Source organism: Pituophis catenifer, unplaced genomic scaffold (genome assembly GCF_029215685.1).
Source record: "Pituophis catenifer annectens isolate HBS135680 unplaced genomic scaffold, rPitCat1.0.hap2 SCAF_6, whole genome shotgun sequence".
In the NCBI taxonomy this organism is placed as follows: domain Eukaryota; kingdom Metazoa; phylum Chordata; class Lepidosauria; order Squamata; family Colubridae; genus Pituophis; species Pituophis catenifer.
Window position 1 is genome coordinate 38793799 of NW_027256886.1, and position 131209 is coordinate 38925007.

Consider the following 131209-nt stretch of genomic DNA (forward strand, 5'->3'; position numbering starts at 1 on the left):
ATAAAATGGGTCAAAACTCACTTAACAAATTTTTTGCTTAGCAACATAAATTCTGGCCTCAATTGTGGTCATAGGTTGAGGACTACCTGTACTTTCCAAAGCAATGGAAAGCAGCCATAATTATGGTTTGTTACTTTACAAATAGGTTGTTGTGATTAGGCTTTGAAAACTGTATATAACGGGCCCACAATTATTTTTTATAGCATAATTCCATGATACGATGTTTGTTAAAAGAAAGCTTCCTTTATGTGGCATGAGAATGCTTGTTTTTCTATGCCTCAGCTCTAAAGTGAGTAGCCTAACATTGTGCACAATCTTAACATTTAGCCTAAAAAGCTTGACAGTAACGAAGGAATTAAGATTGTTATTGTGAAACAGAAAATCATTAATCTTGCTATTCCTCACCCATATTACATACATTGCAGCATGTAATAGTTGAAAAAACAGAAAAGGCAATGAAAGTCACATCAATTATATCTTTTTTACTAGATGTTTATTTCCATTTTAGTTAACCTATCTTAAAATTCCAATACATATCCAACACATACAAGAATACAAATAAATAGTCTCATACAACATTTTAATTTTTAAATAAAGAATAATTCCCACCTAGGGCTTTTACAATGGATTTGTTACAAATCAAACAGAATTTTCCATTTTTCAGCATCACTAAGATCCAGTTATATGAAAATATAAACTCAGGAACATACTATGAGTAAGCACACTCCTTTCACTGCCTGCAAAATACAGTCGTAGATTCCAGACAAATGCCCCAACAGAAGTATACAATAAAACTTCAAAAATAAAGCTCAAAAAGCATGCTTTTTGCTTATAATCAAAGGGCGAGTCCAAATTGTATTTTGATTGGAGTAGATCAGTTAAAATTAATGGGACAAATCAGCTACAACTACAATTGCATTACTTATAAGCAGTATAAGTTTGAATCCAATCGGCATTGAAACCATAGACAACCTGGCATTCTTTGGAAAATTGCAATATATGTATATTTCTTTTTCATGTCACATAGGTCATAGTCATCCAAAAACTCAGCATCGGTCTACTTAAAAATACTCTGCCAGATTCCTGCCTGCCTCCTCATTATTTTTCTCCTTGGAAGGAAAACTTCAAGAAAGAAAGCTTCAAGTAAAAGCTTCTATTATACTTCTGGAGAACTCCCATCTCTAGAAACGGAGCTTAGCCAAGAGGGTATTTTGAACCTTTGCCTTTAAATGGGTACAAGTCAATTGTATAACCGGATGGTGTTTTATGCACATGAACCATAACAGCGGTCTGGCATCATAGCAATTGCTGATGAAGAATTTCCCATACCATTTTTTTTCGATAATAAGGCATGTGAAACTGCAAGAAAGAAACTGTGTTAATATAGTTGATACTTCCATTTAGCAAGCATGCTGTCCATTTTATTTTTACTTTCCTTAATAACTAATGTTCTCTCAGCAACTGACAAAGTGTACATGCATATAAAAGCCAAAATAAAATAAACATTAAAAATGAGAATCACTAGCCCAGGATATAGAATACAAAAGACAGAAAATAACTATTTGACATAAAACCAGTAACCATCAGAGTCTATAATTTGTTGTGGCTAAATTGTTAAGTATCTAGAAGAAGAGAAATTATTTGCCTAACTGTTGGAATATGGGCACTAAGCAAGGCTCCTTTGGAGAGTGCATTCACAGAAGGCATCACCCAGCTTAGAAAGCTCTCCCTGATGTTCATTCATTCTAGGTCAGTGATGGCTAACCTTTTTCCAATCGCGTGCCAAAAGCATGGGAAGCGTGGGGGGGGGTGCGCACACGTGCCCACATTCATAATTCTATGCACCCCGCACATGCATGTGTGACACCTCCCCACTCTCCCCCCACTTTTGGCACACGGTAGGCCCGTTTTTTGCTCTTCCCAGGCTCCAGAGCCTCTCTGGGAGGCTGGGGAGGGCGAAAACTGCCTTCCCCACCCCCCCAGAGGCCGGAAACGGCCCGTTTGCTAACTTCCGGTGGGAAGAGAGGCTCTGGAGCCTAGGGAGAGTAAAAAATGGGGCTTCCCCACCTCCCCAGGCCCTCCGGAGGCAGGAAACAGCCTGTTTCCCTACTTCCAGTGAAAATCATATGCACGTTGGAACTGAGCTCGCGTGCCCACTGATATGGCTCCACATGCCACCTGTGGCACATATGCCATAGGTTCACCTATGGCAGTCATTTAGATTTTGGCCTCAAGTTAATATCTAAACATAGAAGCCATATTTGCATAGGGCTGGAAAAAGACTGGAAGCCAGTGCAACTATTAAGGTACTGGCATCTCATGATTGTATCAATCAATACTGGTTCAAAAAAGGTCCCTCCATTCTAGTCTCTGAAGATCCCAAACTTTTCAGGAGGTACCCTTACATATAACACATTACAATAATCCAACTAGAAAATGGGTTTGTTTCCTCTATACAGATATGGCTGCAACTGGTATATTAACCAAAGCCAATAACTCAAGCTTCTAATCACTGAGGCAACTTGTGCCTTCAGTGATAACAGAATCCAGGAATAATCCAAGTTGCACATTTGAATTTTGGAGGAAATTTAACTGGCGTGAACCCCCCCCCTTTTTTTTTTTTAGTTTTTTAGTTGTTTAGCTTTTAATCTGTCAATGGGTTTTAATTAGAATTGTTTTAAATTTGGGCCAAAGTATATAATTCTTTTAATAATTTATATTTTGTATTGTTATGTGTTTTAGTTCTGGCTGTGCACCGCCCTGAGTCCACTAGGAGAAGGGCGGTATACAAATTGAATAAAATAAATAAATAAACTTCTCCCACTGCCAGAACAGATTAACCACTACTCAACAAGGTGAAGTTAAATTAAGCTTTAGTTTTTAGCCCTCATCTAACCTGTTAACTTGCTCAATAGAGGTCACTTACTGCCCTCTCAGATTAAATAAAACAGATATCATCTACATACCAATAACATGATCAGCGGCATAGTGTTTAGTAGGTACTTGCCAATATGAACACATTACATTTGTGCTCTGAGACCTTCACTGGCTTCCAATTCTTGCATGCAATTCAAAGTGCTCATTTTACCTTTAGAGCAGGGGTCTGCAACCTTAAACACTCAAAGAGCCATTTGGACCCATTTCCCACAGTAAAGAAAACACTGGGAGTCACAAAACCCTTCCTGTGCCTGTCTATTTCTTGAGCAGCCACAAAACTAGCATATGTAGTTGAACAAAATGTTCTGTTTTCTTCTGAAACTTTTCTTTTCTTGGATTTATCCATGGTTGGCCGACCAGGGGTTGAAAAGCTCAATAAATCGCGTGCCAGCGGGTGTCACATATTGGCAGTGGCGACGCATATTTTGAGTAACGGAACCGCAGCAGAGGGGTGAAAGAGCCACATGCGGCTCCAGAGCCGCAGGTTGCTGACCCCTGCTTTAGAGCCTTACAAAGTTTGGTACTGAAGTCTCTCAAGGGCATTCTCCACTCAATTTCAACTTACTGACTGCAATTTGCTCTCAAGCAAATCTATTAGTGGTCCCTCTTCTCTGAGAGAGTAGGAGGCCACTGTTTTTATGTGGTGGTGCTGAATGCTATGGAATAGCCTGCTGTCTGAAATCTGATCAGTTTCCACTTTGTTAGGCTTCTAGGAATTATTAAAAACAGCACTTTTTAAGACTTAAAGATGTAGCCTACTATTTTTACTGCTTTTTAATTGCCTGTTTTATAATTTTATTCATGTTTTAATTACTCTTGTTATGTAAAATCATTGACACTATACACATTTTATTAAGATTTAAGTCAGTAAAAGTTCCATGATTGCAACAGATTTAAAAAAAAACTAATAGCTGATTCAGGATATTATGTTCACTGGTATCAAAAACACAGTGAAATCCAAACGAGCCAATTGAGTGGTATTTGCCATCTCCTTCTTACATAAGGGAAGCCAAAATAGTTTATGCCTAAAATCTAATCCAAATATGACTCCAGACAATCAGTTTCATCTAAAAATTCTTGAAAGTAATTAACAATTCCAAGTTACATATCTTATTCATTGGGATAATAATAATCAGCCTACTGTTTCCACCACAGAACTAATAACAAATAAATACCTGTCTCAAGAGATAGAGCAGCACGAAAACTGTTTCCTAAAGTATTTCAACTCACCTGTGTAAATGCAATGGGTTTATCCCTAGAGACAAACTCTGCAAATTTGCAAGTAAACATTCCACAGTCACTGCCATTTAATTGCTGCGGAATTTCCTAAGATTGAGAAAAGGGAATATACAGGAAAGCCTATTAACTTTTTCTTGTTTTATTTAAATTACAGATCACTGAAACCTAAGAGGTTATAATACAGCAATTCTATAACAGATCATTAACTAAACAGGCATCTAAATTGATTGCTCAATTTCAGAAAATTTAAATAACAATTTGTACTTTAAGAAACAGGAAATTCCTAAAGATGCACAATCTAAGATATGCTTATTTATTCATTCAAATTTTAAAGGCTACCTACATCATGAAAAAGTAACTTTGGGAGTCATACCATAAACTTTAAAAACAATTAATATATAAAAACAATTATTATTAAAAAGATGAAAAACCCAAGTCTAAAAGAGAATAACAGATGTTAATATCCATGAAATCACATCAATATCTCATTGGTCTCCTGGGATCTCCGGGCCTGATGGCATAACCAGATTTTGAGGGACTTTTGGAAAATCAACAGGGATAGAGCCAGCTCATTTCAGGGGGAGGGGAATTTCCATAAAGCAAGTGGCACTCACCAAATGCAGCTCCCATACAGGACCCATAAGCATGCCTCTTCTGCTGAATCTGGTGGGATATTCAGGGAGAGACAGTCCCTCAGATAACCCAACCCATGCTCTGTAGGGCTTTAAAAGTCAAAACCAGCACCTTTAATTGGACCCAGAAACAAATTGGTAACTAATGCAGCCCATGAAGCAGAGGTGTAACTTGTATTGCTCTAGAGATACACATAACCGCCCCGCACTGCTGCATTTTGCACCAGCTGAAGTTTCCGGATACTCTCAAAGGTAGCCCCATGAAGAGGGCATTACAGTAATCCAATTGAGAGGTGGACTAGCACATGAGTGATCATGAGCAGAGCCTCCGATCTTGGAACTGGTGTAAGTAGCACACAATAAAAAGTTATGCAAAGGCTTTCTGTCAGGTCCGAAAAACCTGAAAGTTCAGATTAACTGATTTTTTTGCTAAAAGCCTATCTAAAGAATCTTCTCAACAATCAGCACCTGGTTAGAGTTAGATAAGGAGCAATGGTATTTGAGCGGGGTTAGTTCACTTGTGGTTATGTAACAACTCTAAGCTGATCCCTCTTTTAATTCCTCCCCCTGGCTCTGCCAGTCCTTCTCCTACACTTTTTGTTCCCATGACTGACACCTGCTCTTCAAGCATGATTCCCGAATCCAGGAAGACTATGAGATTACACATGGGATCTCTTTGGGACAATGCAATCCCATCCAGCAGCAAAAATAGAATAAACCTGGAACTGGCAAGTCCCCAAATCCCAAGCCACTCAGTCTTTCCAGAGTTCAGCTGAAGTCTGTTTTCCCCATCCAGACTCTCATAGCCTCTAGGCAACGAGATAAAATGTGCACAGCAACACTTAATTTGCCAGAGGCTGAGATGAATAATTGGGAATCCTCAGGGTACTGATGACACCTCACCCCATGGTGACAGATAAGCTCACCCAGCAACTTCCTATAGATGTTGATGGACAGAGCATCAAACCCTGCAACATCCAACATAGTATGAGCCAAAGGAGGCAACTCTCCCCTCCCCCCGCATCACCAATGACTGCAATATCACTTGATGTTTTACAAACTTTCACCTAATACAAGACATTTTATTTTTAATAAAGCATAGGTTTATGCTGGAGATTCAGGAACTACACAAATATCCATTTAAATAGGACTTCACGGCATCTATATTTGCACTTAAATCAGGTCTAGATATAATAATTCTAGTTAAGTATCTATGATTGAGTAAATCAGACCTGAGCACCTTCTCTTACCCAACACATCCTCCCATACCTCTGAAGTGCTTTAATTATGTGTTGCTTTTTAAACCACAGACCCATTTTATGTGCAATAAGGAAGCTGTGGTTTGAAGAAGCCACAACTGAAGTACTGAAATCAGTACAGAAGGGAAATTGGGTGTGTGTGAAGACTAAAATATTTATTCCTAAATTAATACTTGAATCTTGCTGAAATGACCATTTTAGAAGTTTAGATGCACAGTAGAAATGGGGGGAAAAAGAAGTTGCACATACATGAGGCTTCATACTGTAAAGTGTCCAAGATGAAACATTAATATCCAGGTTTTTCTTTGCTTTACTTTCCTCTTGCAGATATTGTCTGTTCAATAAAATCATAACAAACAGTGATAACATTTTCCCCAAGAATTAAGATCATCACTCTTCAGAGGAAATAAAGTTTTGCATGGTATATTTTTAATACAAAAAATGTGAAAAAAATATCCACCCAAAGTTTACAGCAGTCAACAGAAGTAATGGTTCATTTTACCAATCTAATAAAAAAGTAAAAAGGGATATTTTTTGTACTACTAGATATCTACTTACAACAATCTCATGCAGATCCGGATGCCATTTTGTCCCATTGAATCAAAATATTTGATAGTTTTTCTCCTCAAATCTATAACCTACAACAAAGTGAAGATTTTAGTAGAATCAGGCAGGCAACCATCACATTATATCCTCATCACCCAAAGAATTTCAGAAAAGCCAAAATGTATTTACCACTAATGCCCAATGTAGTCTGATATGAATAGGCACCAAGATTATGTCATGCTGGAATAAATCAACTTCTTTGGTCCATCTTTTTACTGCATTATAACCCATAGAATTTAGCTTGGAATAGAAGAAAGTACTGAAAGCATAAAGTACTGGAAATCTTTGCATTTTATTTCTCTCAACCAGAAGATTCATATAGAAATTAATGACCTATAATCAAAGAGAAGAGACAAGATAAGAGGAGGAAATACAGATATACATAAACATACATCTACTATTTCAAATGTACTAATAAAATGCAATTAATTATCAGGGCTATTTTTATAGATATTCCCACAAAGCCTTTATTGGAATATTTCTATTCTTGAAAAATAGCCTTGAGAATTGCTTTTTATTAGTACACTTGAAATAGTGTACAGGCAGTCCTCATTTAATGACTGCCTTGTATAGCGATCATTTGCAATTATACAATGAGAAAAAGTAACCTTGTGACCAATCCTCACATTTACGACCTTTACAGGCTTGTAAAGAAAAATTGAAGTAAATTCAGAAGCAAAGCTATGGTTCCACATTAACAACTTAATGACCAAGTTGCTGATCTCGCTTGTGGTCGCTAAATTAGAACTTCCTGTAAGACATACAAAGGGCTCAGGAAGTTACAATTCAATAAGGCAAAAAAGGGAATTAATCCAGTCCACAGGCCAGTTCCAGTTCCCACCTGCTCTGAATAAGGTGATGAAACAAGCTTAAAAAACAATCACATTTTCCTTATTTAGGAAGAAGATGCACACTGGACAAACTGTCATGAAGCAGATGAAGTGGCACTGTGCTGCCTTTCCATCTCTCTCTTATGAGGGAAATTAAAAGCAGAAAGGGACTGAGATAACCTCACTCAATATTTTGCAAGCCAGATGTACTGGTCTGATGGGCAATTTAGGCCTCTAGATCAGAAGCTTTCCAACCCTGTGATAGAGCACTACAGTTATTTCTACAACAAAGGACTAATGAAACTTTAGCTACTAATGAGTAAAATTATTTTACCACATCATTGAGCCACTGCTGGTTTCTTAGTGTTTGAATGTCTCTTCGCGTAATATTCAGCTTGAAGGCGCTAGTCAAAATTTCATCATCTTGACCATAGCTCAGAGCATTTGCTATCTCTTTTTCCATATCCTGGAAGAACATTTTATACTATGAAGATCATAAACAGTTAATATTAAAACTAAACTTAGTCATTTTGAAGAAGTGAAGCGAGGGTAGAAACAACATATTCAGGTTGTTTTATCTTGTAAAGAAAAAAGTGAACACAAATATCTTATTTCTAGCATACTTTATTCTGAAAATAACAGTTTTGGTATAATCTAATTTGAATGACTATTTCTTGACATAAATTACATTCCTATACTGGGGACAATAAAAACAGAACATATCTGGAGCTAATTTCAGGTAAACTTAGTCCTTTAATGCCTACCTTTGTAAACTCAGGGAAGCACTCTGTAGCCTTTTCCAAACTCAGATACTTTTCTCTTATTTCAACCAGAGAACGTCTTCTGCGTGACGATTCTTTCTGGACCAGGCTTAATCTAAGTGATACTTCTTCTGATAGATCATTTCCCATCAAAGGCTGCATGGACCTCTGTAAATAAAATGGAAAAAAGAAACTGCCAAATCAAAGTCTGTAATTGAATTGTTCATGGAAAGGAGTCCTTCAAAAGACAAAAGAATCCCATCAAAAGCTTCTTTATAAAACAACAAACTAGGAAATCCCTTTCCAATCAGACTGGCAGAAAAAAGGATCATTCAGTTGACAAACTGTATCTTTTCCCGCAGTGAACTCTTTTGGCTTATAAACTACAGTAAAGTTTTTAAAAGGAAGGGGAGAAGTAACGAGTTTATGGTTCTCTGAGGTTGAGACATGGGATAAAATAGAAGGGTTGAATCTTTCCCTGCGCCATGAGGTTGACTTTCAAGGAAGAAAAAATGTTGAAGGGTTTACTCTTTCTTTTTCTTACTCTTGGAATATGCCTGGCTACCTGACAAATAGTAAAATGCTCAGGTTAGGGGCTTGCAATTGCTTCTTTAGCACTGCAGTCAACAGCATGGAAGGTTTTAGCAGAGTTGAACATAGGAAACTGCCTCAAAACAGACTGTTCACCAAGTCCAACATTACCTATTCCAACAGTAAAGTTCTGGGATCTTAGTCATGATCGTCCACATCATATCTGAACTGATGTGGAACTGGAATTCATCAGGGACTGAACTTAAATCTTATATCTGCAAATAATGAAATTCATGTCACTGAGCTATTTCTTTCTTTTTCTCCCCCTCCCCTTGGCAACATACATTTTAAACCACTAATTTCCTAGAAGGGTTCCTGACTATACAATTCCAGCTGGTTTGGAAGGGAATCTTAAATAATACACTGATAGATCCATTACAAAAAAATCTGAACAATTTCAACAACTCATTAAAAAAATACAACCATCATTCTGGTTTGTACTCTACATTATACATTTAACAATGCTAATTATCCATGTCCAGATAAGATAATTTCATTTTAATCAATGCACTTCTACATGTAAAACAGGAAAACACTCTATTAGTGTAGTGTATATTATAATACTAACCTGTTGATCGGAGATAAAACAACTTGTCATCTAACAATTTTACTAGTCAGAACTAAAAAAGTTCTCAGACTCCAAGATATTCCTTAGAAATAAACACATACCTGCTATAACATTATGCCAAGTATTTAAATCTTAATATATTAAGATTGGACAAATGGTTCAAGAAGGTAGAATTCACAAACGTTACTCAAATGTGGCTAAGAGATTTTAAACAATAATCCCTCCCTCCCTCCCTGAGATTATCCCAACCCATCTTTGAGGTAATGAGTGTGCTACAGGCCCCCTCTATGAAACATTATGATCTTGCAGGACTGGGAAAATGTGTGACATCTCTATCACAGACCCTGCCATTCCCTCAAAGATATGGACAGTGTGCTCAGTGCACACCTGAGGTGTGGGAAGGGTTTTAAGATCTGGGGTTTGTGGAAGCCCTATGGTAGTTTTTTGTTGTTGTTATGGTTGTTTTATCCTGAGTTGTCCTTATGTTTTAAGTGGCCCAGAATCTGTTCAAGTAGGTGACTGTAACAATTTAAAGACATTTTAAAAAATGGAACTCTACCATTATAGGGTATAATAACAAAATCTTAAAAGCTTAACAGAGATTCTCTCTCTCTTTTCTCTTATACTAAATAGAATCAAGCTAGGGCAATCTTGAATTCTTTCCTTGTTCCATCCCCTCTATTTGGGCTAATATTTAGATAACGGTAATTGAATTCTGCCTTCAAGGCCATCTCCACACAATTCTAAACAACAAATTGTTTTTCTTTATACTTAAACCAGGATCCTTGAGGGGTGGGGGGAGGGAAATCCTCTTTAGGACGTTCTTCAAACTAGTAACTTTATTTTGGAAATCTTTTATCTCGTCCCATTATACAGCAGACCACTGGCATCTTGGAATTTGTCTAAGGTGCTGGATTTTGAGGAGATTTTTACTTAAATTCTCAGTAGTTTCATTGTGATTTGAGACCTTTGTAATTTGTCTTTCTCAAAATTAATGTTTGCATTTTAATATTTAAATAGGAAGGATTCTTCATATTTTTAAATGAGTTGATTTTTTAAATCTCTGATGACATTGTTCTATTTCCCAAGGAGGGAGAAAAGTGCTTGTTTTTTGTATATTTAACACAGCATGGGGTGTGATAGCCCTCTCCTTCTGACGCATCAGGGATAGGGACTAGGATACCAGAGAAGGCTACTTTAGAAGGTAATAGCAACAGGATTTATCAAGTCACTATCCTAAAGCAGAAGATAGGCCAGGCTGAGAAAACCCCAAGACATTCTAACAAAGGAGATTTGAGACTGCAAGCTTTCTATTCTATGTGCTCATTATTATTATTGTTAGGAAAATGATTGAACAGGAAAAATTAAGATTCTGAAATGTAAGAAAAATAATACTTGGTTGAAAATTTTCAGAAGACTAGCCTGAATGGTATTTGAAAATTAATGATGGCATTCTAAGCAGTATCATTGTAATGTATTTCATTTCTTGTAATTATTTTAATGACATGTTGGCTACAAATTTAATTGAATTTTAAAGTAATTATTAATAAAATTTAAAAGAAAAAAGAAAAGTATCACAATAAAGAGTGCATCTCACCTCTTTTTTCTGTTCGAATACCTTTTCATGTTCTGTTGTCCTTTTTGCTATTGTTATTGATCTGACAGAAACATGGAGACAAAGAGGTTACTGGGAGTATTACAAAAGTAGAAAGAAACACTTTCATTATCAGAAAGAATTTTACAAGCATTTTATATCTGCTAAGCTAATGCAGTCCTTCAGAATAATCCTATAAATGTTGATTATAGTGGAATACAAAGAATGAAGTGGAATACAAAGAATGAAGAACTAAATTATACATTGTTCAGTGGCTCATCCTTTCACACAAAAATGTTATTGCTGAAGTATTAGAAAATCTCTACAACCATATAAAAAAGGATCTAGAAGTAAAAGTTTGGTTCAATATTTAAAATCTGTAAACATGTTAAGTAGTACAGTGATGAGAGAAAGCCTGTTAGCATGTTAGAATTATCTATGATTCTGCAACACTAGGCTCTATAAGAGATGAGACCTTCATCTAGACAAGGGGTGTCAAACTCGATTTCATTGAGGGCCACATCAGGGTTGTTTGATCTGGGAGGGCTGGGGGTGCGTGGCCAGGGTGAGGCCAGCTCGACATCACTTGTGTCGGAGGCACCTGTGGTGGCCTGAGCACTCTGCAAGTGAAAACAGGCTCCCGAGCTTTGTTTTTGGCTGTGACGGCATCCTGCAACCCTCTGCCAGCGAAAATGGAGTTCAGGAGGGCCACTATGGCTCTCGCAAACTTAGTTTTCGGCTGCGACGGTCTCCTACAACCCTCTGCCAGCAAAACCGGAGCTTGGGAGGTCCACCTATGGCCCTCGCAAGCTCCATTTTCGGCTGCAACAGCCTCCTGCAACCCTCTGCCAGTGAAAATGGAGCTCAGGTTTCGCTGGCAGAGGCACTGCGGGCCTTTGCCAGCAGTGTTTTCAGGGCAGTCCCGCGGGCCAGATCTATGCACCCTGAATGACAGATCCGGCCCCTGGGCCTTGAGTTTGACACCCCTGATCTAGACTATCTATATTTTTAACCAGAAGTGATTCTGATTAAAAACCAAAACACAATACAATGTCATGATCTACTGAACACACTCTGCCAATATTCATATTCTTTGAGTCTGCTCTTCATGACACAGTTTATGGAAGTGAATGATGTCTTGATCCAGAGAGACTTGCAGAACTTGAAAAATAGTTATCAATGCTCATCAGAATAGGAGGCTTACAAAATTGCCATCAATGGTCAGACATTAAAATGTAAAAATGAAGAAAATGCACACTGTGACTAATTCCCAGTAATAGTTGTCCAACAAAGTTCACCACAACAGCAAGGCATATAATATTCCAAAAGGCTATAAAGAATTCAGGGTAACAGCAAAGGATCTACAGGCCATTCCTCTATAGCCTAATGCAGCAGTCATAAAAAGTAATCCCAAATGTGCTTTTTAAAGAGGCAAATGGACTTGTGGTTTTTCTTTGAAGAACAAAAGTAATGTTTACAGGAGGGTATCAAGGAGGAAATCACTACTATCAGAAAGCACATCCCTGCCCATCTTAAGTTTGAAAAGGAGTTTTGCAACAAAAAATTGATTCTGCAATGTGGTCAGATCAGTTGAAAGTAGAAGTTTTATGCATTAAAGAGAAATATCGCATTAGGAAAGAATCAAATCTTGCATTCCAAAAAAAGAACTTAATTCCAGCTCTGGAGCACAGCAGTGGAAATGGTATGGTTTGCAGCTGCTTTGCAGCTTCAGGATCCAGAGACCTTGCTCTCATTGAGGGAACAATGGATTCATTGAGGGAACAATATAATTTACTAGCCAATTCTACTGGAGGATGTCAGGGTATCTGCCTGTGAGTTGAATTTTAAATGAATTGGGCTCAAGCCACACAACAATGATCCTAAACAGAGCAAGTACATTTATAATAGAAGGGCTAAAGTAGAAAAATTCTATATTTTGAAATGGATGAAACAAAGCCCTGGACTTAATCCAACAGAACCTCATGGATAATCAGAAGCAAAGAGTTCATACAAGAGAGCCCAAAGATATCAATAGGTTAAAGCAATTATGTAAGAAAGATTGAGCCAAAATAAATATTTGCATGCTCATGTGCAGGTCTGATTATCAGGGACCGAAAATGGTAGGTGGAACCAATGCTATTAAAGAAAGTGCCACCAGTTATTTAATCTAAAACTTTATATACTTTTTTCTAATAAAGATAATGTGTTCACTAAAGTTGTAACACAGAACATTGTTTTTGTGCTTTTTGTTTAAGGTAAAGCTCAGATCTCAATGTTAAGTCACAGTACTAAGGATACCTCTAGAGTTTAAAAACATCAAATTACTGTGTTTTTCACTGGAAAAGTTCCAGAACAGCATTATTAAATGAAATGTTTAAAAATTATACTACATCCACTATATTTTCAAAATATAGAAAAATATGAAGGAGCTTTTCATTTTAATTTGTCTCTTTAAATTTTATGTTTTGTAAGTCTGTACTAAAGTTAATATGTAACATCCAATTTCAAATTTGCTTCACTCTGAACCAGTATATCTCTATCTATAGCACAAATGCTCATGGCTCATGGCACAGACAGATGCCAAAAGATGATATATAGAATAAATGCTCACAGTAGCACATAACTATTTAGATATGAGTGCTTTGTTCTTCCGCTAAACGAATGCTAAACAAAACCTGATGAAAATATTTCCTAGGTTCTAACCTTCTCTTAAAACCACAAATTATAAACCAATGAACTTTCACTTACCTGCTCATATCATTTTTAGAGCCCAAGTGACCAAAGTTTTTGATTCCTTAAAGAAAGGATATAATAAAAGTAACTCAGTTGTCCTCCCTACACATTGGTGATATTTAAAGGAGCATTGGTTGTCTCACACATTTTACAGATGTATTCTTTCATTTCTTAGTAATTAGCCTAGAAAAGAAAGCTTTTTAAAGAAGAATTCAGTTATTGATGCAAACCAGTGTTGAAATGCTACCGGTTTGCACCGATTCAGGTGAACCGGAAGTGATAAACAGGCACTGCAACCAGTCATAAGTCCAAACCTGTGGCCAAGTGCCCACATCATGATCATATGACTGCAGGGTGCTAGTATGGCTACAATTCCAAGGACCGTTCATAACCACCATTCATCAGCACCGCCATAATTGAATGAATGATTGTAGGTTGAGAACTACCTGTTTTGTCATTAACAGTCCTTTTTTAAAAAAATTAAAGGAATAAGAAAAAATCAGATGAAGCACAAACCTGCTTAGAGTCAAAAGTGATGTCTACAAGCAGCAATATAAGAATCATCTTGCTTACTTCAAATAAAAATTAATATACTTCCTTTCTTATTCCTTCGCAAAAAAAAAGTAATAAACTTCAACGCTAGTCCCTTACAGTACTAGCATCAACCAAGACTGCAGGCCAGATTCAAAGTGAAAAAGAAACCCTAAAGGAGGCAATGTCAGACCACATGTATTTTTACTAGGAAAACTGCACGTTTGTGTCTATGAAGTTATTGGGAATTGAGTTTGACTTGAAGGAAATATTACTTTTTTAGAAAGTTTATATGATGCTTGATACTATTATAATGCAGTAAGGTTAGGCAATGTTTTGATTTGATTTGATTTGATTTGGAAAAGGTATTGGAATACATGAAAGTAGCTCCCTCTCAGCAACTATTCAATCTTGAAAAAATGCAACTCTTTTAATGAGTTGCAGAAAGATTTGGATCCACACGCATGCTTTCCAAAATACCTCTTCCAAACTGAATCTGCCTTGTGATTAAGTTAAGAGGGATAGTTAAGATGACAGAAGTTTAGATGTAGAAATGGAAAATGTAGAGATGGAATACATCAGTATTTAAGCTGTATTTAGTAATATTTAAGCTGCTGATTATGGGTTTAAATCCTCACTAAATGGCTGGGCAAGACCCTGGCTTTCAACCCCACCTTCTTCATTTGGTAACAATTGTGTGAAAAAAATTAAAGAATTGCATTGCCAGTTCTTGAAGAAAAGATAGCATTAAAAATCTAACAAATAAGTTAATTTAGATAAGGTATTGAGATCATGTGGACTAGGTAATTAATGTTATCTCGATTACCGTATTTTTCGGTCTATAAAACATACTTCCCCCCACTCCAAAAAAAGTGGATGGAAATGTCTGTGTATCTTATACAGTGAATATTGCCGAAGCCCCGCCCACCCGCCGGCCCCCACCCGCCGGCCTCTGCCTCCCAGCAATTTACCTCCTTGAAGCAAACAGCAAACAGCCTGGTCAGTTTCAGCACAGCCTGATTTAGCACAAGCAGCTGACTGGTGGTTGGATCAGCCTCCTGGAATACTGCCTATCAGCTATTCTAAGCTGTAGAGATTGCCACCACCCGTTGCCACTGTTGCCGCCCATCGCTGCTGCCGCCCATCGCCACCGCCATATGCCCCATTTTTGGCCACGCATCCCATTTTTGGCCTCCGTGCACCCCATTTTCAGCCTCCACACGTCCTGTTTTTGGCCCGTTCCAGGAGGCAGGGATAGGCGGCAGCAGTGATGGGCAGCAACTGGCAGTGGTGATCCCTGCAGCCTGGAACACCTGATAGGCATTATTCTGGGAGGCCAATCCAACCGCCAATCAGTTGCTTGTGCTAAATCAGGCTGTGCTGAAGCTGATCAGGCTGTTTGCTGTTTGCTGCAAGGAGGTAAATTGCTGGGAGGCAGAGACAGATTTCCCCCCCTTGTTTTCCTCCCCAAAAGCTAGGTGCGTCTTATTACTTTGGAGTGTCTTATAATCTGAAAAATACGTAAATAGTTTATCTTAATCCACTGGACAGATAACTTTAAGATAATAACTCATCTTAATCTATTCAAATATAGCAATGAAAGTAAATGCTTATTCTAAGGCTTCTGAGAGAAGTTTAAGAGGGAAAATACTGTAGAAGGGTTAAAGATACAAAAACTGGAGATAATTTTTATAAACTAACAAGGGCAAGTGACCGACCCTGAATTACAACATTTCAAATGTTTACCAGTATAAAATGTAACGACAAGGTTTTAAATAAAAATACTGGTAACTAAAGTACAAAGGTGAATATGCCACTCACCTTGCAATTATATTTTGGCCAGAGTATACATTATCAGGTGTTTTTATTATACTTTAATCTCTTTTTTCACTTATAGTAACTATACATTTTTAGAAAGATTCCAATCCTTCCTTTAATATCCCACTTAAACTGTAACTTATTTCACTGCTATATACATTTTTTCACTATTATTACTTACCATTTCTTGGCATTTCAGATGAAGGGATGAGATCAAACTTTAAGGATCCAGTGGCATAATCTTGGACACTTTATTCAATGCATTTGAAAGAACAAAATAAGTAATGTTTTGTTAAGGAAAAAAGTTTTGACAGTAAAGCATGGCATTGAATTTAATCTACATTTTACATATTGTATATCAACATATTTAATACTGGAATTTAATCATTAATAGGGTTATATGGTAGATATTCCATAGATTTGAAAGATAAAAACCTTTATATAGCTAACAAAGAATATTTCACATTTTAACAGGTTAATATCACATGTAATAATTGCAAGCAAGTCTGAATTTATAACAGCTTTAAATTTAGCTTAGAAAGACATATCTGCACTTCAGATGTCACTTCTAGAAACAGGTTAAATATGATCCTGACTTGTTTTTCCACATGTATGAAGGGAGAAGTGAAATGGTAAAACAGGACCCCTAGTGGACATTCTAATTCATTAAGTCATGATTTAAGTTTAGAGTGGAATATGACTGCAACCAATAGTACTACTTTAGGATGGTATTTCTAATTCACAATATCTAGCGTGCAAAATTCCAATTGCTTTTCCAGTTTATTTCATTGCCTCACTTTAAATATTATTTTTCTGCAAGAACTTACTCATGGTATTTTGCTACTGCACCAGAAGAGTGAATTTTAAGACTCTTTTCTTTTTCTTGCTTGAGTAGTTCTTTGTATTTCTCTTGCTCCAGTCTTTGAACTCCCTAAGATAAAACAAGTATTACAATTATTTATGTTTAAGAGCATAATAAACTTAATACTTAAAATTCATGTTTTAAGTGTGCCCTTTGGTACTATGCTTGAGATTTCATTCTGTAAAACAGGAGAAATCATTTTATCTACTTCCTACCCACCAATGTCTATGCAGGAACCAGGCAACTGGATTGCTAGACCCTCCAGCCTCAAGCTGATGTTTTTGAATGTAGGTCTCCCTGTGCAAGACATGATTGTGGATGGGAAGGCAAGCCAGCATGTTTTTCTGACGTTTAGTCAGATGAATGAGATTCCTTCAGCAAAATTCTGTACTTGGCATCAGTCCCAACTCTAGGCAGAGGAGTTGGCATGTATCTGAAGACCTTTGGCATTGTGATACACACTCTTCTGCAGGTTTAGCAGATGTGATGTTAGGATTGTGAGGCAGGGCCAAAGAGGCAGACTGAGGTTGCTGCTGTTCTACTGCTTCTCCAACTACATGACAGTATGTCTTTGCAAGATGTTTGATTTTATTGTAGGGAGCGCTTATGGATTCTGTCAGGCTATTATACTGGCAACTTTAATCTCGTCCTGGATTTGAAGAAAGCTCAAAACCTTTTGACAGTTGCAACAACTATGTCATCACTGGCCAGCCTACTTTTCTAGCTACCTATTAGATCCGGCCTTTTTCCTGCAGCAGATGAGATAGGGTTGGACTTTCTAGTGATCTTTACTTTCTCTCCTAACTAGAGCCATCACACTCAGCAAGGAGGAAAGACTTGTTCAGATGGTTCACTTCAGAAGCCTTATGGATCTGCAGTGGTTTCAGATGCTATTTGGGGTTTTCCTAGATATCTGGAGGACATATATGTTGAGTCCTCTTTTAATCTATTGGAACACAGAGGCAACCAGGCCATCAGGCAGGATTATCTCTAAGCAGCCTCTCTCCAGCCACTGATCCTATGCAGGTCCTTGGTTTTCCAAAGAGCTCTAGGAAATTAAGCAGGCAAAGAGATATCTGGACTGATGTTAATGGAAAATGAGAAATGGAAATAGATATGGGTATGATGTCAAATTCAAGCCTGTGCTGAGCTGATAAAGGCATTGGGGCTGAATTACTTTTGCTCTTTTATTGAATCTGCAGAATATCAGTCAACTGCACTAATTAGAATGTCCTGGGCCCTTTTTAAAGGGAAGGATGGGCGTACCTGCATTAGTGTGTTTGTGCACATATGTATACAAAAAAGCACACATGTAATAGATGAAATTGGACATTTCCTTAAATAAGCATCCTAGTATTAATACTGCCAACATAATTATTCACTATTAGGCATGAACAGAATGTCAGCAGCTTCTCTTAAAGACCCAAACAACTGAGTCACTTGGAACATACACCACACTCCATCAGTTACAAAAATGCATGACCCAAAATCACACTTACAAAAGTGAGAGGCTAAAGACAACAAAAACAAAGTACAACGTACTTTGTCATGGTAAGAAATATTAGTTTGTTTGGACATGAGGTGGAAGTGTCTTGACTTCAATCAAAATTCTACATAGGATAAGTATTACATATATTCTTCCAATTCTTATGCTGAACATAGAAACTATAAGTCTTAGTATAGCTCAATTTAACATACATTCTGCCTGAAACTTTCACCTCACTGAATCAAGCACCATATTAAAATATTTTGTAGTAATGTATCTGCTATAAAAGATTATTTAAAATACAAGTTTATATATCTGTGGACTTGCCTCTTCCACAGTATAATGAGGTTTCCTTAGATACCTTCCAGTCTCTAAAGCAGAAGCTTCTAATGAATGTCTGCGAGTAATATGTCTCCATGGCCGCAAATCCTCTTGAAGCACATTATGACTTTTCTTATTACTGTTTTTGAAACTAAAGTCATCTCTGGTAGAAGAAATAATATAAAAATTAAATACACTGCAAAATTTGCATGTCTATTTGGATAACAACATGTCATTTTGAAAAGGCATATATTTGAGGATTGCTAAAGAAGAATTATTCTTATTTATATTATTTCAATCACAAAAATTCAAGCTACTGTTATTTTGGACATAAAAAATGTCAGAGAAAGCATAATTAATTATAGACCACCTTTCACACATTTCATTTTTCTAAGTTCACATAATGCTTCATGGCCAAATGTATAGAGTTGATGTTGAACTTTATGCAATTTAGAAACAATTTTCCTGTAGTATTTTACCTACATCCATAAATGAAAACTCCTTGTAAGGCAGGTTTATGTCTCATATACAATGCCCAACAAAGCATATACATTAATTCTCCTTGCATTCTAAATTGAGGATGAGGATAAAGCCACATTGGTCACTTAATGGTTAAGGCACCAGGCTAGAAAGCAGGATATTGTGAGTCTAAGTCCTGCCTTAGCCATGAAAGCAAGCGGGGGTCTTTGGGCTAATCACTCTCTCAACCCAAACCACCCCACAGAGTTGTTGCTCTGTGTGTGTGTGTGTGTGTGTGTGTGTGTGTGTGTGTGTGTGTAGTGTGTGTTTGTAAGTGTATGGGTATATATGTTTATTCTAATAATAATAATAATAATAGTAATAATAATAATAATAATAATAATAATAATAATAATAATAATAGGATGGATATATATATCCCACCTTTATTATTTTTTACAAGCAACATAAGGTGGTTAATATATTCAATACATCTGTGTGCATGTGTGCGCGCGTATAAACAAAACACTGCATCTTGACAAATGGCTATCTAATATCTTAAAAACCTCCCATAATGGAGCACCCACAATTTCTAAAGGTGCCATTTCACTGAATAATTGTTTTTATTGACAGGAAATTTGTCTTTAATTCTAGGTTGATTCTCTCTTTATTAAGCTTCCATCCATTACTCCTTGTCTTGCCCTCAGATGCTTTGGAGAATTGGTTTAACCCCTCCTCTCTGTGACAGCTCCTAATTATTATTACTAATAATACTATTATTACTAATTATTTATGTTAGAGCAGACAGAGAAAAAACTCCAAAGGGGAGTACTATAATGGCCATGTGTTCTTAGAATTTCATTCTCTGTTGGCCACCAGAGAAAATTAAAGGTTTTACCTCATATAAGTCACAGGAATATGAGAGTCAGATGCTACATCTGGATGAATACAGGTACCGTAACTTGCTTTTTTATCTATGGGAAAAATAGTAAGATTCATCACAACTAATTCCATAGGCAACACTCATCATTTTTATCTTATATGGCTCTACTCCAAAGAATTATTCAAGTCTGTCATATCAAAGACATAGCAAAACTCATTGTCATAGGCAGATGTATTGGCTACGAATGGCTATATGATGCAATCCACTGAGTCTGCCAACAATTGACTTATAAGGAAACTCCAGCATTCTAGAACACTTTTCCTCAACTGATCTAAACACAAACAATACAAGAGATACATACTACAGCTTGGAAGAACAAGAAAAGCTCAATATATACGAAGCACATATGGGAAGGAAGTGGTAAAAGAAATGCCCATAACTACTTAAGAACGTTCAGTGTAGACCCAATACCTATAAGCAATGGTCTACCATGAATAAGAGTAAATTACATCTTAGCACAAGTAAAATCAATAGCACAATCTAATTTAAAGGAATTATAACATGAGCTTAATCAAAATCAACATCAATATTTTTTCAATTTATAATTTGCCATATGAGAGTTAAGTACTTCACCAAAAACAAAAATAATTATACTATTGCAAAGGAAAATGAATACACCCATTAGAATAACTGGATCTGAAATATAGCCACTGTATCTATTGACTTACCAAAGTTACACATCTGCATCTCACAGTTAGGTTGCATCTGCTTGTCAGCCAAGGCATCAGAAGCATTTGAAAGAAACTTGAAAATATTTGCATTAGTATTACTTCAGTTATGTCAAATAAACAAAGCCCTCAGCCACAAAATCTAGGTGGTATTAAACTATATAGGTGCCATTTATAGGGCCATCAGGGACTTTTCCCTTTAAGATCCACTAATTCATTCCCTAGAAGAATAGCATACTTGCTTTACCTAAAAATGTAGACCAGTACTCTCTGAGCTGCCATCAAAAAGCTCTAAAAGAGCCTGGCATTACATATGGAAGAATGTTGCTTTTCTGTTCATCTCTTAACAATGAAAGCTTTTTCCCACTCACTAGCATTCATTTCTCCTGCATTCATTCAGCAGCTCTATAGCTAGTCTTAAGGACCAGCAAGAAGAGTACTTGTTTGCTTTGTCTTTTTCTGAAGAAGCAAGAGGAAACTAAAGAAAATATCCTTGCTCAGTTTGCTTTGCTGCTTGTGAAATAAGGCAGAGGTAGTTAACACAGTAATGGTAAGACTAAGGACACAAGGCTGACATCAATTTCCAAATACAAAGTTCACTTGGTGACTTTGGGCCTCTGTTTCTCAGCCCAACTGGAGAAAATATATATGTTAGCTTGAATAGCTTCCAACTTCTGGAAATGATATATTCCATTCTCTCTCTATTTAATTTAATCATGTTACTATTCCAGAAGACAAAATATCACAAACCCAAGGATTTAATTTGCAAACAAAATACTTGCACTTTATTTTTATCTTTTCAAAAGGCACACAAACCTCTTTTGTAGTTTCAGCATATTGATCTCCAACTTTAAGATATTTAGCTGTTAAGTGGGATGGTAGCTTAATCAGACTGACAATTCCTTGAGTTAGTATACCAAAAATATCTGGAAAAAGTTAAAAGCTATAATTAAGATTATAGTCAGTAATGCTGACCTTCAAAGCAAAACAACATCATATTTATAAATGAAAGGACTCTTGAGTTCATTTGATTCAACTCTGGCAAATGTAAAAATAACATCTGGAATAAAATTCATGGAACATGAATTTTGTTCCAAATGTTATTCTCGCATTTGCCAAAATTCATGCGATAGGTCTAGCAATATCTGCAGCAAACTTTGAGACTTGAAAAACACACATAGGGTGATGTCATTGACTTGTCTTATTGTACTGGAAGGATGTATCTGCTATGACAGCATTTAGCACTTTCCTGTTTATAAACATTGTATTGGCTTAAGAGACATATTTATTAAAATACATTCCCTTCCTGTTCTTTTATTCTAACATTCTACAATCTATTGAAAGTACAAAGGTTTAGGGGAAAGTTTTTGTTTTCTATTAGTAGAGATCAGTCAAGGTGTATCTTGGTTCAAATATAATATTCATTTTATTTATTCATTCATGGTACATATAGAACACCAGATTCCCAAAATGATCCAAAACAGTGAAGTGATTATTATCTTTTTTATTAGATCCACCTCACTTGCAGTTATACAAAAGAAATCCTAACTGTGGAAATCTTAAAAAATTCACTATAAAATTAAATCATGAGCAATGGATGCTGCTGCTGATTGTTAAAAATCCTTCAGTAAAATTTGGAAAAGCAGATATTTGCCTGTTTTAGAACAGGCTTTTCTTTTCCTTCTCCTCATTTTTCTTGAAATACTTCTGCTTGCACCAATCTTACACTTCCAATCTGGTGTTCAGTGGGTGCCTTTTTTATTATATTGCTTTACAGTAATTCAATACTTTAATTCCCTTCTTCCATTTCCATATACCAGATAAAACATCCTCCCCATATGGACATTATTTTTAATAAATTTGCTTTTTGTTCTAATTAAATTATGCATCAATTTCCTATGATTGTATAGCAATGTTTCTTACAGGCAGCAAAGGAGACTTCTATTACTTATAGCTTTAGATATTAATAAATTAGTTGTTTCGAGTTCAAAACTGGTTACGTATTTCCAAAAGCATTAAAACAGCATTGTTCTAAACTTGAAACATTTCTAAGATGATTTCTTAGTACTAAAACAATGTTTAATGAGTTGAGCATTACTCCTTTTAATTCAAAACATTTTTCATAATTGTTAATTATCACAATTTGCTCTTGAAATATATGTTAAACCTCTGTGAACAAGGAAGAATAAAATCCTTTCAAATATTTATTAAGTTATATTCTAGTCATGAGAAACCACCACAGAAAGTAGACATTACCAAGTTTTTGTCTTTTTGCTTGCTCCTGATCAGGCTCTTCTACATAGGACTGACAACTAAGGAGGAAAAAAATGTGTTTAATGAACAGTAATGCTGACTAAAGAAATGGTTCACACAACTATAAATTAAAGGCTCATATTATTTTTTAAAATTCTCTACATCAATAACTGGGACATTGTATGATCTGTGATATTCATAAAAAATAATTCATTAATACTCTACAGCAAAAAGAATTATTTGCATGTTTAAATCACATTAAAAATGACTTTTTCCAAAATATTTGCTGAGATCGGCAATTATAAAGTGATCCTGGGAGTTGAAATGCTCTAATCCAGGGGTGTCAAACTCACGTCGTCACAGTGGTGTCACGTGACGTATTGGGACTTTTTTCCCCTTCACTAAACCGGGCGTGGCCAGCGCATGATACATCCGGCCTGCGGGCCAGGAGTTTGACAGCCCTGCTCTAACCTGTCCCTCATTAATTTATTCGTTTAATTTTGATGCTGCCCATTTCCCTATAAGTTAACTCTGGGCGGTTTACATATGAAACAAAAAGAAATATATATATAATATACTTCTCCGTATGACTCCCTTCCTTTGGAATATTATCCCCGCAGAGATTAGGCTGGGCCTCACTTTGACACTCTTTTGCAATGCCCTGAAAACCTGGTTTTGCCAATAAGCCTGGGGAACCCAGAATGAGATGGAGCCCATCAAGCCCATTTGATTGACTGTCACCAAGAGGGTTGGGAGTTATGTCATTATTCTTTTAATATTGGGATTTTTTATTATTTGTAAGCCACCCAGAGTCACTGAGAGTCATATAAATCCTCTAAATAAATAAACAAATAAACATTATAATATTAAAACTTGCCGATTAAAATTTTAAAAGCTATATAAAATCCAAAATTAAGGGACGACGGACAAAGAAGTCCTCTTACCCCTGTTAACTACCTCCAGTGTTGAACACTCCAAGCCAAGTTTTAATACCCTTCCAGGAGGCCAAAATGATGGGAGCAATTCTCCGAGGGGGGGGGGATGGGATGCTCCACAGGGATGAGGCCATCCTGCATCCACATAAACATAATGTCTTACCCTCCTCCGCCCCCACAACCTCATCCCAATTTAAATCTTACCTCGCTTCAATAATTCTATGCATTTGATGAAGTGAGTTGCAGCTTACAAACATGTACACCTTTTAATAAAATTTTGTTAGCTGGAAAAATGCTACCAGACCCTCTGTTTGGGGGGACCTCATCGCCCAGCCACAATTTTCCTATTCTGTGAATCCATTCCCACAAGAAGGAATCAATAAGGATCTAAGAGCCCACTTTGGTCTAGTGGTTATAGCCATCAGGCTAGAAACCAGGAGACTGGCAGGTGTCAAAGCCCGCCTCAGGCATCAAAGCCAGATGGGTGACTTTGGAGGAGGAAAGGAACATTTAGGTATTTCCCCACCTGGAATTATTTATACAATTAACAAAGGAGGGATAAAAATGAATAATTGCAAAAAAAAAAAAAAGATATATGAAGGAAAAGCGAACGTTAGCCGAGAGAAAGGGAAGACCCAGGAAGTCAAGGCTGAAGGGAGGTGATGTGACGCCCACTTTAACCCTAGCTGGGGCTACCATGCAGGCGGTTCAGATCCTTCCCCGCATCCGTTGAGTCTCTCTCGACTCACGCCGAATTTTCGGGGAGGCATCACGGAAGTATTTTGCCTTCACCTCCTCTTTCCGGGAAGCTGTCCGATTGCCCAGACTAGCCTGCAGCAGCAGCCCCGAGAAGATGGATGCCGTGCTCCTCTCACCTGCGATACCGTCTCTTCCGCGGTCGAGGTAAAGGAGGCTCCGCATCCCGCTGACAAGAGGAAGGTGAGGATACCCAAGAACGCAGAGTCTCACAGAACCACTTGTACATAGGCCCCAGCCGCCACGGCCAGGCCGGAAATACGTCACAGACGTCGCGTGCTAAAATAATGAAAGCCCTTCCCTCATCGCCGAGATGAAGAGGGGCCCTTTTTTTTTTTTTTTTTGAAACGTTCCCCTCCCTCGCTCGGTCCCGCGCAGTCGGAGGTAGCTTCGGCCCACGGCTGGCCTCGTTCTGGCAGTTCGGACGGAGCTTCGTTTCGGTTTACTTCGCCGACATCAGGCAGGCAGGCACCCTCAACGTGACTTTCTAGACTCAAACCAAACGCATTTCTGGTTCAATATAATTCGTCCTGCCTTTTTATGATTTGTGAGTCTATGTGTATTAAGCTATTATTTGAAATGTCACGATTAAACCATGGTTTAACGCAGGGGTCTCCAACCCTTGGCCACTTTAAGACTTGTGGACTTCAACTCCCAGAATTCCTCAGCCAGCTTTGCTGGCTGAGGAATTCTGGGAGTTGAAGTCCACAAGTCTTAAAGTGGCCAAGGGTTGGAGACCCCTGGTTTAACGTAACCCGTGTCTTTTAAGTGGCTCTTCTTTTGGGCGACTCTAATGCTCGGAGAGGAATCGTCGGTTAAGCAGATCCGGATCCCGCTCACTTTCGTTCACTCCTTCATTTATTAATAAAGGGGCGGCCTACAACCGATAAAACAGCACAGAATCGGCAGCAATACAATTAAAAGCTTTCCCCCGAGATTAGCCCAGGCACAGCTCCATTGTCTCTGGACGAAGAACCATCAACGGCAGCAGCACCCGACATTCACCTCCTCTAAAGCAGCGTTTCTCCACCTCACCATTTTTAATTCTGGGGAGTTGGAAGTTTTAAGTTGTAGATCTTTAAAAAAAAAGTTGTGGAAACAATGCCAGAGGGAATGACGGGCTCCTGCATGTGCTCTTGGCGCAGGAAGTTTCGCCATTTATTTTAATCTATGGAAGGAAGGAAGGAGAAATCGTGTCACGGGCCAGTTGCCTGTAGTTCCTGCTCCTCGGCTGTTCCTCTTGATCTCCCTTACGATGCGGTCGTTGGTGGGGTTCCTGCTGATCCTGGCAGCGGCCACCTCGGGTCTTTATTTGCTAACTGCCTGGCTGCCTGGAGGGCCGCACGCGGGAAGCAGGTGAGTTGGCTGCCTCCTCTTTTATTTCGGGGTGGCTTGTCCCGAAGCTTATCTATCTATCTATCTATCTATCTATCTATCTATCTATCTATCTATCTATCTATCTATCTATCATCTATCTATCTATCTATCTATCTATCTATCTATCTATCATCTATCTATCTATCTATCTATCTATCTATCTATCTATCTATCTATCTATCTATCTATCAAATTTCTATACCGCCCTACTCCCGAAGGACTCAGGGCGGTGAACAGCCAAGATAAAATACAGATAATACAAATACGGAGGAGAGGGAGCGAGTTTTGGTTTCAGCGGAGGTCAGCGGTTGAGTTCTGCAACTTTTTTTTTTTTTATTTGATTTATATGCCGCCCTTCTCCGGAGACTCAGGGTGGCTTACAATGTGCTCAGCAATAGCCTTCATCCTTTTGTATATTTATACAAAGTCAGCTTATTGCCCCCACAAACTGGGTCCTCAATTTACCTACCTTAGAAAGGATGGAAGGCTGAGTCACCCTTGAGCCTTGGCGAGATTCGAACCCTGTAGTAATTGCAGGCAGCTGGTCTTAATAACCAACTTAATAACAGGGTGCCTTAGACCACTGTACTACCAAGGCTCTTGATCCTTATCTCCGCTCACGATGGATCTCGAGGTCCAAAGGCCGACGGTCTGGATTTTTGCTGAAAGTGGCTAATGACGCTGTGAGCCGACATCGCAGACACGGCAGTGGTGCTGTCGAGGACTCTGAGGTTGTAATGAAACCTAGTGGCAATAGCATGCTAGTCTACAGTGATTTTGAGGATTTATTGTTTATTGTTTATTTATTGGTTCGATTTTATATGCCGCCCTTCTCCGGAGACTCAGGGCGGCTTACAATGCGTTAAGCAATAGCCTTCATACTTTTGTATGTACCTGCTTAGTAGGGCTTTTGCCCCCCCCCTCTTCCCAAGCGGTGTTATTTTTTATACAAAGTCAGCTTATTGCCCCCACAATCCGGGTACTCATTTTACCTACCTCGAAAGGATGGAAGGCTGAGTCAACCTTGAGCCTGGTGAGATTTGAACTTGCAGTAATTGCAGGCAGCTGGTGTTACTTAACAGCGCTTTAGTCTGCTGTGCCACCAAGGATCCTGCTTTGAATGACACTGTTGTTTGTTGAAAGGCTGTATTATAGTTTGAGATGTCATATTAGTATGAATCTTGCTGCCTCAGGTAGTCCATAATGTTCTATGGAGGGGAGAGTAGTTGCATAATAAGAATTAGGTTTAGAAACACACCAAGTGTTTCTAAGGATCCTCAGTAATTATTTCAAATACCTATTGTTGCTTGCTCTACCTACTAGGAGCAGCAAGTTTCCCCTATAGAAGCACTGAATAAAAATGGCATATCTATTTACTGCTACAGAGGAGCTATCTTTCTGGGGTCCTGATAGATACCATTGTTTAATTAAAGAATCCCAGGGGTTAAGCTATTTTCTAGAGAAAAGACTAGATTGTTGAACTACAGAGGTTTTCATTTTCTCTTAAAATTCTAGGGGTCATTGAATTAAATTAGGGAACCTGGTGGTGCAGTGGACTAAGTGCTGTTAAAGTAGCACTTAATTGCCAGCTGCCTGCAATTACTGCAAGTTCAAATCTCACCAGGCTCAAGGTTGACTCAGCCTTCCATCCTTTCGAGGTAGGTAAAATGAGGACCCGGATTGTGGGGGCAATAAGCTGACTTTGTATAAAAAAGAACACCGCTTAGGGGGGGCCGAAAGCCCTACTAAGCAGGTATATACAAAAGTATGAAGGCTATTGCTTAATGCATTGTAAGCCGCCCTGAGTCGCCGGAGAAGGGCGGTATATAAATTGAACTAATAAATAAAATAAATAAATAAATTTATAGCACACATATTTACAATAGACCAAACAAAGAATTTTTTCAGATAATATATAATAAATTCATTATCACAAAACATGTGATGTCTGTTAACTTGGATGTTTTTAAAGGTTTCTAGATAGACTCCTGGATAATTGTTCTATCAAAAGCTGTTGATAATAAAGATTCAGTATTATATCTTGATTGGGTGCAGCATATGCCTTCATATACCAACACCAGGAGAGCAGTAGTGTGAGAGAACTATTTCCTTTTTCCAAGAATACCAGAGATATCTAATTGGTCACTGTAAGAAAGAAAACGCTGGAGTAAGATGAATCTTGGCCTGAACCAATAGAGCTGTTCTTATGAGTATTGGGGCTTGTTGAAATGAAACAATATATGGAATGACAATATACAGCCACAGTTAAAAGAAGAACACATTGTTTAAAAGCACAGTATGGCTTTTATTGTATAGACATCACAAATGTATACAGCTTTTATTTTTTACATTTAAATTATAGTAAGGGTCTCAAATTTCTTAGATGACTTGGAGACAAAGTTTTAGTTTTTTAGTGAAAGATGCAAGGAGGGGAGGGGAAGATCATTATGAAAGACGACTGGAAATTTTGGTCTCTGCTGCCAGCATTAGTAGGACAATTCAACTGGAATTTTGGTCCATTTTCAGATATCTTTTGCTTGATTTTCTACTAGTTTGAGCAACTGTATTTCAGTGATTGTATACTTCCAATAGAGAGCCATTTTGGTGTAATGGTTAAGACATCAGTCTAGAAATCAGAAGAGTGAGTTCTAGCATAAAGCCAGTTGGGTGACCTTGGGCTGGTCACATTTGTCAGTCCTAAGAAGGAGGCAATGGCAAACCACTTCTGAAAAACCCTTGCCAAAAAAACTGTAAGGACTTGTCCAGGGAGTTTCTGAGAATTGGACGTGATTGAATAGAAGGGAAAAAAATACTTGTGGAATGTTAATAGCTGTTTGTTTCCATCACAAAATCCATTTTCCTATATTTTATACTGCTCCTTTTCTAGTCCTGTAGATACTGTTATTGTTAAAGATACATTTGTCTTGTCTGAACTAAAACAATACAAAATGTTAATATATTGTTTTTAAAAGAAAAATTAAGATGACTTTTGATTTGGTGTTTCCTTCTAATCTCATTTTGAAAAACTTGTTAAGAAGCAAAAAAAGCCAAATACCAATATTTGTAAGATTGAACTGATATATTTTGTTGTGAGAGCTCCATGTTGCAATAAACCAGTTAATTTTCAAGGCTAATCTCATAATTATCCTATGTTCCTTCTTTTAATCCAATCATTTTGCAACTAAACTAATTATGCTCTTTATCAGGTCATTAAAATTCCCTTCAGATCTAGAGGAACTACAAGAACTTGCAGAGTTTCTTCAGTACTACAATAAAGAGCACCATGCATACGTGATTCTGCTTTTCTGCAGTGCTTACCTGTACAAACAAACCTTTGGCATACCGGGCTCTGGCTTTCTGGTATGTATATATGATATAAAAGTCATGGATTGGTTTTACAGCATGTTGCAAAAACAATTATTCCTATACTTGTGTTGTTAGATATACAGTTCATCCTTCCATAACATATATATTCTTCCTGCTATTTTTATGGAACCCTTTCATGAACACATCTAGAAATATATTATTTTGTCCACTCACAGGAAGACCCCTCCAGGATATAATATGTGGATGTGTGAGAGAGTATTGCCCTGGGAGCCCTGAGATTTTATTGTGACTTTTAGGAGGTGCTGTTTTTATTGCCTTGTGGGCTGCCCAGGGCTGTGATTACAATATGGATAGCCATATAAGTATTATAAATAAATGTTCCATCTTGCTGAAAAGTCAGAATATATATTTTATATTATATAAATGTATCTTTTAAGCAATCAGGAACATACACTAAACTCAAAGAATCACCTGTCAGAAGGTTGTAAGGTTAAAAAGTAGATACTAATCATAATATTTCCAACCTGGCCTAAGCATGTACAACAGAGACAAAAAAGCAAGCTTTCTTTCTAGCATCTGTTGCCACTGAGCAGAATTTCAGATGAATCGTAAAAATAATTCATCCTCATTCCTTCTTCTCATCACCATGATTTCAATCCAAGTTATGTTTTAGTGGCCTCTATCTTCAGGTAAAATTGGTTCATTATTCTTATAATTCTGAATTATTTCTACTGTTCTGTTTACTATTTCAATCTGATGTAACATGAGTTTTTTGAGTTGGCTGGGAGGCAGGGATGGAGGACAATCAGATCATTTTATTGAGGGACACTAGAAAAATTCTTGGTGGACAGTTGTATAATAAATAGCACATTCAGACTCACAATACAGTATACTGTATTATATTAAGAGCAGCAAACACCTGTGTTTTATACCCAGTTTATGGATTTTGCAGAGACATCACTGACCACTGCTATTAACACTATGAAGTAAATGGACCAGGCAAGGCTGTTCTTATTTTCTTATCGTTCATAAAGCCCTTAATGCTTTTCCCAAAGTTTTTAATGGCCTGGATCATTATCTAGTTTTGCTCTAACAGAACATCCTTGCTGGGGCTCTCTTTGGACCATGGATAGGACTTCTATTATGTTCTATTTTGACTTCTGTGGGTGCTACTTGTTGCTATGGACTATCCAATATTTTTGGAAAAAGCTTTGTTACCTACTATTTTCCTGATAAAGTCACCATGCTTCAGAGGAAGGTAAGAAAGAGCTAATTACAATTAAATTTTATTTAGTAATAGATAAGAATTGTATATAATAGAATTCACTTGTATATAGCTTCACCTAACATGTCTCAGGTTCAATTTCTGGCACTGCAAGGAAAAAATCCTATCTGAAAACCTGAAGACCTGCTCCTAGTCAGTGTATACAAAATTCGAAACTAGATGGCCCAGTGGTCTAGCTTGGCAGAAGGCATCTTGCCATGCTTCTGTGACTACATTCTAGCTGACAAAAGTTTACAGTGATTTTACATGCATTAACTGAAGTTCTAAAAATATTCCTTCATGAGTGTGTTACGTAGTTTTTTAAGATTTTAACAATCCAAGTTAGAAAGTTATTAGTAATCCAAATTAGAAGATTAAAAAATGATTCAGAGAGCATAGAGCTACAAACATGACTTCCGTAGATATTTCTTCAAACTTTTTTCTAAGATAGTGCAGTTATCTACATAAGCCAGGAAAAGATGCAATTTCTTTTTTAAAACATGCAGTACAATTGCTGCTTTGTGTATGCCAGTAGAGAATGCCTGCTAGTCTTAGATCCTAACTAGTAGCCCACATTTGGAAGGACTCCTTCCAGTCATAGATGTGTCCAAGATACAGGAAAAACAGCCTACCTTTAAAAGCCAGAAGGCATTCCTCCTCCCTTCCCAGGAGTTTCAGCTTCCCATTTCAGCCATTCCTCCTCCCTTCCCAGTGTTTCCTCAGGTTCCTCAGATTTCAAAGGAGAAGGGAGAATTAGCAGAAATACAGTATTCTTCCCTCATCCCTATTCTCTTGTGGATGTGTTCCTTACGCCTGGCTGTGGCTGTGGCGTCCCGATATAGTCAGCAGGTGCCATCGCTGACTATTGGGGGTGAATCTTTGCCCTCCACAGAGAGGGCTCGCAATCTGGGTGTCCTCCTGGACGCACGGCTGTCTTTAGAAGAGCACATGACGGCCGTGGCCAGGGGGGCCTTTTATCAGGTTCGCCTGATCCGCCAGTTGCAGCCCTTTCTGGACCGGGACGCCTTGCGCACGGTCACTCATGCCCTTGTCACCTCCCGGATGGACTATTGTAATGCTCTCTACATGGGGCTCCCCTTGAAGAGCACTCGGAGGCTCCAACTGGTCCAGAATGAGGCCGCGCGGGTGGTTATAGGCGCAACCCGTTGTGCCCGCATGACACCCCTCCTGCGCGAGCTGCACTGGCTCCCAGTGGTCTTCCGGGTGCGATTCAAGGTGTTGGTTACCACCTTTAAAGCGCTCCATGGCATAGGACCCGGGTACCTTTGAGACCGTCTTCTGCCACCAATAGCCTCCCACCGACCAGTCCGCTTCCACAGAGAGGGTCTCCTCAGGGTGCCATCGGCCAAGTTATGTCGGCTGGCGACACCCAGGGGGAGGGCCTTCTCTGTGGGAGCCCCAGCCCTGTGGAATGAACTGCCTCCGGAGATACGTAAGATCTCCGACCTCCGGGTGTTTCGTTGCGCATTGAAGACCCTGTTGTTCCGCCAGGCCGGCCTATCAACATAATAATTTTAATTGGGGTATTTTAAATTTTTGGGGTTTTAATCCGGCCAAATTTATTTAATTATTTTAATTTTTAATCATTGTTGTGTCCTGTGCTTTTTAAATTGGCTGTACACCGCCCTGAGTCCTTCGGGAGAAGGGCGTTATAGAAATAAAATAATAATAATAATAATTATTATTATTATTATTATTATTATTATTATTATTATTATTATTATTATTATTAAAAGAACAGTTGACTAATTGAATATTATTTAGAACATGTATTTCAGTACTATGCAACCTTTGAGAGAAAAAAGCAGCTGTGGAAGAAAGCAGTTGCCTGATTTTTATCCTGCCTGATATTTATCATTTCGGTGGGGCTTCCTTTGACAGGTAGAAGAAAATAGACATTCTTTGTTCTTCTTCTTGTTATTTTTGAGGCTGCTCCCCATGACTCCAAACTGGTTTCTGAATCTTGCATCACCAGTCTTGAACATCCACGTGACTCAGTTTTTCTTCTCTGTTCTCATAGGTAAGAATAAAGGAAGCATATTTACATCCATATTGTTTAGTGTATTATTTGGTCTTTTTTCACTTTTGCATAATAATAGATGCTTGCGTCTCATTCTTTCTATTATTCAAATTCACTGAGTTTATTTTTTTTTTGCTACACGTAGTTTGAAGAATTCTTAGGGTTGCTTTACAAGGAGTATGGACACACCGTAGTTTAAGAAGATAATTGTACAAAATATTTATTCTTTCTTAATAATAGGCTATTGCCTTGGGTTCACTTCACCTTCATAGGCTTTGTAACTTGATGTAGCTATGGAAATAATCCTTTGATGGTTAGTCCCTATAACAAACAATTTTTTTAAAGCGGCACGCAACCTACGCCTGCCTCCAAAATCCCTTGTTGGGATTAGGTGCTACCTCAGCATGGTTGCTTCTCTTTTATTTGCTACCAAGCTCTAAGCAGGAATCATACCACTATGCACTGCTTACTGATAGTCCTGACAGTTGACTCTTGGGCACTTGAGGTTGCCTGTAATAGCTGTACAATCCCAGATGTCACCACATTTCCTCCTCTGTTTTCCTCCTCATCTTATCTTTCTTTCTCCTACACAACCACAAAGTTTTGTAAGCTAAGGATAGGGTGGGCTGCATATGGACAACAGCATGTTTCTAAAAGCATTGGGGGGGGAGGGTGTTGGGGGTGCTCAATTAGCCAAACATCTGGAATAATGGTATGGATGCCTGTAAGTAAATGGTGTGAGTGGAGGAGCTGGGTGAATTAATGAGCCCATTTTCTCGCAAGTTTCTGGCACTATAACTTTTACTGTCCCTTGACATAAAGCATGAACTGAACTGATTCTTGAAGAAATGGGGGTGAGAAGCATTTCTGCCTGGTTGTGGCTGCTTTTCACAAGTGTAGATAGCAACCCCATCTTCATTCCCTTGCAGGCTAGCCCAGTGGTGAAATGTAAAATTTGTTAATACCGGTTCTGTGGGTGTGGCTTGGTGGGGTGTGTGTGTAATATGACTGAGTGGGTGTGGCCAACTTTTTTTTTTTTTTACTTTTAAAACCATTTTTTCTACAACCTCTTCGGGTTTTAAAGCCTCTGACGATCCCAGCTGACTTGCCTGATTGGCAGAGGCTTTTTTTTTTTTAAGCCTCTGATGATCCCAGCTGAGCCACGCGATCATCAGAGGCTTTTTTTTTACTCTTAAAAGCATTTTTTTGGCCAAAGGTTGTAGAAAAAATGCTTTTAAAAATAAAAAAAAAGCCTCTGATGATTGCACGGCTCAGCTGGGCAATGGGGGGGGGCAGAGATTTTTGCTACTGGTTCTCTGAACCACCCACCTCCATCACTACCGGAGCGGGCGATACGGTCCGAACCGGGAGCATTTCACCCCTGGGCTAGCCCAATGAACACACAAAGCAAATACATAAATAATTTACAAATCACATAGCAAGAACATAATTTTTCTATGGTTCCCTTATATTTTGCCAGAAAGTTCTAAAAGAAAAACAATGAATTTTGTTGTTGTTGAATATATTACTTCTTATTGTGAACATTGAAAAGTATCTCCAATTTAATGCGATAATTTCAACTATTCTCCTTAAAGTGATTAATAAAGAAAAACTTTATCAGTACCGTTTTGATAATGCGATTTAAGATTTAAACCAGGTTGAAGAAAAAATAACAATTATGCAGGTAAGCAGAAGATTCCAGCTTGTTCATGTGTAGAGAAATTGACTTATTACATCAAACTTGCAAATATTTTCTTTTATCCAATGACATTTGTAAATTTATGGTTTTTCTCCTCCTTTGATGCTCAGATCTATTCCCCTACATTTGTATATTCAAGCCTTTTTCTGTTTGCAGGCTAAAACTTATCAAAGACTTTGTGAAATGTATTCATTTCTCTAATCTTGTATTCTCCTCTTTCACTTACAGGATTGATTCCTTATAATTTTATCTGTGTCCAGACAGGCTCTGTACTTTCACAGATATCTTCCCTGGATAACATTTTATCCTGGAGTAACTTATTCAAGATGTTGGCTATAGCCATGATGGCATTAATCCCTGGGACTTTTATTAAGAAATTAAGTCACAAACATCTCAATTTAGATAAAAGTGAAAAGAAAAGTCACTTGCTGAATGGAAGGAAATGCAACTGAATAGACCATCCTTAAACAGATATCGGACAATATGGAATTCTATTTAAGGGAGAATTGCTATTTTGAATTAGCAGTTCTGTTGTCACTGAACTTTGGACTTATCACTGTTTTAGGAATCCTCTTTTGCTAATATATAAAGATGAGTCTTTAAAAATGCTGTTTTTTAGAAAAGAGCTGAGACTGTTACGTCCCATTTTATAAAATTACTTGTGATCCAGTTTATCCAGAAGTCGGAATTTGAGGGGCCAAGTGGACCTGCCTCTATTGATTTGAGTAAATCTAAATCCTAGCATCACTCAGGAAGTAAGCCTGAAATTGCTTGCCAGATGAACAGCATTTGTTTTGCACACGAAACAGTTACAATATGGTATTTGGGCCAAATACTGATTTGTTTAAATAATGGCAATGAATTGTTTTTCCTCCCAATATGAGGAATGCAGTGAATTTTTGTATTATTTTACCTGTTGGAATATCACAAAGAAGAAAAATGATATAGAGGGCGCTACCGCCATGCAGGAATGGCTTGCCTCTTATCGTTCTCATTATTAAAATTTTAATAAGTATCATATTTTATGATTTCCTATAACATGAAAACATGAAATGTCTGTGGGGCCTAGAAGATTTCAGGTTAAGTCTGAAGAAATTTTCTAACAGTATGCTCTATGGAAAATTGCATTTTTCACTTTTCAGAGTAAAATCTTTATCTTTATATAATTGTTATATTAAGCAGAAAAGAATATACTTTGAATATAATAATTGAAATTGTTATATTACTTATTTGTTCAATCCAGTGTTTCATAGTTGGGAAAATCCTATTTTAATACGGCCCTTGTTCTTAATCCAAGTGTTAGCTGACCCCATATTGCCCTGAATTTCCTATTTGAAAATGGCCTTGGTCTTGCTTGTCTCTGTATCAAACTGCAGCTTCAGAATTCAGGAAAGATCCTTGTTTTCATTCTTTTTGTACTACAACAAAGAAATGGATAGAAGACAGGACATTAAGGAAAGTGATAAGGTTTTGTTTGCCTGATGTCCGCAATGATGCAAGTTTGCCATTTTAGAAATCAAAGCAAGCAGAAGGTTCTGTATCAGTTACTGGATTTTCTGTGAATATTCCCCTAGTTCATTTGAGGTGGTCTTTGCTATACTTTAAATCAGAAGTGGGGAATGATGGCCCCTTTATGACTTGTGGAGTTCAACTCCTACAACTTTTTGACTTGTGGACTTCCATGGCTGGCTCAGGAATCCTGGGAGTTGAAGTCCACAAGTCATAAAGGAGATATCGTTCCCCACCCCTGCTCTAAACAAATGTCAATATTGTATTAAACGTATCAAGTCTTCTCAGCAAACCTCTTAGGATGGTTTCTGTTAAATCTTTGTACATGTGGTGTGCCAAGAAAACAGTAATAAAAGATGATCTGAAAAATACACTGTGGCAAGTTATAACTGATTGCCTGGTTTGCATCAGTATGAACAGCAATTATATCTTAAGGACTCTTTATTTTTTTTCCCCAATACTTCTTGCCAGGTAAAACTTCATAAAAATCAATCTGTTTCTTTCACAGACATTACATATTTATCAGATAAATGGTAGTGAAAATAGTTAATTTGATGAAATGACTTCATGTAGTGCCACGTGAGTCAGTGTATAACTCTAACGTCTTGATCAGCTCCTAGCTTTCAGTTGCGCACATTAAATGATGAAGGAAAAACATTGCTTGGACTTTGTTTCAAAGTGCTCATCTTATCCTTCGGCAAGAAACTGTGGGCTGGCATGCAGGAGGCTTAATTTAGTTCCATCTATATTATGCTGCAAGGCTGGCACTTTAATACTCTCAACATGTCCTCAGGAGATGGCAGTAATAGGCTGATGTTATAAGTACTCCTTAATAAAGGATATAGAGAGGAATGAAAAGTATATTTACATTCATGTTGTCCTTTAGTAGCAACAGACATACTAAACTGAATTGAAAGCTGAAAATGTCAAACCTTGCATTTATATAGCACTTACAATGCAGAATAATTTGTATATTACATTTCCTTTACTCAAAGAGGCCATCAAATCATCTCCTTAGAGTTTGGAAACTATAACTGTACTGTATAGGGAAAAAATGATTTTGAATACACAGGTATATCTTTGAGTCGTATATTTATATTCAAAATTGAAGCTGCAAACACGTAATGAGGTACACTGGCTTTTTATTCCATGCATCTATTTGATAGTCATTTGTTCCCAATTGTTATACACTGTTCAATACAAAAAGAAATCAAGTTTGCCTCAAAGTAGGGAGAAAAGACAGCACAGAAGATAAAATTATAATTCTATATGACATATAAACATAATTTTCACTAACCATTAGCCAACATATCGATTGTACCATAACTGGACCCAGCAAGTAAGAATAGTGTAATAATCATGAAAATATGCCAAAGAAGGCTTTTCAATCAAAAGCTTATCTCTGGTTTGCATTGCTTATTCTTATGCTGTGCCACTGTCAACCCCTTCATCAGGTAGTTACAATATTGTAATGCCCTTGCACAGAACAGTCATAACACAGCAAGAAAAGTCACACTAATTCACACATGGCAATACTGTGTCATAAACTGAATGAAATGAATTGATTTATGGCTTTTGGTTTGAAAAATTTAATCTAAGAACTAAATCTAGATTTTGCTATTCCTTTGTAGTCTGTAAGATTCTATCAAAAGAATTAATACAACAATAACAGTACTATTTCCCTTTCCTATTACAAAACTGCATCATTTTTTGTGCTAGCTGGTTCTATGAATGAAAATTCAGTATAAGATGTGAAAAAATATGGTGGCTCCCTTCCAGTAAACAGAACTCTTGCTTTCTAGGAAAAAGGAGAGTTAATATTCTGTGTGTCTTAGTAGCTATTCCCATAGTTTTGATCATATTTCTTAATATTTAGTGCTGTGAACTAATGCCCCAGAAGCCAAAATAGTATTTTTTATTGGGGCGATAGAATACAGCAAGCTTTTTTAAATGCCCAAATTCACCTGAGAATGTTTCCATATTTAAAAGAAATATTTAACCTTCACATTTAAGAGAAAGCTTTAAAAAGGTAACCAGCATATACTAGAAAATCAACTATGTATGTTGGATCAATATTTAAAATGGATTTTGTCAACATCCAAAGTTTAGAATTAATTATTCTATCGTTCTTGAAACAAAACATGCACAGGTCTGTTGTAATAACACAACAAGCAATATCTCTGCTTAGTCAGGCTACATCATGGTTGAATATAACTATTGCCTATGTACCTAACTTTATAACAGAAAGAGAACTTTTTGTATTGACTGTTTTCCCACAGTGATCATATCATCTAGCCTAACTGTCAGTTTAACTATTATCAGCAATAACACTGCTTAATTTGGATCTCTTTGCAATTGTGAGACTATATTTGTTAAGACATTTTTAATTTGTGCTTTAGGGAATGCTGTGAAGTTAGAAGTGATAAATAGAACAATTGAACTGGGAAAAGTAGGGTGATTGCACTTATTATGGTTAAAATTTCAGTTTCAAAAGTTTTTCTATTTGTCACAGCTGAACAAAATTATTTTAGGTATAATTTGGTAAAAATGTATGTAGAAGAATCCTTTTATTGTATTTAATAACTAAAACCATGGATTTCTAGCCATTTGGAATGTTTGTAAATTGATCAATAACAAATATTAAGACTCATCCAAAATATCTGCTAGATATTACATTATTGGGACCCCCAAATTCATTCTGCTTTTTAAACCAATGTCTCCTAATAAATAGAGCTCTTTGGATATGGGCAAGTTAAAACACTATTTCTTCAGTCTAATGAGATACACAGGCTACAGATTAGCAGGAGAGTGTAAGACTTTGAAAACCCTCCTAATTATTTCTTAAATCATAAAATAGTCTCTTGAAGAATTACATTGTGCAGCATGTCATTGGAGATGAGGATAAGTGCAAATACCAAAAAACAACAACCAGTATCTACAACAAACATAATTAAATTAGACACATTCTCCACTAATGTAGAGACATCTGGGAAAAAACTACATAATATTGGTCAAAGACCAATCTTATGCTTTGCATGCATAAGATTTCAGACTCAATATCTACAATTAAATTATCACAAGAAAATCCTTCACTCAGGATCCCAGATAATTTTTACCTGCCAAATTGATAATTCCTACACTACTGTATTCTTTTTCCAGAGTAGCAAGGCATTAACTATGTGGAACTTCTCATAGAAGAAATAGTGGGCTAACATTAGCACTGATATAACAATCCTAAGTGCTTCATATCAGGGGGAAAACAGCATGAGCATTTTGTCAATGCTAACACTCTTATTTTGCCATTTCTTTAAAAAGGAGCATTCTTTTCCAAGTACATAGCTATGGAGCCATAGGGAGGACGTGTCTTTATTGCTAACACTACTTACAAAGCAGATACTTGTTTGGAGATTATCCTCATAATGCAGACACATTATGTGCTGATAAAAGAAAGATTTTCCAGAGTGTTTATGAAAGATTGGGTAAACCTAAACAGAAAAAAGACTGCATGATAGTTGTTCCTGTCAGTTTAAAAAAATGCCTAGATCAAACACCAAATAATGTTTCTGAATTGGGGATTTGCCATGGACCTGACAGATACAGCAATCTTCCTAGACAGTTGGGGTTGGGCCCATATATAATTGGAATGGCACTGATGGGGAGTGTAGTATCAACAGCATATAGGTCTCCCTAAAAAAGTAGTTCCTCCTTGGGAAAGTAGGCAGAGAATGCACAAGAAGCAATTTTGTTCTGAACACGCAAAACCCGGTTCACTCAGATATAAAGCTTGAGGAATCTCTTATTTTAGCAGGAGGTGCCACTTCAAGTGAGCAGGTATGAATTCTTTTATATTTCAATCTGACAATATCTCACAGTGTTATGGACTACAACAAGGAACTTAATGCATGCTGAAGCATCATTTGTTTCTTATATACTTTACACTCATGGCACATGCAAGAGTATGCCATGTTTGTTTTCCATAGGCTGCTGCAATTGAGTAAAGTCAGTGTGGCCTGTGTAAGATTATTAAATTGCCTTATACATAGAGCACTTTGGTTACTATTCCTCCTGGGGTATAGGCCACAGCATAGCTGAAGTAGGACTGACATGCTGCAGTACAACAAGCCCTATCATTAATCTACAGAAATTATAATAAATAATGAAATAATTTATGATTCATGTAGTCCAGCTACAGAATTTTAAAAGTATGGAATAATTTAACTCATACAATACTGTTCTCTAATATTAGTAAAGAATTTTCCTACATTTTGTCACTAGGCTATTAATCTTTTTAAAAAAAAATCATATCAAATCAAATGTAAACAAACAGCAGCACAATATCAACCTATGCTTGCCGCCTTTCATTTTGCAGATGGGGTGAAGGGTGCATTTGATACTCACTAACGTAAATCCTGCTTTCTTTCTTAATGTCATTCTTTAGCCAACATGATGAAGGAAGGAAGCATTGAAAGATAATGATTAACACTTTGATTCGAAAGCCAGACGCCACTGTTACTTGTTTTGCTCTTCTTGAACATTTTAGTTATAGGAAATAGATTGAATGGTAAACCACATTTGTAAAAAAAAAAAAGAGATACCAATCCAGATCCACAATACAAATATGACTTAATATTCCTTCAAGCCATTTCAAAGAGCATTTTCACCAACTGACTTTTTTTTTTAAAGTTATGCAACTTTCCATCAAGCTTAATAAGTGACCAGTTCTGTCCTATCAAAACCATATTAGAGAAAACATTAGGAAGACAAATTGTGTGGCCTAGGCTGGACTATCCCCCAGCTATAGGGGGAAGTTCTAATTTCTTCCTTCAAGAAAGTCTTCAGGATATATAAAATATATCTTCCATGGCTTGTAAGTTCAGCATTAATTTGACACATGTAGTTTTAATTGAAGGAACCAAATAAAAGGCAAGATACGAAGAGAACAAGCTAAGAGAGCAAAACAGTATGTGCATCTATCCATCAATCTTTCAATACTTTTATCTGCTGTCCTCACACTAGTATGATGATGATATGGAGAGAAGCTGTAATTGCAGTTGTAAGATTTTTGCAATCAACTAACAATAAAATAAATTTAAAATGAAAACCATTAGTTTCCATTTTCTTATGCTGAGGAACAGCATCTCAGATACTCTTTCCCTGGAATGTGAATACTTTATGTTGAAAAAGTTACACTGGTTATACAAATGACATTTTGCTCATAGATTATCTCATGCACTGTTTTAGTGAAATCAATGAAGTTGCTGTGTTTTTAACCTGTCAGCCCTTCAGAGCCATATGGCCAAGTAATGACAAATTCTATTCTGTCTATACATGCTCTCTTAAAATTCAAAATGATTCTTTTTCAGTTTTCTTTCTATTTTTGTAACCAATTATTTTGCCTATGGACGGTGATCATCTTGATCAGTAAAAAGTGTTAAAATGCCAAAAATATGGTACAATAGTTCAATTATTCAATAAAATACATCCCTGCCATTCATGATTGAAATGCTCATTGAGAAACCAATTCATCAGAACATTTCTCCAAAGATTCAAGTTATTGCAGATCATTTAGTTGATGGGGTGGAGAAGCAACTTCTCAAAGACAGAATGAAAAAGTTTTTTTCTGAGTGGAATCAAAATGCCAGTTGATCAGATTAATGAGGCTAAAGGAGATTTATCATTACAAGGTTGCAGAGTTGCAAACTTTACTGGTTCTCACAGTCGCATCTGAACAGTCTTCTTCTGAAGATTCACCACCCGAGTCTCCAAACTGCCCAGGATTCTGCATTACAAAGTAATAGAAGCAATTCAAATTATTTATTCGCATTTCAGATATACAATATTTTTATTTGGCAATAAAGTGGTTCCCTTCCATGCAAGCTAAAAATATACACAAGCCACTGATGAAAATCAAGATTTATTTTCCCCTTCCCCCATTATCTACCTGCTTTCTATTCAACAATGCTATAAAAACGCAATCCTCTGATCATCTGGAAAAACTTTCTGAATGCTGCAAATGACTGCAAGAAATGGGGAAAGTTATTTCTATGAACTTTCTAAAGTTAGTTTATTTTAGGATCTAAGCCAAGACATTATAAATCATTTAGGAAGCATGTAGGTGATCAAGCAAAATTATTTAATTAAACAGAGAAACGGGGGTATTCCAGTTGTTGCTGAATTCTATCTCCCATAAGCCATAGCAGGTATGCTCAAGGGTGACAGGTGATACAAATTTCATTTCAAGAACATATATAGGATCACACTTAGGTCACCCATGCATTAATTGGTTAACAGACCTGGTTACAGAACAACTAAATAATGTGTAATATTCCTAAACAAAAGAGAGATAGTGTTTCTAACCTCATAACCATGATCCTCTGGACACAATTTGCCAAGTGACATCTGTGTTTTCACCCTGCGTACAGCACTCTCTTTATCTGAAAGTCCATCAGACTGAGTAGATATCTCAATGGGAATTTCTGGAGTTTGTGACAGCATGTCATCGAACTTCTCAGCCAAACAATCTTCCCGTCTATTAGCCAGCTCATCCAGACTGTTGGAATGGTCACTGGTATTGCCCTCTTCCCCATCAGAGACAGAGAGGTTCTCAGAACTAAAGGTTGAATAGGACTGGCAACTACTGATGCAACGATGTGGCCTGCAAATCCATTGACATTTTAGTCAGTTTTGATTCAAATCCTGCAGACAACTGATTTTATGAACTGTATATGCAAATTAAATAACAAGTAAAAGGCCAAATTTGACACTCTTAAAATATATATTATATATCATTTCACAACTATTATGCATAAAAATGTAATTAATGTTCCTCTTTGTGAAGAATACACATTTCCAATGTGTATCCATCAAATGCACAAAAACAATGTATCATGTAACATGTTTTATTTTCTTACAAATTAATAGCCTTTGCTTTTTTGGTCCATTTTTCCCAAATAGTGTCCACTACCTAAGAATCAATGTATTCACTATCTTGACAGAGAAAACTGTCTTGGGTGATAGACTCAAATTAATCACATAACTCACTATGTTTTCCATTATCATTATTACATATCATGCATATATGCATTTTGATATAGACAAATCTTATTCATAACCTGCTCTAAACTTTATATCCAGATTGGTACTTAGATGACAATTTTCATCTAGTGTATTTTCCTTTCTGTTGCAGAAACCTGGATACATTTATATTCATAATCTCCTAAATTTATTTTTCTTTCCCAAAATTAATTTCTCTTCTTTCTCCAAATTTTGTCACATCCAGCTCTATACTTCCATCAAGAGAAAAAAAACATTAACAGCAGACAGTGTAATTCTCAGTCTGTTAAAGTTTTGAATGCATACCCTACAGCAGTGGTCCCCAACCTTTTTATCGCCGCGGACCAATCAGCCTTTGATAATTTTACCGTGGCCCGCTAAGCGCGCACAGGGGTGGGGGCTTTGGGCCACACGTGCGTACCTGCGCGGGGCTCTCTTCCCTGGAGCCTTTGCGCACGGCCCAGGAGCTTTTGCGCACGGCCCAGGAGCTTTTGCGCACGGCCCAGGAGCTTTTGCGCACGGCCCAGGAGCCTTTGCGCTGCAGCGTTCATGTCCCCCGGCCGCTGCGCGGCCCGGTGCCAGGTACTCCACAGCCCGGCACCGGTCCGCGGACCGGGGGTTGGGGACCACTGCCCTACAGGACTCTCAACATTACCAGATTATAACAGTTAATGTTAAAGAAAGCAATAACTATCGAATGGATGGCTGGAGAATAACCACCAAATTTATCTTTAATTTCTCTGAGGATATCAATCTCACCAGATCCAGATTGCATAGAATGAGCATGCTCCAGGTGTCTTCCCTGAAATACTGCCATCTAGTGGGATGTAGGAAGTATGCCTTTTAAATGGCTGTTCCTGCTAAGGAATATACTCCCCCCAGCAATCTGGCAGGCCCCCACATTCTTAGCCATATGGAAGGCCATTAAAGCCTGGCTCTTTATCCATTGGAAGAGTAGTGGACCTACAGAAAGTTTTTGGGGTTCCTTGGGAGGTGGTGGTTTTTTTAGTCTTTATGTTTTTTTATAGTTTTATTGCTATGAGCTGTCCAGAGTTGGATGGCCATAAAATCTATTAAAATGATAAAAAAATTATACTAATCAAATTACACTTTCTGGAGTGTGGCCAGATACATGCAACTCAAAGGCCAATGTTGGTCCTTGGCCTGGAAAAACTATACATATGTATGTAAGAGTTATCTATTTTACTATAGTATCCAAAACATTTTGAAACTGAAATATTTTGAGCCTGAATTTCTGCATATTTCTAGTTTGGAACTGGTTGTTCCAAACATCAGGTTCAAAGCAGACCTCTTTCAAGTTCAAACAATGTTTCTAACTTGAAATGACGGAAGTTGCAAAGAGATTATTTTAGGTAATGAACATTTTGAATTTGAGCCATTGTGTACAACTCCATTTTGTACTCTTGTATCTGTCAGGCTCCTCCCAAATAAACTAAAATTGTGATAATGAAATTCACCAAAATGTAGGAGACATCTTGCAAATACTTAACAAGATAGAGTGAAAAAAATAGGAGAACTTCAAGTTACAGAACAAAAGCTATGAAATAGATACAAGAAGAATTTTTATGGTAAGTGCCAGGCTGAAAAAAAACAGCCTGGCAAAGTCCTATATACTAATCCATAAACATTCCTTATTTTTCTTGTCTCTCTTGTTATTTTTATTCTACTCTGAGAATGTCTGTAAACTGATAAGTATATCTGGAATATGAATACTTATAAATTTGGTCCCCAAAAAGGATCAAAGTAGTTCTTTCCAAGCGGTACCATGTTTCCCCAAAAATAAGACCTTGTCTTATATTTTTTTGAACCCTGAATAAGTGCTTGGCCTTATTGCCATGTGCTCAAAAGCCTGATTGGGTTTATTATCAGGGGATGTCTTATTTTGGGGGGGAAAGGATATCTTTTCTTAGAGTTGCTTATACACGTACATATTGGTAGATATGGTAGAAAGATCTTTCCCAATGATTTCATCTGAAGATTTTATTCATAGTGAATGAGTTTGCACATATATTAACTGTAATTTTTATTTTCATGTCTGTCCATTTGCCACTAATCATATTCCAGTGCTTATCAGAGAAATCAGTGCTGTCCTGTGATATGCAACAGTGATGTGCAACAGTTTGTTGCTAAAAGAAGCAAGTGGTGTTGTATCTGCCTCTTACTTGCCACACATCTTAGGTCCAATACAATATAAACATTTGACCATATTGTTTTATCCTATATACCATATTTTTTGGAGTATAAGATGCACCGGAGTATAAGACATACCTACCTTTTTTGGTTGTTGTTTTTTTAAAAAAAGTTTTTTTTTTAATTTTTTAGACAAACACACATACAAACATACAATGTATTTTCTTTGAACAGAGTATTTGGCTGGTTCACAAATTTAAACAGTGTTTAGTCATTTCAAATAAATTTACAATTTCTATATTTCCTTTTTGCCATATTTATTCCTCATCTATTTTTTTAAAAAAACCATTATTACCCTTCATTCTCATCTCTAATCTTAATCAAATTCAATTTTTCCCTTCTATTCTATATTATACTCCTTCCCGTTGTCATCTATTTTTATATCCATCCTCACATTGGTTAATTATTTAATATTACAATTGTTTAATACAAATTCAACATTTTTATATAAATCAGTTATATAACTATCTTTTTTGTCTATTAATCAATATGAACATGAATATTCCAATTATTTCCATGCAATCCAATTTCTTACAAATCAATTAATTATATTTACCAATAATAATAAACCAAATAATTTCCCCTATATATTCCTCCAAACCACAATTTAACCATTTCTTCTTTCAACACAATATACAATTAATAGTATCTCAATTATTACAATTCCCTAGTTAAATAGAGCTTTTTTTCTTTTGTGTTTTAAAATCTTTAAAATTTTGCCCTAAATTTCCCATTGTTTATACACCTACCTTTTTTGGTGAGGAAAAAGAAAAAGAACTCTCTTTCTGCCTCATTTTGCCCCATTGCAACAAAGAGCCTGCTTTACTTTCAGTTTCATTTTTCAGCATAGCTAGGGGGAAAAAAATCTGCTCCAGCACTCTGCAGCAAGCAGCAGAGCCCTGCGCAAAACAACTGAGAGCAAAACAGCTGAGAGTTGGGAGGCTGATCTAATCAACTTGTGCTAATGACCTATGCTGAAGCTGAAAGAGCTATTTTTTCTTGCTGTTTGCTTGCAAGGAGGTAACTGCTGCGAGGCACAGGCCAAAGGGTGCGGGCCAGTGGGTGGGCAGGGCTACATTAGGTATATAAGATGCACCTAAATTTTCACCCCTTTTGGGGGGTAAAAAGGTGCGTCTTATACTCCGAAAAATACTTTGTTTCTAGAATAGAGATGGAGAAGTAACTCTTTAGATGAAAAACTTAGCTAACAATGTCAGACTCAAAAGTGTTCTTTATGTGGAAATGAAATTACGGTAAATCATATGAAGATTCCTTAAATGAACTGCTATTAAATAATTAGTAAAATAGTCAGACTGGGTTTTCTACCTCTGTCTCCGTGGAAATTCCACTTCACTATCTACTTCTCCTTCTTCTTCTTCTGAAGAATCATCACCACTCTGGTAGGGCAACAAAAGGAATTGTTATTTGCCAAATAATTACAAATATGGGGATTTCAATTAAAAAGTAACCTCATAAACGTACAATTTTCAGGAAGAAAAATCTTTAAATTTCATTCTATTCAGCACAAACTATAAAACCTTGAAACAGTATAATTAAGCAAACAGCATGAACGAGAAAACAGAACACAGGTAAACAAGGTTATTCTTTCAAGAAAATTCTGAAGGCCTCACCTTCGGAATGGATCGAGTTTTACCCAGCAGTCCTGGAGTGCTTGCAAGATGAGAGGAGCCAAGAGGAGACACTGACCTGTGGCTGCTGAATTCACCTTCTTTATTCTTTGCAGGAAACTCCGAATTTCCATACATTGAATCATACAATGGTCCTTCAGGCTGTTCTAGCCCTGGATCAAGTGACTGTTGCTGATTTGCATCATTTGCTCCCAGTCTGCACTGCGGACAGAGATTGTATGTATCTGTTTGACAGCATTCCCAATAATCAGCTTTATTCTCTCCATCTTTCTTTACCTCCAGATTTCTCCTTGAATCGGCTTCCATAGCAGCAGAGATAAGATCAGGGCTAGAGCCAGACATCCTCCGTTGGGCATGATTACTAAGAGGGCTGCGTAGGGCAGCAGCAGGACCAAAGTATCGTAAATTGTTAGCACAACTGGCTATATCTTGTCCATGTATATTAAGTCGAAGGTGATGATGGGGATGGTGGTGATGATGGTGAGTTGGCTGGCCCAAGTCATCCTGTGCTGGCTGATTTTTCAAGACTCCGGTAAACTCATTGTAACTGCCTTTGCTATTTCCTCGCCGGTGACGTGGTTTGCTGCGGTAACGTCCTTTGCTACTAACTGTTGTCATTTTGGGGCTCCCTGAGAGAGGAGAGCCACTCGGGGCCACTTCAGTGTTGGATATGCCATCAGATTTCAGCAAGTCAGGTCTGGAAAAGATTGCAAAATCATTTAAATTATAGGTGGTCTTGCTTTTCAACCATTCATTCAAAGTCATTCGGAGTTATAATGGCGCTAAACAAGGAGAATTATTATAAATGAGAGCAAATATACATTTCCCAGGATAATGTTGCAGGATCCAATCTGGGCTGGTCACTGGGTCACCACTAAGCATTGTCATGCTTAACAATTTACAGTGATTTGCTTAATAAATGCAGCCAGAATTGATGTCATAAGTCGGATAGAGTCATGTGATTTTTTTCACTTTATAATTGCATCACTTGGTAACAGAGTTACGTAAATTACACTGGTAACTCTGTTACCAACTGATACAATTATAAAGTGAAAAAAAATGCTTATTGCAGCTGTTAATTGAGGACTACCAGCAATATATTCAGTTTTCTTCCTAATGATCTATGCGGGGAAATGTTGAAATTTGCATCATGAATGCAAAAACCACTAGTTACAACTTGCATCAGATATCAGATAGGATGGAGTATGCATCATGACATTGCCCCATGGGTGTCATCATTTTAATGCAACTTTAACTGGCTAAGGAGGCCTGTGGCTTTATTATTATTGCCAGTGAGTCTACTTACCGGTATATGTTTAGAATAAAGAAAACCAAGTTGCACATATTTAATTAAAAATAAAATTATGGATATTATGTAGGAAAGTGCACAATATGAATAGTAGAAATGGAAGTGTAGAACTATTTGGGATGCAACCAAAGATAGATTTTTGTTTTTGGAATTATGTTCATCCAACACTGAGTTGGTTGGCTCCAACCATACAGCCTTTAGAAAAGCAATTAAGGCCTGGCTCTTTCCCCAAGCAGTTGGTTTAGGATAAGTAGAAATCCGAACTGATGAGATACAGTGTATTTTAGCCTTGATTGCCATTTAATTATTTTAATTTGCTTTAGTGGTGCATGTTATTTTTCTTTTCTTTTTTCTTTTGCATTTTTATTTATTTATATACCATCAGAGTCATGTGGCTTGTGCTGAGCATCCATATAAGAGTTTTAATTAAATAAATAAAGTTTATTTTCTCAATTTATAACATATCTTATTATCCAAGATTCAAAACACCCTAATCTGAGGGTGCACACCAGAACAACTAGACACCAGAACAGTTTTTTCCCGAATGCCATCACTCTGCTAAACAAATAATTCCCTCAATGCTGTCAAACTATTTACTAAGTCTGCACAACTATTAATCTTCTCATCTTCTCATCGTTCCCATCACCCATCTCCTCCCACTTATGACTGTATGACTGAAGCCTTGTTGCTGGTATCCTTACGATTTATATTGATAATGTTTCCTGATTGCTTATTTGTAACCTATGAGTATCATTAAGTGTTGTACCTTATAGTTCTTGATGAACATATCTTTTCTTTTATATACACTGAGAGTATATGCACCAAGACAAATTCCTTGTGTGTCCAATCACACTTGGCCAATAAAAATTCTATTCTATTCTAATCATTTTATCTGGTTATTTGAACATATCCATTTGTGACTATTAAGTTCTTTTCAAAGCAATTAGACAGCAAACTACATTTATATTCATATATTACTATCTAATTTATTGCACATACATCAGCATTTCAGTGATCAGAAATTGGTATTCAAAAGAATTCAGGAAATCATTATGAAAAGTGTCCCTCCCCCTTGAATATACTATAGTTATTTGCCTCACCGTTTAGTCTGCCCCCCAGATTTGTGGGAGAGTCCCCTTCTCTTCATTAATTTTTCCATTGCATTAGCATGGATTATTGGTCTGACAGGGTGACGCTTATAAGTTCCAGGATACTTTTTTTCCACAGCTTGTTCCCGTCTATATGTAACATTTAAAAAAAAAAGTCTTAATCATCTCTTAATCAAAGGTTTCAAATCAAAGGCATCAAGCAAAATTGTCAGAAATTCCACATATCCAATAACCCAGCAGAACTATCATTTTCTTCAAATAAATACACCTTTATTCACAACTTTGATCAGGACCATAAAGTGCTTAGTTTGGTTAAAAAACAGAATTCTTATAAAAACAAAACATGGATGGCTATACGTACTTGAGGAGCTCTTTTTCGCGAACTTCCAACTGTAACATGATGGCACTGAGTTCCATGTACAGATTATTGGCTCTTTCAAGTTTTCTTTCATAATGTTCACGAATGTCCAAGGCATGCCTAAGAAGAAAAAAAAAAAAAGAGCTGACAGCCTCAGCTGCACAATCCTATAATCAACAACATATACTTAGGCAGCATCATTCTCAAACATGTTAAGTGTAACTTTTAAAACATACAAAAGTTATGAAAACATTTGAATGCTGTCAGAACAAAAACATGGTTTATTTAGAAATAGATAATAGCACTTGGTCTCTTTGTCAAAACACAAGAATTCAGGTCCTCCTAGTAAAAACAATTAGCCTATGATTCAAAACCGATAAAAACTCAGTATTGACAAGGACAGAGTAAACTAACCTTTCCTAATCTGTCAGTCATTGGGATTACAGCACCCAGAAATTAGGAAAGTATAATCTCAACAGATCTGGTAGAGACTGAATTGAAAAGGGTAGATTAGACACTTTAGGGAGGGTGTAGTTATCAACAGACAGTTGCCATGATAATTAAATGCATCTCCCAGGTTCTGAAGTTATGTATTTGAATGGCTGGCACATCTGGGAAAGGTATACTAAAGTAAATGGCTTCTTAATCTAATCACTTTAACCTCTTAAATAAATACAGACCTGAGTTCTTCTCTTCTACGACGAATAAGTTCTTCATCTAACCGATGTATACAAGTTCCTTCACTTTTAATCTTTTCAAAGTGCTTCTTTACTTCTTCTCTCCATTCAGCCTATTCAAGCAATTTTACATTTAGATGGTTATACTTCATAACTCAGAGCTTTGGTAATTACACGAAGAAAAATTATATTGCATTAACATATGAGAAAGAAAGCTGAGGTACACTCAACTTGTTTCTCAGCCTTGAGCTACTTATACAAAATAATACAGGTGGGGGGGGGAATCAAATAAATAAAATATGAACAAGGCACAAAAAGTATGCATATTACAAAGAAAACAGGCAAGGGGTTTTTAATACCTCTCTGAAAACATTACAAGAAGGGATCTCCCAATGAAGCTAAGTGAAAGAAAAAAAGCACTACTTTGTCCACAATTAACTTGTGGAATTTACAGATTAATATTATTAGCATTAGACATATGAGGGATACTAACATGGACCTAGAAAATAGATCTGTTATGCACTGTTAGTTTTGAATAATCAATTATACATTTAAGATAGAAGCAGCAAATCTCCAAATACCACCAGTTGCAAGACATCAGTAATAGGAGAGAGGTATATATATATATTTGTCTCCTGCTTATGAGCACCTCAGAGGCACCAAGTTGGCTACAATGAGAGACAAAACACTGAATTAAAATGGGCTTTGGCCTGATCCAGCAGTCTTTTCTAAAGTTCTTATGACAAGCTGTCAAACTGAATTTGTTGCTTTCAATAGTTATTGAATTACCTGAGACTTAAAATAAGTCTCCTGAGGGGTAGCCAAAACATCAGCAGATGCTATGTCAAGGTGCATAAGTGTCTGTCGAAAAGAAGGCCGATTCCGTGGCTTGCTTTGCCTGCCAAATGAAAGAAAACAAAAGGGATACCATCCAGTAAACTAACCTTAGCCTAAATTGGTTTTTTTTTCTTTGAAGGTTAACTTACAAAAGAATATTAATTTCTATATTATTAGAATAACCCCAAAAGGATTAATTTTAACTAAATAATATACTGTACTAAAATAACTAAATAATAAATTTGCTGCTTTTCTCACTGTATATAGTCTTTTTTATGATTCTTTCTTCCTTTTAACACTCTATAGTCTGTATCTCCTTTATTCTTTTACCATTTTTATGTTTTCTATGCCACAATAATACCTCAATATTCATAGTATTCCTACTTCATTACTAATTTTTACTTCAAGCTACATAAATGCACACTTTACACCTGGACATCACTGAATGGACAGCAACAGAATACAACATGTTGTATATTGGAAAAGTCAGTTGAAGTAATATTTCCAACAGTAATGTGTGGTTTTGGAAACAAGACACACAGGAGAGAGGAAGAAAATAGATTTTATTGAAAAATGGTTTTAGAGGTGGGAAATTATCACAGACTGCAAAAATAAATCAGTCTTGGATAAAATGAAAACTGACCACAATAGTTCCTTCAAACAATGATCTTCAAGCAGAAACTCACATTAGGCATGCAAATGAACAAATGATGGACTAGGGAAAAAAACTGTACTTCGCAAAATTGAAGAAAATAGAAGGGATAGACAATGGATAAGATGAATAGAAAAGATCAAGGAGATTTTTAAAAGAGCTATGAATTGTGATTAGAGATAGCTTAAGATAGCAACCAATTGTACATACAGGTATTGGGTCTGATTCAATGACACTTATCTAATTGTTGACTACAGATCCAAAAGAAATCACAGAAATTAATCAAAGAAATCCATAAATTGAAATAAATTATATTTACTATCTCATTACACATGGCAATTTATAATGCATTCATATAATACTCATTCTTTAAACTTCTTTTTTATCAAACCAACAAATGATTTAAGATCTTATTGTTGTAATTTATGAAAATAAATAAGATCATATGGTTAATAATCCATTTTACTTCCAATTTTCAATTTCTATCCATATTAAGGTACAACACAAGGAAGTCCAATAACAATTATATACGATTTTACCATGTTTGCTTCATAAGAATCTTGAATCCATCTGGACAAGTGGAGGGTACAGGAAGATGCAAACTATTACTACCTACACCCCAGATGATGGCTGAAGAGTCTACATCTTTGTATGGAATTTCTCCAGTGAGAAGTTCCCACAAAACCACTCCAAATGACCTAATAAAAATAGGGGGAAACAATATTAAAATCAGGAAAATTACTGAAATTTAATTTATGGTCAATAACCAACAAAGTAGACCCAAATATTCTTTTTCAGAATTTCAAAATTAGACTTTCTTTGTTTTGCCTTTTGCCTTTTTCAAAAGTACCTTGGGACAACCATGACCTGGATGACTGAGAAGCTCCATAAACCAGCAAAGTAGTTACAACACTGGAACAACATATAACAGCAGACTCAAATTTAAATTAATTTGAATTAATTTGAATTATATTAAAATTTACAGGTATAAAAATAAATTGTTAAGACAAATGTTAGATCTCTTACAGCAGAATTAGTTTGCAGAAAGCACAGTGCAGAAAAATATTTATCAAAAAGAAAATTTAATAAAAAATAAAATCTGCAGCGACCACAAAACATGGAAACAGAAAGTAATGCATTTTTAATAGAAACACTGAAATAGGTGAGCAGTTAGAATAGTATTACTTGCCATATATCTACTTTTTCAGAAACAGGTTCATTACGAATCACTTCTGGGGCCATCCAAGCAACTGTTCCTGCAAAGGACATTTTTGTACTCTTATCGCTGAGTTCTTTAGAAGTACCAAAATCAGAAATTTTCATCGTATCATTGTGGGTAACTAAGACACTGAAAAGAATAAAATACACAGGAAATCACATGAGAGACTCATAGTAATTCCACCCTTATTTCAATTTCAATTTCTTTTATCTCCTCATATTTATGTTCAACATTTATGTGAAGCCGCTGGGTGAGATCATCCGTGGTTTTGGGGTGGAGTTCCATCAGTACGCTGATGATACTCAGCTGTACATCTCCACCCCAGACCATCCCAATGATGCCTTGGAAGTGATGTCCCAGTGCCTGGAGGCCGTGCGGGTCTGGATGGGGAGAAACAGACTTCGACTCAACCCTTCCAAGACCGAGTGGCTGTGGCTGCCAGCGTCCCGGTATAGCCAGCTGACGCCATCGCTGGTTATTGGGGGCGAATCATTAGCCCCCACGGAGAGGGCCCGCAACTTGGGTGTCCTCCTGGATGCGCGGCTGTCTTTAGAAGGGCATATGACAGCCGTGGCCAGGGGGGCTTTTTGTCAGGTTCGCCTGATACGCCAGTTGCGCCCCTTTCTGGACCGGGACTCCCTACGCACGGTCACTCAAGCACTTGTCACTTCTCGTCTGGACTATTGTAACGCTCTCTACATGGGGCTCCCCTTGGGGTGCACCCGGAGGCTCCAACTGGTGCAGAATGCGGCTGCGCGGGGGATTATGGGAGCGACGGGGCGCTCCCATGTGACTCCTCTCCTGCGCGAGCTGCATTGGCTTCCGGTGGACTTCCGGGTGCGCTTCAAGGTGTTGGTGATCACCTTTAAAGCGCTCCATGGCTTAGGGCCAGGGTACTTACGGGATCGCCTTCTGCCACCAATAGCCTCCCACCGGCCAGTTCGCTCCCACAGAGAGGGCCTCCTCAGGGTGCCGTCGGCCAGACAATGCCGGCTGACGACCCCCAGGAGGAGAGCCTTCTCTGTGGTGGCACCTACCCTATGGAACAATCTACCCCCAGAGATACGAGTGATCTCCGACCTCCGGATTTTTCGTCGGGCCCTAAAAACTTATTTTTTTCAGCTAGCCGGTCTGTCCTGATTTTAGGGTTAGTTTTAAAAATTTTAATATTTATTTTAATTGACAAGTTTTAAATTATGGGCCAAATTTATAAATTATTTTAACTTTATTTTTAACTGTGATGTTTGTATAGATGTTTTTTATCTGGCTGTTCACCGCCCTGAGTCCGAAAGGAGAAGGGCGGTATAGAAATTTGAATAAATGAAATGAAATATTATATAAACTCTGTCTACTCACTTGGGTGACTTGAGATCTCTGTGGATAATTTTATGGAGATGTAAATAATTCATTCCGCTAGCAATTCCAGTAGACCAGTCTACAAGCAAACGAGGTGTTACCTTTCTACCTGCTCGCAACACTTCATACAATTGTCCATGTGCACAGTATTCCATTATTATACAGTAGCAGGGTGCCTGTGTGCAAACACCCCTAGGATAAAAAAGAACAATAGATGTTTTAAAAAATCAAAATCAAAGCAATGGGGAATTAAGAAAGAAACTAGTAAAGAGAAGTTTCTGATTCACATTTTTACAGAATAATCAAGAGTACTTCCTAAGAAACCACTATTGCTTAGTTATTTGCCATTTGATCAAATAAGACCTAGTATAGGCAGAAAATTAAACAGTAAACAATACATGATTTCCCTAGAGAAGATTACATACATCCTTGAAGTGCATCAAATTGTACTGACAGCAATGACATTTTGATGAAGTGAAGATAGAAAGAAAAAATATAAATTCATTATAATGAAAGATCCAAAGATTTCCCCAAAACACATTTACCCTGTTTCCCCCAAAATAAGACATCCCCTGATAATAAGCCCAATAGGGCTTTTGACCGCATATGCTAAAATAAACCACCCCCCAGAAAATAAGCCCTCTCTGAAAATATTTAAACGCAGAGCTGGAAATCAGGTAAGACGGCAAGAGGAGCCCCATCTTGCTCCATGCACCCCCAAAATAATAAGACCTCCCCGAAAATAAGGCCAAGCACTTATTTTGGGGTTCGAAAAAATATAAGACAGGGTCTTATTTTCGGGGAAACACGGTATTATTGTTCCTGGCTAGAAGTGTGCAAAATATTTCAAAAGTTGAAATGGATTATATCAAGATCAGAACAACTAAGAATTGTTTGAGCAACATCAGAACATTTCTGATAAAGTTTGAATGTCAAGGTTTTAAGGTTGGGACATTTTCATTTCAAAAAGCTTTCTGCATTTCTATTCATGATTAACAGTCTTTTAGTGACTATTATTTATACAGTGGGGAAGCAACTATAATATTTCTCTAAAAGATTTTATTATTCTTGTTCTTTTCACCAATAATAATTACTATCAAGAGCCTTGATAGTACAGGGGTTTAGTGCACCCTGTTATTAACACAACTGCCTGCAATTTCTGCTGGTTCGAATCTCTCCAAGGCTCAAGGTTGACTCAGCCTTCCATCCTTTCTAAGGTAGGTGAAATGAGGACCCAGTTTGTGGGGGCAATAAGCTGACTTTGTATAAAATATACAAAAGAATGAAGGCTATTGCTTAACGCATTGTAAGCCGCCCTGAGTCTCCGGAGAAGGGTGGCATATAAATCAAATTTAAAAAAAAAAATATTTTTAATTGAAAGAACTCATGCATATGCTATTACAAACTACTTTCTTACTACATCAAAAAATCCACTTACAACAAAAGTAGTAATTCTATTGTATTACCAGATAACACTTTTTTCCATTAAGAACTAAAATTCAAAGGATAAAGGAAACTTCAGTATTGTACTCTGAATGGCTTTAATCCAGCTATGAAGACTTACAGCATCAGTTTGAAAAGGTAACCCTAGAGTCAGAATAATCCATGTACAACCTACTTAAAAGCAATGATGTTTGGATGTTTCAGTTTCCTCAGGTGTTTGATATCAGTTTCACTCTGCTCTCTCACTTTCTTGATGGCCACTTCCTCTGTTCGAAATTTGCCTAAGAAAACAGCTCCTTGTGCTCCACTGCCCAACCACTGCAGCTCAGATATCTCTTCAAAAGGAACCTCCCATGTATCTGATAATAAACAAGCAGTTATTATAATTGAAACTAACTGCCTAATGACAAACAACAAAATAATAGCTCATCTAGCATCTTGGCAGTTTGCAGGCTTTTTAAGAACATGCAAAATATATACATCTTCAAAAGATTTTACTTCCTACGTAACAATAAATGTATAGTTGAATTCTAAAATGTGAATATTTGTTTGTTTTAACTCCATAGAATAGATCTGGAGAGTTTTTATGCCCCTCTTAATTGTGTAATTGAATTGGTCTTTAAGCCCTGCAAATAAATGAATGAATGAATGAATGAATGAATGAATGAATGAATGAATGAATGAATAAATCCATCAGCAGCAAGGTTCATTAGATAAAAATCAAGAGTCTCTTCTTTCCCCAAACCACAAAGCTTGAATTAAAAGACTATCCTAACTAGTAAAAGAGAAGTCAATTGTGACTAAAATCCAGTTAAATCTTCAATATGTATTTTTTATTTTTATGGGGGGGGGGGGTTTAGTTAGAACAATGGGGTACAATTTATAGTTTAGTTTTTGTGACATGGACTTTTATTTGGAGAAGGGCATAGAAGACCCAGTTGTTTAATGAGGATGGGCAGTGAATTACAGTGAAAACTTGATTTCTAATTTACCTTTGATTCTGAGGGAGAGGGGATTATAAAGGCCTCAAGCAGCTGGCTCCAGGAAATAGTTTCCTTTCATTTCAAAGCTATGATTACTATTCCAACTGTGCATTAAGCTTTTTAAAATAAATACAGAAAGAGTAAAGATACTTTATGTTCCATTAATCTATTTATTTTATCTTAACTAAATTAAAAGATGCTTTGATTTAAGAGAAGCTTATATGATATGATGTATTATTACATTATTACTTATCTCAGCAATAACAAAAATGTAAAAGCTAGGGGAGTCTATTATTTGAATGGAGTGATTCTTAACAATTATTAGCACTCTGAGACCAAAGAAGACAAACCAATACTGAATAACTAGATTAAAACAAAATGTATCAGAGGTGAAAATATCTGCCATTCTTGGAAACGTTCTAAACATAAAATGTATATGATAAAATTACATATAAACATAAAATGACACATACTTCTTTTCATAATTCTGAGTTTTAAGGTGTCTGCAAATTAGTAAAACTCTAGAGAACACAATCCTTTTGCCACGAAGCTTTTGGAAGGAGCAGGGGTGGAGGAATAATAAAAGATAGTTTTATTTGCAGAGTTTACCTTGTTGTTGTAGTTTGTAGTCAGTAGAATAGGCTTTCCCTATAATATTCCATACTGGCTTTAAACAGCCAAAAAGTCCTTCAAGAAAGCCACCATTTCCGCTTCCTGTTCTGTTAAATTGTATTTTGATGTCTTCAGTTCCATGGTTGTTCTGTCCACTTATATTGTTATCATTGCTCTGATGAACAGTAGTTTCTAAATCATCTTGTTCAGTTAACTGGAGCACACTATTTTCAAATTGGTCCCTGGAATCTTCACTCACACTGGTTAATACTGTTGTGGGCACTGGGCTATTTATATTGTCTGATGCATTGTTGTGAGGTAACCCCCTTTCTCTTCCCTCTTCTATGACTTCAGATGAAGGATGGTCACCAGAGGGTATACATTCCCCATGCATCCCACTGAAACTTTTATCTTCATTGAGACCCTTATTAATAATCGTTGTAGAGGAAGACCAACTCAGGAGCTCCTGAGAACTGGTCATTGTATTGTGGGTATGCATGTGTATGGAGCAAATAGTCATATATACTGTTTTAGAATAAATGAATGTTCATCCTTAGTGCAGAAAGTGGCCACAGCACCTGTAACAAAACCAAGGAACAGATTACAAGAATCATACAATCAGGGAGCACAACTGGTGAAGACATTGCAAGCTGAACTTCCTCCAAGGAGCAAGGATGGGACTGTAGCCTCTTATGAATCTGGCTATCATCCTTCAATGTGGGCATCCTATAAAATGGGAACTCAGAAGCAAGGCAGCACAGTGTAAGTAACCAGTGTAAGAAATAACTTTGTGATACAGTGAAGTACTAAAGACTATAATTAGAACATGCATCTTTTGGATTGCCTACAGATTTAAGAATTAAAATTAAGGGTTTTTTAATAAGCAATTATTTTATTTATTTACTAACTTGCTTGGCTTTCTATTACACTTCAACCCATTCAATTATCAGTAGGTTAGAAAATGAACTAAAACTATGCTAACTTAGTTTTTTTATGATCACTGCCAATATTTTAAAAGAGGCATCTGGCTAGTGTACCATTTAAGTATGATGGGGCATGTTTCATATAATCTTCCCAGGAAGATAAGGGTCTGCCCTTACATAATTTAGAATAATGTTAAAGACTTTATCTGATTTCATGATGAAGTCATTTTGCCATTTTATATTCTTATGTTTATTCTTTGTTTATTCTTGTTTTTGTGATTTCTAAGATGATTCCTGATTTATGATTTTGACTTCTAAATGTATCATGGATTTTAATTAATTGTCAATATTATAGAAACCATTGAGAGTCCTTGGATTGTGGTAGGTAATAAATAGTTTAATAAATACTGTAAATAATAATGATTGATTACCTTAGTTTGATTCAACTTAAAGGATTTAAGCTTCGAAACTAATTCAAATTTCAAAAGTATCCTCTTTATAATTAGCTGCACTATTATTATAGCTGAAGAAGCTAGTTTTAACCTAAAATTAACATTTAACGTTAAAATGTTTTTCATCAAAACCATAAATTTAAATTAATTTTATGACAACTAACATTTGGGATAGCATTTCACATTAGTTCCTCACAGCAGAGTATGCTGAGTAGGTGCATATTAACCAACTGGAGTGGAAGAAAGAAACGGTAATAATAGCAGGTGCTCAGAAGAACATGCCTCAGCTTGAAGAAAAGCTAATTTCTCCAAAAACTGCAAACAATCAGTTTTTATATTGTTGCCTTCTGTTCTAGATACAGTATTGAAAAGAAAGTCTTACTAACATTTCCAATTAGAGCAATAAATGCAGGAAAATACTTAAGGACAAAGAGCAGCTAGAATTATTCCCTTTAAAGCAGTCATCTGACATTGCTTCTTCCATTTCTATATAGTATTTATACATTTCTATACAGTATCTATACAGTACTTTGGAGCATATTCTTCAAAGGCTGCCAATGGACGGCCCCTTCTTTTCAGGGATTGTTCACAATGGGTTTTTACTGACCTCAGTAGTTCCTACTGCAAGCAATTCCCAGAAGGGGCACCACATACTGACCATCAATAAATAAAAACAGATTGGAATTATATATGAAGTACAGTGCTAGAGCCTATGAAAACAGCAGGAATCTACAACATATTGAGATTTAGAAATCATTTTTTTAAGCTAATGGTATAATGCAAAATATCTGCTGTTAAAAAGAGCTGCTTGCATATGAATGAACAAATCTAGCCATTAACCAAAATAGTTAAAAATCAGTTTGTTTATAGAAATGAAATCTTAAGAAATAAATGTGTAATTGAGAGATAAAACGGGTAGCATGCTTTTTCCCTCCATCCAAAACATACTGTTAAAACTGTAAATAATGTTAGATTTTAAACTGTATTAAAAGGATTCTGAAGCCATTTCACCAGACAATCAGATTACATTTTCACAAAGGAAAGGGGGGGGGGGGGGAGGTCGCCTGCTGTTATGAAATCAATTGCAGTTATTTCTCTTGATATTCTTGTGATACTCTGCATGTCAGCTAATTATTAAAATTCATTCTGTTCTGTTTTAGAAATGGATAAAGATCTCTGCATAATGTGCCAAATTGCAAATTCAATATGTCTATAATAGCTCCACAGAGAAGTAAAATACAGGCTGCTGCCCAATACAAAAATATTCTCAGCTTTAATATGTCTTCCAACATTTTTTCTATTGTACCGGCAGACAAATCTATCCCATTTTTTGAAATGAACGATTAAAACATAATATTGGTCCTTCTGCACACACAGACCTTGAAGCAAGACAAATTTTTACCAATATACTTACAATGACAGGAACATTATACAACTATGCTCCATCTCCTCATTTTATGGAGAGTTGGCAAAAGACAAACCTGCTCAATAAAAGACAGAAAGGAAATTCCACCCACACAATCCTGCAACCCCACTGCAAACATAGAAGCTACTAACGTCACAGATTCATGAATGGATGCCTACGAGGCTGTTTTAGGTCTCCGAACAAACCCTGCGGTGGTGTGTGCCCTGGAAGGGGAGGGAAACAGAGGAGCAGCCAATCAAAGGCAGGCAACTATAGCTTGCCTTTCTTCAGAGGAACCTCATCACAGAATGGACAGTCATCACCAATCAAACCCAGGCAACAGAGTCTCAAAGGGTTATCAAATAAACCCTGCCAGCTGGAAGGGGTGCAGAGCAAATAGAAACAGATGACAACATAAACAATTCTAAGGTACAAAGGCGAGTATTAGAACAACATATAGAAAGCATAGAATTGTTGTTACAAAGCTGCAAAACGGAAAAGCTCTATACCTCCACTATATAATGAGCATAAAAAATAACTTTCTTAAATAGGCTTTGTTCACCACCTAATGTATATTTTGTTCATCATTAACATCTCTGTGTGTGTGTGTGTGTGTGTGTGTGTATGTGTGTGAATATATCATTATATTTATTTATCAGGAACACTCATTTTGTTTTAAAATTGCATATACAGCCCATGAAACATAGTTAATAATTTAAAAATATGTATAGATTAGGTGTTTAATATAAAAGCATCTTTTTGTTCTTGCACCACCCAGCCTTCTAATTTAATGTCTAGTCCAGATAAAGATAGAAAAAAACTATTGTTTTTTCAATGCCAGTTCCTCCAAAACCACAAATAGCATTTGAAAACTTCATTACAGTTTTTACATCTGATGTGTATGTCTGGGTCTCTGTGAATGTGAATTTTCACATTCTTCTATGACAAAGAAAAAACCCTCCATGTTGCATTAAGTATAGCATAGTTTTGTACGAAATTAGTATTCAGAATTTAAATAGTAACATGCATATTATAATAGTATATGTATTTATACAACCAATCCTTAATTTAATATTGCGTGCCCCTACACAGCAGGAAAAAAATATCAAAAAAGCAGTGGGAAAGAAGAGGAAAGTTACAAACATATTTCATTAATGAGGGTGAATTGCCCTATTAGATTTTTATTTGAAGCATTCACTGCTTTTCAGAAATATACCAATACCACTCCTTCTTATTTTAGATCTGCTTGAGTGCCTCCATTTTCACTTAGTTAGACTTAAGAAGCACATACATTAAATGAACGAATGAAAGAGGGCCACAAGTATTTAACAAGTTTTAATACCAAGCATGGCAAATTTTAATATACAAAATGCTGTTTAGACTAATTGTCCTGCAATCTTCTGCAGGTTTATGAAGGAAATTTTTGCTTATAACTTGGATGAAGTGATGTACTTGATTATATCCTGATTTTGTTTCAGAAAGCCTATCTTTACATGACACTCATGCCAGAAATGTCTTAGATTGATTCCCCAAACAAGAACTTAACCACAGTTTCAACTGGAAAACCATGACCATCCTAGCCACATCCCAAAACACTGGAGAATTCTGGCACTGTGACAAATTGGCTATCAATAGACACATAGGAATAAACAACATCTACATACTGTGCAAAAGAGATAATCAAGAAACAAAAGGGGAACCAAAAAAAGAAACACTTCTCCACCAGTAATCAACACCCATTTAAGCATAGATGAACACCAAGATTAACATCAGACTAACAATCAAGAAATAAACAATATCCCAATCAAGGAACTGCCAAACAAGCTAACAGTAAACAGCCCAACCAAAGAACCTCCAAGACCATTTCCACCAACACTGACAGGGCAAGCCACAAGAATATAAATTGAGAGCAAACTCCACTCAACTACTAGAACAATATCTGAGGTGCCATGTCCTTTATCAGCAGGCCAATTGGTCTGAATTGTTGCCTCTTCCAGAATTTGCCTATAACAGCTATGATACATTCCTCCATGGAATTTATAGCTACCAGACATCTTGCTTCCAGAACTCCACTTCCTTTCCTCATCCCTGTCAGTTCCTTTAAAGGAACAATTAGATTTGGTCAAAGTTGCAAATAAGCATGCCACAGATGCACAAAAGCAAGAAGACCTCTGTGGGAGATTTGCTGTGGCTTTCCACTATGTTTTGTCTGTTCCTGGAGAAAGATGAAGTGGAATGTATTCTGGATTCTAAACATAGAGCAAAATTTATGAGTATGTCATTCACTGGAATTCTTTGATTTCTCAAATCAGAGAAAAAGAGTGAAACGGCAATAGATGTCCATACTCCACATATGGTATTCCACTTCCTTATGAAATTCTTGCACAATACTTGCCTCTGTTAATTGCAGTTACTATCAACAAACAATGAGCTCTAGAACGGAGACACTTTAAAAAAGAGGCTAGGCTCTCTGGTGTTGGGGGAGGGCGGGAGAAAGGGAGGAACTTTCCAGCTCCATCTGAGTCTACTCTGCCAGATTTATACATTGACTTTATTAAGATGCCAGGCCCATTTGCAAGTGAGAGAAACAGGAGGAAGTCTATAGCCATTGAGATTAATTTTAACTGCAGAGGTATTATAAGAGTTTATAGTTGTCCTTGAGGAAGGAAGGAATGAGCCACTAAGGAAAGCAGCAAAGTACATATATCTGAGAAAGTCACTCAAAATAACCCCACCTTGATTTTGTTTACCATATGATGCAATAGAAAGTGGCCAGCCTTGTAAGATTCTGTTACCTTACAACAATAAACTGTCTTTCCTAGTATTCTTGGAGTGTTCGTTTCTTGACCATGCCTACTTCAAAGGGCTGGCATTAAGCTATACATAAATTGTGAAAAATAGAGCAAATAAATTGATTTTTTATAATTTGACCAAAGTTTTCTAAAGTTAGGGATGTGGATTAAGAAATTTTAAGACTTATAGATCCTCACAGATAGTAAGTATATGTGGTAACACAAACAAACAGGGTCAAGAACAAATGAGTGCAGAATGAAGCATACTGAATACAAAAATAAATGATTAGAACAAAATAAGTATATTATGGCATTGTGCTCTTTCAGAGAGAATAAATGAGGATCAAATTGCCGAACAAATTTATGAAGGAAGAGTGAAACAATCAAGATGAAAGGATAGATTGGAAAAGCTGAGGTTTGATTAAATAAATGAGATCCCCAAGAAGATAGAGGTGAGAAGTTTAAAGGAAAAAAGAGAATATATTACTGTGTCTATGTTGTTAGAAAGTGTGGCTTCCGGGGATAGAAGCACATGGAAATGTATAGAAACCAGATTTAGTAGAATTTCATTTTCTTTTATCTCCTGCCTTTAATATTTTTTTTTTTTGCTTACTATTTCTTACTTTCTCTCTGCATAGTATTTATAAACCTGAAAGGGAAGAGCAAGACAAATATGTATACAAAAACAATTTATTAGAAATACAACTGCTTATGAATAGTACTTTATAAAGCAGCAGTTAAACATGTAAGAAACATATGAAATATATCAGCATAGAAGTTTGGACACACATTGGTATGTCAATTTTATCTGAACTGGTTAAAAAAACCAACTGGTAATCTAGAGCTATTGATATTAAAAATGAATGTAACACTCTTTCCCTTACTCAGAAGAATGAGAAAATCCTCATTCCTCCCTGAGTTCATTTCTCAGGGAAAATCATTATATTTATTCATCACTGTACTTGGTTCATTTTCTAGAAAAATTCATATACCAGTATAAGATAACAGTCAAGTGAATTGGAGACTTTTTTTTTTAATCGTTATTTGTTGTCAGGCTATTTCTGTTCCACTGATTACCTTTAATTAATAAACTTTGTCCCATCAGGACTCACTTGTCTGATTTTTCTATACAATTTATCTGATTTCAAAAACCTTGGGGATTTTTTGTCCAATTCAGATTTATTATTTTAACTGCTGGCTGATAAGCCTTATTTAAGGGTACAAAGGTTGAGTTCAACACACAGGAAATCAAAGAACACTAGGGAAGCCAAGAAATTATGCTCTATATGTTATTTCCTTATGTATGAGTCTCTGGCAAGTCATCAGATTTTCTTACTATCAATCTTCTGTCCTTCTCTTTGTTTTCTAAGGACAAGTATTATACCCTTTTTCCCCCAAAATAAGACATCCCCTGAAAATAAGCCCAATCGGGCTTTTGAGCGCATGGCAATAAGGCCAAGGGCTTATTTCAGGGTTCAAAAAAATATAAGACAATTACCAACTAATAGATTACCAACTGCAGCAAAAGAATTTTACAACCAGCACTATACAACAACCTCAGTCTTTCAAGCTACTTTGGTCAATGGAAGGTCTTCAAGATTGACTTGTAATATTTTAGAATGATAAAATATCAATCTAATCCCATGTGTGATTTTTTTTTAAATGCCCCTTGACAAAAAACAAAAACACAAAGGGAAAATCAAAATAAAATGAAAAGGGGAAATGCACTATATTGGTTATTTTGGACAATGGGGTTATTAAGAGTTTCTAGGCAATATCTAGAAATACTTTGAACACTTGTAATAATTGTATTCAAAGAAAACTGTTTTTGAAAGCTAAATTCACTCCAATTGGCACAGCTCAGTTTAGTTGGTTAACTTACTGTAGTTTGGTTCATCCAATCTTGTTTCAAACGCCCTTCTAAATTTTGTAAATATTTTTATATCCAATTTATTTTATGTATTTTATCCTTGATTACAACTAGATCTTTCACTATATAAATATATTTTATTATATTAACATTCCTTAAGGAAACAGTTATTGTTCATCACAATGAATCAATATGCCCCCATTTTTATTTAAAATTTTATTTAAAATTTTCCATACTGATACTTTTCTGACATAAATAAAAAAAGCCAAATATACAGTATTTAAAAGCAATTCTTAATCTGAATAAATCAAAGAGAATTCCTATTCTAATTCGGTCTGAGCTAACTGTGGAGGGGTGCCATAAGTTTTCAATCATTTTATAATTAGTTATTGTTTTGTGGTACTGATTCAATCATACTCTCTAGATAATGGTTTTGCAGTTCTCTGCCCAACGTCTTTCAGGACTGAAAAACTGCCAAATAAATAAAATGAAGTTACACATACTATATTAATAAGTCAACTTAAGTTATTTTCTTAATATAAGGAAGCCTTGATTAGCAAGACATTTAATCACATAAAGTAAATTCCGATGAGATTCTTTTAATAACTTGTACAAATAGACTTCAATTAACAACAGTTCATTTAGTGACCGTAGAAAATTACAATGGCACTGAAAAAAGTGACTTATGACCATTTTTCACATTTATGACCGTTGTGGTATCCCTATGGCCAAGTGACCAAAATTCAGACACTTGGCAATTGACTCATATTTATGACTGTTGAGTGTCCTGGGATCATATAACCATCTTTTGCAACCTTCTGACAGCAAAGACAATGGGGAAGCCAGATTCACTTAACAATTGTGTTACTAACTTAACAATTGCAGTGATTCAGTTAACAAGTGTGGCAAAAAAGGTCATAAAATAGGGCAAAATTCACTTTAAAATGTCTCACTTAGCAACAGAAATTTTGGGTTCAATTGTGGTCATAAGTCGAGGACTACCTATACATTTAATCTTCAAAATATGTTTTATGTCTCTAGAATATTACGGAGAGTAAAAAAGTAATCACTTACCATTCTCAAATTGTGAATTCCAATACAAAGGCAACAATTTATGGCTCATTTTATTGCATTCCTGCTGAGTGCATCTGCCTGCCACTCCCTCCCAAAATGTGGATTTGGGCAAACTAGAAGGCAATTTCAAAAAGTTAAATGTATGTAGTTAGCCAAATATATTACCATGTAACATTGTCAGAGTTTGTTTTATTTATTTATAATTTACATATATTATTGTTATGACACATTTCAGTGCCACAGTGTTATATTATACATATCTACATCTGTACCTCCAAGGTCATTCTATTGGGACTTGGTTTTCTTGTTGAAGAGTGACAATGTGATCTGAGAGATCACAATAATAGTCAGATCTCACCCTGGTCACTTTGAGATTCTCTTGCGCTCCCCCCACAAATGGAGACTGCACTCATTTAATTGGTCCACACCTGATGACTAATGGATCCAACTGGATTTCTAAGAAATTTGGAAGAAATATCTTCCAATTTGCTACATGGTCCTGCAGAATGCCATCCATTGATAGGGTCACCCTCTCCTTAGAAAGGAGGGTCTAGAGGTCCATCTACAGGGCCGTGCAGACGAATTCTCCAGGCATCTGGAGGATAAAATCACTTGGATTTGTTCCAGTTGGATATCAACTGTGGTGCAAGTTCTGTAGAGATGCCCAGAGAGCAGAACTATTTAGTTATCTGGGAACAGTTTAATTTTGTTGGACCTAAGGAAGTGGACAGAGTTTAATGGAATGCAAATGCTATCACCTTTAGATACATGCTCCTCCTCGCTGGTTAAGGCTGCTCAGGAGATATCATGTGGTGGGTCTGAGCAATGGGAAATTTATTCTTGTTGTAGGTGTTACCAGCTTGTTTTTTTCCTATTCAAGAACCCATCGCTGGAGCCTACCATTCTGGACAATTTTTGTCCAATTTGCCACCTCTCCTTTTGGGGAAAGGTGGCTGAGAAGATGGTGTCATTGCAACTCCAGAGGATCCTGAAGGAAATGGATTCTCTGGGTCCGTTTTCAGTCAGGTTTTAGGCCCGGATATGAGACCAAAATGGTATTGGATGATCTCTGATGGGAGTGGGATGGTTATGGTGCATACATCTTGCTCTTCCTGATCTCTCAGCAGCTTTTGATACCATTGGCCATGGTATCCTTTGGGGGCCACTTAGAAAATTAGGGGGGGGACAGTCCCAATCAGTATTAAAAGGAAGTGAGAGGTCCAACTTACAGCTCCTGCTTTGAGGAACATCACAGGTCTTCGGGTTTTCTTCATTCCTTTTTAATATCTACCTGAAACATCTAGGTGAGATCATCTGTCACCAACGGATGAGGTATCACCAGTTTCTCTTTATATATATCTGTCCCAGGTGAAATGTGTGAGTGGGCATTCTTTTGCAGTGCCTGGAGGCTGTGGAAGCCTGGATGGGGAACAGTCTTCAGCTGACCCCTGGTAAGACAAAGTGGCTGTGGGTGGACCCCTCTATATTCAGGAGTTTATCATCTTGGTCTTGGATGGTGTGTAACTTGGGGGACATCTTGGACTCACAGCTCTTGCTCAAAAAGCAAACGGCAGCCATGGCTAGGAAGGCCTTTGCTCAACTCCATGTTATGTGCCAGGTCACCCTTCCCTCAATAGGAAGGCACTTCCCTTGGTCACTCATGCCCTGGTCATCTCCTATTTGGATTACTGCAACATGCTATCCTTGAACAGAATCTGGAACTTCAGCTGGTACAAAATTTGGAGCTGTATTTGGTGCTCAAGGAAGGGCACCTGTAACACCTCTGCTCTGCAAACTGCATTGGGTTCCAGTTTATTTCCGGGTCCAATTCGAGTTGTTGGTTATGACCTATAAAGCCCTATATGCATGGGGCTAAACTACTTTCAGAACTGGCTTCATCTCATTACATTGGTCCATCCCACCCAGTCAGATAGGGAAGGTATGTTGCAGATCCTGTCAGTTAAAGAACTCTGACTGGCGGGGTCTAGGAAGAAAGCCCTCTCTGCTGTTGGCGCCACCCTATGGAATATACTTCCACTGGAGGTAAGGCAGGCCCCCAACCCTCCCCCCAAAGGGTTAAAACATGGCTCTGTGACCCTTCATGGGGTAGAGCACAGTTGTGGGGTTAGTTGGTGTCATGAGAGCCCTTCTTTTGCCTTTGTCAAATGATTTTAACAGAGTCTAATTATTCTTGCCTCAACTTTTAAAAAAATTAAAATTTCTAATTTTAAAATTTTAACTGTTTAATGCACCGTCACACAGCACCCTTAAATAAGTTTAATGCACACTCACACAGCATTAGTCAAAGCATTTCTAGGTTTGGCACTTTAAGAAAATGGTGTATATTGCTCTACGTGTGCATTGAAGGTGCCTAACTGCTGGCCTCCAAAGATATTCCAGACTGGATCGCTTCACCAAATCCTGCAAGTAATCTTAAATTCATTGAGCTTAAAATTACTTCAACCAGTACTAGTGGAGATGGAAAATTTGACAAAGCAAATTGGGTGACCAAACCAAAGCAAATCCATTAATTAACATAGGCATACTATTTACTGTATGTATACTGTACTTACTACCTGTACTGTGCAAATATGTGATTCGGGGTTTCTTTAATAAATATGTACCGGTATTTTATCTGTAGAATAGAATAGAATAGAATAGAATAGAATAGAATAGAATAGAATAGAATAGAATAGAATAGAATAGAATAGAATAGAATAGAATAGAATAGAATAGAATAGAATAGAATAGAATAGAATAGAATAGAATAGAATTTTTTATTGGCCAAGTGTGATTGGACACACAAGGAATTTGTCTTGGTGCATATGCTCTCAATGTACATAAAAGAAAAGATACGTTCATCAAGAATAATAAGATACAACACTTAATGATAGTCATAGGGTACAAATAAGCAATCAGGAAACAGTATCAATATAAATCGTAAGGATAGAAGCAACAAAGTTACAGTCATACAGTCATAAGTGGAAGGAGATGGGTGGTGGGAATGATGAGAAGATTAATAGTATGTGTATAAGGTTAATAGTAAAAATATTCGTCGTTTGCAGGGAAACAGAAGCTCACGGAAGAAACACCACAGAGATCTGACCTGGGGGAACGGCGCACAGGCCAACAGAGAGGGCTCTGTGTGCCACTTCTGGCACATGTGCCGTAGGTTCGCCATCTCAGTACTATGTTATTCGTGGGTCAATGGATGTGCTTGTGGGATTTTTTCATAGGATATATTTTTTCTGAGTGTACTTTTCTGACCACTATTATTTTTTGTTTTCTACAATAACTATTTTTGTTATACTTTATGAAGACAATATTTAAGTTTGGAAGTCATGACTCAGTAAAGAAAGTCAAGTCATGAACTACTGGCAAGAGAATAAGGAATTGGGAAAAGAAGCAAGAAACTGTAATTTAGCTGAATGCTTTCTTTAACAGCTTATGCAGCACACTTCTCCAATTTAGGAAAAGGCTTAAACTAAGAATAAATCAAGATTTCAGGTTCAGCTGTAAACAATATAACCATTATACATATTGACAAAAAATCATTTTCTTACTTGGTTGAGAACTTTAAACAAAACAGAATTTCTAGTTTAGTGTTGTGTGTTAATTATTTTAGATCTTCTGAACAGAAGATCTAAAATAATTATATAACAGAAAATATAGCATATAAATAATATATTCTTCCCTTTTGCCAAGGCATAAGGAATATATTTGTTAGCATTTAAAATTGTATAAATTAATTCAAGACAAAGGTTTCCTTTAAAAGTATAATAGATGAGTTCAGGATCAGAACTAATTAGAAAGGCATTCTCATTTTATAATGTTACTTCTGTTTTGCAAGGCATACTGGAAAAAGTGTTACAAAGTGTTCCAGAGATGAGGTACAATCTATAGGCACTATTTGAAAGTTTTTAACTATCACTTATTTGGGTAGTCATTATATTTGCATCACTTCCAAAATACAGTGTCAGTGGACTATACAAATGCTTGATAGAACTTTTTGTGCCTTCCTATGATATTAAAAATGCTAGCTTCCCTTTTACAGTAGTACTCCATTTCAGACATAACCATGTTCTTTATCTAGTTTAGGTATTCGCGCACAATAGAAAAAAAAACTCCAGGCAGTGAAAAAATGCACAATACCATAAGTAATCTCATTACTTATAATCAATTCATTTATTTTTGCCCCAGGTTTCATGTCAAACATAGACAAAATCCTGGATTTCTTTAACATAGGTCTTGTTAGAACTGTGAGAATACAGCTACTGTGGGCTAATTCATATACAAAGATCAAATCATGTTCTATTACAACAAAACTATTAATCAACAAAGTTTCTTATTCCTACATGCCCATGTTTTTATCTTACTTTCGCCTTGGAGGAATGTGTGTTATAATGCTATTACTGCTAGGGAGTAGTGCTATTATTCCTTCACATCCCAGTTTTGTAGAACAAGGATGTTTAAATGGAGTTATCACTAGCATGTATTTTATTCAGCTGATAAAACAACCTTCTGCATATTTACCTAGGAATTAGCCCCACTGAACTTTTTCTAGGTTGGATCTATTTTATTTATTAGAATTTGTCAAACAAAAACGAGAAGAATAAAAGAAAAAAAATACAATGACAGGGACGATAGGCATGTTAGTGGACTTATGCACGCCCCCTCTACTGACCACTTAAGTATGAAGTAAGGTCTACAGAAATCAATTTGTGACTGAAACTGTGAAAATTTGTACCTGAGACAACTGGATCAGGTAGAGCATTCCAGACTTAGTAAAACCTATCACTCCACAGTTTGAACTACACCGTCCCAAAAAAAGAGGTTAAGATAGTTATGCTACAGAGTAACATAGTGTGGGATGTGCCCGGTTTTATAACATTTTTATTCTAAAGTATCATCACCCCTCTACCTCCCGCCCCATCAGTAGAAGACGGGCATGACCCCTTTCCAATAAAGATTCCTAACTGTTCAAACAAAAAATAATGTTGCAAACATGCTTTAGTTTCTGCCTGATCAATAATGGACACAGGTGATGTGCGCATCTGATGGTGCGAATCTGCAGAGCCGGTGCTGCAATGACTACGGCGATCCTGCCCCTACCACGTAGCCAGGTATCCATGTCAAAGGTGAAAACACTCCTTTGGCCAACAAGACACAGCAAAGCTAAAAAAAAAAAAACCCAAAAGAAAAACAGCGCAGGTAGCCCTGAATATCCCGAAGTGCCACCCGATGCCCACGCGAACGGAAGCCGCCGAGCCTCGGCCATAACAAGAGAGACGCGCGTTCCCGAAGGGCTCATTACGCGGCGCCCGTTACTTACCGCCTGAACGCCGTCTTAAATCGGCCACCGTCGGCCATTGGTCCTCCTCCCACCTGCCGGGCCGTCAACATTGCGTCACTTCCGGCATCACCTGACAGAAAAGAATACAGCTCCTGCGCTGCCTCCTATAAATTCGCTTTGGATAAATGTACTTCCGGCTATGCCCTCACCCCGTAGCTAAGGTTACAGGAGTGTTGTGATCCTTGGCGAGGGGTGGAATTGAGGCTTGAAGTGTTTGCATTGAATCACTGTTAACGCAATGCTAAGCCCCGACAGTCTCTTCACTGTAACCGTGGTGACACATTCGCTTAAATCAGTGTTTCTCAAACTTGGAAGCTCCCAGAATCCCCCAGCCAGCTGGCTGGGGGATTCTGGGAGTTGAAGTCCACCCATCTTCAAGCTTCCAAGGTTGAGAAACACTGGCTTAAATGAACCCGAGACCACCTCCTAGTCTCATGAACCAATGCAAAAGATCTGTAGAGATTCTCAGTCATCCAGGTCATGGTTGTCTCAAAGGTGCTTTTTCCAGGAGGCAACTGGATTTTCTTGATTTTTCTTTTGAAGACATTTCACTTCTCATCCAAGAAGCTTCTTCAGCTCTGACAGGATAGTGGGGAATGGAAGGATTTATATTCCTTTGTAGGAAGAATTATCCTTCTGGGTTCAGCTCCAAGTGGGGAAAACGACACTGGAAACACCGAGACTGCTTGGAAAGATGCTTTAATGGTGAACAGGATCACATGGCTTGAGTTCCTGAACAGAAAAGGGGTGAGATGCAGTGAGTCCCCGGGTTTTATGCCCTCTCTGGCTTTGAACCTTCCTGGGGCCCAGAAAGAGTATCCTGATCGGTTGTCAGACTCCCAGCAGGTGGGGGTCTTAGCTAGCCTTGCTGGCTGATGTAATCTTCCCAGGTGTCATGTGGTGAGTTTCTGTTGCTAGATGGGTCCTATTGTGTTGCAGATGATGGTCCATTGACAAAGATGGGAGGGAATTGAGTTTCTGCCTCTGGCCCATTGACAAAGGGTGGGGGGGGTGGGAGGGAATTGAGTTTCTGCCTCTGGCCCATTGACAAAGGGTGGGGGGGAGGAAGGTGGGAGCTGCTTTGTCTTTAAAACATGTTTCTCCATTTCTCAACCAGGGAAATACAATATTCTGCCTTTTTAATATTTCCCAAAATATTTCATTCTTCTAGGAGAGGGGTGGATGCTAACTTCTTACACCTTGCAGACAGCTGGTAATTTATTTAATTTATTATTAAAATAAAATTACCAGCTGTCTGCAAGGTGTAGGAAGTTAGCACCCGCCCCTCTCCTAGAAGGAATATAAATCCTTCCATTCCCCACTTCTCATCCAAGAAGCTTCTTCAGCTCTGACAGGATAGTGGGAAATGGAAGGATTTATATTCCTTGCAGACAGCTGTTAATTTTATTTTAATAATAAATTTATTTTATTTATTTTATTTTATTTTTCATATTTGTATACCGCCCTACTCCCGAAGGACTCAGGGCGGTGAACAGCCATAATAAATACAAATACATATAGAAGTTAAAAACTATTAAGAAACAGATTAAGTAATTTAGGCTCAAAGATTAAAAAACATCCAAATTTATCTAAAGAGGTTTAAAACCCAATTTAAAAGACAGTTTAAAAGCCAATTAAAAAGGGAGAGTTAGGCCAGACCAGCTTGTTGGAATAGAAATGTTTTCAGGGCTCGGCAGAAAATGCGTAAGTCTTGGATGTTTCGTAACTCCGGGGGAAGCCCGTTCCAGATGGTAGGTGCCCCCACAGAAAAGGCTCTCCCCCTGGAGGCCGTCAGTCAACATTGTTTGGCCGACGGCACCCTGAGGAGTCCCTCTCTATGGGAGCGAACTGGTCGGTGAGAGGCTATTGGTGGCAGGAGGCGGTCTCGTAAGTACCCTGGTCCTGAGCCATGGAGCGCTCTAAAGATAGTAACCAAAACCTTGAAGCGCACCCGGAAGACCACCGGGAGCCAGTGCAGCTCGCGCAGGAGGGGGGTTACATGAGAGCGCCACATTGCTCCCATTACCACCCGCGCGGCCGCATTCTGGACCAGTTGGAGCCTTCGGGTGCTTCTCAAGGGGAAATTAAATAAATTACCAGCTGTCTGCAAGGAATATAAATCCTTCCATTCCCCACTATCCTTTCAGAGCTGAAGAAGCTTCTTGGATGAGAAGCAAAACATCTTCAAAAGAAAAAAACTAAGTCTAGTTGCCTCCTGAAAAAAAGCACCTTTGGGACTGCAAAAGATGCTTTCTTGTCCTCCAAGACAAAAGGTTGCTACCATTATAATACTGTACCCCATTGCCTGAGTTGGTATTTGAAAACAAAAATCCTTAAATGTAGAAAAGGGAAGTGTTGAGTCAGAGGTGTTTTGATTCCTCATTACCGATTTTCATATTATTGAGAAAAATATTAAGCATTTACCTATGTGGCTTCCCCTTTCCACTCATACTCATAAGTTTTAGTGTCGCTTAGGAGCCAAATCATTTATTTTGGTGCATTTTGGGCCTCTACTTGATAAGAAAGATGTAGTGGAATGGGACTCAGCAACAGTTGCTGACGTTCCCTTCTGTGACTTGTTCAATTTGATCAGTTGTTTAATTCCAGTCAACTGGGTGATTTAAAAAAGTCTGCATTTGTTTTGTGTGTTTCAGTTGCAAATAAACCCACTGAACTCAATAGGATGTTCACCTACACAACACCTATATAGCTGTTATACCTGTTATTAGGGAACAAAAAAGGTAAAGGAGTCTCTCCGCTAGTCATTGCTGACTGTAGGGGGCGGTGCTCATCTCCGTTTCTATTAGGGAACAGGATCTTCGTGATTTAATCCAGGGATCCTTTACACGTATTGGATTTGCACTTTATCTTTTGCAGTCTAGTAAGTTCTGATAAACTGTGTCTGAAGAAGTTAGTTGGCCGTTCTGAACTGCAATTAATAATTGGAATGATTGTTTTCCGATGCAAATAATACATCTCAGTCCGAACAGTCATAAGTGCAAAGGCTGCATCCCGTAACATGTCTAGCTATTTCTTCCTCTTAAATGATTTATCTGTGCGTTTTAGGAGATGGCCTAAAATGACTTCAAAATACTTTTTTAAAAAAGACGAAATAATAAACATATTAAAGAAGATATATTATCATTTTATTTCCATTAAGTCCGTTTATTTAGGTATATACCAGCAAATCACATCTCTAAGATCTTCACCATTATCCGAAATCACGAAATCACCAAAAAAAAAAAAAAATCCTAGAAAATCTTTTTAAATAAATAAAAAAAAGGCATACGAAGGCATTTACAAAAGAAGTACCCATATGATATATGACCCCATTTCTATCCCACTCCACTTCTTATTTATATGCATCTTGCATTGACTTCAATGGAACAGGCAAGTGATCTTGTAATTCTTCAGCCCCCATTACTGTTCTTTCCATAGATCTCCTTGCTAGAAAGCGGCCCCGGTGTAAAACCAAGCTGATCGCCTTAATTTAAATTAAAATAATTTCCCCGTTAAGTCGATGCCAGAGAATTTGGACTGCTCTTAAGCACGCACTTGCCTTCGGTCAGGATTTCCTGCTCCAGTTGGAACCTCCCTCTTAATGCGCGCGCGGCTCTAAGACAGCAACGCCCATCGCCAGCTGGAGTTGCGAAGGTGTTGCTTTCCCTGGCTCGCCCCCCTATTGCCCGAATAAGTTTGCAGCATTCGTAGTTCTTGCTGTTGGCAACGATCTGACGAAGATTATGGCTGAATACGTGCGAGGAGCTCCTGAAGTAGCAGTGATTCGAATGTGTAATCCTCCGCTCAATGCAATCAGGTAACAGTGGGGAAAGACTGGAAAAGTTACCAGCTTAGTCCCATGCCTGTTTAGACGGAAGCGATTAATCCTGTCCATGAAGAGGTCTCGAGAAAGTGAAAGCTTGCACACACTTTTGGGTTAATTTTATGGGACTTAATAAAGTAAGACCCAGCTGTGATTTGGGATGGATTTTCAGTGTTTTCCTCAATGAACCAATGTGCCATTGAATTTGCTAGCAGTGTGCAAAGGAAATATTGTCCAGGTGACTAGTACTCTTGCAATTTGGATTCAGGTAGATCTATTCCGTGAAAAATGCATAGGAACCATCTTTAGTGCTTGTCTATTATCTTTGTGTTAAGTTTCTTCCAGTCAAGCTTGGTTCCTGGTGTTTACATTGACACAGCAGTGTAATTTACTTGGCCACAGTGCAGAAATGTTTGCTTCTTCTAACCTATAGCCCAGATATTTTTTTGTTTTGTTTTGGACTAACATCCAAAGACTAATCATTCAAGCTGTGCTGCACACTGGATTTGAGAAGGAAAAACGTACTGAGGGGCAAGCCTGTCAGTAAATTCTTAAATCAAGTCTGTGTTTTTCCCTGAAGAACTTACAAGAAGTCTACAAAAACAAAGGCCAAAATAAGACCATGGGAGAAAACATCAAAGCTTCACACCCTATACAGCGATCACATGGGCTTCCTATTTCCATAATAGCAAAACTGATGTTTAACTAAGTCAAGAGTTGGGCAATATGGAAATTCATTGTTGCACAGTGAGTTTGAGCTTGAAATAGGGCATCAACAACATTGAAAACAGTATATATTATGGCCCACCTACTTAAGATTCTTCAACCCAATATGAGAATACAGCCAATGTGAGCCAATTTAGATGCCAAGAAAAAAAAATAGTTTATTTCAAGTAAATTAATTATTAATCAGCTAATCATCAAAAACTGAACCCTAACTAGACTAGGACAGCAATTATTCCATGGATTTTACCTGTGAATATGTAAAAAGGGTGCTGATCTCCAACAGCTCCTATCTAGAAGTTATAATTCTTTTTTAATCCTGTACCTATTCAACTGCCTTTTATTTTATCTCATTTTTTTTCCTGAAATTTGTTTCTTAAAATGTTATTAGGATTAGAGATTAGTGCTGTTATTACTTAGTGCTCAGTCACTTCCCAAAGTTTTATGGAATATACATGGATAGGCAGTTACTTTGGTGCTACCACACATAAGATTACAGATACAAAAATGAATTTCTATTTTGCCCAGTTCCAACGAATTTATCTACTGTTGATATTCTACTTCTTAAGTAGCAAAAACAATAAACTCAATTCATTGGTATAGACTAAATATAAATTTTAAAAAGGAGAATATTGCCTGTATTGCGCTTTCAATTTTTTCTTGATAAAGTAATATGTGGAAAATAACTATATTTTAAAATTAGGTAATTTATATAATTTCCGCTTTCAGAATAAACAGTATTGATGGTACAAAATGGTTATGCAGGGGAAAAAATCTATCATGGAAAGAGTTATGGTTAATATTTAAACCTTGGTGTTTTTAGACTTTGAATTCTATTCAGCTGACTCAGAGCAGTAATCCCATTATGAAATGCTCAGTTACGATGTGCTTTTATTTTTAATTAATTAACTTAATTTAATTTAATTAATTTTAGTTAATTACCTATTGGTCTGGAGTCAGATGACATACATAGCATATTAAAGCTTGTCAAAGTTTCATAATCAATAGCTGATATCCCAGTCATCTTTACAGTAATTGGCCTTTTGCTTTTGCTTTGCTTTTTTAAAGATTATAAAATAATTAAATGAAGTTGGTATCAAACTTACTGTGGACAGGATGAAAATTGAATTCCAGTTTTAGTTTCCAGGGCCCTGAAAAAAAGGCATGAATAATAAATTAACCAATAATAAATTATAGTTTAGGAATCCTACATACTACAGTTTAATTGATGATGTGGATTGCATACTTGCAGTGACCCACAAACAGGTCTAGTAATATATTGTTTCTTCTATGTTCATATTTCTCCATCCTGTCCTTACCCTATGTATAAATCTGTCTTAAATTATCCTTAAGTGTACCTGTATTAAAATAGGGTTTTCTCCCTTATTTCAATACCATCCAATGCAATTTTGAGTTTTGTTAAATTTTCTTATGGAAGTCAGGTGACTGCAGTGAATTAAAATACAATAAAGACATAGGAATCACAAATGCAGACAGCTAATAAAATATGCTGATGCAGTTTTCTGCCAACTCAAATGGCACAAACTAGGCAGTGAAAAAGGTATTGCAACATGTGTGAACAATACCTTTCATGCATCAAATGCCTGGATTATGAGGTTACCTTCAGTTTCCATTAATCCTGGAAATGAGAGAAAAATTCATTCAATTCTTTCACTTAATATATGATAAATTCTTGCTAGTGTTATAGCTACCTCTAGTGGCAATTTTAATCTTCTCAATCTTCATGTATTAACAGTGTGTCAGAATTATGAATTATTTAAAAACACAATTTTTAGCAAAAGGCAAAGAGAAGTCTGAGCCACTCAGGACCTTATCAGAATGTAGGGATAGGTCTGAAACAAAGGCAAGGAGAGATAAATAAAAATTGTTATAATTTTTGATGTTGCAATATATATCAAAGAATACATTGCAGTAGTTCTTGAAGTGAAGTAAATAGAAAATGACATAATAATAATAATAATAATAATAATAATAATAATAATAATAATAATAATAATAATAATTTTATTTCTATACCGCCCTTCTCCCGAAGGACTCAGGGCGGTGTACAGCCTATTTAAAAACACAGAAACAAAACAACAATTAAAATTTAAAATCATTAAATAATTAGGCTCCAATTAAAATCCCAGAAATTTAAAATACCCCAATTTAAAATGTTATGTTAATAGCCCGGCCTGGTGGAACAACAGGGTCTTCAGAGCGCAGCGAAACACCCGGAGGTCGGAGATCTTACGTATTTCCGGGGGCAGTTCATTCCACAGGGCTGGGGCTCCCACAAAGAAGGCCCTCCCCCTGGGTGTCGCCAGCCGACATAACTTGGCCGATGGCACCCTGAGAAGACCCTCTCTGTGGGAGCAGACTGGTCGGTGGGAGGCTATTGGTGGCAGAAGTCGGTCTCGAAGGTACCCGGGTCCTATGCCATGGAGCGCTTTAAAGGTGGTAACATAGATATTACAATAATTCTAACAGTTGAAAATAAATATATTATTACCATATTATGATGATCAGTGTAAGAGGCCGTTGTATAGATAGTGTATATGAAGCTCATCATTAACCCAAGATTTAAGCTATACATTAGATCTACATTTCAAAAATCTGGATGACCACTAAATGGCAGCAATAAATTATTGTTTGCTTTATTCGTTTGATGAAGTCTAGTTGTCCAGATTTGTTTTAACCTAGACAAATTAAGTCATTTTAAAGAGTTGTCAAACTATGGTATTACATTTGAATGAATCTGTTTATGAACATTGATTAACCTTTCAAGCAGATTATTGTTGCTGAAGTAATTCCCCAAGTTTTTGTCTTGTATCTCAGTCTATTTCAACTATTACTTGAAGAATTCTTTCTTTTATATTGACACTCAGGTAGGTGTATCTTTTTTCTTACATTGTAAATAATTGATTTATTTTAGTGATGTGACATTACGGGCTTTAAAAGAAAAAGTAAAACATGCAAATGTTGACCCCACTGCGAAAGCTGTTGTGATTTGTGGGGCAAATGGGAAATTCAGTGCAGGTAAGAACTTTTCACTCAATTCAGTTTTTTGTTATAATTGCTGAGCAATGTTCAAGGTCATACACATTAGAGACAATACAAACAATGATAAAGAATTCAAATAATGGAATCTTAATTCTATTTGACACCCATCAGGCCTGAAAACAAAATTTTATAACTTGTCATGTCTGCAATTAAATAGGTTAGGGTAAATCATCCAAACAACTATGGATTCTGCAAATTGCACAATGTTACAAAGTATTACTGAAGTTTTCAAAAGAAATAATTTAGGAGGGCAGGAGCCAGTGTTTCTATTTCATTTATTCTAGCATCATATATTTCTTCAAAAACTGTTGAGGAAGGATTTTGAAAGATTCCAAGAAATTCTGTATCATATTTTGATTCCAAATATGTTACTGCCTATAGCTTAAATGTCCTAGTTCCAATAATTGCATTTGTTGAAATTCTATTATAATCAACTTTGTATTGCTATACATTTTTCTTTGGCTTGGTGCTGTTTTTGCTTCATGATATCCTATCCTCAAAAGCATTTGAAATATTCTCCCACCAAAACCATGGCTTGCCGATTGGCTCCAATGTGGACTAGTGTGATGCTCACTCTCACAGTATAAAATGTGCTGCCTTACATAGTCTCCATCTTCTTAGTGTTCATTTTTATAATAAATGGTTGAACAAAAAGACCAGAATATCTTTCCACCGGCAACCAACAATCATCATTGTCATACTTCAGTCTCAAGAGACTATGGTATCGTGCTCTGGAAAGAGGTCCTAAAACAGCATCTAGTATGACTAAAAGGGCCAATTCGAGTGGCAGTCCTTTTCACACTGAGGATAGATACATTCTGTCCCCTGCCCAGCCCCCAGATTTTGCTGGTTCCGAGACTGCCTCTTTGCCTCAGCCTGCCAAACAAGTGTCTCTTCGAATTGGAGAAGGCCATGCTGTGTCTTTAGCCTCCAAGCTGAATGATCGGAGGTCAAGGTTTCCCAGTTGTTAATGTCCATTCCCAGGGCCTTTAGGTCCCTCTTGCAGATATCCTTATATCGCAGCTGTGGTCTCCCTCTGAGGCGCTTTCCCTGCACTAATTCTCCATACAGGAGATCTTTCGGAATCCGACCATCAGCCATTCTCATGACATGCCCCAGCCAGCATAGACGTCACTGTTTCAATAGTGTATACATGTAGAAATTCCAGCACACTCCAAGACTGCGCTATTTGGAACTTTGTCCTGCCAGGTAATGCCAAGAATTCGTCGGAGACAGTGCATATGAAAGGTGTTCAACTTTCTCTCCTGTTGTGCGTAAAGGGTCCAAGACTCATTGCAGTACAAGAGTGTGCTCAGGACACAGGCTCTATAGACCTGGAAGGTAGGAAAGGAACCAACAATCAGATGAACGTAAATTAACATCAAGATTAACACATGACCAACAGTCCAGAAGTAAACAATTCCCCACTCAAGGAACTGCCAAACAAGCTAACAGTAAACAGCCCAACCAATAAGATTATGATTTATAGACTAGGTCTGTGATGGCAAATCTGTGGCATGCGTCCCCAAAGTGGCACACAAAGCCATGTCACCTGGCACACGTGGCCTTGCCTGTTTGCCTTCCCGGTTTCTAGCGCTCATGCGTGGGCGACTATCAGCTGTCCTTCACACGCGCAGCAGTGCCGAAAACCACTGTGTGCATGCGCAGCGGCCAGCTAATTGTCGGGTGTGCATGTGCCCCAGAACCAGAAATTTGGCTTTTCCGGAGCGCAGTCCCAATAAGAGCAAGCGCGCACATGCAATGTTTCCACGCAACCTTTTCAGCACACAGTGCCAAAAAGGTTCGCCATCACTGGACTAGGTCATGCTCCAATGATTCAGAATCTCATATTCCTGAGCACTTAGTTGAATTTTTTTAATTCATATATTTACACATTTCCATTTTCTTCTCTGCTTTACATTTACATTGGACAATAGTATCCTCTGTGGTTATAGATGAACGGCATTAAATATTTCAGTCTGTTTCCCTTCAGAAAAAAGAGTTGGGAAGTGTGGTTCATTCCACTCATAATTTCTTCATTCAACTGCTCCACATCTGCACCTCTACCCCAATGTAGTGGATGAGAGTTTACGTTTGATCTCTTATTTATTTATTCTTGTAGAATTTATATCTCTCTTCTCTTTTATTTTTTAAAAAATCTTGTTAAACATTATTTTGCAACCTTATACATAGTTATTTTGGATTTTCTTTGTTCAGTAAGTACATTCATAAATTTATTGGGTAAAAATGTTGATTAACTGGACAAGATCCCCAAAGCAAGAATTACATAGATTTCAGTATGGTATTCTAATGTCAGTCTCTGGAAATTATCAGAATTTCTTAGCCACATTTATCATGAGTAATTTAAGGCAACATCTCTTTCAATTACTCAAAATCCTTCTCAGATTTCTTCTTACCTTGGCTGAGTTGCTGTCTACAAAAAGCTCACCCTTTATTTCCTCATTTGAAGTCAAATTTCACTTCCGTTCTCAGACTTCCCACATTCTTTCTCAAAGTCCTGCTTTTTCGCACTGCAAAAAATGATATATATTGTACAGTGCTGAGGTTATTTTTTATCTTTGATTTGATCTGAGTTGTAGAGAATTTAACTTATTGTGCAAATATGACAAAATCTTTTCTCCCCTCTAGGGCTATTTCTGCCTAGTATTTTCCCATAAGCTTCTCTTAGATTTGAGAGATACCCAGATAGGGCATAAAAAGAGGGGTGGACAAATCATTCAAGAGAATAAAAAAAAAAATCCTGCAATGAGACTTACACCATTAGTGTTATCCTGCCCCACTTGTAGATTCTCCAAAGTACCTGAGGGCAGGACACAAAGAAGAAGGAATCAAGCTATTCTCTCTGCTTCAACTAGAAGATTATGAGAAATCTGTCATGATAGCTATTATGGTATAATGGTTTTATCTACCCTCAAAAGGTTCCAGGAAGTAATTTTATATACATAGATACACATAGATTGTAGAATCTAAATGCTTATGGAGATTCTCGGTCATCCAGGTCATAGCTGTCCCAAAGGTGCTTTTTTAAGAGGCAACCGGACTTTCTTGTTTTTCTTTTAATTCAAAGAAATATTCAAATAAAAACAAAAAAGTCCAGTTGCTGCTTGAAAAAGCACCTTTGGGACATTGTAGAATCTACTTAGCATTCCTCAGCCAGCAGGAAGCTTCCTTCAGGATAATCTGAAGGGAGGTAATAGAATAGAATAGAATAGAATAGAATAGAATAGAATAGAATAGAATAGAATAGAATAGAATAGAATAGAATAGAATAGAATAGAATAGAATAACAGAGTTGGAAGAGACCTTGGAGGTCTTCTAGTCCAAACCGCTGCTTGGCCAGGAAACCCAGTACCATTTCAGACAAATGGTTGTCCAATCTCTTCTTTAAAACTTCCAGTGTTGAAGCATTCACAACTTCTGAGGCAAGTTGTTCCACTGATTAATTGTTCTAACTGTCAGGAAATCTCTTCTTAGTTCTAGGTTGCTTCTCTCCTTGATTAGTTTCCATCAATTGCTTCTTGTCCTGCCCTCAGGTACTTTGGAGAATAGCTTGATTCCTTCTTCTTTGTGGCAGCCCCTGAGATATCGGAACATTGCTATCATGTCACCCCCTGGCCCTTCTTTTCATTAATTTTGAGCAATTTTCTCTCAATGAACCCCAATCTTTTCTTGAGCACTTTACTCTCTCCTCAAATTTTCATAGCAGATTTATGGGAAATATGAAATACTTGCAAGCAGGAAAAAATGTTGAAAAATGTTGCTGCTTGCATTCCATTGGTTTTTATAAGCAGAGAGTCTAGTACTAATCAGAATCTTATATTAAATCAAAATTACCTTTCCTATTTGAACTATGTAAATCTTCAATACATTTTGGTTCTATGTTAATTAGCACAAGGCTTTAATGGGGTGGTTACTTGAAGCAATCATGGATTCTCAGAATTTTGTTCACTTTTTTAAGGTGCTGATATCAAAGGATTTTCTGTTGGTATTCAAAAAGATACAGTGAGTATGGAGTCTGTAGTTGCTCTTATAGAGAAGAGTGAAAAACCATTTGTGGCTGCTATTGAAGACATAGCTTTCGGAGGAGGCCTGGAGTTGGCACTGGGCTGTCATTATAGGATTGCGAACATGAAGGTAAATTGTCTTTAAAGTATCATTTTCAGCCTATATATCACCTAGAGCCCCCTGATGTCTATGTATTTTTCCCAACCAAGAACCTATGAATTATAAAATGTTCTATTAAAAATTGAAAGATATCAATCCCAGAAAACAACATGAAGAAACAGAAGATTATGGACACTTGAGATGGGAATGATGACATGTGTATCATATTTCCTGTTGCAATTTATTGTGGTATTTGCACGATTATGCCATTTGTGCATGGTATCATTGTGGTTTACTGTGGATGCTATTTCAGTGACATTAATAATTCCAATTGAATCAAAAAAGATCTTATAAAATGAATAATATGTAATCAAGGCAATGGATACTTATTATAGAACTATACAGCCCTAATTTAGCAACTGCCTCATTTAACTACCATTTGCAGTTACAATAGTGCTGAAAAAGTACTTTACTTATTGTTATATATAATAATACCTGTAGCAGCATGACTTTTGTACGCTCAGCATTGGAAGAGCCTATGGTACCAGCAATAGAGGAATAGTTAATAAAGTTGACGGAGCTGGAATTACTGAAGAAATTGATCTAGAGTTCTAAGTCTTTTGTGGAAATTTTGCAGGCAATGGAGAAAAACCAAATTTTGACATATGGATTTGATGATTATTAACATTTTAAAAGGAGAAAATATTTTTTCATTCTTTGAATATAGTTGTGTTTTCTTTTCTTTTTATTTATACTTTTTCACACTTCTATCTCTATTCTCTTTTTATTCTTTATCATTTCTTTCTATAGTTAGTTTAAGTTATTTTTTTATGTTTATGCTTTGTAAAATTTAGTAGAATTATTTTACAGAGGGAACCCACTTAAATATGTAAGATTGTGTTACTGATCCAGAAATCAATGGCTTGCGTGATGATACACCAACCTTAAATATAATTTTAAATTTAGAAAAGGAATAGAGAATCCAGGCTTTTGAAATACAACTTTTCCCCAGATTAGTTGATCTTTTCCAACATTACACATATATATCCCCATATAGGCTTATATAGAGTAGTTTAAAAAAAAGTTAGAGGAAAATATGCTATGTGTTCTATATATTGTAAATATTTACAAATATTTCATCCTCACTTCAGGCTCAAGTTGGTTTTCCAGAAGTCACAATAGGTTTACTTCCTGGAGCCGGTGGGACTCAACGGCTTCCACGATTGATCGGGGTTCCAGCTGCACTTGATATGATAGTCACAGGTAAATTCTTTCATCTGTGAATACACATATGTCGTGTGCAAATAATATATGTTTTTATTTAATACCGAATATGCCTTCCAGAAATATAGGATAGCATGACTACAGTAAAAACATGCTTTACACTTTCTGGGTTTATTAGATTCATCATCTAAAATGTTAGCTAACAAATCTTAGGTGTCAGCTAGAAAAGATCTGATAAATTAGCAGCACTTTAGATGGATGTTTCACTAAGCTGTGCACCTGAAAATGAGTGTGTTGATAGAAGAAATTCAGCTTGCTTTTAAGAATATTAATTTTACATACAACCCTACAGAGAAGACTGGAAAATATACAGTATTTTTGGGAGTTCTGTTATTCCAAATTAGGTTTGGCTTTCAGCTTTATTTTGAAGGAGACCGTGCTTCTCATGCAAATACATGATTTCTGAATGTTTCTAGATTTAGCACTGTTCTGTCACATCATTGCTGTATTCATTGCCAGACTTATTATGTAGTCAACATTCACAAAGGCAAGGTGAAGCAGTGAATTTCTTGGATATTATTTTTAAATTTTTGGTACTGCTTTGGCCTTATATTGATTATAATAATATTTTATTTTTAAAAATTCAATATTTATTTAATAGTTTATATTAAAAAGTTGTTACCCATGACAGCTTATTTGTGCCAAACTTAAGACCACCAGTTTTGTGATCTGAAGTTCAGTGTCATGTTAAATAGCTATGAACAATCAAAGAGCCACATAGTTGATCACTGAAAACCTAGGCCAGAGCCAATTACCATTTTATAGGGTTCTGTTTGATTTTTCTGTCACCTGAACCCTGCTCATTTGTTAGTTATCAATTCTAATGTTTCAGCACAGAAGCCCAATAATGAGCTGACAAGCATCCTTATTCTCTAGCTGGCTGCTGTGCTATAGAAGATACCTGTAGAATACATGGCCCACTTGTGCCTTACAGTTTAGTAAGCAGTACTGCCTTGGTGACCCCTTTCTGCTAATGATATTAGTGGATTTTCCGTTCTGTTATTTTAGCATACTGTTCTAACACCTGATTGAGAATCAAAAATTTACCAATTTTGTCTAGTGCTGGGGTTTCCAAAATTGTCAAATTTAAGGGTTGTGGACTTCAGATCCCAAAATTTCCCATGGCTGACTGACTGGAGTTGAATTACACATGTCTTAAAATTGGCAAGTTTGGAGACCCCTGGTCTAAGCTCAAAATAGTCTACCAATACCATACCTTGAAACTCCCAAGGAGCAGGTGGAATTTAAGTGAACCCTAAATGAAAAAGTAATATTTCTTTTTGTTAGGTAAATATGTGCCAGCTACTGAAGCACTGAAACTGGGGATCTTAGATGAGATTGTTGAAGAAAATCCAATTGAAGCAGCTATAAAGTTAGCACGAAGAATATCAGGTAAGAACATTCAGTTGTACTGGGCAAAATGTAATACAACAAATTCCCAAAAGAAAATATCAACCAGTGGAAAGAATTGTTTAGCTGATGTTACTATGTTACCGGTTCTCTGAACCACCCGCCACTTTGCCTCTTTCTGCTGCGTTTTTTGAACACCCATCCACAAAACTTCCTTTTGTTTTTGTTTTTAAAAGGGGGTTTTCTCTCTAGTATCCTTATAAGTTGTGATGTTATATACCGTATTTTCCGGCGTATAAGACGACTGGGCGTATAAGATGACCCCCGACTTTTCCTGTTAAAATATAGGGTTTGGGCTATACTTGCTGAATAAGACTACCCCTCTTCCAATGCACACCAAATAAAAATTAAAAAACATCAACTGGCTCACCCACAATGTAAAAGCAGCTAGGCTAGACCCAAAATGGCCCCTGCAACAAGCAGGAACCTCACACAGCCACAAAAAGCCCAAAAAACCAACTTTCACACTTTACACACACAAAATTCCACATACAGCTTTGTGAGATTTTGTGTGTTTGTGTAGTTAGAGTGAAACACTACAGAAGCACATTAAATCTCAGAAAGCTGCACAAATATTATTTTATTTTATTTTATTTTATTTTTATTTTTATATGAAAGCTAAATTTAAAACTTCCTAAACTTTAAATGGCTAGGTCTAAAAAAGAACAACTAAAAAAAACCCCAAAATTAATTATTTTTTTTAAAGCTCCCAAAGGGGAAAAAAACTTACCCAATAGAACAGGGGTCTCCAACCTTGGCAACTTTAAGACTTGTAGACTTCAACTCCCAGAATTCCTCAGCCAGCTTTGCTTTGCTGGCTGAGGAATTCTGGGAGTTGAAGTCCAGAACTCCCTGCCTGCTTGATGGCAGGCAGGGAGTTGCTTGCTGATGGAATGGATTCAGGCAAGCGAAGCAAGGCAAGCGTTGCGACTAGCAGCTAAGGTAAGCAAGCTGGAGGGGGAAAACTTTTTTTCTTTTACATGGCTCTGGCGATCCAAGCTGAGTTGCCTGATTAGCAGGCAACTCAGCTGGGATCGTCAGAGCTTGGATTGCCAGAGCCATTTAAGGCTCGTCAGAGCCTTTTGGGCTGGTCTGCCGGGTTACAGGAGAATGACACCCGGCGTATAAGACGACCCCCAACTTTTGAGAAGATTTTCATGTGTTAAAAAGTCATCTTATACGCTGGAAAATACGGTATTTGTCTTCTACTTATTAGTCTCTTTTCCTCTTTGTTCCTAACTTCTTGCTTCTCATTTTTATACTCCCCTTCCCCTGCTTTTTCTAGTTTCTCATCTACTTCTTGAATATCATGTTCCTCTTTTTCCCCCAATCGTTGAATAGCTTCTACATTCATTTCTGTATCTTTAAACAATTCCTTTGTCTGGGAATACCGATCTGGGGCATACTGGTAGCAACCCACCACTGGTCTCCTGGTTCTCGCCGCAGTTGCAACTGGAAGTCCCCAAACTTACTTGTATTTATAGTTATATATACAGGTGGTCCTCAGTTTACAACCATTCGATTAGTGACAATCTACTTATTAGTCTCTTTTCCTCTTTGTTCCTAACTTCTTGCTTCTCATTTTTATACTCCCCTTCCCCTGCTTTTTCTAGTTTCTCATCTACTTCTTGAATATCATGTTCCTCTTTTTCCCCCAATCGTTGAATAGCTTCTACATTCATTTCTGTATCTTTAAACAATTCCTTTGTCTGGGAATACCGATCTGGGGCATACTGGTAGCAACCCACCACTGGTCTCCTGGTTCTCGCCGCAGTTGCAACTGGAAGTCCCCAAACTTACTTGTATTTATAGTTATATATACAGGTGGTCCTCAGTTTACAACCATTCGATTAGTGACAATTTGAAGTTACAATGGCACTTAAAAAGTGATTTATCACTGTTTTTCACACAACTGTTGCAGCAACCGAATAATCGTGTGATAAAAATTTGGACCCTTGGCAACCATTTCATATTTATGATGGTTGCAGTGTCTCAAGATCATGTGATCACCTTCTGTGACCTTCTGACAAGCAAAGTCAATGAGAAAGCCAGATTAGTAACAGTTGTGTTACTAATTTAACAACTGCAGTGATTTTCTTAATTTGGCAAGAAAGGTCATAAAATGAGGCAAAACTCACTTAACAGCTGTCTCACTTGGCAACAGAAATTTTGGGCTCCATTGTCGTTGTAAACCGAGGACTATGTGTATTATAAATGTGGAGAGGCATGAGTTTGTAGGATCTTTGCCTAAGTATAAGGCGTTGTACCATTTTTTAAGTCAGGAATGAGCATATTCAGAAGTGGTCAGCCAGATTCCTCCCTAATTCATTGAACTTTGAGAAAGAGGAAGAGATACAGCCCAATCAGACTTGCAAGATTCTATTATTATAGCCAATTTTTTAATAAAAGTAGTTTTAATGTTCTTGTGGAATTGATTCCCTGGTGTTGTGGACATATTGAATGACTAAATTGTATCACTGGTTTAAATGACATAATTATTTTGTAAAACAGAAGCAATCTAATGCACATTTCGTAGAAGTTGAGACACCAAAAGGAACTTAACTTTTGAATAACAAAGCACTGGTTTGGTCAACATGTTTTTCTTAAGTATCAAGAAAAAAAGGTAGACCTAGAAGCTGTCTTTTCCCACATACCCATAAAATTGCCATATTTTTCACTGTTTCTCTGAAGAAGACAATGATTAATGACATATACTTCATATAGTCACATTTAACTTCCACATTTAACCAGTTAGCTTGTAAACACATGGAAGTGATGGTATTATCTATTCTATACCATTTACTGGGTCAGTTTTTTGTGTTTTTTTTTAAATTTGATTTATATGCCGCCCTTCTCTGGAGACTCAGGGCGGCTTACAATGTGTTAAGCAATAGCCTTCATACTTTTGTATATTTATACAAAGTCAGCTTATTGCCCCCACAAACTGGGTCTTCAATTTACCTACCTTAGAAAGGATGGAAGGCTGAGTCAACCTTGAGCCTGGTAAGATTCGAACTTACAGTAATTGCAGACAGCTGGTGTTAATCACAATGCTATCAGTCTGCTGAGCCACCAGGCCAGTTGGCATTTCTTCTCAAAAATACATATTGGGTTGCTCTGGGGATTCACCCAGATGCACGAAAATACAGATTTCTCAAATGCAACTTGCATTTCAGGAAATATTATTTTAATTCAGTTAAATCTATTGTGAACAAACAAAAAATGTTTGACTTGAGTGGATGTTTTGCATGAATTGCTTTTCTCAGCACACTCTGCAGTTTGTCCACATGATGGCACCAAACTTTGACAAATAATGTCGCTTTCTGCAATCATTCTTGGTGTTCAAGGAAGCAATGATGGCAGTTTAAGTTCCAGGAAAGCAACTACTATGCCATTGTTAGATAAAATCTGGATAATGGCTGGCTTCATGTTGATAACTATTGATCTTCTAGGCTTCTTGATAGAAGAGAGAGACTTACAAAAAAAATGTTCCTGTCAGTTTATGAATTCTATTTGTAAACCAAGCCTGGAATGCTTCAAGTCTTACCTCTATTAGCAATATTTCCATAAATGTTTGTGCCATTTTCATTCTATAAAAGCTATTTGCAGATAATTAGCAATCATTTCCAAATCTGCCAGCCATGAAATAGTGAGTAACAGGAACAGAGTACACTGCCTCACCAGAAGCAAGTCCACTCATCCCTACTCCATATGAAAAAATAATAAAATACTATAAATTGCTGGCCCTCACACTATCTCTATCCTTATTTCATCTTGTACCCTTTTGTCTTGCGTACAAAAATAAAATAAAATATGCTCACAGAGATTTCCATAGGAGCAAAGGAAAATGCTTCCAGCTGCCTCTTCTTTTAAAAGAGAGAAATTGCAGAGACAGGGCTTCAGGGCGAGACAAGCATTCCTGATAATGGGGAAAAACAGTTTCAAATGCCCTACAGATGGACCAAAAATAAATCAGTTCAACCGTTAAACACATCTGATATCACAGGGTTACGACAAACTGACACATGGTCTTTATACAGAAATGTACCCACATCTAAGACAGATTTCTAGAAAGGCACATTTTGCTGGCATTAGTTTTACTGTCTTTACCGATGATGCTTTAGGAGTGTGGAAATAGGATTGCCACAGACTACAAAATGGTTACCTGTGATCTATATGGCTTCTACAGATAGGCATAGATTTTAATTTAAATCCCATAAATTCTGTGATTCTCAAATCATATAAACTTTTTTTCTGAACATATTGTTTGAAGTCAGTCTCAAAAACAGGAAAACTCTAGGAAACAAATATTTAACATCTTTCCAGACACACATATCTTTCAGGGATTCGTGTTCTATAGAACATAAGCAAAGTAATACTTTTTTCCAAACCGATACAGGACAATAACTTATTAAATTATTTTAATATTTATTAGCTACGGTTTACATTTCAAGATAATTAAAACTTATGAAGTAGTTTTGTTTACGCTGTTTCCCATTTATTCAAAAGGTAAGTCTCTGCTGAAATAATGTTTTAAAGTTCTCAGCAAACATGAAAGTTACGATTCTTTTAAATTTAAATTGCTACATATTCTGAAGTACTCTTTCTATGAATAATTACCATTAAGTCATTTTTATAATTAAAAATGCTCAGCAACTCTCAGGATTCTTTGAAGAGCAACTTATTTCATAGCTCTAATTCGGGGTTGAAGATAAGGAAAAGTGGTTTAGGGAGGCCAGACGGAGGACTAGATTACTGTACAAATTGAATTCTTTGCATTAATGCTGATCTAAATTGCCAGTGTGCTTAGCAGGAATTATTTGCATTTCCAAATAAATGCACCTGCCATTAGACAGTACAAGTAGTTCTTAATTTACAACCATAAATGAGCCTGAAATTTCAATTATAAGTCTTGCTGGTTGTTAAATGGGTCACTACATGACTGACCTGATTTTACAACATTTTTTTTGGTAAGTGAATATATGGTTGTTAAGAGAATGCCATGGAACGGTAGTTAAACAAACCCATTATTGCAATGGGCATTTTTTGCCAAAAACTGGTAGTAAATGCCAGTTTCTGGCAAATATATATATTTATATGTGTAAAATATATATAAATTTGTGGTCAAGTGACTTCAGGATGCTTCAAACAGCCATAAATCCGGGCCTTTGCCGAGCACCCAAAATGCAGTCACATGACCACGGTGGGGGTGGCCATCAGAACCTTGAATTTGGGTGTAAGTACCTTTTTCGAAGTTTCTGTTGTAACTTCAAATGGTCGCTACAGACTATCTGTATACTGCAGTCCTTTCCCATCTACTTAAAGTAAACTTCACTTCAAGCCATTATCACAACACTGCATGTGCATACTTCACATCACATCACAATAGGTACTACTGTATACAGTGGTATTAAATATATTTAAGAATGGGCAACAGAACATTTACATTATTATTGGTTTTCTTGTACAAAGAAAAAGAAACTGATAAACTGATAAACTAGCCTGTTTTATGAGATGATTTGTTTGCCCTCTCTAGGTCAGCCATTGGGACCTCGCAGACTCTCTCTGAAACAGACTCCCCAACTCCCCAACATGAAAGCTTTTCTATCTGAGGCACTTTTGAAGGTGAAGAAGCAAGCTCCAGGATGCCTCTCACCCGAAATGTGCTTTCGAGCTGTGGAAGCTTCTGTATACTTGCCCTTTGCAGAAGGAATTCGCAAGGAAAAGGAGCTTTTTGTTTTCCTTTTCACTTCAGGCCAGGCTAAAGCATTGCAGTACGCTTTCTTTGCCCAAAGAATTTCAGAAAAATGGATCTTGCCCAATGGGGCCTCCTGGAAGACTGCATCCCCTCAACCAATCCGGAAAGCAGCTGTGATAGGTAAGTTTGTGAACATCTTTGAATTATTCAAAGTTCAATTGTTATTTTTTTGTTGGGGAAAGAAAACATTTTCTGAAGAAAATATGAAGACTATGCAAACACGGCACAGTTACTTTAAGGTACCTAGTTTGCACTTTAAGCACTGCTTAATTTCAATGGAGAAAATGCAGAGCTCCGTTGTTAATTCCTCTTACAGTCAGTTTCCTTTCCCCGGAGATATATCTCAGAAGCTATAGTCTCAAACATAACACCGGTTAGAAGAAAGACCATGATCAGGGGTGAAATGCTACTGGTTCGCACCGGTTCAAGCGAACCGGTAGTAATAAAAGCTACAGGTTTGGGCGAACCGGTAGTAAAAAAATGCTACCGGTTCATCTGAGCTGGTATTTCCGATGATCAGCTGTGCCGCGCAATTTATATTCGCTAGAAAGCAGAAAATTCTGCTTTCTAGTGAATCTAAATCACGCAGCACCACTGTTCCCTCCTCGCTGTTCTAGTTTTATTTATTTATTTATTTATTTATTTATTTATTATTCAAATTTCTATACTGCCCTTCTCCTTTCGGACTCAGGGCGGTGAACAGCCAAAATAAAACATTTATACATAAAGTACGATTAAAAATAGATTTAAAATAATTAAATTTGGCCCATAGTTTAAAATTTATCAATTTAAAATCCATATCAAAATTTAAAATCAACCATAAAATCATAAAATCAAGAGAGACCGGCTAACTGAAAGAGATGAGTTTTTAGGGCCCGACGAAAAGTCTGGAGGTCGGAGATCACTCGTATTTCTGGGGGTAGATTGTTCCAAAGGGTAGGTGCCACCACAGAGAAGGCTCTCCTCCTGGGGGTTGCCAGCCGGCATTGTCTAGCCGACGGCACCCTGAGGAGGCCCTCTCTGTGGGAGCGAACTGGCTGGTGGGAGGCTATTGGTGGCAGAAGGCGGTCCCATAAGTACCCTGGCCCTAAGCCATGGAGCGCTTTAAAGGTGATCACCAACACCTTGAAGCGCACCCGGAAGTCCATCGGAAGCCAATGCAGCTCACGCAGGAGAGGAGTCACATGGGAGCGCCCCGTCGCTCCCATAATCCCCCGCGCAGCCGCATTCTGCACCAGCTGGAGCCTCCGGGTGTACCCCAAGGGGAGCCCCATGTAGAGAGCATTACAATAGTCCAGACGAGAGGTGACGAGTGCTTGAGTGACTGTGCGTAGGGAGTCCCGATCCAAAAAGGGGCGCAACTGGCGTATCAGGCGAACCTGATAAAAAGCTCCCCTGGCCACGGCTGTCATATGCCCTTCTAAAGACAGCCGTGCATCCAGGAGGACGCCCAAGTTGCGGGCCCTTTCCGTGGGGGCCAGTGATTCGCCCCCAATAACCAGCGATGGCGTCAGCTGGCTATACTGGGACGCCGGCAGCCACAGCCACTCGGTCTTGGAAGGGTTGAGTCGAAGCCTGTTTCTCCCCATCCAGACCCGCATGGCCTCCAGGCACTGGGACATCACTTCCAAGGCATCGTTGGGATGGTCTGGGGTGGAGATGTACAGCTGAGTATCATCAGCGTACTGATGGAACTCCACCCCAAAACCACGGATGATCTCACCCAGTGGCTTCACATAAATGTTGAACAGGAGGGGTGAGGGGACCGACCCTTGTGGCACCCCACAAACAAGGTGCCTCGGGGTCAACCGCTGCCCCCCTGTCAACACGGATTGCGACCGGTTGGAGAGATAGGAGGAGAACCACCGCAAAACGGTGCCCCCCACTCCCAGTCCCTACAGCCGGCGCAACATGATACCATGGTCGATGGTATCAAAAGCCGCTGAGAGGTCTAACAGGACCAGGATAGAGGAGTAACCCCTATCCCGAGCCCTCCAGAGATCATCCACCAACGCGACCAATGCCGTTTCCGTGCTGTACCCAGGTCTGAAGCCGGACTGGAGCGGATCCAAATAGTTACCTTCTTAAGCCTCCATTTTCTGCACTGCGCAATAGCGCCTGTGGTGCATCTGCATGTGAAGCACATGTTTGGTGCGCACTGCGCATGTGTGTGTGTGTCGTGCATGTTTGGTGCATACTGCGCATGCGTGCAAAGCATACATTTGAGGCGTATTATGCATGCGTGCACAGTGCACATTTGGCATGCACTGTGCATGTGTGCGCAGCAAACCAGTGGCAAACCTTGGAGGATTTCACCACTGACCTTGATTCTATTTGACTACATAATTATAATTAACTAAAGATAATCAATTGATTCAGTTTTCTGAGATCACATACTAAATAATACACTAAACAAACAGACTTAGTGTATACAATATCCTGGACTACATGTGATTGGTTACTGTAGTGTCCATTGTATCATGCAAATCCAGAATCGGGTTGTAAACAAGTAAATCTTTTCTTTTAAATCTCCCATTGGAAAGGGAGAAAAGGCAGTCAGTGACATACTAAGTACCTTCTGCATTTTATTGCCTTTAAATAAAAAATATCTGTTGATGAAGAATGAATTTTTTTGGTGATATGCAGCAATGAAAGAATTTGTAATTTCTATTACGCAGTTTTGTCACTGCAATAATAGAGATTGTTCTGCTTTCCCTCTTGCCGCCCTGGGTAGATTCTCTCTAGGGGGAATTAGCAAAGAGATTTTCAAAAATTGTTTTCTTCCTTTAATTCACATATTTAATCATTAATCTCAAAATGTTGTGTTGACACTTGCCTTTTAAGAAGTTTTAATTTTCATTGTAATGATCCACTGCTTCCATTTCTCCTTGCCTATCCCCAGGAAGATAATGCACTCATTAATTTTTTATAGAGGCATTAAAATAAAAAAAAAGCCCTCTTTGATGTACTGTACAGTTTCTTCAAAAGCTCTTTGTTGGTCTGCATATTGATTGGTTTATACTCAGTGGGAAATTCTTCCCTAAGTAGCCCAGTCCTTGGTAGTGCCCTCTTTGATTTTAAGAGAGTGACAGTCATGTTATACTTTCACTGTTCTCCCCACTCCTTCCACCCCACAGTCTGACTGCTATATACAAGATGTGATTTGCTGCAGCATGTGCACGCTGAACTCTCTGAAGCTCACCTGAGCAGGAGACAGTCTTGAGGGACCAGTCTTCATCTGTCTTTTTCCCTCTGCAACTTTGCAGCCTTAATTATGCTTCTCTGCATGACTGATATCCCTTTAGCTAAAAAAGTGGCAAATTAAATCTGCTTGCAACCTTGAACCCTTTTAAGTTGCTATGACTTATTGGAGAACTGACATTTGAGTGAAGTATCATGGAGTCTATAACTCAGTACATGTAGAATATCATTATTTTGCTTCATATATGCACACATAATGTGTATGAGACTAATTTCCCTTCACACGCAGAAGGAAGAGTCTTCTTTATGAATTTCATGGAAAGTCACGAATGATGAATATGCAGAAATTACTATCTTAAAGAAGCATAGATACAGGTTCAAACTTTTCCAGGTTACTACATGGAATGAAGCAGAGCTAGTAGATGTCATGGCCCCATCGGAGCCCGGTTCGGAGGAGGAGGTGGTGAAGGAGGAGGAGTTGGAACCAAGCCATCCAATGAGGATGGCATATCTCTCTTGGAATGTTTGGAGAGGCCAGGGGCTAAGGATGATGCTGAGGGAGGGAGTTGACCGAACAGAGAGCTACCTGCCCTCACAGAAACAGGAGAGGATTGGCTTCTGATAAGCAGTGGTGCTGATAGGCAGCAGATTCCCTCTGGTGAGGAACAGCTGCCTCCCCCACTCGATCCAGTGGCACGGAGAGCGGAGAGTAGGCAAGCTCAGAGAAGAGCTGTGAAGCTACTCGGGAGGAGGTCACCCTACTCCTCCTCACAAGGAACACCTGGAATGGATTGATTTAAGGAGACGCTGTGGGGAGTTAGTCTTTGTCAGGAACAATTATTTGTTTTGGCTTACATTCCCCCGGCTTGAACTTGTGTCTTTTGCCTTGCCTTGCCTCAAGGACTGCCTTTTGCCTTGACTTTGCCTTGAAAACTGTCTTTTGTCTTGTACCTTGACTTTGCCTTGAGGACTATAGTTTGCCTCAGGGACTCGCTTAACTGGGTGGATTGGACTTGGGACCCTGGACCTTGCCCTGTGAGCATGCTCCTACTCTATGGACATCCTTTATTATATATGGGCTGTTGTTTGGGGGGACTGAGGGTGGCTGCCTGCAGGGTAGCGTGGGTTGGAGCTTTACCAGTCGTTGGAGGGCCATTTGTTGGAACATTTACTTAGAGCTCTCTAGAGGTCTGCCTTGCCTTGAGGACCTGGGTCGTAACAGTAGAGGGTCTTATATCAAGCTAAGAGCACTTTTACAAAATGTGCCCCTTGTTTAGTGGACTTTATAGTGCGTTGAGTTTGAACACTGAGATAATTTAACAACGCAAACCACGGCTGAGAGACGCACTTGTTGACTGCTGATTTTTTACACTGTCAACTGGTCAGCTGGAAATGCACTAACTGCCTCTTGTTTATTATGTTTTAAAATCTGCAGCAGCAAGAATGACTATGAATCATCTTAAAACTTGTTTCTGAGGAACAAGGAATTTAATACTAATTCTAGGGGACCATGATGTAGACGTATCTAGGAGCTGCTCAGAGTTGTGTTTTAAGAAAGAAGGCCATGCAGATCTTTTAGAATAAATAAATATTGATGTCTAACCATATCTGTAGTCATGTTTGGAAGCCTCTCAGCAAATTATTAACAGAAAATATAGATAAAGAATGTAGATAAACTTTAGTACTTTGACTGAACAATTACAGTTTGAGTATATTTTAGGCCTCCTGAAATGTCCACAATAAGCTTTCTGTAATTACTCAAGAGCATGGATCACTTTGTTTTGATACAAGCCTGATATATTGCTTCAGGCTAATAGAATCAGAAAAGCTTCTGGGACATTGGTAAAATACATTTTGCTAGATTGATTGCTGCATAAGTATTTCCAGTGCTTGGCTACACAACAAATTGATGTTTTGTTGTAATAAGTAAGCATGCAGTAACCTTGTACTAGCTCATAAAACTTTCCATATACCAGATACAAATTTCATTTGCTAGTGCTTAATTTAACCATGTACTAATATTAATATTCGTTAGTAATATTCATTTTTTTAAGAACTGGGATTGGGCTCTTTGATTTGAACTTCTGCATAAATACTTTTCTCAGCATAGAAGTAGGCAAGAAACTGTTTCAAGAAAAAAATACTTTTCTGTCCCCACTAAAGATGAAATTAGATTTAATGTAGAAGATCCATAAAAAGGGGTATCTGTGTGTGCATGTTTTAAAATGTGACAGTTACCATGGAAATCAATGATTCAGGCTGGGATTAAGCTCTGGGGAAACAGGACTCAACCTTTTCTCCATTTATATTTTCCCAATTACAATTCCTCCTCCAGCTATTTAGGGGCCTCTGAGTTTTTGGAAGAAAGACATTCTTCTAAAAGGCCACATGGGTTTTGAAAAAAATGATTTAAGAATCATATTGCTTCTAACCAGCAATAAATGAATGGGCTCAAACCTCACGATTAGCCATGTTGCATTCAAATCATGGTTTGTTGAATGACCCATAAGTACTGGGCTCATCCACTATGTTAAGCAAAACCTAAACAGGTACAGTCTGTTTGTAACCAAATTACAGCAATGGCTGGAAATGACTGTTAACTATATTCACATTTCATATAAATTTATTATATCGTTCATTTAGCATGTTCTGCAAACCCAGCTTTCTGAATTATAATTTGTGGTATATGCTTTGGTGATACTTTTCTTAGTCTCAGGTTGCTCCAGATACCCAGAATTCAGTTCACAGAATTCTCTGCAATGGTGATGCTGGCTGGGAATTTTGGTGTTGATATCTATACATCTGGAACTTGGGAAAGACCAGTTTTAGGTACTCGTGTGAAATAAATCATTCAAACAACAAAGTCTTTGCTAAGAGATGAAGTTCCCTATATGGAAATCCAATGTAGTTAACAAAACCTACTATTTTTTGTGCTTGTCAGTTTTCTTGTCCCCTTGATTTTTTACATTAAAAAAAAACACTTTTAATGTAATGAGAAGGTACACAATGTTTCATAATATAAATTTCTAAGAACCCTAAATCAACTTTCTTAGAAAATAAAACTAATGAGAGACTGAAGTGCAATGCATTATTTAGAACAATGTTCTCCAATCTTTACAACTTGGCAGCCTGGCAGGAGGGAGAGGAGAAGTGGCCTGTGCAAGCAGCAGGTTGGTGTGCTCACACATGTGCGCCAACCTGGCACTCACATGTTGAGCTGCGCATACGCGTGACCAGCCAGCCATTCCATGGCCCAGTAATGGACTATGGCCCGGGGGTTGGAGATGCCTGATTTAGAAGTCTGCTACTTACATCGAAAAAGGACAAAGATAAACAGGATTAATAGAAATGCATATTTTTACTCATGGTTTATAATTGACCATATTGCAATAACTTTATTTTTGAGAAGGTGCAAAACACCCCAAATTGCCATTCTGCTGGTATGCTCAAATATCATCAAAATTCTAATTATATTGCCAATCTAAAAACTTTGGAGATCTTAGAACAATCTGGCTTTTCTTACATGTACAGTATAGTATCAATAGTCTCTCTGCTTTAATATCGGAGTTAACTGAGGAGTGAAAAAAATTGCCTGTGGTATTATGTCAGTTTAATAAACATTGGCCAGAATGTTCTAATAATTCCTTCTTCTTTTTCTCTCTTTCATCCCAAAGGTTTGGGGACAATGGGCCAAGGCATTGTGGTAGCTCTGGTGAAAGCTAAAATTCCAGTTGTGGCTCTGGAGAAGGATAAGAAGCATCTTGAAATAGCAAGAAAAGCTATCAAAGCTTGTTTGGAGCGTGAAACTTTAAGAATGCAACAGAAGGGCAAAACACTGGATATCCATAAAGCTAAATTACTTCACTTCACTCTGGATTTTGGTGCACTAAAAGATGTAGATCTAGTTATTGAGGCTGTGTTTGAGGATATGGTTCTGAAAAAAGAAATATTCTGTAAATTATCTGAAGTCTGCAAGCCAGAAGCCTTTTTGGGCACTAATACTTCTTGCCTGGATATAGATGAGATTGCTTCTATTACTAACCGTCCCCAGCAAGTCATTGGTACTCATTTCTTTTCACCGGCACATGTAATGAAGTTAATAGAGATCATTCATGGACAGCACACATCTCCTACTGCTATTGCTACAATTATGAAAGTGGCCAAAATTATGGGCAAATGTGGTGTTCTAGTAGAAAATTGTTTTGGCTTTGTTGGGAATCGGCTACTCAATTCTTATAATGAACAAACATATTTCCTTTTAGAAGAGGGCAGTACTCCAGAGGAGATGGACAAAATTCTGGAGGAATTTGGTTTCAAACTGGGTCCTTTCAAAGTATCTGATCTGGCTGGACTTGATGTGGGCTGGAAATCTAGAATAGGGCAAGGCCTGACAGGAGCCAACCTACCTCTTGGAACACCTCCCTGCCAACGAGATGGTAAACGTTATAGTCCTCTTCCTGATGTCCTATGTGAGCAGGGGAGATACGGTCAGAAAACTGGAAAGGGCTGGTACCTATATGATAGACCCGGGGGAAAGACAGCAAAGTCTGATCCCTGGCTTCACAATTTTCTTCAAAATTATAGAAATGTCCACAACATTACAACTCGCACCATTACCCAAGAGGAGATCTTGGAGCGTTGTCTGTATTCACTTATCAATGAGGGTTTCCGAATATTATCTGAAGAGATTGCATCTTGCCCAGAAGCCATTGATACCATCTATATCAATGGTTATGGGTGGCCCAGACATAAGGGTGGTCCAATGTTCTATGCTTCTGAGATTGGGCTGCCTAAGATTCTAAGAAAACTGCAAAAGTATGCTGAGGCTAATCCTGACATACCTAAACTACAACCCAGTCCCTTTCTGCAGAAACTCGTCACCCTTGGTAGCCCTCCGTTGAAGAACTGGCCATCACTTGTGAGAGCCCAGCAAAACAAGTTATAATTAATGTTGCTGAAAATCATCATCTTTACATGCAAGTGGGAGGGTTTTATTTTCCTACCTTATTCTAAAAAGTTTTGGGGATGCATGTAAATATTCCCACGGGTCATTTTTAAGCTCTCCTTATTGTTAGACTTGGGGTGCTACTGTTTGCATTGTTTTCCATCATTGTGAAGCCCATGCATCTCAGGGAAGACCCAATGGGAACAATGCCTTTTTAATACTCCTTAGCATTTAATGGAAGCCTAGATGATTGCTTAGATGATTGGGGGAAAGGATACTTGCACCCATGCCATGGCAACCCTTCAGTAAATGGCAGAATATAACCTATGATAAGTTCAATGAAATCCTTTTCTTCTTTGAAATACATTTACAAAGCAAATTGTCTTTCATCAGATGCAATGAGAGCTGATAGGAAAATAAAACATAGAATATTTTTTCTACACACAAGTTATCATTCAGTATAAGCAGGCTGTTTCCTATTCAGATTTTTTTAACTGATTGATTTCAGGCTGTAGACTGAAATACAGGGTGCTATAGAATAATACCACTGTCTTTTCTGATTTCAAAAATGAACCCACACCCTCTCTCTCCAAATGATAAATTGTTGCTAGCAAAGTGCCTTTTATCATACCACTTGCTTGAAAGCACATGCTAGTATTAAGCTGCCCTGTCTCTGAATATACTTGATCAAGCTATTTTACAAGAAGAGAAAAAATAACTTTGATCTGAAAGATGCATACTATTCTGGAAGTAAATACATTCCTGGGCTGAGTATATTCTTTGCTTTTGCTCCATCTCAGTCTCCCAAGCTACTGTTTTTACCAATTGCACCTCTGAATTCTGGGTAAAAAAGTTTAAAAAATCACTGTTAAATCTTTGTATGCTTCCTCTATTAGATTGTAAAACAAGTTTCTCAAACTTGGTACCATCCAAAATGCTATAGCAGGTAAGGTATTGGACTGAAAAGGTCCATGTATGTGTCCTTCCTCAGCTAGGAATCTGCTCTAAACCAGCTGCTATATTTCAGTCCAACCTTTTAGGCTAATTGGAAGAATTGGAGGAGACAGTCCTTATATGTGCTGCTATGATTCCTGAAGAAGACTGAATATTCTGACACATCTGGAAGATACCAGGTTGGGGAAAGCTGTCCTAAAATTCTAAGTAAGATTTGTGAAATTGTATCCAACTTATCAACTTGTTACCTCTTGTTTGGTCATGGAAATAAATATGTGTCTTCCTCAAGTTAATACTCTACAAAAAAAATGATAATTTTCTAACTCCCTGATTTCTGAATATCTGAAGAGAGTTAGCTTGGAGAAGGCTGCTACAAGTATATTATTGGTTCTAGAATATGCAGTACAAGGGACGATATAAAAAATGTGATAAAAAGAATAATTCTGTGTGACATAGAAGAAAACAATATTTATTGTTTAATTAATAATGGCAAGGCCTCAAAATGTATAAAGTTATTTTCCCCAAACTTGCTATTTTTAGAATCTAGGAAATTAAAATTAAGTGCTGATATCCAGAACCAGAACCACCTTCTTAACTGAAACATTTTATTAACCCTCTTGTGTTTTGCTGTAATGTCCCTTTCCCCCCAAATGTTGTAGAGAGAAATTAGCCATGGAGCTAATCCTCACTAATCCTCACATCCCATTTACCACAGCATGAAGGTGCATGGCTGTTTTTAAGGGATGTGTACTCATAATGTTTTCAGGTCTTGCCAAGCCTGTGTTATGAGAGCCTGCAGTCATCTGTTGAAATTCTTCCTTTTGTTCCTGATGTAGATTTTTGCCATATGAACAATGCAATACTTCAGTGATGAGGCTGGCAATTGCATCATCAGGGACAGGAATATTCCTAGTTCCTATTGACTACACATGTCCTTCCCCATTTGATCACTGCCTTATTCCTTCATTTGGTTTTGGCTGCAAGAAAGACTGTATAACTTGTTTGTACAGAGTAGACTTGTTGGCCTTGATCCCCCCCCCCCTTCTTTTTATACCATAGGACATCAATTTCCAAGATCAATAGTTGCAGGAGATTAATCAATAATCTGGTTAATAGTTAGTGTGGTGTATGAGGGGAACAAGCAGGAAGGAACAGTTAAGACTACTCTGTCTTGATTGACAGGTTATTTTTGTTTTGAACAAAAGATAATCTCCTAGGATACAGTCTTGCAGCAAAAAAAGAAAAAAGAATTGGATCACATCCTGAAGCACAGGAAACATAAAACATGAAACTGGAGAGACCACCTGGAATACCCCAAAATTCCCCACTATATACTATAATGAAAAATTTAATTAATTAGTTTTGCCTACCCCAAAAAGAACTGCAGGCTGAGTGGGATAAGAATGCTAGAGAATCCATTAATTATTACCTTAAACTGCATTAAATTATGTAGGGGTGGCAACACTGTTGGCCTCGTTGCTGAAGCTAGACTGTGAAGATACACTGACATACTTCTCTGCTTACACAAAGATATAAAGAACATAGCATGGTGATAAGGCTGGGTCCACTGGCACATGAGAAATCTAATTTGTTGAAGCAGCATGAGATTAGTGATTAGAATAGCCTTCTTCAGCCAGATGATTGCACCATCAAATGAGATGGACTACATTCAGTGGTTACTGATAGTGATTGGAGTTGTAGCTACCACGTATGAGAAGGCTGAGTTAAAATATAGCCGCAAAATTTATTGAGTGAACTCTCATTCTAACTTACCTCACTGCTTCTACATGGATGGTTGAGACCACTTCTACACTTCTGAGTATCGTGGTGAAAGTGACGAAAATGTGGTAGGCATTGAATAAATAAGTAATAATTCATATTCCTATATCCCACATTAAGCAACTTAGAAATGCCTCTCTATTCATAGGTTTATGATTACTGGTATCATGTATATGCATGTTTATCAACTAATATTAATCTGTTAAGATATTGGAACACAATCTTAACCTTTCATCTCCCAGTGTGCATTTTTAGTTCAAACTAATTTGTGAAAGATATTTTTTCATTACCTTTTAGCTCTCATTATCTTTCCAGGATATTGAAATTCAACCTTTGAGAGGTCCCTGTACTTTCAGACTGGAATAGAAAAGATGATTTCTTAAACTATGACTTTTCCCATCATGGATTACAGTAATGAGAAAAGATGTACCCAATAATATGTTCTGTTGGTAGCATGTTTTCTCACTGGGAATTTCTTAAAATTTTAGAAGCTCCCCCAAGACTGGAAATGGTAATGTTTTATCCTCCACTATTTTCTGTTCCATAGTTGTTGTACTTCTGATGTCTTTTCCAGTCCTTCTAAAGCTATTTCAAATCCATATCCCTGGAGTCAAACCTCTTATATTTGTCTTCTTCAGATCAATGGCTGAGTTAATGTACAAATGTCCTAAGTCATAACATAAACTATGTGTCCAGGATATAAAATGTTCTACTGTAGTGCTATATATATCCTCCAACATGCTCCTTTTGTTAGGCCCTTTTTAACATATCATGCTACAGGGCACGAGTTGCAAAGTTTTATGTTAGCTGAAACCATCTCAGGCACTGCCCCTTACAAGCAGCTAGTCCCAGTAGGAATACACTCACAATTTCTTGAAGGTAGGTACATATAATATCTTGTATTGGTTGACATATAGGCTACCCATCTTTGTTTTTTGCTACACAAAGAAAACCAAAATGTTGCTAATTTTTGGTGATTCAAGTGCTGATTTTGGTGATTCACACTGCTATCCAGTGTAACCCTTGATTTTCTTGTAGAGAAGTGCCTCTTCTCCCACAGGCTACTCTGCTGGAATGACTCCCCCCTTTAATAACAGTCAGATAAAGAGACAGAGCAAGGACAAGAGGCTCAGAAGAAAACTTCCTGGTTTCTCTGACTGTAAAGGAGTTGGGGGGGGGAGAGAACAGTACCTTCAGACTTGCAAGATTCTGTCAATGTAGCTTTGCAATAAAGTAGAATTAGCACATCTGTTGTGATTCCTATCTGGTTTACCCTGCAAGGCTGACAGAATGACTGAAGTTGTTTCTGTTCATACTGTGATTTACTATTACCTTTATCTGACACACATACTGAATCCGTTAACACACATATGGCTCTTCCCAGTTATTCCCAGAGAAGATTGTCCGCTGTACTATCTGCACCATAGTCTGAGAGGAGATAATGAGACCACTTTTGCAACTAAGAACTTTTTTGCATTCTGCTTTTGAAGTAGCTAAGGCATAAAATCAGTTTGAATTACATTATCTGTTATAATTTATTTTCAAAGTACATAGCCTATTCTTTTTTTCTTCCAAAACTGGATAGGATATCAACTCAGTTTAAACCCTGTCACAGATGCTTCTGACACATGCTTGCTGTACCAATAGAGACTATCTACATAAACAGTGGGGTGATACATACTTGGCAATTTTTCATAATGATTTTGCTTCAAGAATATTTTTGTTCAAGATCACTTTATCTAGTTCCAAAGGTTATTTGGGACTTTAAAAACAATTACTGTAAATATGTACACTCAGACCCAAATGGGATGATAACTTTTTTATCCCTCCCCCCATCCACCTCAAAAAAATACCATCTGTTTCTCACAGAAATTATTATTGATGAGAGAAATACCTATACAAAACTCAATTCCAGGGCTCTTTCTTACTACATCTTAACCAGCCACACCACTTATTACTAGTTTTTATAGTGCGGTCCTATGAACCAGAAGGTCAAAAGCCTCCATTTTAAGACTATCAAATCATAATCTTTCTCTGTGAAAAGCCAGTACAATATGTGAATTCTTACTAGGAAAGCACTTGCAAGGTTTCATTACATCATCGGCTCCTTTCTCATCTGTCCGGTAGGCAACAATAGGTCTGGCTTGCCCACTACAGCTAATCAATGTTTGAGAGATACATTCTGTACTGCAGGACCTTAGCAGTGAGTCGTCTTGGAATTCAGAGATTTGATTGTCAGCCATTCTAGATTACTTGGCTGAGTGAAGTTAACTTAATCCTGGCCATGACTGATTGAGTTTGGAGGTAACTTTAAGCCGCTGTGAGTTACTTAGATCAATTAATCCCTGTTTGCTGTACCTATTACATACATATTATATGTGTTGTAAAAATGAGGCCTGAGGGTGTGACCCTACTCTTGTTATTTGGACATCTGAGAAGCCTTCTGGATACAATTGATTGGGTGGATCAATACAGTATAGAGCTTCATTAATTTTTACTTCCTATCCAAGTAAAATCTGGCAGCTCCCTGGGAAAAAAAATTGGCTGATACTATTGTTTTCAGGGAATGTAACATATGGTGTATGTTACACTATATGATTGAGATTAAGAAGCGTATTCCTCCATTTTATTAAAACATTAGGTAAAAGTCCTGATTACATGATGAAGGTCAGGACCATTTGTTACTGGCCATGAGTTATGGAAAATTGGAGTTTCAAATCTAAGGAGACTAAATAGTGCAAAGCATAAGGAGAGGTGAGGTGGAGAGGGGAGAGGAAAGGAAAGGAAAGATGTAAAAGATCTGAGTTATTTGTTGATACAACGTATTTTTAGAGCCACCTGACTCTGTAATGGCTCTGGGCATCTTAACAATTAGAAAAGGAAGTAAGATCAGTATCAAAAGGGAACAATGAAAACTCTTCCTCACACTCCTGAACCAAAAGGGATCCATCAACCACCTTTGACCATGCCTTGAGGAAAAAGCCAACTTTTCAAGATTTGTTTAAAAGCACAAAGGATAATGGACATTGATAGAGAAAGCACACTTCCTAGTCTTGCTAGATAATATTGTTTAATCAATGGGACCAAGGGCATATAAATTCATCTGGTCACACAGGATGCACAGAAAACAAGATCAGAAGTTGGTCTGGTCTCATGCAGTACAAGTGAAGGTGATTTGTAACAACTAAAATGTGCGTCATTAAGTATGAATTCTATTGTAGTGGGTGTACATGAAAGTAGGAGTTCCTTTGTTGATGATAGTTGCCTGTTATGATCCATTGAATAGTGATAATGGCAGGCATTATCTAGTCATGATTTTGGGGAGATATTATGCAATATTCTGAATGACTAAGATTAGGGAGAAATGTTATTCTGCAAGGCGAACATGAATAGATGGGTAGATCGGAGAATACAGAAAAAGTGTTGGGCCATTTAGAAATTAAAAAATGGGATTTTCATACATGCTCTAGTCATAAATCTATTCTTGTTTACCCAAGGCAAGGGAATGAATATCAATCTAAAAGTATAATTAATTTCAGGATTCATCATGAAATATGGAGTAAATTAGTGAAATATGCAAAAGTGATATGCTTCTGAATGTGAAAATCATTTCTTGGCAATGCCAAGAATGGTCTTGCAAAAAAAATGAGTTTTGGAAAAAAAATAGAATACCTGCAGAAAGAAAAGATACACATTCTATGTGACAAAGGATTATTAGATGATAGATTAATCTCCCAGTGGAATGAAGGAAGAATTGACATAAGGAAATATGATGTGGAAATTGCTTGGAAGAGACTGAAAAAAATCATATCACAGAAGTACAGGCAGTTATGCCAGTGGGAAACGGTGGAATGATGAAATAAAAGATGATGTAAATATTATTTAAAAGACTGCTGCAAAAGGAGGATGAGGGAAAGTTGTATTAAGGAAAAACAATAGTTGTGAAGATTATAGCCAAGTAGAACAAGGTACAGTTATCATTTTTTAAAAAAGCAGAGAAAATGCAAGATGATTTTAATGAAAATTGATAAAAAATAGTTTGGAAGGGGAACAAAGGATTGTTTTTGTTTGTGGTGAAAATAACATTTTGAGGATGCTGATTATGTGAAAGTCCATTAATGGCATATATTCACTTTCTTTTCTCCTAAGAAACAAGTATTTCTCTGGAAAACTACAATGTACACGGCAAGTGAGGAAAGATCTATGTATGGTCATCCTTATCTATGAAATCTCTCTCTGCCCTATCATCTCTCAGAAGAACCTTTTTAAATTGCATCAAGATTATGGAAAATAATATCTCTTTATATGCGCAGTGAGGCCACACTTGGAATACTGTGAGCAATTCTGGTCACCATGATACAGAAAAGATGCTGAGGCTCTTAAAACAAGTGCAGAGAAGAGAATGCTTAGGGGAGACCTGATAACAGTCTTCCAATATTTGAAGTGTTGCCACAGGGAAAAGAGTGTTGATTTATTTTCTCCATAGCATTTGAGAGTAAGACAAGAAGTAATGGGTGGAAGTTCATCAGATAGAGATTGAACCTGGAAATAAGGAGGAATTTCCTACCAATGAAAACGATTAATTGATGAAATATCTTGCCTCCCTGATTCATGGGTGCTACTCCATTGTTGGAGGTTTTCAAGAAAAGATTGGATAACCATTTGTCTGGGGTGGTATAAGGACTCCTGCCTTGGGCGGGGGGTTGGACTAGAAGACCTCCAAGGTCCCTTTCATCCCTATGAGACTATGATTACAATAAGCATGTTCTACTGCTAAAAATATGAAGTCTTTTAATCTCTCATCTGCAGTCTTTTCTTCTTTTTAAATTGCACTAAGACAATGTAAATTAAATTAAAGCATGTAAAAATCATGTTTATTTTTATTGTTTTATCTTGGCTGTCAGTCATTAATGAAAACCAATTTCGCTAGAGAAAGAGAGGGTGAAAAGCTTCATGTTACAGAAATGGTTTCTACCCAAAACATCTGGAGCAAGCGAGCATCATTTCACCAGTGAAACCTGATGCTTAAGTGCTGGTGAATCAGGTCATAGAGAACAATATACTAAGGGAGCAGAAGACAGCTTTATGTAATGGCATTTATCTATTTCCCTAACCCCTGGTTTTCTGCTCCAGTGCACTCCATGCCATCAGTTGAAAGAGGAAGACATATCAACTGGCCAAATAGAAAATTAAATACTAATGGCACATTTATGAAATCATTTGTTTTTTTTAAAAAAAACATGCAAGTATATTGTTCGTCCTTATTTCTTGCAAGGCTACAGGAAGATATTTACATCCCAGGGCAGTCTACTGCCATGCAGCGGATCTGAGGTATCTTGCTTGGTCCAGACACCAAGGTGGGGAGATGGATGCAAACTGGAAAGGGGAAGGGAGGCGCAAACGTTGGAAGGCAGCTCTGTGCCCGGAGGGTGTATTAAAAGAGAAACAAATTGGTCACAATATATTAAAATCCCGAAGGATCCAGGCCTCGGGTTATGGGAATGGTGGGAGACGGCTACGGTTTCCAAGAGGGGTCCGCCCGAACTTGGATGCGAGGCGCCCTAGTAACCGTTCGCTGGAGAGGAAAGTCCCCCGGTCTTTTGACTGGCTGCGATCCGTCCCTCCTTTCGCCTCGCCCACAGGAGCTGTCAGGAAGCGCTCTCTCCAGACGGAGGGAGGGGAACGCCGACCGGTTTTAATCTCCCGGGGAGGATTCCGCAGCTCTCCTAATCCTCCTCCAACCTTCCTCCTCCCGCCGCTCACGAGCACTTCAGCGGAGTCCCCGCGGCTGACTTCCCCTCCCTCGCTTTCCCCGCCCCGTCGCTAGCTGGAGGGGGCGGGCTGGGGCCGGGGCCGGGGCTGAGGCTGAGGCGGAGCTGGGCGGCTGGCCAAGGTGGCTCCAGGCGGGGCCGGGCTAGCCCGTGCCGTTTGTTTCCCCTGGCAAGAAGCGCTGCTTCCCGACCCGCTGCGCTTTGTGTGCGCGCGAGCGGGAGTGACTCGGCGACAAGGCGTCAGCTCAGAGCGGGCTGCGAGTGAGGGGAAGGCGGCGGCGGCGGCGGCGGCGGCGGCAACAACACTATGAGCGGGGTTGGGGCGGCGGCCAGCGTCGCTGCCGCTTCTCTTCTGGTCGGGAAAAGCGAGAAGCTGGACGAGGCTCAAGCGCTGGCCCGCAGCTGCGCTGGAAGACCCGACTTTCAGCCTTGCGATGGGCTGTCGCTGTGCGCCACACACAGTCACGGCCGCTGCTTCCGTCTTCACTGGTGCTGCCATCTGGGCTGGTGCCATTGTGAGTACCGAGGGCGAGGGCGAGGGCGAGGGGGCTGGGATGGGCGCGGCGGATGGGACGGCAGAAAGCAAACCAGGAGGAGGAGGAGGAGGAGGGATTCGGCGGGTCCCTGCAAGCTGCTGCCTTCCAGAGGTTCCGCGCTGTTGCAGGGAAGCCCCTGGCTGAAGGCTGCAGATCCGTGGCGAGGCGGGCGGCGGGCGGGCGGAGATGTGTGGAGCCTTCGGAAAAGGGAGAGATGGGCGAATCACACCGGGGGCAGAGAAGAATCGGTAGCCTAGTCCCGAGGGGGGAAACCTAAACCCTTTGGTGGGTTTCGGATGGTGGTTTTTCCGTTAGAAGGAACCGCTTGGAGGAGAAACTGGGCTCTTGCCTGATTTCTTTTCCCCTCCTCCCGATGCCCTGATGCCCGGAGCGAAGATTTGACGAGGGATCAATAGTGACAGATAGCACAGGGGCATCCGGAGCCTAGATGGATTTCTGTGTTCTCCCGGGGAAGAGAGATCTCCCGAGTGCTTTTGACTAGGACAAGCTAAGGAAGGAGTGGGCTGGATCTGCGGTGTGTTGAGGGTGGGTAGGTAAAATGTCTAAGTGTAGCTGGGAGGGTGCAGCGCCGATCGCGCCAATCAGCTGAGCGGCGGGATCGGCTGAGTGCTGCGGGCATCCCGGGGCCCCGATCGCCGCGCATCACCGTAGCGGGGAGGACGCATCCACTACATAAGGAATACATTCCTCCTCTTCACCATTTACCTTTTCGCTAAATCTTGATTGGGGAGGCAATGAAAGGTAGCGAACCACTTAGCTAAGTTATTCGTAGCCATCAGAGGCAGCTTAACTCTTTTCCCCCCCTTTTTTTACTATACTATAACTGCTGAAGTCATAGATTCCTGTAGTAGACAAGAAGTAGAATCATCCTTCAGTACTATGGAGAGTAAAAACCTCTTGGCTTTTCCCATTCAATCTTTTCTTTATTTAGAGAAGTGTGTGGCCCTCCTGATGTAGCTCCAACCAGTATTAATCAATGTTGAGGGATGATGGGAATTGTAACTCTACATTTGGAGGCCGCAACTCTCTAAACCTTGAGCCAACTGTTGTAGTTTGCATAGAATAATGTAAATAATAGTAAGGTAAGCTTGCGGTTGAATTATAATAAAAAAGGCCATTCGCATATCTTCTGTGGCTGCATATGTAATTTGATATATAGCTCGAAGAATTAGCCTGAGATTGTCATGGAATGGTTTTATGCCTAATACTGTCTAATTTTCAAGTTACTGTTTTCACCGATTCCCTTAGTTTGGATGTATTACTCTTAGATAAAGAATATTGTTGGCTCGTCTTTTCTTTGAGCCCAGATTAGATTTTCTAATTGACTGATAGCTCCTTAATGGTTTATGATCATAAAATGGGATGGGGGGGGGAGTTATAAAATGAAAACATATAACTTACTTCCCACTTTTATCTGCAGGGGAAATGGCAATAAGCAGAAGTAATGTTATCTGTCTGGAACTAGTAACAAACCAAATGTCAGCAGCTTGCTGTAGACACTTCCTTATCCAAAGCCAGAAAACTGAAAGTCGGAGTTGCAGCAGATAAATAGCACTTTATGTTTTCTCTGTAAGGATGCCATTGTTCTCATTCAACGCTCCAAGGGTTTTCTCCCCATTCACAGGGACAGTATCATATGCTAGACTTAAGTTCTAGGGCTTGTGCAAATTATAATAATGTGCAAATTATTTTGTTTTCTGTTTTTTAAAGTTTTTTTTAAATTTGTAGTTATTTTATCTCTGTCTGAAAACTGCCTATTTCAAAAGAAAGTATAAAATTATCAACTACACCTGTCCACATCTGAATTTCTACTTGGTTTGGTCTTCTTGTGTTTTCTTTTCTAATAGTGCATTGATATGCTAGCAAATAGCAATAAAACATACAATTCTTCTGAGATAATGGGTAAAGGGAGGATGAAATTTGTCATCTTCCCTATATCTTGGTTGCAGAAGTATCCTATTGATTACTATTCTTGAATTATATGTAATCTTCCCTTCTGGTACCAAGTTCAGCATTAAACTATGTCTGAGCAAAACGGTTTTCTTCAAAAAATGAATTATGTCATCCACATTACATGTGTTCACTGATTGCTCAAGATAATGTTTTTATTTGCAGGTTATCAAGCAATCAAGCCTACCTGAATTTACTGCTTTAATGCTTCTGATCAAATGGCTGAGTTTATTTTCTCCACTTTCAAGAGCCATAGTCACAGCAGGATGGGGTGCATCTTCTAAAATCCAAATTGTATTCCTATATGTCATATATGGTATAAGATAAGACTGTGTGAAAGCATTCAGTACAAGGGCTCCCATATAGGACTGAGCTTAGAATTTCTGCACAGCCTCCTGCATCTACTCACTAAAAACATTATGTCAGATTTGGCTTTTTGCTTTTGGTAGTATTATACACTGATGAGGCCAACTGATTATGTGCCATTAAGTTAGGATTGATTCTTATCAAGCACACAGAGAGACAAGAATGGTATCTATAGTGGTTCCAGATTAATTCCCTCTCATTTCTTGGTAGAGCTAGAAAATAGGCCTGCCCCAAACATGAGTACAATTACCAGGAATTGTAAAGACTTTGAACTAAATGAAACAATAATTTTATTCAAATCTGAATTGGAACATCTTCTCTTATTTTTAGGAGAGACTCCATGTGTCTGTATTAATTCACTTATTTTTGTAAAGACAGATGCGGAGCCTTGAGAGAAGATTTGCCAGTGAAGAGGCAAAAACAAGGTGTAGAATGATATGTCATGTTTTGCATCCCTCCCTAGGGAAGGAACAGGATTTAAGCACAGCTGCAGACATAGGACAAAAACAGCAAGGAAAGTGAGTGTCTTCTTACAGGGTTAAACAAAGGCAGCACTTTCTAGGAACTTCAGTTTAAAATGGTAGATAATAATAATTTTCAATTAAAATCCTTGGGTTTGGTTGTTTCGGTTTTTTTTTTTTTCCATTTTATATGTGAATTCTCAGGAGATGAAAATGTTCAGAAATCCAAGGAAGACTTTGAAGTACCACAAAGTCTTCCTTAGATTTCTGATTCTTTTTTTTTTACCTCTTGAGAGAAACAGATGCAAATAGTTATAAAATCTTCTCATGAATTTAGCACATAAACACAGTCCCCTCAGGAATATTGCATAATTAAATATATTTTTAGTCAAGAAATTATTTGCAATTTCCAGATGTGGGTAATAGATAATCAGAATACGTGTATATATTTATTCAATTACAATTAATTGTTTCTGCTTGGAGTTAATTGGACATCTGTTTTAGAAAGTTTTCAAGGTACAGCAAAGGAATATTTTTACTTTTTTTTTTTTTTTTTGACAAAGCTATGCCTGACTATTTTTGCAATTTTAATATGTACTGCCTTTAGGACTCCATAAATTGTTTTTAGGTCTTGTTTTAGAAAATTGCAGGCTTGCTTCTTACTATATGGTCTCAGCATGCCTACAGCTTGGCAATATAATCCGCCTGTACCCATGGTATGCTGTACAGAGAAATATTAGTTACCAACTAAGAGTTGATTTGGGACCAATTTCATAACATATTATTTTAAGTGATCTCTCAATTTTAATTTTAATTTATTATAATTAGAAATGTAACTGAGGCCAAACTAGAATTAGAACTTTTTAATATTTGAATAAATCATAGAACAGAAGTTGGTGGTTGGACTTAAACTGAAAGACAGATGGAAATAAAGCTTTTATCTCATTTTGCTAATTAATCTCCCAGGTATTAATAACAGTAGTTTATAAACATGAAGATGCTATCCTGTAATCCTACTACTTGTGTGCAGCATTTTTTTTTTATTGCAAAAGTTTTACAATTACATTTTCACCCCTTTTTTCCCCCCCTCAACCCACCCCAAACCTCCCAACCTCATCCTCCCTAGCCCTCCCTAACCCTCCCCTCCCCCCAGACTTCCACACAATATACTCAGATCAAGAACCCCCCCCCTTGCATAAAACTTGAACCCCTCCCTCCCCCTTGTAGTTTTTCATCTTCATTACATTAAAATATTTCTATCTTAATATAACATTTTCAAATAAAGGCTATTTGATACTTCCTGGTTTGATATTTGTTCTGAACATAATCTATCCACTTTTTCCATTCCCATTCATAAGTCTCTTGTGAACAGTCTTTTAAATATGCTGAAATCTTCGCCATCTCTGCAAAACTGGCCATCTTCAAAGTCCATTCCTCGATAGTGGGCAAAGCTTCATTTTTCCAGTATTTACCTATCAATAATCTCGCTGCTGTTATCATATACAATATCAACTTTGTTTCCCCCAATGTAAAACCCTTAACTATACCCAATAAAAACAGTTGTGGAGAAAATTGAATTTTTTTCTTCAAAACATTCTGCATAACCCACCAAATTTTTATCCAAAAAACCTTAACTTTCTTACAAGTCCACCAAACATGATAATATGTAGCATCTAAACTATCACATCTCCAACATTTTGGCTGAACATTAGGGTACATACACGACAATTTTTTGGGGTCTAAATGCCATCTATAAAACAGTGTGCAGCATTTCTGACACAGTAATGTTTTCTGGTTTTTTGGTATGGAACATTTCTTATAAGGAAATCCTATGTTGTAAATATTTATTTATTTAAAACATTTTTTCGTTTCCCATCTTGTAAAACACAATTCTGAATGGCTCATGACAATAATAAACACCAAATACAATAAAACAAACAAAACCTGAGGCACCTGATCCACATTCTCTAACTCATGAAACAATACAGGTAGTTAATCTAAAAGCCCAAATTTACTACTCAGTTCTAGTAGAGAAGGGAATATGTAGCTCTCTAGATGCCAATAAAATGCATTTCGCAGCATCCTTAATCTTGAAGGGCTGCAGGGGGCTACTGTTTATGAAGGTTTGGAAGACGAGTGGTTCCAATTCCTGTATTATGAGGCTTATGCTAGGAATACACTTCAGGATATTTCTGATATATTTTTGGTTCCCAGAATCTGAGATAACCAATAATCTTTGCATATTTTAGAATGGCCTCACGTTTGCATGCTTGTATTTATTTATTTATTTATTTAGCCCTGAAATACTACAATTCACTGGATGTAATGGGTTTCCCATAATGAATATTCTCTTTTGCAGAGGGCACTTCAACACTTTTTGATTTTGTTACAGTACCACATATATTTTTTATCCCTCAGAGTGTCTTTTTCAGGAAAATATTCTCCAAATGTATCAGATTATACTTTCTGTGCATTTCTCAGTGATATTTTCCTTACAGAAGTTCTGAACAATATTACAGCAAGTTAGGAAAGATTGCCCTAGAAATATGTTGTGCTCCATTCTGTTTCTAGGTTCTACTCAGTTCTGTTATAGTATTTAGGCAATTAGAAATACTAGAAATATATAAGGTAATTTTTGAAATATTAATAATCACCTGACTACCCTGAAAAACATCTTTGCCCATGTATGACACTTTTTCAATTCACACTAATAAAGTTCTTATTTGAGTGTATCTTAGAAAGAACATAATTTGTATGACAGTTTTTTAAAAGAGCAAATAATTATTATTTCAGCTACCAGAAATATTTTTCTGCTGAGAGTTTCCAAGCAGTGTAAGGTGTTTCTAACTGGTAGATTCTTAATTTATATACGTTATTAAAATTTGATTTGATATGTTAAATTGATATCCCACCCTTCTTCTTGAAGAGCATAGCATACCCTCCTCTACATTTTCACCCACAATAACCACTCTGTGAGATAGACTAAATTAAGAAAGAATGGCTAGTTCAAAGACAAACAACCACTAAAACACACTAGCTCTCATAGAAGTATATTTTTGATTGAGACATTAAAAAATGCAATTAATTACATTAATAAGATGTCAATTCTGCAATGCTAAATATTTTTGGCAATAGTTTGATATAATTTTGGAAGGTAATTCATAGCAATGTTTCCATCCAATAATTTACACACTTGACTAATAATAATCTAAATTCACTAAGCTATTACATGATATTGATGAGCAGATTCTTGACATATGAACATACAAGAGTTATAAATTGGAAGTAAGTTGACTGTGGAAACTCTTAGAATTAATCAGAATTTAACTGATTGAGCGAATATCTTTTTCACAGCTCACACCTGTTTATGCTATTCTGTACTTCCATTTACATTTATGATGAAGGAAAAGGAAGTGGGGTTGTACAAGTGGCAAATATGAACAGATGTGGAACAAAATCAAGGATTAAAATCAAACCTCCATTTCATTTTTCCATAGAGAAGGATTAATTTTGCATAATGCATTGATTTTTACTTTAGAGTTTGATAATAGGGTTTTTTTTCTCCAAGTAAAAACTGGGTCTTTTTGTAAATGCAACACTGTGGAATGAAAAAAATGATACATTTCCTGTACTAACTTTTTCAAATATTATCTTTTATCAATCCACTGCTAAAAAGCAAGCTTTTAACATATTCAACTTCATAAAACTCAAGAGATTTCATATTAGACATTACTTTAATTGTAAAGCAAATACAATTGTACAATCATGTAGACACCTGTTATTTTCTTAAGGCATTTTTTTTCTCTCTCTCTCATCTATCCCTCCATACATATATGTACATGCATGCACACACATACATCCATACACATATACACACAGAGAGACACAAACACATTAATATATTTTTAAGTTTTGGGGGTGTAAATCATGATTTTATAATAATCTTACCAAGGTTTCCATTGAAGAACTTACTTTGCAAAGATATTTAGCAACTGTGAATTCAGAAAGCATTTTTGACATGTATAAAATTATTTGAATTCAGGAAATCTTTTTTGAAAGACTATCTGGTCTGTTTCAAGAATGAATGCATCTTAAGACTTGCAAGGACCACTCTCACCACACATCAGCATAATTCACTTGAAGGTATTCACTGCTGCTACCTAGATTGAAGTCCTTGTATTAAAAAAATGCAGTGATTCTTCATCAGTGTATAATATAATGGCTCAATAGTATTTTCCTTCTACTAGTTAATGAGCCTCAGTGTTACAAAATGGCATATTAATTATTTTTTCACTCTAATATATTACTTAAAAACATTTTTAATTTTTATTTTGATACACTGAAAAAACTACATTCAGATGAACACTTTTGAAATAGATTTAAAATATTTTCTTATTAAATTATCCCTTTTTTGTGATTATTTCGAACAGATTGAGGTCATGGTAAACCCTGTTAGCATTTAGCAGAATCAGTCATGACATGGAACTACTAACGTGATTAGAGAAAATAAAACAACAGGAATATGAATTAACATAATGTCTTTATTTTTTACTTCAGAATCTCACATTTAATCATCTACCATTTTAGTTTGGATTTAGTTTTATGTGTGTGTTCCTGAGTAACTAAAGATGTTCGTAAGAATTCTTAAGATTCTTCACATATTCATGATTTCTCAAATGTAGACAAATGTATAAGTTATTATTTTATAAGTTATAGGAATATTAAAACACTTTAACTTTACCCCAAAGATGGCAATATCAAATGGTGCAAAATAAAAAGGTTGTAATACCTATCATCCTTCTGGTAATACTAACTGGCCATGTTAACAGAACATTAGATTAGATGGTTTTTTTGATTGAATAAACAAGGAAATTCTTTTCACTCTTATATTGCACTTAGAAAGCTTCCTGTCCCACTTTTTCATAAATGTTGCATTTTTGTTATTCAGATTCATAGCTCCAGAAACCATAATGTGGAATAAGAAATCATACACCCTGCTATTTTACTCATATGTGTTTGAAGATTCCTCAAAGACATTATGTGCATAATGTAATGTATGGATAGTTAAAAGATATGATATACTGGAATATATTAATTTAGGGTAGGTATATATTTATACCTTCATTTACTTTGATTGAGAGCTAATCTTATTAAAAATAATTACTTCAAAAGACTATAAGCAGTTTCAGTAAACTGATAACTGGCCCTGTGCTGTTGTGTGACCTCATCCAGCATGCCCATGTAGACATTAAATTGATGTACCCTGACAAGCAGGTCTCAGTGGACTTTATTCTGAAAAGATTGTGTTGAAAAGATATGTTAAAGATTGCACTGTAAGTTGAATAATTATATTAATCTTCATAGATTCATATAGCAATCCTGCTGTATTCAATTGGACTTCACTCTTAATAACTAGGGTAACAGGTTACATCTATGATAATGTCCATATAATTAAAATATTTGCTTTTGTTCTGTATATGATATATGCATATAAGAGCAAACAAGCATCAATTTAGAAGAGAGATTTTACACTTTGAAGGATGTTTTAATGGGCCCTTATTAATTACGTTGGGGTGAAATCAGTTTCCTCAGTATTGCACACATGAAAATGAAGTATTAGAGACTTTGTGAATGCATATGTCAAAGGGAATAACTTTGGTGTAATTTTAAGAGTCCTGCTCTAACCATAACACACAGACTGTCAATCTCTAACACCCCACCAAGCCATATGTGTGATGCAGAAAATTGTCCATTTGCTAGGATTTGTATAGGTAATCAGTGCATGTACCTGTAGTAATATAGTTTAAGGCCACCAGTAACATTTTCTAAGAAGAAAGGGCTAGAGTAAAGAGGTTGATGATACAAAGTGGACTGGGCTATATAATATAACGCGCGCCAATTTATATTGGTTTCATCTATATCTCTGTCTTTTTTAAAAAACTGTGTTAAATCAAATTAAGTCAATTTAAAAAAAAAATCTGCTTCAAAATGACAAGAAACTATGCCATTAATTTTTAGCTGTTTTGTTTACAGGGTATTATGGTTCTGTAAAAATGTCACCGGAGGCTATATAGAGCTTTAGGGCCTCAAAAGTTAGTTGATAACTGCAAACGTTTCAAGAGAAGTAGAATGGCCCAAAACTATAGAAATGACTCATTGTGTTTTTCTCTCTTGCTTTGATGGGCAATAGAAGTTTATAGGAAGTTCAGGTATTCTGAAACTGGATCTCAGAAGACAGCAGGCAGTTAACTTTGTTAAATGCAGGAAATGCAATAGCATTAAAAGTTTGCCATAATTTTTAATGGGAAACTGGAATTCATCAACATGATGTGAAGCTTCAGTTAATTAGCTCAGCCATATATCACATATATTTATGGTGGCTCCTTCTAAGGAAACTAGACCTCTTGTGAACACCTGAATCCTTAAAACATCTCACTATTCAGAAATGGAGTCTGTGTGCAAAGCAATATAATTTCTCATTTTCCACAGTCCCACAAGCACCCTCCCCTTTTCTCCTGTCTGCGGTCTATGTTGAATCCAAAAAGTAAAGTGTCTCCTTTAGAACCATAAAATCATCCACCGTTTTCCAGCTCAGGCTTGCATACTTAGTGTGCAAAAGTGTTATCTGAGATATTATGGAAGTTGCTCTGGGCAAAAACAGTAATTCTCATTTTCTCTGGTAGGTTACTTTGGATTATTTCCTAACTTTTTCCTGGTGGATCTAGAGGGGCAATATTGAATTGCCACTTCCACACAGAAAAACAAACCATCTGTTTATGGAGAAGGAAGCTGTGTTTATCATGTTTGTGTTGGAAAACAATATTTTCATTGCAGGGCCAGGGTGGGAGGAGAAGACTATTCTACACAGGAACCCATAATCTAATTGATCCTTTTAAACATCATAGAATCTCAGAGTTTTCACTTATGAAAAATATTCAGTCCTTTTTATGCCAAATTACAAAAGGCTTGTGGAAGGCAGGATGTGTTTCAGGAAAAAGATTGTTTTTAGAAAAAAGCATACTCCTCCAAATTGCACTTATTTTCCAATTACTTGTAAATATTTGCCCATCTTTAAATAATCAGACATTAGTAATTAACTGCTGCTTATCTGTCTAGTTATTGGAGGGGTTTATAAACAAACCCAGATTTTCACAAGCTGCAGCCATATGTCTGCTATTCTTAGAGTTACTTTTGAATCAGTACGTTCCCAGTGTCATCTTCCACTGTCTGATCAGAAAACATACCCTTAGTTTCTACTAAGTTCTACAATATCAGAATGAACATGCATTTATATCGGGTCATTATCAAAATGTATTCTACCATATGCCCTCAGTCATCAGAATATCTCACTGGCAATTAGAGAGAGGGTCTTCTTGAGGATGAACCCCTGCATTTGGATGTCCTTCTATTTTCCAATGATTCTTGCCTGGCAGCCACTTCATTATCCTGCCACCGGACAAGAACATTTTTATTCTGTTTTTCTAGTTCCCTGAACTGAGCTACATTTTTGGTTTTATATATATTACAGTTTTTAACTTCTGTTTTTCCACATCACTTGTTTATCACATGTACCTTAAAAGCAAAGGCATTTGGGTAGTATTTGCAGTTGTAAACAAAAAGAAGGAACTGTGATAGTGTAGAATGCTCTTTCGCCAGTCTGAAATAAAATGTGTGGTGCCATCAGTTGGATGGTAAAGAGATGCAATTATCATCTTTCTCTTTTAATGAAAGAATAAATATAATTGCCATGTGGACAATCTGTATCAGTGTTTTTCAAACTTAGCAACTTTTAAGATGTGTAGACTTCAGTGCACAGAATTCCCCAGTCTGCATGCTATTATTTGTGGTAGGTTTGGTGATTGTACAGGTTCTTCCACACAAGATTTTTATTACACAAATACTCTTTTTCCCCCACAAAATTTAACAGTAGTTCAGGCAAAGTTGTTTTCCATCTGTAACCCTCCCAGTTTCCCCCCTGCTTCGTCAATCAGTTTTCTTTTTAGAAAACCCATTAAAAGGAGAATAATAAAATACTTACACCATTGTTTTTATTGATAGGAGCTTTCCTACTGAAAATAAAAAAGTAAGATTTATGTTTTCTTACCGTGCAAAATGAGGGTTATTTAAAATAATTATAAAATTGGAGCCTTCTACTGAACTAGTGTGGGGTAAAACAATTTCAGTGCCATTCCGACCAATCATGCACAAACGGACTGCTATTGTGCCCTGTCAGCAGGAAATTGTGCCTGTGCTATGGATACAACTGAATGAAAAAAGGGATGTGGAAGAAAAGGAACTGAAAGAAATTAAAGATAAAAGCAGAATGACAAAGGAAGGGAAACTATGACTCTTGTATGAAAATGTGTTAGAAGATTATTCAAAAGAATGAATGGAAATGGATACAAGGAAAGATTATATGGAAGCTGTTTAGAAAGAATGAAAAAATGTTAAAAAGTTGGCCCAGAAAAAAAAAAAGAGCTGGTGGAATTAAGAAGTGAAGAAGGCTGTAGATGAAAAAAAAATACATGAGGGAGAATGGCTGCTATGAAGTTTAAGTTTAAGAGAAATACATTGTGTATTCTGTACAGAGAGATAGTTGCAAAGAGTAAAGAGATTAGTAGTGGTGTTCCAGTAGTTAAGGCACTAGGTAAGAAATCAAGAAAATATGAGTTCTAATCCTGCCTTAGGCATGGAAGTCAACAAGGTGACTTTGGGCCAGTTGCTCTGTCTCAGTTCATGAGAGACTCAGGCTCAGTGACACTTGGTTGATCCAGGAAAAGAAAAAAAACAGACTCTGCACTTGTGGCAAAACGCAAGGAAGAAAAAAAAAGGATAGGTACAAAGAACACACAGTAGTCCAAGAGAGCAAGGACTGTTAAAACTGAACGATACATGTAAAATAAAGTACAGCATTTTTGATGAAAATTTTAAAAAACTGTTTTGGAAGTGGATGAAAGAACTAAATACTTCAGCAGAGGGACTAGAATTAAAATAAAAAAAATGATTATAAAACTGAAGTGAGGATATACTGCTGGGAATATGTTAGACATGGAAACAGGATTTAAAAAGAGTAGAACTAAAAAAAATGATGTAAATGTGTTAGTGTATCCAAGAAAAAAATTGTTGAAAAGGAAGCCATACACAGTTATGTGTAAGACTACAAGCATAGCTGTTATAATTGAAGAAAAGTTGACATGTGGATGTGGTTTGCTTATAGCTGTGTATCTTGTTTAATATGTGTGTCAAGACTATTTATATTTGATGATTGAGGAATGTGATTACTGGTCTCCTATACAGAGAGAGAGGGAGCGGGGGAAGCATGAGTGAATATAAAAACCTCTGGGACAGGAAGCTCAATTTATTAAGTGTGTCTAGGAAGATGTTGAGCAGAATTATTATTTTGTCCAATTTTTATATAGTGGTATGTTTTTTGTATGTTAGGAGAAATAAAAAAAAATGAACCCAATAAGAATATGTTATTATGCAGTTGTGTGTTAAATCAAATCATATAAAATAAAAAATAAATAGATGATTTCTGAATGTGGACTGAATATATAAAAGAGAGGAGTCCATGCAAAATAAATGCACTGTGTTCATTTAATTATTTAGATAGAATGGATGACAATCAAACCCTAAAACAAATTAATGAAGGAAGACCAAATGGTTTCAGAGGAAGAGGAATACAACGAAAGTTATGGTGGGTTGAAGTTGATAACATACTCAAAGAGAAGTGAGGAAATTTAAATAGTAAAAGGCAAAGAATGAATTAATGTTTGGACATGCTGGAAAAAGGGGTGCTTTGTAAGGATAGGAAAGTATAGAGAAGTGTTGACACAATTTTGCTGAAATGAATAAATTGACTTCTTTGATTGGGGAAAAGTTATTATTTACATTTATTGGTGACTGATAGCCACATGGACTTTCTGCATAAAATGAGAAAAATGATTTTGGGATTTAGGGTTTGGATGATTAGGATGATTTTCCTCCTTACTTTATATTGCTTGTTTCAGTCTTTATCTTTTTATTTAAACATGTTAATAAAATTATATTAAAAAAAGGAAGATGTAGAGAAATATAGCAATTGGTTGTTGTGTAAATTACATCCAGTAATTTTTTTCTTTCCTTTTATTGTATCACCCTTTATTATTTTATTTTAATTTACTACTTTATACTTTTCTGTGCTTTACATAATGTTGCTTGCACTGGCATTACTTCCTTCTAGGTATTGAAGTTATTTTTATTAGAACATAGAATAAGAAGGGCTACATATATAAGCAGAGCAGAAGTATGTGATTCCATTGAAAAGAAGCAAAAGTCAGCAATATCTCTACATACTGCTGCCTCTGCAGAGTTTATCATGCTTGCTTCCAGATTCTGGAAGTTATCACTCCTACTCTACATTTATTTTTCACATTCCTGCCCAGTGGTGAAATCTAAAATTTGTTACTACTGGTTCTGTGGGCGTAGCTTGGTGGTGGTGGTGGTAATGTGACTGGGTGGGTGCGGCCATTTTTTTTTTTAACTTTTAAAACCATTTTTTTACAACCTCTTCGGTGAAGAGGTTGTAAAGAAATGCTTTCAAAAGGCTCTGACAATCCCAGCTGAGTTGCCTGATCGGCAGAGGCTTTTTTACTATTCGGCGAAGAGGTTGTAGAAAAAACGCTTTTAAAAGTAAAAAAAAAAAAAAAAGCCTCTGATGATTGTGTGGCTCAGCTGGGCATGTGGGGGGCAGGGATTTTTGCTATCGGTTCTCTGAACCATCCGCCTCCATTGCTACTGGATCAGACGGTCCGGTTCGAACCGGGAGCATTTCACCCCTGTTCCTGCCGCAAATTCAATCCAGAGATTCTCAGCTGCTTACAGAGATTGTAAAACCCAAGTAAACCTTCATGGTGTAAAAATACCCGTAGAAACAATAAAACTATACTGTCCAAACATAAAGCTACAAACGATACAAACAGAAAGTAAAGATTGCATGATCAAATCAGTAGACCAGCTCTGACTTTTAAAGCTTCTGAAACATCAACAAGGAGGGGGCTACTCTGAATATAACTAGGAGGCTGTTCCATAGGGTCAAAGTGCCATGGAAAAGCAGCACTTTTCATTGCAATTGCTCAGACCTTCTCAAAATGCTGGAACAATAAGTGTCCCTCTCTTTGCTTTAATTGTTCAGACAGTATTGATTAAAGGAGGTGATACTGCAGATATCCAGGCACTGAGTAAGTAATTTATAATTTAAAACCAGTACTTTAAATTGTACCTGGAAACCAATTAGCAACCAATGCAGGATCGCAAAATCCATATTATATGTTCCTAACAATGCCAGAAAGCATGTGCGACCATCCATTTTGGACCAATTGTAATTTCTAACTAGTTTTTAAGGATAGAGCCAACTATAACATGTTACAGTAGCTCAGCTAGGTAATAATAAGAACACGAGTTACTGTAGGTAAACACTTCTACCTCAGATAGGGTTGCAACTGATGTACTACCAAAATTGGGCAGAATGCCCTCTGGCCACAGTTTCTACCTGCAGGGGCTGGGAGACCAGAAAGAGCTCCAAGTTGTGAACCTGCTCCCTGATAGGTATTACTTGGCAGTCAAGGAACAACTCTGGTGGTAACAGAGAACCCTGAAGTATCAACAGCAAAGTAATCTTTCCCAGCTGTTCTATTATGGTTCATTGCACAGTCAGCCAGATATGTAGATTGTATTGAGCCCTTCCCAAGGACCGGGGATAGGCAGATTTTGTTTGATGGTATTAAAGATATGTTCAGGATGTAAGCTGTTCCGAGTAAAGCTGCCTTTTGCAACTGATGATGATTTTGTCAATTGATGATGGTATTAAGTGGTGTTCCTGATGTTTTGGGATTGCACCTGAGGTGCCTGTTACTATTGGTATTATTTTTGCTTTCTTTTGCCACAGCCATCCTATTTGCATGTTTTTGTATTCTATGATTTTCTCCAGTTCTTTCTCTTTTATTCTGCTGATTCCAGATCCTCCCAGAATGTAATCTGTTCCAAGTAAAGCTGCCTTTTGCAATTGATTGGTGGTTCTTTTTTATTTCAATATTCTTTTCCTTGATCCTGCTTTTATATGGCATAGTCAATCCAATCCTATTTTCTTCTTACTTGGCTTAATTATCAGAATACTAGTGGCTTTCACGGATTTAAAATCTCTTCATTTCCTGTCTTAAAATGTCTTGTTAACAACTGCAGCCACAACAGCCCCTGGTGGCACAAAGAAAAAAAAAATAACACTCTGACAAAAGGCTTAGTTGTATAATAGTTTGTCTAAAATGAATGAATTTCAAGATGGGTGGCGGAAGGGGGAATCTCCTATTTTAAAGAATATTTATTTTCTGTGACTGAGAGGAAACAAATGATAAGTATAAAGCTAAGTAAAAAGCTAAGGGGCTGGCATGCCAGTCAGATGCCTTCAGGAGGCCTATAAGCTAAGCATATTCTTGTTTTACACTTTCAGCATCTGGCATGCAATAGCATTTTTTTTTCATGAACTAGTTAATTTCTACAAAGTAAAATTTGATTCTAATAATTCTTTTCATATCTTTTGCAGGTAAATATGTTTATCAGCCTATGACTCCAGTAGAACAGCTTCCAAGTACAGAAATACCTGTTCGGCCTCGAGGAACCATAAACACTATTCAGATCGCTGTGTCTCTCACAGAACACTTTTTGAAGTTTGCACCTGTCTTCCAAGCACCATTACCACCAGACTCCCCACGGTTTTGCACAATTTCAGACCTCTTTATTGACAATTACCGTGTGAAATGCATCAATGGGAAGATGTGTTATGTGCAGAGGCAACCTCCTGCTCTCTCCTATAAGATGAAGCCCCAGGAGGTCCCCACACGCAATGCCTTAATTTTGAGAGAGAATAACACACCAAAAATAGATCATTGCTCATCCCCTTCCAGTTCTGAGGATTCTGGGATCAATGCTGTTGGGGCTCATTACGTAGAGTCATGTGATGAAGACACAGAAGAAGGAGCAGAGCTAAGTTCAGAAGAAGATTATAGTCCAGACAGTAGCTGGGAACCAGATGAGTGTCCCCTTCTATCACCCTCACAGTGTGAACTAGAAGTAATTGAAACCATAGAAACCACAGTGTGAAATTTTGAGCTGGGAGCTAGCTAGGCATATTAAAATAACACTGGTTTTCTAACATTTATACTGGCATTTTTGACAGGTCCTTTTTTTGCAGTGTACTTGATATCCCTCAAGGAGCACAGTGACAATATTTAGCCATCTGTGAATTAATTTCTTGATACTCATTCTACCAATGAATTTCTAGGAACCTTGCTGTATAGTTCAAAAGATACCAGAATTGACATCTTTAGTTACAGACTAACCTTCATCGTCATGAAGATCAGCTAAATTGCAATGGTCAGGTTATCTTGTAAGCAAGTGATTTTCAGACTTTGGTCCCTAGTTACTTTAGCACCAAACCTGGATCCCAACATAATACAAACACACACTTTTCCCCAAGAAGGACATTTGTGTGTTTAAAGGCATTCTGTTACTATCAATCAGTCTAATTTTATTATGGTCATAGACTGCATAACTGTTACTATATGATGTATGGTATTATGTATGGTAGTCTAGGGATTAAGAGTATCAGTGGTTTACACCACTTCCTACAATCTTTTCAGGTAACCTGTGGTATATACATACCACTGATTAAGAACCCTCTTTGAAAGTCATTATCTACTCTGAAATAAGCAATTGGTTGGGGACTTCTCATTTGGAATAAGGATTTAGCCTTTTGTGCATTTGCTGAATATCAATAGGAGGTTAGCCATACCTTTGATGAGCAGAGCTAAATCCGTAAGCAAACATTCTTTATCTATGTGTATTATTTTATGTAGGAGATGAGAAGCCATGGCTCTCCCCACTAGCTCAGATGTTAGGTACATCTTTCTAAATGACCTGAATACACTAACTTCTTTTGCCAGCTACAGAGTAACTCAGGAGATTGCCAGCATAAGCACAATACTCAGCTAATATAACTGAAACTGTTTCTACAATAAGAACATGTCAGAGAGGCTTGAATTAAAATCCTTCAAAGGATACATTATTACACTGCCAACTGACCATTATATATCTTTCCACTAATATATAATCTGACACGAAATACTTAAATTACTTTCTGTATTAAAACAGAGAACAAGCTGGATTTTATCATAGAAACAAAGCATATATGAAAGAGCTACTCATCTGAAATAGGTATACAGTGATTGCAATTTCAGTGTATATTCTCATGATGAAAATTGGGATTATTTTTTAGATTAGTCAAATTAGCTTGGTATTTACCCATCGTCAAACAACAAAACAAAACAGGAAAAGAAAAGGGGAAAAAAAGATTAAGCCTTCAGCAAAGGGCAACCATAAACTTGTGATGTTTAGGAAAATCAGGAAAATTAATCAGGAGATGTAACAGTATCTGTTTTAAAGAGATTAACACAAGAGTTTTTTGCTATGGATACATTCAATCAATGCACTTCCAAACTGAAGAACAATTGTAAATGGTATATGAACTGACAAGCAAGTATTTCAGTATAGAACTAGGGCAATAGAATTTAATAGTTCCATTTATTAATCTGTACATTTGGTGACTTGGGATTTACATTTAGTACCGGCTCTATTCTATTATCTGTTTAAATTATCCACTTGTGCACAGTAGGTTTGAGTGTAGCTAGATGAAAAGAAGGTGTCATGGTAGTTTTAGCCTCTGACATGCAGTATTTTGATTTAAAGAAACAATCTGAAAAAAAAACAACCCGCCAATTATTTTCTTCTAGCTTTGCTTAATCATTGTTTATGTTATTCAGTATAAAACAGTGAAAAGTGTATAGTGGAAAGAGATCTTTATACCCCTGATGTATTTGTGCCTCCATTTTAAGTTTACACAATATGGTTATCCTGTCAGAAGAAGAGCCCTGCTAATCAGTTTAAGGATTATCGCCCTTTGAGCTGTAAATGTGCATTTTCCCCAATATTTTAAAGTAAGAATTTCAAATACACTTAAATAGTCATGTACCAGTGGATGAAAATGTGTTACCTCCTAACCTTTTTGCATTCGCCCTTGTGATACATAACTGATTTTTTTTCTTGTAACACTAGGGCAACTATTAATAAATATAGCCCTGATTTATAATGGTTTAGTTAACTCACTTTCCATTAAGTTTAGCTAAGAATGGTAACATATAAATATGTACAGTTGTAACTCTCAGTATTAGATTATCTTATGCTGTGTTGTTGAATGCTGCTCTTTATATACTATCTTGACACATAACTAATAACTAACTTTTATACATACACTCAGACATAGGCACTTTTAGAAAATATTTAGATTGCAGTGTATTATGAATGACTATAAAATTAATATGTACTTTAAAATATACAAATATTACCTTTAGAAGTAAAACAATTTATTCTGATAAGTGATACTAAAATGCATTTCTTGACTCCATTTCCCAAAAAAGAAAGAAGCAGCACAGCTTTAGCTATCATAAGAGATAAAATCCTTTCTTAGTAGTTCTGAAAAATTACAGCATTCTTCTAATTTTTAAAGAGAACACCGTTTCACTATAGAAGTGTTATCTTAGGATTCTTAAAAATTTTCTCAGGTGATGTTAAGAATTCTTATGGATTTTATAGAAGAAACTGCATAAAATATGATTATATATTCAAATTATTTGGAACTGGAGATTTAAAATACAGTTTGTCTGGCTGTGTTAAGTTTGTGACTGATTAGCTCATGTTTTTTTTAAAAAAAATAAGAACTGGGAATTTTGGGAATCCCAGAGAGGACTACAGAGGAATTGGAAATTACATTTGAGAGCAGAAACATGGCAGGTTTTGAGGGAACCCTTTAGTTTTGTTTATTATACTGAAGAATTGTGATAATGCTACTTTTTTGCAGGGCAGAAGGCACAACAATCTAATCAGGCTAAGATTAGATGAATGTATTCTGAACTGAGAAATGGGAGCTGGAGAAAATCAATATAGACTTACCTACATGAGGCATTCTTGATCAGACTATTAATGAGCAATAGCTGCATACAATATTACTCTCTTAAAATCACTCTGTTTCAAAATCTTAAGCACAACAGTCAAAGTTGTCTTGTTCTTGGCTTCTCTGGAGATTTCCTCAGTGGAAGCCATGCAGGATTTGGTTGGCTGATTCAGCACGTAAATATTGTGTCTCAAACTACTCTCAAGAGCACATCACTGTTTCATGTAAACTTCTCACAAAATAATAAATGTGAAGATTGTTTTTGCACAACCATAGAGTAAAGTGGATTTCTTTTCCACAGTTTTGTGGCACTACAAATGTTCATGTCTTAATGTGAAATGGTGTGTTTGACGTTATCTTTCATCATATGTGAATGTACATGGACATGTAAAGTAAGTTGAATTGGACATAGCATAGCAACCATCACTTGAGAAACAAGAGTTGCGTAACAGGTCCAGTTACCACTCTGTTTCATTAATACCACATTCTATAAAATCATTCTAAACTTTTTGAAAGGAAAAAAACTTCATTAGTAATTATCTGAGTTCTCATGCAGGAAACTCTAGAACTACTTTGCCTTTCCTCTAATATCTACCCAGACATTTTGTACTTCTGCCAATTATTATTTACTTCCAATATAGATGAACAAAGTGCAAAAAGATTTCTGCTCTCTCTGCACTTAGTGTCTAGATAATAAATTTAAAAATCATATACAAAAACCATATATATTTGAGCAGAATCATCTGGAAGGTTTTAACGACAATTTTAGAAACATTTATATGTTCTAGCAATATTTGCCAGAACTTTCATCAACTTTATATATACTATAGCAATTCAGAAGGATAATGTTACACAGAATAAAACAGATTATCTATCTGACCTCTTGCAATTGGATGCATAAAGTTGATTTTACTTGAAGCTTCTTATAATCATAAATAGATAACACTACAAACTTCACTTTTCCTATATAATCAAAATTCACTTACATGGCCAAAACAAGGCCTAAATGCTTTAAGAAAGGTTAAATATTTCTTTGCTACGATCCCAAAGGATAATAGTTGTAGATTAATATCCTTCTATTGCTACCAATATTTATTTTTATAAAATCTTTCAATGTTCAACTTTTATAGAAGTTTCAATATATCAGATGTTTTAATTTACTTGCCAAATATGGAAAGTCGCTATTCGAAAACCGTAATTAATAAAGACCCTGAGAAGCTTGAGAGTGGAATCTTTTGTTTCCACTATTCACATTATTTAAAGTGAAACAAGACAGATGAGTTCCTTCACTGAATCTTCACTTTAAATAAATAAGATTAATATTAATATTTGCCTTGAAATATATTCCTGTTTTTTATTCACCAAAGAGAATTTGTATACTGCCCAATTCTAATCAAATCTGGGCGTTGTGGAGATGTAAAACTGAATGAATCTCTTTTTCATTAATGCTTTGCAAGAATTTGATTTTTTAGGGATATTAAACAAAGCCCTTAACCTATTTAAAAAACTATTTTAAAGCAAGACAAAATGTAAGAAACTGCTTGGGCTACAAACATTAAATGGCAACACAATTTCTGAATCAGATCTTTGATGTAGAACTCAGATGATTCTTCGTATAAAATTAAAATTATTACGATGTTTCAGTATGATGTAGAATAGTATACACTAGTACATAGCATAGAACTGAAACTGCAAATGGCCTCAAAGCTTATTGCATGGAAGATCAGCGTGAATTGTAGATAGAGATCCTCATCCCATTGTGAGAGGTACATATAAAATAAAAGGAACTAGTAATATATTAATATATTCACAACTATTTTCTACTGTTGGATCTCAAACTTTTGTTTAATATAAATGTTGTGTAGAAACTTCTTGGGAAGCCTAAAGGCAGAACATGAGCATATTAATTCTCACTGTTGTTTCTCACCAACTTAAATATTAGAAATATACTGTTTCTGATCTCAGAGACAACATATGCCCATCAAGAAACACTGCTAACTCTATTCTGTTAATTATTATAACTAATCATCTACTTTAATAGCCATCACCATATCTCGTGGCAGCAAATTCCATAATTAAACTATATGATTAAGGGTTTCCTTTTGTGTCTTCTGAATATTTTATCATTCTACTCATTAAGAATGTTTAGTGGAAAAGGGGGAAAAAATCTTTTCCAAACTATACATTATTTATCAAAACTCCAGCATTCATTTCTTTCATCTGAAGAACTGTTCATACTCCTGATTGATCTTTTTTAGAACTTTTCTAGCTCCGATTATGCTTTGTAAAATACAGCAAGCAGAATTTTTTAAACAATATTTTGTGTTTGGCTTATCATACTTTTTCTTTTATTGGTTGATAACTCCAGTATTATGTTCTGTTCTTTTTGGTTTCTGATTGTAAATAAAATAAAAACAATGTTCAAAACATGGATATGACAGGGTTTTTTTTTCATTAAAATAGCAACTAATGAAAATTTTGACCATTTATTCACCTGAAAATGAAAAAGTAACAGGTTTTAAGTGTCTTCAGATACCTTTCTTTCTTTTATATAAATAAATATGTAAAGTAAAGCAGCCACCACTCTTTGCCATGGTTATTAAGCAAATCACTGCAGTTAAATGAATCGTGATCATTAAGTGAACTTGGTTTTTTCTATTGACCTTCTTGTCGGAAGCTTTGCTGGGAAAGTTGCAAATGGCAATCAATGACCCCAGGGCTCTGCAACCATTGTAAATACATGTCCGTTGCCAAGCACCCAAATTTTGATCACTTGACTGTGGTGATGCTGCAACAGTTGTAAGTGCAAAGATCAGTTGCAGGTCATTTTTTTCAGTGCCACTGTAATTTCAAATGGTCGCTAAATGAATGGTTGTAAGTCAAGGACTTTCTGTATTCTGAATTATCTCTCTTAAACTGATTACAAAGCATTGCAAAGCCTAGGTAACTTCTGAATTATATAGCTTGATCAATGCATTCCTCCGTGGGTTATTTCATCCACCCAGCGATCAAGGAATTCTTGATTTGTAGGTAATTTTTGCCTATTTCAGTAACAACGTGAATACGCGCAGTTACTGAAGAAGGCAACTATATTTATGATAAACAGTTCATACAACGTTGTCTACATAAACCAAATAAAAAAAGACTAAGAAATAGGAATACACTCATTCTAATAATTCTAAAATCATTAGTATTTTTATGTCTGGATGTTAAAAATGTATTTCCTTAGAATACTGGAAGTACAAATAACTTTGCAATGTTTCTTAACCCATTGTTCTTTCTTTTATGTAAAAAGCTGTAGACCAGATAATTCTTTTAGCAGGAATACAGGTAATCCTTGATTTACAACAGTTCCTTTAGTGACCATTCAAAGTTACAATGGTACTGAAAAAAGTGAGTTATGACAGTTTTTCACACTTACAACCATTGCAGCATCCCCACAGTCAAATGAGCAAAATTCAGGTGCTTGGCAAGTGATTCATGCTTATGACGATTGCAGTGTCCCAGAGTCATATGATCCCATTTTTGTGACCTTCTGACAAGCAAAGTCAATGGGGAATCCAGATTCACTTAACAACCATGTTACTAACTTAACAACTGCAATGATTCACTTAACAACTGTGGCAAGAAAAGCCGTAAAATGGGGCAAGCTTGTTTAACAAAT

General features: G+C 37.1%; 5 protein-coding genes across 12 annotated transcripts; 3 read left to right on the forward strand and 2 right to left on the reverse strand.

Annotated features, from left to right (window-relative positions):
* Window positions 1–504: 504 nt before the first annotated feature.
* SENP2 (SUMO specific peptidase 2) lies at window positions 505–25019 on the reverse strand. Of its 6 annotated transcripts, XR_011600533.1 has the most exons (18): window positions 24902–25019; window positions 23095–23150; window positions 21655–21764; window positions 20839–20914; window positions 20126–20201; window positions 18775–18931; window positions 16927–17030; window positions 16281–16348; window positions 13766–13811; window positions 11021–11081; window positions 8268–8432; window positions 7838–7969; window positions 6803–7006; window positions 6626–6705; window positions 6317–6401; window positions 4791–4839; window positions 4168–4263; window positions 505–1359 (listed from the first exon to the last, which is right to left on the reverse strand). XR_011600533.1 is itself a non-coding variant. In XM_070946431.1 (17 exons), the coding sequence occupies exons 1-17, from the start codon at window positions 25009–25011 to the stop codon at window positions 1297–1299; spliced, it is 1689 nt and encodes a 562-aa protein (XP_070802532.1). In that variant the 5' UTR covers window positions 25012–25019; the 3' UTR covers window positions 505–1296. The 6 variants fall into 6 exon arrangements, 5 of the variants coding, with proteins under 5 accessions (XP_070802532.1, XP_070802535.1, XP_070802533.1 ...); XM_070946431.1 differs by lacking the exon at window positions 4791–4839; XM_070946432.1 differs by lacking the exons at window positions 505–1359; window positions 4168–4263 and having other exon boundaries at window positions 4545–4839.
* A 258-nt stretch (window positions 25020–25277) lies between these two features.
* Window positions 25278–36370, forward strand: TMEM41A (transmembrane protein 41A). 2 transcript variants are annotated; one of them, XM_070946437.1, is made up of 6 exons: window positions 25278–25329; window positions 25928–26138; window positions 29366–29519; window positions 30583–30744; window positions 32653–32791; window positions 34719–36370. In XM_070946437.1, exons 2-6 carry the CDS (start codon window positions 26038–26040, stop codon window positions 34940–34942), a joined length of 780 nt encoding a protein of 259 aa, XP_070802538.1. In that variant the 5' UTR covers window positions 25278–25329; window positions 25928–26037; the 3' UTR covers window positions 34943–36370. The 2 variants fall into 2 exon arrangements, with proteins under 2 accessions (XP_070802538.1, XP_070802537.1); XM_070946436.1 differs by lacking the exon at window positions 25278–25329 and having other exon boundaries at window positions 25805–26138.
* Window positions 36371–41561: 5191 nt separating this feature from the next.
* MAP3K13 (mitogen-activated protein kinase kinase kinase 13) lies at window positions 41562–71351 on the reverse strand. The gene is made up of 15 exons (XM_070946435.1): window positions 71316–71351; window positions 65984–66096; window positions 57465–58045; window positions 56048–56231; window positions 54430–54621; window positions 53044–53202; window positions 52394–52552; window positions 51155–51263; window positions 50369–50478; window positions 49692–49808; window positions 49322–49459; window positions 46895–47609; window positions 46590–46660; window positions 42357–42654; window positions 41562–41778 (listed from the first exon to the last, which is right to left on the reverse strand). The coding sequence occupies exons 3-15, from the start codon at window positions 57985–57987 to the stop codon at window positions 41677–41679; spliced, it is 2877 nt and encodes a 958-aa protein (XP_070802536.1). The 5' UTR covers window positions 57988–58045; window positions 65984–66096; window positions 71316–71351; the 3' UTR covers window positions 41562–41676.
* Window positions 71352–75028: 3677 nt separating this feature from the next.
* On the forward strand, window positions 75029–106887 carry EHHADH (enoyl-CoA hydratase and 3-hydroxyacyl CoA dehydrogenase). 2 transcript variants are annotated; one of them, XR_011600513.1, is made up of 8 exons: window positions 75029–75153; window positions 78818–78921; window positions 82925–83100; window positions 84222–84333; window positions 85642–85746; window positions 91301–91642; window positions 98398–100829; window positions 106551–106887. XR_011600513.1 is itself a non-coding variant. In XM_070945957.1 (7 exons), the coding sequence occupies exons 1-7, from the start codon at window positions 75080–75082 to the stop codon at window positions 99666–99668; spliced, it is 2184 nt and encodes a 727-aa protein (XP_070802058.1). In that variant the 5' UTR covers window positions 75029–75079; the 3' UTR covers window positions 99669–101111. The 2 variants fall into 2 exon arrangements, 1 of the variants encoding a protein (XP_070802058.1); XM_070945957.1 differs by lacking the exon at window positions 106551–106887 and having other exon boundaries at window positions 98398–101111.
* Window positions 106888–108479: 1592 nt separating this feature from the next.
* CUNH3orf70 (chromosome unknown C3orf70 homolog) lies at window positions 108480–124652 on the forward strand. Its single transcript, XM_070946029.1, has 2 exons — window positions 108480–108687; window positions 124084–124652. The coding sequence occupies exons 1-2, from the start codon at window positions 108480–108482 to the stop codon at window positions 124638–124640; spliced, it is 765 nt and encodes a 254-aa protein (XP_070802130.1). The 3' UTR covers window positions 124641–124652.
* Window positions 124653–131209: the final 6557 nt, after the last annotated feature.

Bases quoted from the DNA above. Each gene is read 5' to 3' on its own strand.
- EHHADH (XM_070945957.1), top strand. From the start codon at position 75,080: ATGGCTGAATACGTGCGAGGAGCTCCTGAAGTAGCAGTGATTCGAATG. The intron at 75,154-78,817 runs GTAACAGTGGGG...GATTTATTTTAG, and splicing joins CCTCCGCTCAATGCAATCAG to TGATGTGACATTACGGGCTT. The intron at 91,643-98,397 runs GTAAGTTTGTGA...TTCATCCCAAAG, and splicing joins CCGGAAAGCAGCTGTGATAG to GTTTGGGGACAATGGGCCAA.
- MAP3K13 (XM_070946435.1), bottom strand. From the start codon at position 57,987: ATGACTATTTGCTCCATACACATGCATACCCACAATACAATGACCAGT. The intron at 56,232-57,464 runs GTAAACTCTGCA...GTTTATTATCAG, and splicing joins CTACAAACTACAACAACAAG to ATACATGGGAGGTTCCTTTT. The intron at 42,655-46,589 runs GTAGAAAACCCA...ATGGATTTGCAG, and splicing joins GAATTTCCACGGAGACAGAG to GCCACATCGTTGCATCAGTA.
- CUNH3orf70 (XM_070946029.1), top strand. From the start codon at position 108,480: ATGAGCGGGGTTGGGGCGGCGGCCAGCGTCGCTGCCGCTTCTCTTCTG. The intron at 108,688-124,083 runs GTGAGTACCGAG...TATCTTTTGCAG, and splicing joins CCATCTGGGCTGGTGCCATT to GTAAATATGTTTATCAGCCT.
- TMEM41A (XM_070946437.1), top strand. From the start codon at position 26,038: ATGCGGTCGTTGGTGGGGTTCCTGCTGATCCTGGCAGCGGCCACCTCG. The intron at 29,520-30,582 runs GTATGTATATAT...TTGCTCTAACAG, and splicing joins TACCGGGCTCTGGCTTTCTG to AACATCCTTGCTGGGGCTCT. The intron at 30,745-32,652 runs GTAAGAAAGAGC...TTCCTTTGACAG, and splicing joins TCACCATGCTTCAGAGGAAG to GTAGAAGAAAATAGACATTC.
- SENP2 (XM_070946430.1), bottom strand. From the start codon at position 25,011: ATGTACAAGTGGTTCTGTGAGACTCTGCGTTCTTGGGTATCCTCACCT. The intron at 8,433-11,020 runs GTGAGATGCACT...TTTTATTTACAG, and splicing joins TATTCGAACAGAAAAAAGAG to AGGTCCATGCAGCCTTTGAT. The intron at 6,402-6,625 runs GTAAGTAGATAT...TTTATTGAACAG, and splicing joins CGGATCTGCATGAGATTGTT to ACAATATCTGCAAGAGGAAA.